The 118441-nt window shown below is 43.1% G+C and overlaps 3 protein-coding genes across 5 annotated transcripts; 2 read left to right on the top strand and 1 right to left on the bottom strand.

Annotated features, from left to right (window-relative positions):
* Positions 1–2337: 2337 nt before the first annotated feature.
* cckar (cholecystokinin A receptor) lies at positions 2338–7539 on the bottom strand. The gene is made up of 5 exons (XM_028429699.1): positions 7236–7539; positions 6672–6923; positions 5083–5344; positions 4876–5003; positions 2338–4784 (listed from the first exon to the last, which is right to left on the bottom strand). The coding sequence occupies exons 1-5, from the start codon at positions 7360–7362 to the stop codon at positions 4198–4200; spliced, it is 1356 nt and encodes a 451-aa protein (XP_028285500.1). The 5' UTR covers positions 7363–7539; the 3' UTR covers positions 2338–4197.
* Positions 7540–8493: 954 nt separating this feature from the next.
* tbc1d19 (TBC1 domain family, member 19) lies at positions 8494–26375 on the top strand. The gene is made up of 21 exons (XM_028428873.1): positions 8494–8691; positions 8819–8891; positions 8997–9042; positions 10565–10640; positions 10783–10857; positions 12363–12426; positions 13175–13221; positions 13301–13411; positions 13486–13558; positions 14055–14093; positions 15796–15908; positions 17000–17074; positions 17171–17233; positions 20569–20653; positions 20824–20868; positions 22106–22138; positions 22226–22335; positions 22457–22548; positions 23807–23922; positions 24012–24082; positions 25008–26375. The coding sequence occupies exons 1-21, from the start codon at positions 8596–8598 to the stop codon at positions 25080–25082; spliced, it is 1578 nt and encodes a 525-aa protein (XP_028284674.1). The 5' UTR covers positions 8494–8595; the 3' UTR covers positions 25083–26375.
* Positions 26376–27742: 1367 nt separating this feature from the next.
* Positions 27743–65614, top strand: stim2b (stromal interaction molecule 2b). 3 transcript variants are annotated; one of them, XM_028428871.1, is made up of 12 exons: positions 27743–28951; positions 46521–46651; positions 55061–55172; positions 56259–56370; positions 57118–57233; positions 57351–57528; positions 59394–59571; positions 60077–60238; positions 61926–62026; positions 62524–62762; positions 62838–63027; positions 63365–65614. In XM_028428871.1, the coding sequence occupies exons 1-12, from the start codon at positions 28819–28821 to the stop codon at positions 63993–63995; spliced, it is 2283 nt and encodes a 760-aa protein (XP_028284672.1). In that variant the 5' UTR covers positions 27743–28818; the 3' UTR covers positions 63996–65614. The 3 variants fall into 3 exon arrangements, with proteins under 3 accessions (XP_028284672.1, XP_028284671.1, XP_028284673.1); XM_028428870.1 differs by having other exon boundaries at positions 62838–63081; XM_028428872.1 differs by lacking the exons at positions 27743–28951; positions 46521–46651; positions 55061–55172; positions 56259–56370 and adding an exon at positions 57018–57051 and having other exon boundaries at positions 57123–57233; positions 62838–63081.
* Positions 65615–118441: the final 52827 nt, after the last annotated feature.

Here is a 118441-nt window from a genome sequence, read left to right as displayed (position 1 = left end):
GTATCCTCTAATATGCCAAATGTCTTTTATAATGTAGTTTTCATGCACTGCTAAACAAAACAGGGCAGAGTGAGAGGCAGCTTTAAACAAATTTTAAAAAAACAAAAACAAAAGGAGTGTGGAGCCCTTCTCTGTCGCACTCAGCCTTACTTCTCCTTAAGACTATGTGGCTGTTTGCACTACAGAGCGCTAACCTTTCTCTTCTTCTTACGTGTATCTTCATCCTCACTCTTTGGTTTTTTGTTTGTTTTCTCACCATTTTTTTTTCTTCACCCTTTGTTTTTGTTTTTAACATGCAGCTTAGCTTCGCTACAGTCCCATCACTTTGTTTTGTTTTCGGTCATTTCGCCCCCTCTCCTCTGTCGACGGCACGTTAGCGCCATACACCCGACAAATAATAGAAAAAATATAATAATTATAAATAATACAAAGCAAGAGGGATTGGAGTATGGCAAGAAAAACTTAGAATTCTTCACTTAGAATCTTAATAACTGGAAAAATTCTCTGACATCATATCATAAATATGAATAAAAAAGAAGAAACTTGGTCACATTTTCTGACATTACAGTCCTAAAAATGCACACTTTTTCATGTTACATTTTTTTACATTGTGAAAACACAAATTTTCATATATTTATGTTGAATTTTTCTGAAAAAAAATCTAAATTTACCAAAAATAAATAAATAAAAGAAAATGTAAGATTTGGAATATTTGGACTTTATCTTGGAAGTTGTTTGAGCTCTCCACTTCCCTCTGGCTTGGTATATTTATGATTTATTTTTTTTGTTTTTATTTACAATGATAGGGCCCTAATGTGCCGTCGTCTTCCTCCTCCTGCTTTTTCTCCTTCCATTTCTCTCACTGTATCTGTGTATTATTCTAGTAAATGGTAAGCAGAGGTGTTATTGTGGTAGTATACTCAGTGCTCAAAGGGTTGCTGATGGTAGAAACCTGTGCCGTTTGTAACATTTAGCAATAACGTCAAAACAAAGGGGACGGTTTTGTTTTCGTTTTTTTTTTTTTTTTATAACATACATTAGTTTGTTTTTGTACATATTGCAGCTCCAGATCATGCTCAAATCTGTATGTCATTAAAAGAAGAAAAAACAAGAAAAAAACTTGCAATATTGGCATAAAAATGAGAAATAAAAAAGTGATATAAAACCTTGCTTAGTGTGTATTTTTATTTTCCTTTACATTTTTACTTGACTTTTTTTTTAATGTAGTCTACCTGTGTAATTCCTTTTTTTTTGTTTATGTGGTCCCAGGAGAAACTGTGGGGTACTGAGCTGGAAATCTGTTAGAAGTGGTGGTTTAAACTTCCAGTATTACATTTTCTTTCTTTGGATTACAAACACATAGTGAGTCAAGGGAGAGAGCTGGATTTTCTTGCTCCTGTTCTTTGTCTCAGACCCAATCAACGAGGACCCTCTCCTGATCAGCTGCACCTGATCATCTGATGAGGGTATCAGAATGCCCTTCCTCCACTTTTTTTCCACTTTTTCAAATTTCAGACGTTTTATTAATCTTTAATGGATATTTGATGATTACAAAGGTTACTACAAAGGGTTACTATTCTTGCAAATAGTAAAAAAATTAGACGCTTTAATTTGGCGTCAAAACCATTGACAGTAAAAACTATGGACAGAGCCTCCGTGACGTCACCCGTTTGTTTCTGAAGAGCCGTTTTGAGGCTCGGTGGGAGGTTCCAGGACGTGATGACCGCCGCCATGTTGGCAGCGTCACGTCAACTAAAACTCCGAATATGGACAAAGAGGGGGGGCACGAGCGGGGTTTAGGGGGGCGGGCGATCGTGGAAGCAGGAAACTCACGCTGTGATACGTCAACTGTCTGTCACTCAAGCGGCAACGCCCATAATTATGCGTAATTTTAAGTCAGAATACAATTGAAACGAGTGAGTTGTAAAAAAATTCACCCCCCCTACAATTGACACTAGAAGAGAACCTATCATCTGAGACCACAGCGATTTTTTGTACCAGGCTGTAAACATGTTCTTTTCTGCTGTGAAATCGGCCATTTTAACATGGGAGTCTATGGGAAATTACTCGCTTTTGGAGCCAGCCCCCAGCTGTTGCAGCGTGAATTACAAGTTTTGACACTTCCGCATGGGCTTCAACTTTGAGCCCCGAAGGTTGCCGCTTGGTCAAAACAGGCAAAAACATAAGGCTAACCCCTTGTGTTTTTGGTAAACAATAGTATTGAACGTTATTGACCTTTAAAGGATATTTGTTGATTACTCAACAAATATTGTATTAGGGTTAGGGTCAAAACTAGGGTTAGGGTTACACAGTTAGGAAGGTCACAGAGTTGTGGTTCAAAGTTGAATGCATTCCATTGTGTTTCATATTCAGGTCGACGGTTGACTATTGGAGGAAATTAATGATGTCACACTGAAATCAAAATAACATAAACTGGCATTTTTACTTAATTCATGACACATTGAATGAATTATTTAACGGTATATTTATTCATTTCACTTTTAGTGTGTGGGATAGAAACAACAAAGATATTTATGTACAGTTACTGTTTTAAAGCTTTGGCACGGTCAAGTGTTAGGGTTAGGGTTAGCAAAAACATTGAACATAAGAATTAAAAACAAAACGTGATATATATATATATATATATATTTTTAATATCTGAAGATTAAGCAAATATTTTTTTCACTTTACTTCAAAATCTTTTCCCTCATCCAGTGTCCTTCATCTTCCAGTGTCAGCAGGCTCAACTGACTGAGCTCAAAGAGAGCTCTAATTCCTGGGAGCATATTTCCTCCTGTCCTTTATGAAAGTTGTTCAAAGTTCAAAGTTCCCACCATAATTGTGCACATAGAAAGTCTCTTACGCAGCTGAAGACAGGACACACTGATGGATAATACGTTCCCAATATCAGGCGCAATTTCATGCAACAGAACAGACTAATAACACTTTCTGATTCCAAAAGTTACAGAACAAAAAAAACAAAACAAAACTGGAAAGAGTTGCTACATCGATGCTGCTATATTTAACAATCAGTGGAACTCGGGGAAACATATTGCTGGGAATTCTCTCTTTGAAGAGGATCTGCAGGTGCTTTAAGTCCCACAAACTGATAAGGCCTCGCCAGTTCCCATAGCACACACACAAAGAGTGGGTCAAGGGCAAGAGCAAAAGCTGTTGGTGCAGCGGGGAGATTTTTGTTTTGAAGAACAGTTACAGTGCAGCATGGCCGCCAGCCAGTGCTGAACATGACAAAGAAAAGCCTGTTCACAAATGTATGATCCATTCTGCAGCTTTTCTGTTTTTGCGATAGCAACCGTAGTATGACAGAAAGTCAAATGTTTCAGTGGATTCAATGGATTATTGTGAAGCTAGCTGTTAGCTTAGCATCAAAAAGTAAAACCTTCTAGCTACACTGCCATGTGTCAATAGCTAAGTTAGTTAGCAAGCAGAAACTTTGCTTCATTAGGTAGCTGGCGAGCTAACGTTGGAGACTCAGAAAATCAGATGAAATGCATTTAAGGAAAAATTGCTATGAAGCATGCTAACTTCAGTGGGACGTTTTAAATGGTTTCGGAGCCTCCGTGCTTCTTAGCCTCAGACATGCTAGCTGCTAAGTTAACTTCCACCGGAGTTGCAATTGTGTTATCATACAACAATAAAGCTAATATGATGGTTTACACTAGGGATGTCTCGATCAGGCTTTTTTGCCCTCGAGTCCGAGTCATTTGATTTTGAGTATCTGCCGATACCGAGTCCCGATCCGATGCCTTTAGGTTTCTCTTCAGGTCTGACTGTTCATCACTGTCGCATCAACTGTGGATTTCCACATGTCCGCAACACATTGCCGCCAGCTTTAAATGCCTTCCCAAGCTGGAAGATCTCACACACACAGTGGATCGGGTGGTAACGTCCGATTCCGATCGAGTCTGAAATCACGTAATCGGGCCCGATTTCCGATCATGTGATCAGATCGGGACATCCCTAGTTTACACAAATTAAGATAATCTGACATATTTTGATGCCCTACTGAGAAGAAAAAGGAAATAGCTGCCTGTATTTTTGCTTGAAGAATTAAAAACGAAACGATGTAGCTATGTTTGACACACGAGTTTTTTAAGGCTGCACTGGCTTCAAAAAGTTAGGTTTTTGCCCAATGCTCACATGTGTGTGTTTCTCTTCCCACCCCATCAATCCAGTTTACGTCAGCTCGCTCCATGCCGATGCTCGGACGCCAGTGTAGGTGAAGCGTGTGCTGGCTCCACTCGGCGGCGTATGACCGTTCTGCTCAGGGACCTTTGGTCCTGTTTTTGATCTTCCCACGTCCTCTTTGGTGGTTCTGCTTCCAGCTAACCTCCCTACACTGCTGCTCCCTCCGCTCTGTTTCCTGAAGCAGCTGCAGCAGGAGAAAGTGGCCAGCATGCCTTGACGGAAGCGTTTGTTCATGAAGCAGTAGATGATGGGGTTGACGCAGGCTGAGGTATAGGACAGAAGGTGGATGAAGGAGATGGGCGCGCCGGTCAGACGGTAGGCCGAGCGCCGGTCGAAAGCCTGCCAAGCGTTGACCACGAAGACGGGAGTCCAGCAGAGGAAGAAGAGAAAGACGATGACCAGCAGCATGCGGATCACACGTTTCTTGGCCATCAGGTTGGACGTGGAGGTGCTGCTGCACACGCGCCCCAACACTGGTTTGCTGCTGGAGCTGGGAATGTTCTTCTTTTTAGATGGCTGCAGGTAGCAGCCATCGCTGTCGCCTGGCTTGATGCTGCCGTTGCTGGATTGTCTGTCTGTTAGGGAGGAAAATATGAGGAGAAAGGAACATTTGTATGAGGTTTCAGGATCAAACCGAGCTCAGTTTCTCTGTTTATACTGTGATACCTCTGCTGGATTTCCTGCTGGAGAGCTCAAACTTAATGCCTTGATAGAGCTCCAAAGAGATGAGACCATAGGCTGTCATCATGACAATACCGGGGATGAGGAAGAGCAGTAGCAACAGAGACACATACCTGCAAGGAATATTAAACAAAGATGAGTTCAGCATGCTTTTATTTTGAAGGGAAGAGTGAATGCACTGTTTTAGCCCACCAGGACTGCTGGATGATGTCGTTGGGCCACACCAGGCGGCACATGTGCCCAGTGCTGTTGTTGAGGCGGGTGAAGGGCTTGAGCGTGCTAGAGATGGGGTAAGGTAGCATCAGAATGAAGGACACCACCCACGTGGCGGTGATGACCTTGGCGGCGTGGGACTTGGTCTGCCACACCCTGGAGGACAGTGGGTTGCAGATGGCACTGTAGCGCTCCAGAGAGATGGCCACCAGGTTGAAGGTGGAAACGCTGACGGAGACGCCTGAGCAGAATTTTTTCATAATTAAAATAGTTTATATATATATATATATACATATATATATATATATATATACATATATATACATATATATATATATATATATATATATAAATAAAAAATATCAAGAGAAATATCTGGTAACACATGAGCTGTGTGACTCCCAGAATGCTTTCTCACAACACGTCACTGCGCCTTCTGTGATGTTTGTGACGCTGTGACACATGAGTGTTTTGTCACATATATATTTAACTGCTGAGCAGCAGCGGAGAACATTGTGCACTGTCTGCTGGCAGATCAGAGTTATAATACAACACTGATCTGAAAGAACCTTCAAATTATAGTTGTGTGCGACCTGAAAGGAGTGACACGTACACAGATAAACACAAAATGTAATGTAATGAACCTCAGTGAGCGGACAAATGGGGGGAAAAAAGGAAGTACGGAGACAAAAACGAAAATCTGATTTCCTAGCGGAGCTGTAATTGGATGAAAATGAGATATTAGTGATTGGTGCAGCATCTGTTAGGACTATTACGACGGAGAACCTGGGGAATTTATTCCAATTAGAGGGAAATTATAGCTGGTTCACAACCCTGAACGCACTGACTCATCTCCTCTGAAGATGTCTGGATGTAATATTTGAAATGAATGAATAAAAATACAATGATTATTTACTTAGGAAACGGTCATGGGGTTAGGTTAAAGCAGCCATGCAACACACCGGCTGCAAGAATTTACATGCATGACCTCAAGAGGGCGCACAACTGTGTAAACCACCACTACTGATGTTTTTAAGTTAGGTGCAGACTTCCATCCATCCATGATCCATGAAGGTGATAATCCATGAACCCGCTTCGTCCTCTGCAGTGCAGGGTCACGGGGAGGCGGGGTGCACCCTGGACAGGTCACCAGGGCAACACACAGACAATAAACCATTCTACACTTCTACACAGTAAAAACTCATCTATCAACTATAGTAAAGTTTTATTTTAAGGTCCCAAACAAACTGTGCGGTCCAAAGTTCCTGCGTCTACACACACATGCATCTTTGCCAAACTGTGCTCAGGGAACAGGGGGCGGGTTTTGTTGACTTAAGCTGTTACTGATCCAAATTTTCATTGTAAATTCACAAATGTGACTTTAACAGATGTGAACACAACCATCGAGATTTCTTTGAAAACACACTTGGTGTTTTTATCCGAGGCTCATTAAACTGCCTTGAACGTGGTCACTAACTGAACACACTGAAAAGCGCCATTAAACATAATCCAGCACAGACATGAAGAGTTTGAATCATCTGACAGGCCTCAAGACATCATCCACTCACCCATGAAGTACATGACCAGCTTGCACATGCCGATGCCGAAGATGAAGTTCCTCATGAGGTTGGGGATGAGGGTGAAGGGGATGCAGACGAGGGACACCATCAGGTCGCTGATGGCCAGAGACAGCAGGAACAGGTTGGTGACTGTCCTCATGCGCCGGTTCCTCACCAGGACGGCGATGATGAGGCTGTTGCCCAGGACACTGAGGAGGAAGATGAGGCTGTAGAGGACAATCCTCACTGTCTGGTTGAGGTCTGAGGGGACACAGATATAAATGTCATCACCAGGATGAGACTACATTGATGTGTCCTTGGTGGGTTTTGTGTTAAAAGTGTATAATGTCAGCCTTGTACACTTGACATGCGCTGAAGTGCTTTAACCTACAGCCACAGCTCACAGTATGTGTCACCACCGACAGACTATATACGCTCTGTGGAGGACCTGAGCCATATGCGTAAAGCGCACTGACGCAGAAAAAATGCCCAAAGCAGTGGCCTCTGTGGCACAAGCTGGAGTCCATGTTTGATGACATTTCAAAGTATCTCAGACAGATAAACCCAGCGTACCTTTAGGTTCGGGTGAAGGCTCCTGCTCACTCTCACACTCTGACAGATTCTTGATGCCCAGATTGCACAAAATCTTATTCAGATCTGTTGAGTTTATGAGCATGTCGTGGATCGTAAACGTCTCCATTTCGCAGACTCTCGTTTGGTTTCTTCAAGTAAAAAATTTGAAGCTACCGTCAAGCTCCAAAAAAGGAAATGGAAAATGTTAAAGCTCCATTTAAAAAAAAAAAAAAGGAGTCGATGAGAAAGAATTCTCCACAAGTTGCCGTGCGCAATGAGCGTGGCGCGCTGCGCTCCTCTCGGCGTCTCCAGACACTGACAGCATGTGGATGCGTCGCATTCTTGAGCGCCCAGCCCGCCTTCAGGACTCCACCCCCTCTGTATTGTTTAATCAAAACGTGATAAATCATCACTGTAAAAGAGAGAGAGAGGGAGTTTAAGTGTGTTCCTTAGATCACTTACAGAACTAAAAGAACAAAACCAGTCCTCCAATACTCCACCGCGGGCTGTTCATGCATCCACGACCACATTTCACCCATGATGATAACGCCTGCTGTGGCATTTCACGCCAACATGTCAGCAACAATATGGAAACCCATCGACTCGAGCTGTAATCGTTCTGAAAGGTGGAGGGATGTTCATGTCATGGCAAGCTGCTCCAATATTTTAGAGTCATGAAACATGTTCAGACATTGTCTGCCAGAACTAAACACTACATTTCATCACAACTGTCTTATAAAATGTCATCCTGATTACTGGTGTCTACATATATTATTTAGGTAAAATAAACATCTGACAAAAAATGCATCGACTACACCATTTTGGCTTGTAGAGGTGGAAATGCAGAAAACTGAGCAGAAATAATTTAGTCAAATAAAATTGAAGGATGCCCGCCTGCAGTGTGTAAAGTATTATTACCAAATATAGTCCTGCACTGGTGTAAAAAGTTCACTATAATCAGAAAAGTTAGTATATAACAGGTACACTTAGTGCATAATAATAATAACAACAATAATAGTAATAACAATAATAATAATAATAATAACAATAACAATAACAATATCAATATCAACAACAACAACAATAATAATGTTATGACAAACTTAATTTAATCAAATATGAACATTATTTTAAATCACACTCGGAACCTTTTTTTCCTAAGTCGGAACCAAAGTATCCGGTTCTTGTTTCCGCTGCTCGCCCTTTAGCTGACCGCGCAGTGTTGCTTAGTAACCTCTGCAGGGGGGGGTTGGTGGGAGGCTGCTGGTGCTGCTGTGTATGTGGATGCTGATGCTAGCGTAGTTATTCTAAATTTAAAGCGTGCCGTGCCGTGCCGTGCCGGGCTAACTGAGTTTAGAAGATGGACGAAGGCAGCGAGTTATCTCTGACCATCGCTCAAATCGTCCAGCGGCTTAAAGGAAGCCATTTACACTCCCAGATAGAGAGACAAGCCAAAGTGAGTACGTTAGCATGAAGCTAATGCGGCTAACGATGCGGAGCAGGCTGCACCCGTCAGCCTCAGTGTGTTTTTAAGTTGTCTGCTGCACACAACTACACAACGTATTATTTCTCCATTTGTTTAGGAGTGTTTACACCAACCTGACATAAAATTGGAGTCTTTAAAAGAGGACGTGCGCAATTTTCTCAAAACGTCAGGTGGGCATAATAAAGTCATATTCCGAGTTTATGTAAATGTGCATAGCAAACGTTAACAATGATAATGTAGTTAATGTCTTTATGCCGGGTTTGAATGTTTTACAGGCTGGGAGAGAAAGCTGCAGAATGCAGTGTACAGAGAGCTGCACATGTGAGTGACACACCTGTTTAATGAGTGGATTCCTATAGGGCTGCATCACACTAGCAAATATTACAGTGGAAATCCAGGTTGTGTAATAAATGCAGACTGCCTGAATTAAGACAAAAGTTGGGTGGTTACACCAGTAATACGTGTGTTAATGTGATCCCACTGGATAAGGCACATTAGTTACTGGACGACACAATGTGTTACCACAGGAAAAAAACACACCCAGAACAAAACAAACATACAAGCTCATCAACATTCTTCCTGTTTGACTCATGCTTAACTACTATAGAAGCAAACTAGAACAACAAAGGAACAAAAAAAACCTGTTATTTAGTGTAAATGTTCATCAATAGGTCTGGTTTGTTCTTTTTCCTTTAATATTGATATTACACAATTACAAGTACATTGGATGAGCCAGATGCTTTGTGTAAGTGTTTTAGCAATCATGCTAATTCTCAACACTGGTCCATAAGAGGCTTTTAAAAAAATGATCATAGAATCAGGATGGGCACTAATGTAATGATGAAATGTTGGTCTTTTCAGTTGGACCCATGTACAGTCAAAGTAAAGACAACATGATCAAATGGTTTCCGCTCCATGAGTTTTATTGTCTGCTTATATAGGGAGAATGAAGAAACCGACTGAAAAGGTGTGCAAGCTTTGTTAAGTTTATATAATCAGATATGTTAGTTGAAGAAAAAATAGAGTGCTGCCACCTGCTGGTAAAATAAAGTAGGAAGTAGGAGCTACAACTGCACGTTTCTGGTCAAGGTTGAGCTAAACCGTGCAACCAGAAAAGGCGCCAGATCCTATCACTGTGGGCACTCAGGCCTGCACAAGCCCCCTCTCCCACTTACCAAGGCTATAATAAAAAAAAAGATGGCATCACATTTTTTCCACACCTCTGTTTAGATTTGCACCACTTCTATCACCATGTTCCCAGAGACATGTACAGTGTGTTCTCGGGGTTGCAGCACAGGCTCATGCTTGTACCACTGCTGCCCTGCAGCAGCTCCTTTAGCTGACTTCGTGTCTTTATTTTTATCACTTATCACTTTCATGTTTTCTTTTGCTGTCTTGCCAAAACGCTGAATCTGTCTGAAACTGTTACCTGTTAATTACTTCAACATAATGCAGATTTATTACCCTTATGGTTTGGTATTATATTTTACAGCTTAAAGAAGTGTGCCCGACTCCCTTATCTTAACCAAGCCACTCACAGACTGACACATATAATGCTTTGCTTTTATAGAATTACGCCCTCTAATTCAGGCAGTCGTTCAACATGTCTCCACTATCTTAGCAGGAAAAGACACAAGACTCTGGTGGAGGTGCATTATGACTCCATTTGGATGGTACTAATGTTGACCTATGGACTGTTTTTATTTGCATCCAGCCGGGCAGCTTCCCTCTCTTGGTGCACTTTTCTTGTCTTCTTCATTTACTGCAGTCCTTTAGTGAAAACACAGAGCCATTTTTTATGTGATTATCTCACTCTTCTTCCCTGTGTATTTGGTTATTCTAGCCAGCTGCCCCCGAGCCATCCCACAGCTCCTCCAGAGCATCTCAAAGAGCCACTGGCCTACATGCGCAAGGCACAGGTCAGTCTGTCTGCTCTTATCTCCGTCACTTCCAACTCCTGCTACCTCTCTGACTCTTTATCTTTCTCGCCTGCCAAATACAGAGACATGGCCTCTTTTTTATCGCTTGGGTGTATATGTGTGTGTGTGTTGTCTGATACAGGCCACCTGGGAGAAGCGTGTCCAAAAAAGCCTGAACAGCATGAGCACAGAGCTTGGGGTTCCTCTTGCTCGCATGGTAGCTATTGTCGATTTCTTCTTATGTATCATAATTACAACAGATCTTAATTCAGACTTAACGGCAGCATCTATTCTCATTTCCCTGCTCTGTATAAACATCCACATGTGCACAAATGTTACTACTGCAGACATTCCTGCTGTGAGACTGCATAATAAAAGCGTACTCTGCCTAAAATAAAAATATCCTGACGCTGTGATGCCGCTCGTCCACCTGAGGACGGCTGCTGTGTAACGAGTGAGTCATCCCCTGCTGACAAACTGTGACTGTGTGACTTGCACAGAGTCATTTGTGGTTAGATTCTAATTTACCTTGTGTCCATGACAGAGATAAATTATGATTATGTGTGAATTAATGGAAACAGAGACACTCATATGGATCCTGTGTATAGGCTGCAGATATTTAATAGTTTAATGATAATGTTTTGGTCATTAATCTGACCTGTAATACCCCGTTCACACTGGGAAAAAAAATCTGGCTAAAGCGGGATTCGGGCCTATCCAGATGTTTTTTTTTTGAGTGTGAACACCTCGAATCCGGCTGTATCCAGTTTGATTTCATCCGGCTAGATCCACCCACGAGAGGTGGATCTAGCCGGATTGGCTCAAATGTGGCTCAGGTGTGAACGCAAATGTGGCTAGCGAATCCGTCTAGCGACATGCTACTACCGGTTAGCGATGTGTTACTCCTGGTTCACGGGGCGCGACACAGGACAAAAATCTGCACGACGCATGCGCACACGCGGTCCTACCGTGGCCTGAATGGACTCTGTATATTACGAGGCGCCACCTAGTGGTTTGGAGGACAGCAAACACGCTGGATGAAGCCGGATTGAGTGCGGACACAAGTGTGTGCTAGCCAGATTTGAAAATAGGTCTGAACGCATCCAGCTTAAAGGCTTATGTTAAGTTAATGAGAGGATGGATGAAGCTTTTGTAGCTCATTGTGGAGGCATCACCATCCTGGTACTGCATGGGTTTAACTAACCTTCAGTCAATCAAAATATGGCCAATGCAGTGGACCGTGACTGGAGTGAAGGCAGCCCGAGTGTGTACTCAAAAGATGACACCCAACTGTCACTCAAAGCAGCCACGTCACCTTAATTATGCAAAGCCTCAAGCTTGTAGATACACAGCTGCACATCTGCTGTGAAGTTGGCTATTTTAACATCAACATCTGAAAGGATTAACTTCTCATGCCACTCTGAAGTGGCCACCCAAAAGAACCGCTGAGTTTGGCATTAAACGTTACGTTTGCTGGATCGTGTCAAGGTGAATGTTAATGTCAGTGTAAACACAGCCTGCATTGGACTCAAACTAGAACCACTCGGTACACACTGCAGCAGAATTCTGTAGCTTTAGGCTGACGATGACCAGGCTGTGTTGTTTGGAATCATGACAGTGTTTATGACCCAACAACTACTGTTCTGAGGTGACATTCTCAAGATTGTCTTTTTCCTGGCTGTATGGCATGTGTTTGTTGAAAGCCTCTCTCTCTCTCCACAGAGACCCGCAGTGGAGCAGAGGGAGCTCACCAACAAATGGAACGAGATGGGCACAGATGAACCAGGTCTTTAGACATTACCCAGGGGGCTAGGCCTCAAGCAACCTTTTATGAAAGATTAGTGTTGATGCGGTTGAGTATTCAGCATCAGCTTAACACGTCTTTAAACCAGATCCGCTGCTTCCATGTTTGCTTTTTTTCTTCCTAGTAACTGGGCTTGACTCTGCAGCACCTGAAGGGTTTATTGTGACGTGTTCATACTTGCATTCCGTTTTTAAAAATCGTTGTACGTCATGGCATTTGGGCAAAAAAAAAACAAAAAAAAAAAACAATGAAAAGAATTTAACTGCTCCTAGTTTGAATGAATCAACTATTCCAACTTAAAAAAGAACACCCTTCTCTTATGTCCTAACAGTGCTATCACAGCTCAGTGGCATATACTAACATTTAGGATGTGCCGTCGTCTGCGGTGTAAACACTAGTGTGAATGTAGAAGCTATCCAGACTCCTCACAAGGAGCTGCGATAACGGCAGCACCCCTCCTTCCTTCCGTCCTAAAACCCTAATGTGCCCTTGATATGGGTACGTCACGGCACTTGAATTTACTGCCATGCCTTGAAGACAGTGGATGGAAGTCGGCTGCTCCGGGCTGTAAGAATTTTGTCAATGGTGCCAAGTGTGGCTGCTCAAACATGTTCAAACTTGAGGAAATGAACTTCATGGCTGGAGTGTTAAACCCTGTCAGATTGCAACGTTAAACACTCACAGCTGAAGTGACACTTTCTATGTGTTGGTTTAATGTGTGTTGCTGCAGATCTAAGTCGCTTCAGGCCCGTCTATGCCCCCAAAGACTTCCTGGAGGTGAGCAGACTCCGTACTCCCAGCTCTTTTTCTAGTCAACACTGAGCTCCATTATTCTACCCTATTGTTATCTAAACAGGTGTTAATCAGTTTGAGGAACCCCAACCACGACAGCAGTGAGGACATCAGCATTAGAAGCCACTGGGGTCTCATCCAGGTCCCCCTCAATGTCCGGGACATTCCACAGCTGGTAGGTATCTGTCTAAAGATGCTTGGTCTGTCAGTAGTAGAGCTGGACCTAAGTGGATTTGAACTCTGTTTCAGAGACGGGCCTTCTCAGAGCTGAGCCTGAACACCGGGCAGCTGGGGATTGATGACAATTCACACATCCATCCAGGTATTAAAGTAGGGTGAGAAGGCTGGTGTAGACACGTTGGTGACTGTTTCTTGGCCAGGTGCAGACACTTCCTGGAGCCAGGAGGGACTGAACTTTATGTGCCAAGTATAAACAACGTTATTGTTACGTGGCATTGTTGTGAATATTTTCATCGCTTTCATTTGCCTTTGGCATCTCACAGACATGTTTTTTAATCCTGTTATAATTCATACAACAGGATTAGATACACTAATGATTTAGCTGCTTTTAATACCAGACATTTCTAGTCATGATTAATCAGAAATACTACATACATTTGGAGCCCTGACAACCACCACAGATGTATTGGTGCCACATGGCTGTCTGGGATTTCTCATTATCTCTGTGAAGTCCAGTTATTGACATTGTTACAGTTTGGTGTTTGGGCTATAGATAGAATCCAACCATGTCTGTGTTTGTACGTCAAACAGATTAGAATAACACAGCCGATGAATCCTTTTCTCCTTTTTCCACACAGATCTGTTTGAAAATGACTATGTTCAAATCGGGAAAAAGGGTGAGTGTTTTATCTTTTGTTTATTAATTAAGTACAAATAAAAATTCCCCTTTTTGATGGTAAATGCAGGCTACTGCCCCCTGCTGGTGTGGAATGTTTTCCTGTCATCCAAACTAGGGATGTCCCGATCCGATCACGTGATCGGAAATCGGGCCCGATTACATGATTTCAGACTCGATCGGAATCGGACATTACCTCCCGATCAGGACCCGAATGTATATTTATTAGGACTCTCAAAGTTAATGCCTTCTGTGCAGGGTGGCTCTGTGTCCTGTAGTGTAGGGGTATGACAGTCGCTTTTGGCGCGAGAGGTCCTGGTTCGAGACCTCGATGAGCTGCTGCGTGTGTGACATCTCCTAGCGTGGCGGTCTGGACACACACATACACACAGGTTTTGCTAGGATCGGATCAGAACTCGGTATCGGCAAATACTCAAAATCAAATGACTCGGACTCGGACTCGAGGGCAAAAAAACCTGATCGGGACATCCCTAATCCAAACACAGAACTGTAGTGTCTGTTGTCTTTAGGATGCACCTTTTACACTGGTAGCTGTACAAAGTAAGAATGTCAAGATCATCACAAGATCACTTTAAACAAATTGCCAAAAAAAGAAATGCAACAAGCCACAGAGGATTTTCGAAAGCTATAAAGTAGCAGGTCAGTCGTTGCCTTTCTAAGGAAAATATGTGCTTAAAACTAGCAGGATTTTTTCATGGGATCCTGATTGGTCCACATCTCCTGCAAGCACATGACTCGAAGCTATGAAGCGAGCTAGGAAGATGTGTGAAGATAGAATCTCTTATAAAACCCCTCAGGTGTCGTAATCTGAAATAGTTGCTTAACTGTTCACTCATTGCTCTGCTATGAACTCTGTGTAAACACCACCCTTATTATGAACACCAATCCATGTCAATCGACAAGATTGGCTGTAGTTTATATACACAGCCACTATTTCACCCCTGTCTGGCTGTCACAGGCCAAGTGTTAAGTGCACTCAAATAGGAAATTTAAGAGGCGAGGATAGTGCTGGTTTATTTTATGACCGGCCAGCATCTTCGGTCGGGGGCGGTGTGTTTTTGGCTACTGTCAGATGTGAGATTTAGGGTAGAACAGAGAGGATGGAGAGTTTGTTTCCAGCATATGTCTGTGTGTATTTCTTAAAAGCTATGTAGAAACCACCGCTATGTGGAGGTCTGTGTGTTTTTATGTTTATACATTTTCAATACAGATCCGGTAAAATCTCGCTTTCTGTGGTTTATCTTATTGCCGCTGGAGAACTGTCATATAGAAGACAAAGAGTTGGAATTTCTCAGCCAATAGAATGGACCTGTTTGTGTTGTTTAACAGGAAAATCATGAGGCTTCTTGTTTTGTTGATGTATCGAATTTCAACATTTGTGGCTCCTCCGGTTCTTTGTTTCAGATATAACATAGAAATTGTTTTCCTTGTAATTTGTTTTGATGTTAGCCATGCATTTTAAAACCGATTCAACTGCGTTAGCTAGGCTGCCGACAGCAAAACGAAGACACATCAGATGAACATCTGAAAATCCTGATGCATTTTTCTTACACAGAACCATCTAAGAGTTTGTTGTAACAGCTGTCAATCACTAACTTTCCACCAAGCACAAGCACGCAATGCCTCTTTAAATTGAAGAAGAAAGAAAGACTCTTGCTTCCTCACTTTGTCTTTGTGTGTAGTGGTTATGGAGCAGGACAGTGCAGCAGCTCAGCAGTACAGCAAGCAGGGCTGCCCCACCGGGCTCCGAGCAGACCTGTGGGCCCTCATCCTCAATGCCACCAACCAGCCACAGGTACAGTAACATCAGTGCGCTCTCACACACACACACACACACTTTCTGCTGGTCTCTGTAGGCTGTCGGTGTTAAAGCACACACAGCTGCCGTGATTCCCAAACTGCATGTTTACTACAAGTTCTCAGCTGCAGTTCTTTTGTGTATTTATTTTAGCCGAGAATTCTGCCAAGCATTTGCACTGCGCACTAACAAACCAACACATGACATACTGCACCATCTGAGCTATAATTTCGACATAATCTACGCCACTGTGCTGTTTAACGTCGCTCGCCGCAGCTTGTGTATAAGTGTTGAGATAATCAGATGCTTCGGGCCAAACAGTGCGTCTGCCTGCCTGCCTGTGCGGTGAAGGCCCGTGTAAACGCTGGAGTCTCATGCTGAGGCCAAGCTGATTAGAGACGATGCCTTTGTGATTGTAGGGACTGATTTGTTGGGGAGTTTTACAGGGAATTCTCTGAAGTCTGGAGAGTGTTCGCTCAGCTAAGGACACCACGAGGGCAAAGACATTAAACAGAGAATTAATCTGGAAACTTTAAACTGTACAAAGATTTATTAGTGTTATAATTATTGATAAGTATAAGAACATGACTGCTCTGACCCAGGTTTCCACTTGACACCTGAAGAGAATAGATAGTCACCTTCAAGTATTTCAGCAGGACTACCTTCCCCTGATGCTGTCCATGTTACCAATGGGGGTCAGTGTCCTCCCTCACCTGTCAAAAAGTGGACCATTTCTGTTTTCACATCCGCAGCGCTGATCACTGCCAAGGTACTTCACAGCCGTCACAGAGGACGTTTTTATCGCCCTGTCCTCGCTGCATTTATAAAAACCTGTCTCAAAACCGGAGGCCCGTTCTGAGGTTAACCATGCAGTCGGAAACACGATACCCCCCCTCCATTAAGCTTGGTTTAATCCTGCTGTCAGTGAGAGGACATAAAGGTGATTTAGCAGCATCAGTAAAGAGGGTGGGGCATTGTTTAAAAAAAAAAGAAGAAGAAGAAGAAATGAGGGAAGACGTTTGTGAAAAGTTTTTGTAAATAAATGTTTTGTCAAAAGCTGTTGGTCACATTAGACATGTGTTTTTCAGGATGTGATGCATTACGAGCAGCTAAAGGCTGGAGTCATACAACATGACCTGCTGGTGGACAACCTCATCTATAAGGTAATCTGCACGTCCAAAGGTGATACAAACAAGTACCGGACAGCTCTTCAGTTTCAGATGTAAGCTCGACTCATTCCAAAATGCTGGATTTTACAGGACGTGAAGCTCACGGCCAGCAATGATGACTTCTACTTTGTGTTTGAAGATTTCCTCTATCAGGTGAGCACTCTCATTATACAACATACCAGAAGCTTTAACTAGCATGATCATTAAGAAATGTTTACAACAGAGTATAAGGCCCTTATGCGCTTAATGCTCTCAGATGCTTCAGGATGTAGACAGGCGTAGTGAGCTGCATCTCTTCTTTTTTTTTCTTATAATTTTATAATCCCAGAAGGGAAGTTGCTTAATTGCTTAAGGCTGCCAGCAAGTAGCACCACACACCAGTGAGTGCACTGGAAGCAATGCGGGTAAAGTGCCTTGCCCAAGGACACACAACAATGACTACGGAGGAGTTGGGATTGAACCACCAACCTTCTGGTTATTGGACAACCCTGCTCTACCACTGAGCCACTGCTGCCCCATGTTCCCCCCATTTTAACATGGCGCGCAGAAAAAAAATCTCACCTGAAACACTTCAGCTGCTTAACAGCTCGTACTTTTTTGATTTATGATGAGATGAGCCAAATATTTTCAAAGAAGACGGCATAAGAAGACGCATAACCCCTACAGTGGAGCCATGCTTGTGTAACATGTGAAGCAAGGTCATTCATAAAGGTTATGCAGCACTGAAGTCTGTATACATCATTTGTCTTTATAGCTGTGTGTTGATGACAAGCCTGATGGTCCCTCTCCTTCTTCCACATTTTTCTTTACATGGGAAGAGTTTTAATACACATGTGTGTGTGTGTGCAGTAAAGAACTGTGTTTCCTGACTGTTCCTGAGTACACTACAGAATTCTCATTCTACTTTACCTCTGTGCTGGATGGCAGCATTCCTCCTTATCTACTGTTGCATGTTGAGCTCAGACGAGGATACAGCCTGTTTTATTAGCTTTTCTGCCTGTCATGCTCTGTTTGCCTTATGTATATATATATCTACAATATATATATACACTCGGCAACAGCTTTATTTAGCAGCTGATAGCCTGTCAAGGTCCTCTGTGTCTAACCACTGAGGTGTACCAGGTGTACAAAAACAAAGCTAAACTGTCACTGTCAATATTGACCAATGGTTTATTCACTAGGCAGTGAAAGAATCCACTTATTGTCAGAGGAGCGTGGATTCATGAATATGTTCTTAGCAGTTGGCAGAAGGTTAATAAGAGCACTTCAGTGTCCTTAGCAGACTTCCTGGTTTTTGGGAAGGCAGAATTGAGCGACAATTTATCCAGACAAAAACACGTCAATTACAAGAATAGAGCCAAACAGCCTGTCATCCCTTTGGTTTTCCCGTGTCATATGAATTGTTGTTGGCCATATGAGTTGTTGTTGGTTACATATTTCCTCCTCGATGGATGATTCTCTCCCCAATGTACACTCAACAAAAATATAAACGCAACACTTTTGTTTTTGCTCCCATGTTCCATGAGATGGACTTGAAGATCTAAACTTCATTCCACATACACAATATTACCATTCCTCTCAAACATTGTTCACAAATCTGTCTAAATGTGTGATAGTGAGCACTTCTGCTTTGCTGAGATAATCCATCCCACCTCACAGGTGTGCCACATCAAGATGCTGATCTGACATCATGATTAGTGCACAGGTGTACCTCAAACTGCCCACAATAAAAGGCCACCCTGAAATGTGCATTTTGTTTCTGCTTTATTGGCGGTCTGGGGACTCAGAACCAGTCAGTATCTGGTGTGACCACCATTTGCCTCATGCAGTGCAACACATCTTCTTCGCATAGAGTTTATCAGATTGTCTATTGTGGCCTGTGGAATGTTGGTCCACTCCTCTTCAATGGCTGTGCGAAGTTGCTGGATATTAGTGGGAACTGGTGCACGCTGTCGTATACGCCGGTCAAGCACATCCCAAACATGTTCAATGGGTGACATGTCCGGTGAGTATGCTGGCCATGCAAGAACTGGGACATTTTCAGCTTCCAAGAATTGTGTACAGATCCTTGCAACATGGGGCCGTGCATTATCTTGCTGAAACATGAGGTGATGTTCATGGATGTATGGCACAACAATGGGCCTCAGGATCTCATCACGGTATCTCTGTGCATTCAAAATGCCATCAATAAAATGCACCTGTGTTCTTCGTCCATAACAGATGCCTGCCCATACCATGACCCCACCACCACCATGGGCCACTCGATCCACAACACTGACATCAGCAAAGCGCTCACCCACACGACGCCACACACGCTGTCTGCCATCTGCCCTGAACAATGTAAACCGAGATTCATCCGTGAAGAGAACACCTCTCCGATGTGCTAGACGCCATCGAATGTGAGCATTTGCCCACTCAAGTCTGTTACGGCGACGATCTGGAGTCAGGTTAAGACCCCGATGAGGACGACGAGCATGCAGTTGAGCTTCCCTGAGACGGTTTCTGACAGTTTGTGCAGAAATTGTTTGGTTATGCAAACCAATTGTTTCAGCAGCTGTCTGAGTGGCTGGTCTCAGACGATCTCGGAGGTGAACCTGCTGGATGTGGAGGTCCTGGGCTGGTGTGGTTACTCGTGGTCTGCGGTTGTGAGGCCGGTTGGATGTACTGCCATATTCTCTGAAACGCCTTTGGAGACGGCTTATGGTGGAGAAATGAACATTCAATGCACGAGCAACAGATCTGGTTGACATTCCTGCTGTCAGCATGCCAATTGCACGCTCCCTCAATGCTTGTGGCATCTGTGGCATTTTGCTGTGAGACAAAACTGCACATTTCAGGGTGGCCTTTTATTGTGGGCAGTTTGAGGTACACCTGTGCACTAATCATGATGTCAGATCAGCATCTTGATGTGGCACACCTGTGAGGTGGGATGGATTATCTCAGCAAAGCAGAAGTGCTCACTATCACACATTTAGACAGATTTGTGAACAATGTTTGAGAGGAATGGTAATATTGTGTATGTGGAATGAAGTTTAGATCTTCAAGTCCATCTCATGAAACATGGGAGCAAAAACAAAAGTGTTGCGTTTATATTTTTGTTGAGTGTATTTCATCTCAAGTGGCTGCTGGAAATTAAGTCTATTCTCAAAAACGGACTCAGAAACTGGGCCATAATGGAAAGACTTCCCACTCATGTGGTCATTTGTTTGAACCACTCGAGGCCGCCGGCTGCAGCACTTCCTCGAACGTTGGCTCCAGGTGTGCTACTTTAATACAATCCTCACCCAGGAGGAAGCAAAGCCACTCAAGGCCATCGCCAGCACCAGAGCAAATAAAAGGCTACCTTATCCTCCGTCGTCAGGCAGGGATACTGTTACCAGAAGTACATGTGTGGGTGTCCGAGAAGTCCCTCATGACGTGTGGGTGTAAACTTTGTGTCTAGTATCAGTTCTAAGTCAATAAAGGTGAATGTATGTGTGTGTTTTTAGGTGTTGCTGTGTTTTTCCCGTGACACCGCAGTCTTGGAGCACTTCAATTACAACAGCGCCACTCCTCCCAAATCCTACATAAAAGGTGAGATGACGCGACCATCACAGAGGGGACACACACACACACACACACACACATCACACCACTTCACTCAGACGACCCTATTCCACTGTGTCTGTGTGATCTCAGATGTCCTAGCATGTATGATGAGTAGGAAATCCGACATCTCACCCCTTTGCGTGTTTGTTTTGCAGGCAAAGTGGGGGATGAGGAGTGTGCTGTTGTTTATCCTCCCAATGGTGAGCCACATCTTCACATTATTCTAACAAAGTCTGACAACAGGCCAAACATGCAGTAGTGAAAATATAAAGATAAACTATTAAAAAAAAATCAGATTCTTGCAGATTCAAATATGTTCAAAGAAGCCTAAAATAAATGTTTCTGAACTACACCTACAACATGATAAATGTAGCATTGATGATGTCTCATGCATACCTCGCATTAGCATTACTGTGTGGGGTCTGACTAGAGCTTGTGAGCACATACTGTATACTCGTGCGTACAAATGCTAGTGGGTGGCTAACTTGGTGGCAGCTCAGTTTAGAGCGATAGTGTCATGTGCAGACAAAATCGAAGTGGAACAAAAGGGAGCTTTATTCCAGCAAAACAACTAAAATACAGTCGAGGAGAGCTGGTGAACAAAAGGTGAGCTCCGAAAAAACCGAAGCTAAGTCCAAAAGGCAAACTAGAGTCCATAAAGTAAATACGAGGGAAAAAGAACACAACCCGCCTAAAGACAAAGGGTAATCCACGGGAGGAAGGTAGGAAGACAAGACACAGGTGGAAACAGTCAGGGAGGAGCGGGTAATCACAGAGGTGGGAAAACAGGAGGAAGTAAAGACACAACAGGAAGAAACGGGGAACACAGGACTACAAATCCAAGACAGAACTACAAGGCGCACCAGAGAACAGGAGGGAGGGAGGACAGCGGAAAGGACAGGAGGGGAAGAGAAGAGAAGATGACAGAAGGGAGAGAGAGGAAAGAAAATGCTAAATAATAATAAAGAGGAAGGAATATAGTAATTAATCTAAAAACACAGGCTCATGACAGAAGAGTGTCTGCAAGTAATCTGAATTTTATGTGCTTGTATGACCAGTAAGACGAACACTGACTTCTGTACATGTTCCTGCATGTTTTGTTTACATGTCAGATTATCAAACTGACAAACAATTCTAACATGTAAAATGTTAGATTTGTCAGTTAGGGTTAGGGTCATCTTGTATTAGCTCCAAATTTAACATGATCAGCTTGTCTTAGAAACTCAGAGTCAGTGCAATTCAAGCTATAACTGATGTCGTATTTTTTGTCATTGAGTCCTCCATCCTTTACTGCTGCCTTAGGCTTTCCTTGCACAGATAAAGGCTTTAGGCAGTAAGAATTTCCCCATGGGGAACTCATCTATCTTTCTATTTGTAGGGTCCAGAACAGGTTCTTTGAATAAAATGTCCTTGACGGAAATGTTTTCTTTTGACCAGGTGTGATCCCTTTTCATGGGTTTTCCATGTACGGTGAGTATGTCATGCATCTGTCCTACTTTTCCAGGAGGAACGCAGAACGTGCATTAACGAAAAGTATTTGGATTTGTCGTCCCACAGTGGCCCCTTTGTGCTTCCTGTACAACAAGCCTTCCAAACTGTACAGTGTATTCAGGGAAATGTACATTCGCTACTTCTTCAGACTGCACTCCATCTCCTCCTCTCCATCTGTAAGACCCTTTTTGTTTTTACACCCAGAGATCACTTCATGCATTTTTGTTGTTGTTGTTGTTGTTGTTGTTGTTGTTGTTGTTGTTGTGTGTAATGGCTCATACACATGTGTTCCTGCAGGGTATAGTGTCTTTGTGCCTGCAGTTTGAGCGGCTGCTTCAGACACACCTGCCTCAGCTGTTCTACCACCTGAGACAGATTGAGGCGCAGCCGTAAGTCCAAATCAAAAGCTTATAGATGTGTAGATTTCACCGTTAGAAATCAAAACAACTATACACAGAGCGACAGCACACGACTTTCCTAAAACTCCTTCAGCGGATAGTTGGGACTTCACTTGTAAAAACTGTTAAAGTATAAGAATAAAAGGAAGTAATTAGGAAGACAGCATAGCCAAATGTTTCAAAAGTGACATAATCCAAGCTGAAACCTTGTAGAACCAGCCCTGCATGTTAGCCCGTACATAACCAGCTAACTGCAGCTCTCAACATGGCCAGACTTTCAGGATTCCACCTAGAAAATAGTTTTTCACGTCAGTCTGGAGTCAAAGGTGAAATGCGTTTAACTTTCTTGACCTGCAAATTTATCTTTTAAACTGACAAGCGTCATAGCTGACATTTTTTGCTCAGTTAAAAACATTTTCTGTCTTCTGGTTTTTACAAAAATAGGAATACACAGAAGCATCCTTACAAATTCTCTAAGGGTCCTTAGACCTCTTGCTTGACTCTGAGAAACACTTCAAAGTTTGAGATATCGATGCGTTTTGAACTACACACAACACCCAACCATGAATTTTTGTTGCCTAAACTTAACCAAGCAACAACTGAAAGCAAGTATGGCCAATGAAAATAAACTTAAACAACAACAAAACACTAAGAAAATGAATCACGGGAATCAACATGACACTGACTGCACCCAGCGGATAAATGCAAAATTACACCTCCTCCTTTTAGTACAGCAGATACTAAGATGGAAAGTCCTCCGAAATTGTCTCCATTAGGTTTTCATTGCCATGGAAACTTGCTATCCTGAATTATTATTATTATTTCTAAGAAATGTTAGTATCATTGAGGATGCACTGTTTTAAGTCTGCTTCAGTATTTATTGTATGAAATCACACGTTTCCCTATATGCAGCATCACAAGTGATCTGTGATTTGTATTTTCTTTGTGTCATTAAGAGTAAGTGAGAGTACGTTTTGGTATGTTTGGCTGTTTACACGCAGAATCACAGATAAGGCTGCAGTCCTGTTGTAGCCCTGAACCTATCATGTACTGCCATCTAGTGTTGAATTACTAGTATCACATGAGTGTTAAGGAGTGTAAGAGAGAGGCTTGATTTGCTACTGAATGAACATTTAGTAGTGAAACTTAGTTATTGGGAGTAAACATGTGTTTTATCTTTCCAAACACATGTGTATATGGTGTTAAAATGCTCAGAGTATGTGGGATGTCTACACTTTTTTGCCTTCAGGTTGCGTATAGCCTTTAAGTGGATGGTGAGGGCGTTCTCTGGTTATCTTTCCACTGATCAACTGCTTCTTCTTTGGGATCGAATCCTTGGATATGATTCATTGGAGGTTGTTGCAGGTAGGTGAATATTACACCCCCCGCTCAGCTGTGTTTAATCTGAGGCTCCCTTGTTTGGTTTTCATATTTTGTTCTCTTCCTCCTTTCAGTTCTAGCAGCTGCTGTGTTCGCCTTCCGCTCCGAGAACCTGATGGAAGTGACATCACTGGCTTCAGCTGAGGTAGGTCTATCTGTCTGTCTTAGTTTAGACTCCTCTATGTGTGTGTTTGAAACGTGTCCTCTCCCTGTCCCCCCCACCTCAACACATACTCCTGGAAGGCTGTAAATAGCCACTAATGACCAGCCAGTACCAGCAACCAAGTCTTCTGAATGCACATGTCTGAAAAAACCCGACACTTTAGAACTCTCTTACCCCGCCCCGTGTTACCAAACCGCCAACACTCTTCTCTGCCTCCATGTTCCAACACCAGACTTGTTATAGGTTCTCGTCTTTGCTGCACAATCGTCTTTATAACTTTGATTCCACTCGTGCAAATCTGTGAAGGAATCAGCTTAAAGGCAAACAAGTGCAGCCTGTGGAGGCTCCTGCACTGTCACTCATGTTGCGTCGGTACACTAACCAGTGATTCAATTCACATACATGCCTCAAGCCAGGAGGTGGTGATGACTCTTTTACCCTCTCTTCCTCTGAGAGTGGGGGGGTTGAACTACAATATGATGCCGACAGGCAGATCTTCTTCTTTAAGATGCTGGCTGGCGCTATTTGCTTGCTCATTTGCCACCCGCCCCAGTAGAGAGAAGATATGATAACACACTGGTCCTTATCTTATATTTAGAACGTTGAAATATTAAACCCCGTCTCTAAACATGATAGGGTCCCTAAATTTAATCTACCGCCAATCCCAAAAGGACAGGGTGGGGAGTGGTGTACGTCTCAAGCATGGATTGTCGCTTCCCAAGGATCCTGCATCATCATTATGCATGTTGTCCTGCATGGTTCTTTTTTTAAATCTGGAAATATGTCCCTGGAGAAGCTCGGGGAGGGGGTGTGTGTGTCTTTATAGCTTCCCAGGGGCTTGCTTTAGTTGGGGAGAGGTGTGAATTTAGATCTGATTTGTGTTTTCTTTTGACAAACACAACTGCAGGCTGTCCTCGCTGACCTGTCAACCCTGAAGGTCATGCCACTCATCCAGATCTTTCTGTTTGCCACTGCCATCTGAGGAAAGCCGAAAACATCCGTGGGGATAAAGGGACATGAGGAAAATGTCATCTCGCTATGCCATGATTACACTAATATGACTACTTGCTCATTATTTACAGTAGGAGAGGTATCGGAGTAGTGTCACAGCAAAAATGTGTGATGTGTATAGTGTCACTCAGAATGGGTGTGATGCCTGCGTGAAAGTTGGGATTTCACTTGTAAAAACTGTTAAAAGTATAAGAATAAAAGGAAGTAATTAGGAAGACAGCGTAGCCAAATGTTTCACAAGTGACATAATCCAAGCTGAAACCTTGTAGAACCAGCCCTGCATGTTAGCCCGTACATAACCAGCTAACTGCAGCTCTCAACATGGCCAGACTTTCAGGATTTCAGCTAAAAAATAGTTTTTCACGTCAGTCTGGAGTCAAAGGTGAAATGCGTTTAACTTTCTTGACCTGCAAATTTATCTTTTAAACTGACAAGCATTATAGCTGACATTTTTTGCTCAGCTAAAAACATTTTGTCTTCTGGTTTTTACAAAAACAGGAATACACAGACCCACAGTCCTTAGACCTCTTGCTTGACTCTGAGAAACACTTCAAAGTTTGAGATATCGATGCGTTTTGAACTACACACAACACCCAACCATGAATTTTTGTTGCCTAAACTTAACCAAGCAACAACTGAAAGCAAGTATGGCCAATGAAAATAAACTTAAACAACAACAAAACACTAAGAAAATGAATCACAGGAATCAACATGACACTGACTGCACCCTCCCAACCTTCAAATGCAGATTTTGCTCTACCGTTGAGCTATCTTGCAAATATGTAGGCATTTCAGAATGGTAGGGACTTTTATTGTGAAAGGGAACCCCATGCAGGCACCACACACACACACACTTCATCTTGCACTGCTTTATAGCAAAAGCCAAACCCATCTTGAGCATGTATGCACCATAAATAGTTAAACACCCTATCTCATGTTATTAGATATTTTATACAGTATATAAGTATAGACTGAAGCCCAGTAAGGCTAAGCTAGCCTCCTTTAAGCCATATGCTCTGCAGGGAAGGCGACAGACGAGACATTCATTAGGAGCAGTGTGAGAGAAGAACAGCAATGTATCTAAGATTGGCTAATGAAGTGTTAATTAGCTCATGCAATTTTTTTCTGCTCTGTGGCTCCTGCTTGCTCTGTGCTGTTAGATAATGTTGCTGCTGATGAACGAGGAGATTGGTTAAATTACTCGTATAGTACATTTAAGAAGAAATTGCGTATTACTGCACTCCTGTGGGACATTTAGCACCTTCAGTGCCAATATTTATTTCATATCATTGTGTACATTTAGTTTCAATTAGTTATTTAATTCCTGAATGTATTCTGCAACATTTTGAAATATTTTATTGTTGCTTACGTTTAACGTGTTTTCACACTTTTTGAATAAAGTTTTTTTTTGTTTTTGGATTGTTCCAGAAACCGTTTTGTGTCAGGAAGTTGCTTCTGGGTGTTTCCTGCTCCTTAACTGACTGTTTGTCTCAGGTTATGTGACGGGGTAAATATTTGGACAAGGTGTTCTGTGCCTGTGGAAGCGTTTCAAGAGAAGGCAGAGTGGGTGAGTGACAGAAGGCAGCACTGAGGGACTTCACTGACGTCCCCGGCCCTCCTCCTCCTCCTCCTCCTCCTACATGTAGCATCTGCTCTATTCCTCCTTGTTGTTGGCTGCTTTCCTCCCCACTGCCCCCTCTGCGGGCTCATATCGAATTCTGCTGTTCTTCTCTTTCTTCTCTCCCTCTCCTGCTACATCTGCCACCTGTTTACTCCCACGGCTCTGACTCTTTTTATCAGTCATGCACCAGCCTTTGGCCCCCACTGAGTCTGTTTCTCCTGAGACAAGTATTACCTGCCGTGAGAGTTTGCTCACACAGCAGTCCTTCCTGGTAGCTGGTGTGTTGTGTCGCAGGGCAGTGCGCCCGCTGCCCATCAACGCTCGGGGGCCGGCCATCGCTGAAAGATTTCTCACCGAAAGCCGTATCAAGTACATCAGGCTTTATAAGTGTTTGGACAGCCATGCCTTGTTTGATGCTGTGGCTTATGCTCTTGTTACTGATAACACAGAATGACTCAACATCTTTGGGAATATGTTTTCAGTCTGTACCTCTGGTAAACAGCTGCACAGTCTCATTAAAACACTGAAGGAAAAAGCCAGAATATACGTAGATGTGCAAAAATAAATAAAATACAGGCAATGATTGTGATTCTTCAAAATCAAAACAAAAAAAAATACATTTAAAACAAAAACTACTAATCATAGTTTTTTTTGACAAAACTAACAAAAATTTGTTGTGAGTTCTGCATTTAAATTACTTTTATACACACATTGGTGCATTTGGTAATAAATAAACAGCCTACAGTTATCCCAATAGGGGCCAATAATAATAAAAAAATATTTTTCATTTTTTGTTATTATTATCACAACGTCTTTTTTCTTTTATATGTTCACAATTTAATACATCCGCTGTATTTACTGGGTTTAATCCAAATATAAAAACAGCGGAATGCTCCTTTAACGTCCCATCACTTTAGCGCGCTGAGCCTCTTTAAATTGAACCACGAAGAAGAAAAAAACTGCTGCGTGCGGCGACCAATCAGGTTCTGCCATGTTGGGACCAGCCAGCCAATCAGCGCTCTCGGATAGGAGGCAAACTTGGAGCAGCGTTTTTGTAAGCGGAGGAGACGAAGGACAATGAAAGCGGCTTGATATCATCTTCATCCTCCGCGTCACCGGGACAGGAAAAACACGCGAACTTTCTCCGGAGACCCCCCCCCCTCCCCCACGTGTTTTTAACGCCACCTATGGATAGACAAAGAAAGCGAAACCCACGCCGCTCCACTGAATTCCCACTAAAACAAAAGCAAAACCTTTCCGGTGGTGTCCTGCACGCGGTAGGGGTAGTAGTCCAAATTAAAGTCCTCTCCTCTTCCTCCTCCTCCTCCTCCTCTTTCTCCTCCTCTTTGCCGCTTTGCATACCGACTTCCGCTTCGCTCGGCTTTCCGTCCCTCCGCTGGTCCGCATCAGCCGGCGAGCAGCTGATATGACAGGAGGAGACGGGGCGTCACGGCGAGCCACGAAGAGCTGACTTGATTCGGAAACCAGGCGGATGTCGTGTGCGGCCGGGTTCGGCTCACGGAAGGAGGAAGAAGAAGAAGAAGAAGAAGACACGACTGTAAAGATATTTTGTTTTTTTTTTTTTGGTCATAATTTTTGTGATGCAATGGGATTTGCTACTTTCGCGTGAAGAGGCGGACCCGCGAGACACGGCGAGTTCAATATGCTGAAGCTGTCCACGGTGTTTGTGCACTGTACGTGGAAGTACAGCAGCTCACAGACCCACGCAGGGATTTAACCCAGCAGATTCTTTTTTTTTTGTGTGTGTTGAATTTCCAGGAGTGGACATGGGGCGCTCGCACAGCAGTCGCGCCTCTGACACGCGCAGCAGATCCATTACAGGCTGCTAGTTTCTGTCTTTCTCAGTACTTTGTCTCGTCGCTGATTCACAATGAACTATTATTTTGTAGGTGTTTTTCACGCTCCTGTGAGGTTTTGTGCTGTCATCATTTGAAAAAAGACATTTTTTTAATTTTAATTTTTTTTTTTTTTGGGGGGCTGCGTACTGCTGCCGTATCCTTTTTATTTTTGTCCCCCTCCTCCTCCTCCTCTTCCTCCTCCTCCGTTATATCTCCTCGTCTCCACCATGAGTTACATCCACATAGTCAATGTATTGCTACGTGGACTCGTCATCTATGCGGTACTGGGCTCGGAGTGCACTTACTCGAATAATCTACCCGGCCACTCGCCTGATGCTGCTGAAAATCTGGCCACCACAGGTAAACGCAATCCTCCAGTTCATATTTACGCATGTACAGTGTTACCCTCCTCCTCATCATCTTCCTCCCCCCCCCCTCCTCCTCCCTGTGGCTTTCTCGGGGAAAGCCGAGGAATGCCCCTGCTGCAGGAGCTCCTAATGGGAAGTGATGCATATATTGTCGACACTCACATCCCCCCATCCTCCTCATCCTCCTCCTCCTCCTCCTCCTCTTCCCTCTCTATACATTGCATGACATGACAGGAATGCAGGATGCATCCTCCTGTAATGCCAAGGGATGACGCGGCGTCAGACATGATAACAGGCCCATGCCAGAGGGCCACAGGTGAACCCTCCACCCCGTCAGTATATTAGCAGCAATTCTCTTATATGTACATAGTGACAAACTACAGCAAACATGGTTATGAAACAAAAGCAGTCACTTCCTGTAGCTGTGTCAGATGGTTGTTTTTAATGATCCACCCCTTTAGCAGACTAGTAGTACATTTTCATCTCATTTCAGCTGTTTGCTGCATAAATGTCTTGATTTTAGCCCAAATATAAATTCAGACATTTGTTTTCCTCTGTTAAATTATACGACAATGTCTTTATTATACTTTGACTATAGCTGACAGCAGACTGATGTGATAAACACGATTGCAGGGATATGTTAAGTTCTACTTATATTATAAAGTGAAAGTGATTGGGTCAACTTTTCCAAACTAATGGTTACCATGATGGCATCATCTGGTTAATTTGCTGCAGACAGTGCTCCAACTCTTTTTTTCTGCACTATGTCCTGTGATCTGTGAGCAGCTATACTGGGCTATAATATCAGCAGACTGACATTGGTCAGGCTCCAGTTTTCACTGTATCCCAGGGTATGTTGTGTGCATGTTAGCTGCCTGTCCTGGAGAACTCCAAACACCTGCGTAACGTTACGATTGTACGCGCAGAGATCTGATAAACCAGGCTATCTGGGTTCAATGTGAACACGGAATGCAACACTAATGAGGATGTTTGTATCTGTTAGTGCTGTTTTATGTCATTTCAGATGTGGCATCCATCCATTAATGACCATTTGCTTCCATCCATTACTCTATCTGCATTGAGTGTGTAATTAAAGGTGACCACACACTGACGGACTGAGGTCAAACAATACTTAAGGCAACTGTAACCACAGTCGACATTAATATAAATATTTTCAACGCAACGTTCATGCTAATGTGTTTTGACATCCCTGCGTAGATGGTGTTTATGCATCGAGCTCTTTCTCTGCTTTTCAAGCACTTCTTGACATTTTGTCAGCCGGCGTCTCTCTTTGTTAACTAAAGCTCTAAACAAAAGTAAGAGGTATGCTTTTTTGTGTGTTTTTGCTTCCTTCTAAGAAGCTGTTTCTTGACTGGGACTGGTTGCTCAGCAACCGAAGAAAAGTCCAGGAAGTCGCTGTTGTGAATAAGTAGTTTGACACAAAACTTCCCGGTTACACTGGCAAAATATAAAGTGTCAGTGTGTGTGTGTTGCTTCAGAGGTACAGGTGGATGGATTGTGGGCAGTCAGGTTCCTTGTTGTCCTCCTATTGGCAGATTGTATGCTAAGCTTTGAGCTAACTGTTAGAGGGCTAATAGATTATTGTACTACTTTTTCATATTTGCACAGTGGATTAGCTACTACAGAATAATATAATCCACACCACAGACTTGTTTCCCTTTCTCAAAGTTATTATGTTTCTGTACACTTGGTTATAGTTGTACAGATGCATCGGTTACACACTGAGCTCCGTGCTGTGCTGCCAGCAATGACAGAACAACACAGAAAGCCTTTCACTCCAAACAGAGACTCATGTATACATTTATGTTCATCCAACACATCCACCTCATGTCTGTTAAAGCTGCTGGAGAAAGTAATAAACCTGGTCCCAGGCAGCTGTTAAGCATTCATGACTGTCTGTGTACGAGCAGCTCCTGAAAATAAACCCTGTATATTGATTAATAAGGCAAAAAAAGCGCACTTGCCCTTTTCCACAACAACAACAACCGTGGAAAACTGGGCCACGGGACAATGTCAGCCCTCTCTGCCTGCAAACAATGAAGTGCAGTAGATGGGAGAGTGGTGACTTAATACAATGTTAGTAAACACGACCGTGGCGTCACCCATTTCCCACCAGGCTCCAAGGAAAGGTCAGCTGCCTTTCAGCGGTCTAAGAAAACACAAGTCTCTGTGTGTGTTGCTGTTGTGTTTTCAAAATGTGAACTGTGGTTTTAAGGGCTGGTTCTGCTACACAGATAGGATGAGCTTCACAGTTTTTAGACAAGGCCCCGCACTGGTCTGATGTTTTGCTATTAGGCGACTGATGTTAGTCTTGTTACTGATACTTTGACGTCTACAGCTGTCTTATACCCCGTTCACACTGGGGAAAAAATGTGGCTTAAGCAGGATTCGGCCGCATCCAGATCAATCCAGATGTGTTTTTTTCTGAGTGTGAACACCTCGAATCCGGCTGTATCCAGTTTGATTTCAATCCGGCTAGATCCACCTCTCGTGGGTGGATCTAGCCGGATTGGCTCAAATGTGGCTCAGGTGTGAACGCAAATGTGGCGAGCGAATCCGGCTAGCGACATGCGACTTCCGGTTAGTGACACGCTACTTCCGGTTATCGATGTGCTACTTCCGACGCATGGCGTGAATGGACTCTGTATATTACGAGGCGCCACCTAGTGGTTTGGAGGACTGCAAACATGCTGGATGAAGCCGGATTGAGTGCGGACACAAGTGTGTGCTAGCCAGATTTGAAAATAGGTCTGAACGCATCCAGCTTAAAGGCTGTCTGGGCTCAATCCTACTCTAGCTGGAATGACTTTCTCCAGTGTGAATGGGGCCTTAGTGTAGGTGGATTTCTTATTTAAACCTACAACGATACTCCTAGAACTAAGGGTTGCAACACAAAAACCAGCCAACAGAAAGCTGCCTAGTGTCAAGGTGCTTACTTTCCCACGCCTTTTTCTTCATTTAGCACTACATGAACAATGGTTCTAGCTCTGTTTGAATGCAGACGGATGGTGATGATGGAGTACAGAGCAGCATATTCCATCTGGTCAGATGTTTACGTTGCATGGCTCCGGGTTCCAATCGGCACCCAGAGCCATTAAATACCTGCAACTAATGCAGAGTCATTTGACCTTATATCTCAAAGCAGGGTAAACCCAGATGTTAGTGGGGTTTCCATTCAGTGTGAATATGGCTTTCCTCTTGTTTGTTTGCACAACCTGTATTTCTACCTGCAGATATATTTGCATCCACGCTTCAGTATTTGCACATTCAGCTGTACTGAAGGAATTCCAAGCTCTAGTAATTGAGGGTAAAGATGAGGCTGTTGTTATTGAAGCAGTTCAAGGTTCAAAGCTGCCATTTAGCATGCTGCGAGCACTTAGGTGGTAAATCTAGGGGGGGAGGTGGGGTTAACATTTGGTGGGTCAGTCAGCTCCCTTGTGATTTAGGACCTTCAAAGGCCAGGGCAAACATTCAGAGAGCCTGGAGATGGATCTGAGAAACAAAAGCGTTGAATAATGGAGCATTTTTTTTGTTATCTCTTTGTAGTTTATGGTGGAATATTAATGGTTTTTCTGACAGGTCTAGTCATTTATAGTTGGCAGTCATGTTTGTGCAACCATAAGCCAGCTGTCATCACATTGAACCTCAGCCAACATCTTTATTGAGGTGTGTAGTTTTAATAGAAAACGACCAATGAACTGGCAGACTTTTGTCCTTCCTTTATCTGAACGGGGAAATGAATCAGCTGCTCAACTGATTTTGGCATCACAGATAACAAACAACAGGAGGTGAATTAAAGGTCAAGGTATGCGGTGTTCCTTTGTGTTGGCCTGTAACACATTTCACAGTTTTCATTTAAATAATGTGGCATCTTTTACGCTCTATTGTGAATCTAACTGCATGCACAGCAACGCACATCGAATCCAAATCTGAACAATAGAAATCGTAAATCATCACTGTGCTCCGTGCACGGTATGGCAGCATTTGTTTTGACAGTCAGCAGAAGATGCAAAACAGCATGAGGAGAAAGATGCGCTGTGCTGAATGTGAACGTGGTCTTCCCCCTGCTTTAATAGTGCTGTGTATTTAGCTTGTTTGGCGTTTCAACAAACAAAGCTCTTCCCTCTGGCTGCAAGGAACATCCAGTTCTGATGTAATGCACCTGCTGGATGATAGCTGACTCAGATACAGGGCCTTCATTTAGCTCAAGCTTTATGCAACTTGCAGATGTGGAAAGTGGCTGCTGTAGGTTCAGTTACAGAGACTCCAATGTAGTAAAAGCAAACATGAGTAGATCCCTCTGCTTCGTGATCTCTCCAAACCGTTGGGAAAAAAGTCGCTTCAACGAAAGGAGGTTTAATATTTGCCAGTGCTTGCCGAAGAACTGCTGGGAGCACAGGAATTTTGTGATACTTCCGTCGCTGCTGTCTGAACCCGACCTTGCTCTGTCACACTTGAAGAAAGACAGACTTTTTTAGCTGGAGGTTCAGACAGAGTTTGGGGTTTTGCTCTGGGGAGCGGCGGTGTCATAACGTCCTGGTTCTGTGCAGTACAGCTCAACAGGCAAAGCCATTTCCTTTTTCTGAGGACAAACTGTTATGAAGGGTTCTCACGGGCTAAACGGCTCTGTAGCCAACGCACCACCCACACGGATGTAAATGAAAACATTTAAATTAGCAGTAAAAAGAAGGCTCAGTGGCAGCGTGTGATAACCACGCATCAAATTGCTCTTTGTAAGGTGTAGCGGTTGCTTGTAGCGACTGAACTCCATGAAGAATTTTGTATCTTTAAGCTTGTTTTGGTGTCGCAATTACCCAACTTGGCAACAGACAAACTAATAAGCTGTGGCACAATAGTGACAAGCTGGTCATCAGGAAGCTTTTAGCAGTGAAATTCCTTAAATAGATTCTTCAGCTCTACAGAGTGACTCAGTAACTTCACGTCACAGAGAGCGACAAAAGCAGCAGCTAGCAGGTCGTGAAAAATAGACTGTGGTGGATCAGTTAAAAACATGATTCCAAAATTTGTAATGCTATCTCTGTTAATGGTAAAATATATTTACCTTCCTACCTTACATATAGGACAATGTTAAAGCGGTCCCATGTAGTGATGAAACTACAGTTCCTCTTAGTTCAACAAATATGTCATGATTTGGTGTAACAGCCTGTGGCTTTACTGTTTTGTCTTTACATTCTTGCGAACAAATTATTATTTAAAATACTTTACTGTACAATTCACCCACCAGAAGAGAGGATGGCATGAGCTGTAGGTCATTAAGGCCCCGTTCACACTGGGGAAAAAAATGTGGCTTAAGCAGGATTTGGCCGCATCCAGATCAATCCAGATGTGTTTTTTTCCGAGTGTGAACACCTCCAATCCGGCTGAATCCAGTTTGATTTCAAGCCGGCTAGATCCACCCTCGAGAGGCGGATCTAGCAGGATTGGCTCAAATGTGGCTCAGGTGTGAACGCAAATGTGGCTAGCGAATCCGGCTAGCCACATTATTAGCCATATTACGAGGCGCCACCTAGTGGTTTGGAGAACAGCAAACACGCTGGATGAAGCCGGATTGAGTGCGGACACAACTGTGTGCTAGCCAGATTTGAAAATAGGTCTGAACGCATCCAGCTTAAAGGCTGTCTGGGCTCAATCCTACTCTAGCTGGAATGACTTTCTCCAGTGGGAACGGGGCCTAAAAGGCATAGCTGCATCACAGTTTCCCCCCCAGAAGTGGACAGCTGCTGCCCATCTCAATCAGGGGGCTTTAGGGTTGTGATCCAACCTAATGAGGCCTGTCACCAAACAGACAGGACCCTGGAGTGTATTTATAAAGTCAGTGGAAAAGTTTTCAGCATGGATTTTCCATCTTGTACCCTGTTGTGGTTGTGGCTGGGTCAGCAATGATACTCAACTGAGTGTTTCTTATTATTACTGAGGTCTGTCACAGGAGGACACAACCAGTCCCGGGATCACTGGTGAGAAAAATGGGGATTTATCTGATGATTAGCTCCCCTGAGCCCACAGTCAACTGGCCATTGCAGGGCCCATAGAGTGGATTTGAAACCATAAAGTAATAAAGCAATCGATGACCTGATTCACCAGATTGTAGCCCTTGTTAAGTTATATGTTGTCCCTAAATCGAACATTCTATTAACAATCTCCGTCAAATAACGTCTTTGTTTTATGTTCTTGGATCTGCACACACACCAGCATGCAGATAATTCATTCATAAACAGACAACGCTGGCTGTCAGTAAGCTGATTCACTGGTGCAGAAGGCCCCTCAGTAGGAGATGTGGGTCACTGTACTCAGCTGTGCGGCGTTTCCTGCTGCGAGTGGCCTGCAGTAGCACAACTGTCTGCCCTCTCCCATCCCAGAGGGGGCTATTGTTGTCCCTCTCCACCGCACTTTAAAGGTGTTGATCCCCTAGCTGGCAACCACGCACTGAGCTGTTGGCTGGGTGACTGATCCAAGTCATATACAACCATACGCCGATATTGTAACACATATAGAAACAAAATAGTTGCGGTTCCCTTTTTGTTTCACACACTGTTTTTGTGTTCAGGTACAAACAGTAGAGCTAACATGGTTAACAGAAAGAAAATTAATCAGCAGCTGGATTTTTTGGATTAGAGTTTAAATTCAAATTCTCTCATTTTCGCGGTTTTCTGATCACCACCTGATACTAAATACTGACAGGGGCGAGAGCCTCGTCCTGTTATAAGACTGGGGTCCTACTGCGATAATACTCATCGCCTTAACACAGGAAGAAGCCAACACCATGTCCTTCACAGAGGCCTAAAACTGTCACTGTGGCTTCCTTGCTTTGCATGTCATTTCCTGGTTATGTATTTAGTGAAGCATTAGTCTTTCCAGCACTGCAAATACAACCTTTTCTTTGACTTGAGCTTGATGAGATGCAGAGTGGGAGTCACTTTCTGATCAAAATGCATGAAAATTTGAAAAAGTGGGGAGTCTAGAGCCAGCTTTGATTCAAAGGCATCACTTAATACATCAATATAGCTGTATGTGAGATTTAAAGTTAGATATTGGACGTGAGGAGCAGTCCCCTCTGATTTCAGGGACTTTCCCTTGGCAGAGGGGCACGTGACATGTTGGCCTGGGCGAGAGGGGCAAAGAGCGGTGTGGATTTCTTCGGTATGCTGTCCTCTCCCAAGACTGTCTCCACTAACATTCTTGCTCTGGCCTGTGCTCATAACAGAATAATTTACACGTACAGACTGAATCACAGATTGAGATGTAAATCTGATCAATGATAAGAAGCTTCTTCTGTGTCAACACAAGTCCATCTTCAAGTGATGAGCTTGCAGCTAAACCTTAGGCCGTGCAGATCAATCAGCGTCCTGTGAGAAAGTACCGGCTGTGGACATGTGTTACGTTTGATGGCTTTTGGTGCACATTTTCTACCAGAAATACTCCACCTATATGCTAACTGATGCTGGCCGGAACACAGAGTAGCTTTAAAGCGAGCACAGAGTAACTTCGACCTATCGGTTTGCTTCTTGGTGTCATCACATCTAAAGAAAACCTTCAGCTAGTTCCTCACAGTGGTTTGATTGGTTCAAACCACTTTTGTTCAGCCATTTTTAATCTAGAGATGATCAGATTGATCCCTTAAGCTTGAAAAGAAACACGTGATCCAAGTCTCATGTCTAAGGTTATGACAGCTAATTTGTCTTAGCACGGCTAACAGTAGCATGTCCGGACCAACAGGTGGCCACTTAAAGCTTTGATCTGGGCTCAGTTTGCATTACACATCCAAGGGCTTAATAACAAATAGGTCACCTTCATGGTCTCTCTGCTTCTGTGGCACACATGTCAAAGGTCACTGAAAGGTTTGATATCAGAGACTGCAGCTTGTGTTTTGTTGTAAGTCAGTTTTATTAGCACAGTGAATTGGGACTTTGTGCTACGCCTGTTTATTCTCAGTGTGTGTATTACATCACATGGGGAAACTCAACGGTTTTCCTTTTTCAGACTGCATAGTTGTCTTTAATTACTTTGCCATTGTCTGGATTTGTGTGTCACTTATTCTTAGCTTCCAAACTGGAATCTATATTTAGTATGGCCGGTTATAAAAAAACGAAGAAAAAACAGAATCCTGTCAAACAGGAAGGTGAAACATACACAGGATGCTGGCAGACGACTAAGCCTGCTGTCCGCTGTCAGCTACAGATCTTCCAGCTTAGACATTCCTGTGCAAAGTGTTGTGACAGAAATGTCCAAAAGCACTTATCTGTTAGTGCCAACAAACTAAATGAAACTAGAAATGTGTGTTCTTTTTTACAGGCTTTGGTTTGTTTTAACAAACCTTGCAGGTTTAAAGGAGGCAGGGAAGGTTTGAACAGGCTGTTCTCAGTGTTCCTTTAGGCCCCGTTCACACTGGAGAAAGTCATTCCAGCTAGAGTAGGATTGAGCACAGACAGCCTTTAAGCTGGATGCGTTCAGACCTATTTTCAAATCTGGCTAGCACACACTTGTGTCCACACTCAATCCAGCTTCATCCAGCGTGTTTGCTGTCCTCCAAACCACTAGTTGGCGCCTCGTAATATACAGAGTCCGTTCAGGCCGCGGTAGGACTGCGTGTGTGCATGCGTCGTGCGGTTTTTTTGTCCTGTGTCGCGCCCCGTGAACAGGAAGTAGCGCATCACTAACCAGAAGTAGCATGTCGCTAACCGGAAGTAACATGTCAGTAGCCGGATTCGCGAGCCACATTTGCGTTCACACCTGAGCCACATTTGAGCCAATCCGGCCAATCCGGCTTGATCCGGATTGAAATCAAACTGGATACTGCCGGATTCGAGGTGTTCACACTCAGAAAAAAAACATCTGGATAGGCCTGAATCCCGCTTTAGCCAGATTTTTTTCCCCAGTGTGATTTAAAATAACATTTATGTGAAGTAATACCCTGTGTATTACTTTACATAAATGTTATTTTAAATCTTTGTCTTCCAAGGCAGCGCAGCAGCCGTCCAGATATTTACAATTTGAACTCATCTGTGTGAATGTGAAGGGATGTTAACATTTAGCAATGATAAAAATCAAACCTGAAATTACAGCTTATGGCCACAGATGCAGCCAAAGAGAACAAAAACAGACCTTTGACTCAACTGAAGTTGTTTGAGCCTAACTTTTATTTCAAAATTTGTAAACGTTGTAGATGTTTTCAGATTTAATGTTCACCTGTACCTCAAACGATGACAGCTATTACTAACTTATCTGGTCATGTGTTTTCTGTTGTTATTGTACACATTTTTTTTAGCATTCTGTGACACAGTTAGAGAACAGATAAGTGCTTGATAAGTCCACTGGGAAAGTCTTAACCCTCAGTTTTCCATCCCTGAGGCCATGTCACAGATGTTGGAACACTTAATCCCAGTTGGGGTTATCCACTCTGCATGTCTGCATGGTTGTGTGCTTGAATAAATTGACATTTCTGCTGTTTAAATGTTCTGCAGCGAGAACCTTAGATACACGTAATGCTTGCTGAAGCTTCATCATGCTATTCATTGTTGGATGTTAACTTTTTTTTTTAGTCTAGCATGTGGTCTCTTCCTCAGTCTAGCCGTCTGCTGTGTCGGCCTGGCTCTCTATGGACATACAATCCATTAACCTTATATCCAGAGGAGCGTGTCTGAGGCCGGGCCAGCTAATTAAATGAGTGTTCGTCCTCTTCTCGTCTCTATCATTCTGTCCTCCTGCTTCTCTTCCTCACATACATCATACATCTCGTGTTCTGGGCTGTTATTGAAACATTCCAGGGACGCCCAGGCGCAAAGAGCGTCTCCTTTTCTGGAAGTTTTTAGATCAGAGCCTTGGTGAGCCTTCACACGTTTTGCTCTAGTTGTCTTACTTCTCCTCCCCCCTTTTCTTGCCCTTATTTTGTGAAGGTTCAGTCCAAGCAAAGGATTACTGATGTCCATTTAGGTGGTTTGCATGTGTACAGTCAGCCTAGTTTTAGCGGAAATGAATGGGGTCAGCGGGTCAAAGATTAAGAGCAACCCATCTCTTACTTTACGGTCTTAGCATCTGTGCTAAACCTTTAAGAACTGCAGATGCTAGATGTAGCTCCTTTCTGAGCTGCTCCACCTCCACCTGTATGAGTTGCATCATATTTTTCTCCTTTTGCTTCTATCATCCAGCAAATGTCAACAAAGGTAATCCAGTTCAGGGTGGATCAGGTTTAGTTCAGACATGTTGCTCAGCGTCCGTGTGTGTGTGTGTGTGTGTGTGTGTGTGTGTGGGCTTTGCAAGACTCTGTTTAGGCTGGAAATGTGACTCAGTCTGTGTGTAGGTGGCTCCTAAGAAACACAGATCATGTTTGTGGATGCAAGCGGTTTAAAAAAGCTCCCATCTGTGAAATGGGGTAACGATGCTCTTGTGTGTCTTTTTGATGTTGTGCCTTACGGCACCTGGAGGAATTTGAAAGCTCACCTGTGAGCACAGCAGACAAATGAAATCAATCAATCAATCAATGACAGCTTTGATTTTAGGAGGAAGTCTGTCATGTTCATTCCCTCCTGCTTTTATAATGTGAAAGAGGTCCATTTTCAAATGAACTCTTGTGACATGTCCATTTTAACAGCTTGTGCAAACTGAGAGTAACATAGAAACCTTTTCTGTATCTTGTTTCTTCCTCTTAAACTCACTACCTCGCTCTCATTGCTGTAGGCGGTGGCATTTGTGGGCAGCTAATGATATTTGTGTCTTATTAATGGCTGCTGATGAGCTGAAATGGTAGACTCTCCAGAAGCTTTATTTACTTGCTTTTAATACTAACCCGTCAGCTTGACTTATGACACTGCCATATGGGCACCGGTTACAGAGGACACGTCTGGTACACACTGACATAACACGGTCACACAATTTGGAGCATGTAATCTGTGTATTCAGTGCATTTTTTGTGATGTATGCATGAGATACGTACTACAGTTCATCAGGCAAGATCAGATATGTGAAGTGTTGCCTGTGCCAAAGGTCGTCCGCAGCACCCCAGAGCATGAATAAAACAAGATGCCATGTCGTTTGTCATCCACATGGTAAATGCATGTGTCATAAATATGTGTAAACTGATAAGACTTTGGCACAGTGACAGTGGATGTAATGAACTGCTGACATGGCTGACATTGTGCTAATATACTGTATGGAGAAAGGTGTACAGAATGACAGGAGAGCCGACTGACACCAAAGCAGACGGTCACCTGAACTCCTCCCGCGGCTGCCGTTGTAACATTAGAGCAGCGGGGTCACGGACGTTATGAAATGCTACAAGCAAGACGAGAAGCGCAACTGCTTTCGCAGCTAGCTCTCACCTGCAGAGGCATGCAGGGTTATTGTTCTCTGCAGCCTGTCTGACATCTATTTGTCGTGATAAGAATACAGGTTTTATAGGGAGAAGCCCTTATTACATGATAAGGGGCAAGACCTGCCTCTGGTTGCCTCAGACATCTACAATTAAGGCGTGGCCAACAGCAGCTTATTTGTATTTAAAGAGACAGTTACCATTTGGAACAAGGCTAAGATCAAGTATATACAGGCATAAACAAACTATGTTGGGTTTTGCTAGCGTTGCAATATTTTGGTTACATTTTTGTACAGGGGCAGAGGAACACTGTCCATCTTTATATACATTTACTCACAACTGTGGCTACCTAATCCTACAAATGTATAATGTAGTTCTTTTATTTAAAGTGCTAAAGTACTGAGCTCATATCAGCAGCAATCTGGTATGTTTTGCAGCAGAACTCAAGGGAAACCTTGACTACATGTAATCTAAGTAGGTTTTAACAACTGAGTCTCTTTGAGCTTCTGTTAGACTTTGTCTAAGAGCGTCCTTAGTGGATGTGTCCTTGGTGTTGCTCTTTAAATTTGCTGGCACATAATGCCGTTCAACACTGTTTAGAATGGGAGTTGTCTTCAAGGTGTGTGTCTGCGGTGCCTGTGCACCAGAGGAGAAAAAAAGGGGGTTGGCAGAGTGCGTGAGCAGGAAATAGCGGAGAAATCTTGAGCAGTTTGTGGGTAAGAAGAAGAGGTCGCTTCAGCCCCCTTTGGCTCCCCACAGTCACATGTCAGACCCATCATATCCTGCTATCTTAATTCCATGTTGCCTCTGCCCACAGCCCTGCCAGCTCCTGATACTCTTACACTGAATCTGGATACTCGTCCAAAGATCAGGTTTGAGTGGGGAGGGCCACATGCTTGCACTGTCTCCTAGGTGGAGATCTCAGTCTGTGGGCTACGAGGTGCTGACGTGAAGCCACTGTTGGTGCTCCAAGCCTGCGTGGGTCCAAACCAAACTGCTGCAGACAGAATGTTTGCTGCATGTTTTGACTGATTTACATATTAATTACATTTTCTAAAGTCAATATTTGCAGAATATTGGCAGGTTTAATAATATCATATCATATCAAGTTACAATCAGAGTCTGCATGCAGTAGCAGCAGTGTTCCTAGCTGTAGTAGCATGTCAGAAGACAATCATGATAGGAACATGAGCACACAAAAGGCAGCATCCATGCTAAACTCTGAAAGAATGGACTGTTGTGGTCGTCGCCGTAGTGTTTCAGCACCTTTACATCATCCTGTAGCAGCACAGGAGGCTGATTGGCTCAAAACAGCTACAGTTTTCCGAAAATAGATGCTAGTCTGAGTTGCATAAGCTGTGTAAATCTGTCAAAAATGGACATTGTGTAGTTTCCTGAGATAACCAGATGCTGGTATTTTTAACAATAGTGGGGGACTATATTCAGCTGCGGATTAATACAAATTTAGAAGTTTCATTCTGTGCCTGTTTGCAGAGGGTAATAAAGACACATGTCACCCAGTGCAATGTTGAGACTCGCGAGGTAGCAGGAGTAACTAAAGTGATTGAATCCGTGGAAATTAGGTCCCAAACTGAAGTTAATAAAAGCAGCAGAGCACAGAATGAAGTGTCACTTCTGTCGTATTAGCACATCAAACCATTTTTCTTTAAAAAAAAAAGCAGCTTATACCCGAGGAGAAAATCTGAGACTTAAATAACATTCAAACACACACATCACCCTGAATTTATGATGGCAGAGTGTCAGAGATCAGAATCCCACGAATCACACACGCAAACAATCCTCCTGTCACCTCTCAGTGAAAACACAGACAGACTTGTCTTAATGACATGCATATAGTGTAAAAAAAATCAGTTCTGCACTGCTGGGATTCACTTTAAAGGAAGCAGCTGACAACTAAATTCTTTTGTTATCAGATTCTTTTGAAGCAAATCTGCCGCCCTCTGTGACAGCTTGCACACATTTATGAGTTATGGCAAAGTGAATTACTGTATAACTGCTTTCCTGCAGTGTGTGTGTGTGTGTGTTTGCACAGGGGAGACCTCTGCCATTGTAGAGCTTTTACATCCTGACAACTGATAAAAATAACCAGTGTTTTCCAATTTTGTCAACTTTTGGGACCGGCTGATTTTGATTTCTTTTTTAGCACGCATCCCCCTTGGAATGCTCGAGGTCACCGGCGGCCACTTCCTGTCACATGGCTCTTCCTTGTAGTGCAAACAACTGTCCCTGAACATAATAAATAAGACACCTGGGAAGGAAAGGCCTGTGAAACACTGCATGAATGGCAGCATGCGTCCCCCCCCCCACTATCTGATCTTCAAAAAATGAGTCGGTTCATGAGGAGTTCTGCACACACACACACGCAGAACAGAATCAGGCCACTACTGCTGTATAGAAACGATAAAAAACATCAGACGGCTGTTTGTAAAAGTGCGCTGTTGTCAGTTTTGACATCGCTGCAAAACAAAGAATTTAACTCCCACAATAGGATGTGCAGCAGAGTGTGTGCATGTAAAAACAAAGTGAGCCTCTTTAAATAACCAAATAGCCAAATAGATATGCATGCTATGCAAACATCAGACCATGTAAACTTCCCTGGCGAGCTAAGCAAATGTATTATGTAACTCGTTCTCAAGCATTTTGAATAAGCAGACAGACTGCTGAAGGAGAAGATAACGCTGAGAGATAGACTTTTTCATCCGGTGGCTTCATCTTGTGGTTGTGTTTTGTTGTGTTGATGCATAGTGTTAAGGGGAGTTACTGTGTGTTTGTGTGTCTACTTGTGTAGCAAAGGTTAGGCCATGGTGGCCTATGGTGAGTGATCCGTCTGTTTCATCCATCTTATAAAAAGGCTATTACGGGAATTTCTTTAGATTTGGCATAAATGTTCACTGACACTGAAGGAGACTGATGAGAACTTAGGGTCAAAGTAACTAATGAACACAATACCCTTAAAATAATTCGAATTTGGCACAAATGTTCACTCGCACTAATACCCCGTTCACACTGGGGAAAAAATCTGGCTAAAGAGGGATTCGGGCCGATCCAGATGTGTTTTTTTCTGAGTGTGAACACCTCGAATCCGGCTGTATCCAGTTGGATTTCAATCCTACTAGATCCACCCACGAGAGGTGGATCTAGCCGGATTGGCTCAAATGTGGCTCAGGTGTGAACGCAAATGTGGCTAGCGAATCCGGCTAGTGGCATGCTACTTTCGGTTAGCGACATATTACTTTCGGTTAGCAGTGTGCTACTTCCGGTTCACGGGGCGCGACACGGGACAAAAAATGCATGACGCATGCGCACACGCGGTCCTACCGCGGCCTGAACAGACTCTGTATATTACGAGGCGCCACCTAGTGGTTTGGAGGACAGCAAACACGTTGGATGAAGCCGGATTGAGTGCGGACACAAGTGTGTGCTAGCCAGATTTGAAAATAGGTCTGAACACATCCAGCTTAAAGGCTGTCTGGGCTCAATCCTACTCTAGCTGGAATGACTTTCTCCAATGTCAACGGGGCCTAAAATGACTAATTTGACATTTGGTGATTAGAGGTCTAAGGTCGCTCCTCATACACTATTATAATTCAAGATGCTTATTATGACAAAGTTTAGAAAACTATGTTATGGGAAAAAACAATTTAGTTGTGATATTTTATATCTAAAAAGTCAAAGGTCAGCATCATTGTGATGTCAAAACACCTGTTGATGGAGGCATACAACCACAGGGCAGTTAATTCTATTGCTGATGGCAGCAGCTCAGTCATAACACAGGTTGAATATTATGTCTAGTGCATCGTGTTAAGAGGTGGAGACTCTTAAATCCACTGTGGTTTCACTCACTGTATCCATTTACACCAGAACAAATGAGCACAGTGTTATCTAACCTCGGCTGCCGTATCATCCAGTAGTCGCGAGGCTAAGTCCAGTCGTAGCTCTTTGGCAAGTGCCGCTTCCTTCATCTGACACGTTTGTCCCTTTTCCCCAGTGTGCCCTCTTACAAACTTAACCCCTGGGCACACATCCAATCAAATGTCTTCCTTTTGCTTCTTCTGTAGATTGCCAAGTGGCAATTCTATAACTAACGTGTCAAGTCTCGCTTCAGTAAACAGATCCTACATCACAGAGAATGTCACATGGGCGCCTACAAGTTATACAGTCTCATAGACAGGCTTTTCTTTGCACATACATCCAGAATAGCACTTTGTTCAAAGAAATTCCAAAAAAAAAAATTCTGAGCATGTAATTTTTAACAAATAAAGAGGTTTCTAATCAGGGGTGCAAGGTGGTACTATAGAACTGGCATAGGCTAGCAGATTAGCATGCTAACTGCTCTGTAACAGCACTTTGGATTTGTGTTTGATTAGAATATGATCAAAAAGGATCATAAGTGTGTCTAAGCTGTTTAAAACCTGTTAATACGGGTTCTAAACGTCTCCTCTTCTTGTACTTTGAGTGTTCTAGTGGCTCTGTACAGTCCCTTTGAAACACTCCATGGTGCCAACAGCAATTAAAAGGCTGATACATGTGTTTGGATGTGTGTTAGTGTCGAGCTGGTGTTGCTGCGTTGGCCTTGGCTGCCGTGCGGCTGTCTGGGCTGTCGCTGTTGCCAACAAGCATGATTGTTTGTTGGGGGGCCTTGGCGTGACATGTAGTGACAGACTTCACATAAAACAAATGCGATGTCCTCATGTATTGAGTGATGGGGCTCACATGTGTTTATCTGTTTGTACACAAGCCAGTGTTTTTGTGGTTCAGATTGTGTGTGTTTTGTGGCTCCACTGAGACAGTTTGGCTTCTGGCCAGCTCAAACTGTCCATCGCTTGGAAGGCTGGAAGTAATGGGCTCATTTCCCCAGTGGGACGGGAGGGAGGCTGAATAAAAACAAGAGGGGATGCCTGGGGACGCTGCAGGAATGACAACAGCACACGACAGAGTCCAGCAGGAGCGCCAATTTGTCTGTGAAGAAGACTGAGCTGCTGGATGTGGCGTCATCAGCTCAGCATTTAGGCTGACTCTGATATTAATGACTTCATGTGAAGTTTACCACAGAAGACAGACACATTTTAGGTCTGTTCTGCACAAGGCGGGTGTGTTTAGACCCATATCATACTGCATGTACATCCTCGTCATATTATTTGTCTTAATGTCTTTTTGCCGTTATGTAACCTGTGACCAACAAGCATGCCTTCCTGCTATTCGGGGACATGCAGGATTTAGCAGGAATTAAAGCCAGCTTCTGTTGAATGGAGGCCAAAAAAGTGTTGTTCAGCGTGTCTGCTCACTCCTAAGTAATAAAACAACTGTTTTTTTACTTGACATTCCTTGAAAGTCAGGACATCTGTTTTACTTATTAGAGCTTTTTTTATATTATATATGCAATATGTACTTTTTGAGCATAGTTACATATCCTCACAGTTCCTACAGACCCACAGAAGAACAACCACTACTTTATTTCCTCTATCAATATAAGCTGGTTTCCTTCAGGTTTACTCCCTTTGTGACATCACAACTCCTGTGTATTTGTTGGTTGTCCTGTCTTGTCTTTGCCAAATAAACACAAGGCTCTCTTTCTCTGGAAGTGGCACAAGCAAGCAATTTAAAGGGACAGGCACCATGTAAAACAGGGCAAAAACCAGGTGTATGCGAGCAGCATAGAATTAATGTCACTCAGATTTTTTTAAATAGGGGTGTAATCATTGACAGTAAAAACTATGGACAGGCTCCGGAAAGCTCTGACCGCCGCTATGTTGACAGCGTCACGTCCACCAAAACTCCAAATATGGACAAAGGGGGGGAGCACGAGTGGAGTTTAGGGGGTCAGGCGATCGTGGAAGTAGGAAACTCGCGCTGTGATACGGCAACCGTCTGTCGCTTAAGCAGCAACACTCATAATTATGCGTAATTTTAAGTCAGAATATAACCTAGAACCTATCATCTGAGACCAGAATGGTTTTTTTGTACCAGGCTGTAAACATGTTCATTTCTGCTGTGAAGTCGGCCATTTTAACATGGGAGTCTATGGTAAATGACTCGCTTCTGGAGCCGTCCCCCCAGTGGTTACAGCGTGAACTACAAGTTTTGACACTTCCGCATGGGCTTCAAGTCTGAGCCCCGAAGGTTGCCGCTTGGGTGTAATGTTGTAAAACTGTCACTGTGTGTGTAACCGTCACCTTTTCTGTTTTGTTCTCTGTAGACCCCTGTCTTATTGTGATGCCGCCATGCATGGGCGAGGCCGACCGCTTCAGTCTGGAGGCACTACGGCACATCCACAAACAACTGGACGACGACAACGATGGAGGCATAGAGGTCAACGAGAGCGTGGAGGTAAGACTTATAGATATACATTTATGTCCTCAGATTGCCTTCAGAATCAAGGAGAAGAATTTACCAATCACAACTCATGTCCAAGTGGTCATTTTAAAGGTTTTGGAGCCAACGACCAAACCTCTGCACATGTAATGGTTTTTTATCTTTAGATATCTTTAAGATAAGACATAAACAGGAGCAAAAGCTGGAACACTTCCACAGGCTTTGCCACCTCAGCAGATGTCTTACGTTAGCTAAATAAAACATTCCAGTGTTGACACTGTCACCTCTAAAAGTGGCCCGCCACATGCAAGTAAATATTTAGCTTACAATGCTAACAGTGAGTCAGAGCTTGTGGCAGTGGGTCAGGCCCGGAAGTCACAGAATTTTAGTAATCATCAGAAAGAAAAGGCCAAGTGAGCATTACTATGATTATGACACATCAATGAAACCACACACACACATCAGTAATGTCCTGGAAATACAAATATTTGAAGATATTTTTAAGTAAAAAGTATTTACAGAAGTATTACTGGGTGAAATGAGTAAACTAGCTACTTATAAGGAAGTTTAGGTAACAGTGGTGCTGTAGTGTGTGGGTGTGTGTGAAGAGAGAAGGGACAGGTTTCTGTGAGTGAGGAGGAGGGTAAGACTGACATCTGAGAGCACTCTGACCTGCCGTGCCCCGAGTGTCTCTTGGTAATCAACGACCTCTTACATTCAAAAGAAACCACTCAGGACCACGGTCACATTTTCTGTGTGTGTGTGTGTTGGCAGGAGTCATTTTTAACTGGCTGAGAGGTGCTGGTGTGAGAGACAGTTATACCCCGCAGTGCTGCGGTGGCGCCTCAGCAACGAGCCGGACCCTGCCTTGAGAACCCCGAAGGCTGCAGTGTTAGAACTGGACCACGCCCACATTAAGGGGGATGTTGCGTACGGATCGCTGATTGTACAGTATAAGAGTGCATTACAGATTTCCCACTTGCCTGTTTTCCTACTTTGTCTTTATAAGGGCTGTCAGTCACGGCTGCTTCTTTCCGGCAGAAAGCCTGAGTTGTTTTTGGCTGACGTTCATAACTGAGGATTTCCAGGCTTCTTCTCTGGGCTCCTGGTTTTATAACAACACGAATGCTCATTTAACCAAAGTAGTGGTTGTCTATCTTAAAAGACAGAAAGGATCATGTGTCTGCTGCAGGTGTTGCAGGATAGACTTCTACTTAGTTCTTCAGATTGGCTTTTTTTTTTTTTGAGACTGCAGGCAAATGTGATTTGCTTCTCAAATCTCCTCTCTGTTATTTGCAAGTGATCAGACTGAATTTGTGTGTCCAGAAATCACAAACCTGCTTGCTGGGGTTGCTATGGTTAAAAAAGGCATTACTTACAACAAAAAGGCAACCTAGGTCTAATGGCCTTTCTACACTGTGCGGTTTTTAGGCCCCGTTCACACTGGAGAAAGTCATTCCAGCTAGAGTAGGATTGAGCCCAGACAGCCTTTAAGCTGGATGCGTTCAGACCTATTTTCAAATCTGGCTAGCACACACTTGTGTCCGCACTCAATCCGGCTTCATCCAGCGTGTTTGCTGTCCTCCAAACCACCAGGTGGCGCCTCATAATATACAGAGTCTGTTCAGGCTGCGGTAGGACAGCGTGTGCGCGTGGTTTTTTTTGTCCTGTGTTGCGCCCCGTGAACCGGACATAGTACATCGCTAACCGGAAGTAGCATGTCTCTAGCCGATTTGCTAGCCACATTTGCGTTCACACCTGAGCCACATTTGAGCCAATCGGCTAGATCCACCTCTCGTGGGTGGATCTAGCCGGATTGAAATCAAACTGGATACTGCCGGATTTGAGGTGTTCACACTCAGAAAAACAACATTTGGATAGGCCCGAATCCCGCTTTAGCCAGACTTTTTCCCCCAGTGTGAATGGGGTATTAGTGATCTTATAAGACCATTACATGACACACTATGTGACGTGAGTCTAATAAACTTTGGTACGATCGCCAAGTTTGATGCGTGCAGATTGTACGATGACCATTCACTGAATCGCAGGCGACCACAGGTTACGTCGTACGTCAAAATGCGAGGAGGAGGAAGACGTGGATGCGAGGTGACAGGTCGTAGCAGCCGTCACACTGTGAGACAGTCATCCTAAATTTCTGACACCGCTAGAATTTTATCTCAGCTTGTCTTTGGTCGCAAGATGCTGACAACGGCCGTTGCGGAACCTGTCTCACAGTGCGACGTAAGACCACCGACTTAGAGCCACGACCAAAGATATCTCCACGATTCTCCTACGATGCTCGTCTTTCGTCCGTGACAGCCCAAAATGGCACAGTGTAATCCGGGCATAAGACATGAACCACCTGCAGGTTCCTGAAGTGGCCACATAAGGGTGACTCCAATAGACCTTCTTTACACAATACAACACAAAATCTGTAATGTTACAACTTCTCAGTTCCTATCAAGTTTGTATTACCACCCCAAAACCACTGATCCTGAGAAAACCTCTCATTTCTCCAGTTGTCTGGCTTTTTCTTGGCAGTGATGATGAGATAATGACACAGTTATGAGGGAGTGTGATGAGTGTGAGGTCAGCGGATATCAGCCCGCATCTGGCCTTTGGTGGCTCATCAGACCCCAGCCCCTTTGCCACCTGGCTTGAAACCTTACACTCCCTAACAAATCCTCCACACAACCCCCCCCCACCCCCTTAGCACTTCCTGCCCGTGCTACCGTTACCCCAAAATCTGAGAGGATGACTAACACGAGAAGACGGTCACATTAGTAACGTCACAGATATTTGTTTTTCATGTCAGGCATTTCAGAGATACCTCTGCTGCCAGTAAAGATGACATGAAGTCTTGTCACCGAGGCAGGTCAAAAATAAATGGCGACAATTGCCGCAAGTGGCTTTAGCTGATTTAATAGTTTTATAGTAGAAAATGTTGAGCTGTGAAGGAAACATTTTAGTGTGCGTGTCTGTTTTAAGCATTTATATTTTTGGCGTTGACCATGTCTGCACACACATGAAGAGGTTAATGTTACTTGGCCCATAATAGCTGACAGAAAAATCATCAAGCCCGTTTTAAAAGCAGCTATAACTAATATTTTATGATCTAATGACAAAAAGGTCACACTTAATCTGCTTTGGAACAAGATTTTAAAATGTTTTATATGGTTTCAGTTCACTGTTTTGCTCTCTGGGCTGTTAATTTACTGCTTTGGTACATCCTCCATAAGTCACGACTGTCCCAGCATTCAAATAAAAATATATTCATTAAGTAGCCATTCAACATGGTGGAGAATTAAGCTGCCGTCAGAACGACGACTCTTAGATGCCCTTGCTCCTACATGTGTCAATAAAAAAAACAGTGTATCACCCTAAAAGGAACTGATGTGGAAGGTGTGTTCGCTGCCTCAGAGGCCAAACATCTGACATTTCAAGTTAAAGAAAAAAATGTAAAGAATGTGACAGTTAGACATTTCCTTGAAAGTGAATCTCAGCTGTCTTTACTGCTGAACTGAAAGTGCAACTTATACACCGAGAAAATGAACAAGAGCTGAGAAAGGTCAGATTAAAGTGAACATGATACGTGTATGACCTCATGATATACGTGTCTCTCAGTTCACGCTTTAGATTGACTCAACACATGTTAAACATAAGCACGGCCTCCATATTTGTAGTAAGACAGTATTTCTTTGTTTGCTTAGTCTTCTTTCAACACTTCTATTAATCTTAAGTTGATTTTTTTCCCCTTATTTTTGGCATTTTGTTGGTAGCTTAGCATGTCAATTTTGATGTAATACTAAACCAGCCCATGGCATGTCGTGCAGTCATGAGTCAGGGTCTTAAAATGTATTTATAATCTGTGCTGAGGAGTTACATATTTTCTCTGTGATAGTTAAAGTTGTTGTTGCTGCTGCGTGTAATTCAGGGCGTTTATCAGTCATTTGTGAGTTGCATGGTAGAGCTAAGGGTTAAATTGGTTTTTAAAGTTCCTCTTTAACGTACACAACACGCACAGTTGCTATACTGAGTAGAGCAGAAATGCAGCTGCTCGATATACAAGGACAAATTCTGAAACGTAAAGCTAAGTTTATTTGCTGTCCACTAAGTAAAACTCTTAAAACACTCTTAAACATATTGACAGTCACTATGGAGCAAAGCAGTGAGAGCAAACAAGGAGGTGAAGCAGGCCAACGGGTACCTCAGCTCTCTCTGCAGCTACAGTAGCACATAGTCTTATCAGTGAGGATGGGATGTTGAACAACAGAGGCGTAGGCTGCTTTTAAGTTCATATTTGGAGCGTCGAGGCCGAACCCAAATAGCTTTCTGGAAGCAGATTTTTGTCCGAATCAGTGGCTTGGTGAGGCTGACAGAGTGACCATTTAAATATAATTTATACTCCCAGAAAAGGACCGATTTTTTTTGGTCTGAATATACACAACAAGAACTTGACAGCACTTGAACACTTACACTTTAAGAGTAGTCACTTTTTTACAGTCTGCTGAGAGCATCTGAAATTCGACCACTGTGGAAGAATTTTATTAGGAATCTACCCCAGTTAAACATAATCCCATCTCTGATTACTGTATGTGTCTGTGCGTTGTCGGGGGGGGGGGGTTTGAGTGACGTCTGTAGCTGAGCGCGGTCGCTGGGGACGGCAGGTGCACGTCCTCACCTTTGGGTGCTGGGCTGCGTGCTGATCGTCTGCCAAGTAAGACGTTCGGCTGGATCGTGTTGCATCACTTTGAAATCACATGAACCCCTGTCACAGCAGGGAGCTGCCGTGTGTGTGTGCGCACGCTTTATTGGTTCTTGACAAGCCATGCATAACATGTCGGTGGAAAATAATAGGCCTGCATGTGAGTTCTACATCTGTTCAAGCATACTGTATATATGCATTACTTGTGTTTGGGCTGGTATGAATAGAGGAAACTGGAGAGCATCAAGGCTGCCATATATCTATAAAAAGAAGGTTCTTGACGGTGTTTGTTGACGTGTCTGGGAATGTTCTACAGAGATATTATTTACATCCTAAAGCACTGAATGGACACAAAGAGCCGTGCATCCAAGGACTGGTGAAAGCTAAGACGATATGTTCTTGTAAATATCTCTCACTTAAAAAAAGGGACCATTCTCTCATCTCTGTATTTTGCACGAGCTAGGAGGCGATTAGCTTAGCATAAGGACAAGCTACAGTGAAGAACTGCTAAAAGAAACATGTCTGAAGCTCACTGATTAACATGGTTCATGGCCTGATGCCACCAGGAGGTTGCCAGATGTGACCGATCCTTACAGCTGTATGTCAACAGCGCCCAGGGTTAAACTCGTACGCCCTAAAACCACACCTTGATGTCAGTTATGTAACAACCGAGATACTTTAATGAAGTCAGGCTAACAGTGTCTAACTGCCTCCAGGCTTTGTGTTAAGTGTAACTAACCATCCCTGCTTCTAGCTACATACTACCTGACACGAGAAAGACAGTAGATGCAAACAGTAAAGGCTGCCATTGGTTGAATACAGCTGATAGGTCTAGGTTTACTGCAAGAGCTACACTATAGTTCTGTCAGGTGAGACATAAGCACTGTCTGACTCCCACATAAGTGCATAAAACTGTCTCTGCTGGTCTTTAAATAACTTGATAAACCCTGCGAGCATATCACACGGTGCCTGAAAATATGTTAAAAATGTTTAACAGTGCACTGTTTTCTTAAGCAAAGGCTCCCGCTTTGAACTCTGGTAGCCTTAATGAAGCGGTTTTTAAGGACGATCGTATCATGTGAGTGATGGTTTCATGATTGGAGCTGCCCAGCTGCCCTGTGTTTGATAAATCACCTGCTCATGTTTTAATAAATTACAGCCATGCGCTGCAGATTTTATCACATATTAATAACAATTAGTGCACTTAATTACCCTGGTTGTGCAAAGGGGCTTGATTAATGTGGAGGTATGCTGTTGAGTGAAACTAGCATCACTTAGGGTTATAATGGATGGATGTAATAAATATAGGTAGATCAGATGTGGACAGATGGACTGATATGGTTGATATGAATACACTGTTAGAGAGAGCAGAGGCAAGCTCGGCCAACTCACCCTAGTCTCATATGAACAAATATGTCTTTGTCTCCACTGTGCGCCCCCAGTCTGTGTTGGGCCTCTGTCTGTAGAGACTCCAGTGTATTGTACGAGTCATTACCCTAACTGTCCTGCAGTCCTGACCGCCAAGACAAAGACTTTTATCCTTTTTATGCTGAACTTTCTTCTCTTATTTGACATTTCGACAGGCTGCACAGCGTGGCTGTAATTATCACAGCTATCGGCTATCTTAATACTTAACCACAGAAGCCACACAAAGGCCTGTCTTTATAGCAGCCTGCTATCTTGTGGCTCTCTGCTTACTTTATATGGCTCCATAAAGCATCACAAAGCTGTCTTTTCACCATATGCAAAGCAGCTCTGCTCATCTTCCCACATGCAGTTCTATGATGCAGCACGTCAACCAATTAGTTACTAGTAAACGGTGATTAGGCTGATTTTTGACTTTGTTTTTCACAGAATGTCGTGATCAGTACTAAGGGCTTCGTGAGACATTTGTTGGGTCTGTGTGTTGCGCACATTGTGGTCCCCCCTCCAGTGACTCAGCAGGCCTTTAGTTCCCTTAGTTGGTGCCTGGTGTTACATCAGTGAGAAACTACATTTGCATTTGTATTGAGAAAGATGTTTAAAGGCCTCTCAGACGATTTTGTCCACTACTGATGTGGTGAAAGAGCTTTACAGACTTTACAGATAGGAATCCAAGAGAAAAAAAAAAAGCTATGTGAATACAGCCTACGCTCAGATTTTGGTTTCAACAACCACTCATTTGTAGGGAAGATATCAGTGTTTAAACCTCCTGTTGTATTATTATTCCATCTATTATTAAATATGCTGCGACCCATTCAGCTTGGGTGCTGACATCACAGCAGACAGTTGTCAAATATGCAGTTGTACAGGGGTCGACTAATGTAATGTAAAAAAATAGTTAGCAAACTTAGCTTATTTCTGTTGGTTAGTTGAATGTTTAAAAAAATTTAACTTGTACAACTTTGGATGTGTCTGGATTGATGTGCGTTCAACAGCCTGCGTTGTCTAGCGATAGCTGATGCATTTCATCCAAAAAGGATGAAGCAGGCTCATCAACATAGAAGCTGACCACATGCCTTTTGGTAACTCTGGGTATCTGTACATATGTTTTGACCTGTTACTGCTTTCATGCTGAGACGGGCGATTTTGTGAAATGTTGCAAATATTTGCAGCAGACTGCCATTATGTATTGAATGTCTGACTCACAGCGCTCTTTTCAGGCTGTCTGAGCACATATCAGAGATGTGTGAAAGTGCAGGTAGATTCTGATGACGGCTGCAATATGTCTGTCACGATGAATACACTCGACCGAGACGCTCTTAGAAACGGTTTCAAAGGAAGTCAGTGCAGTTGAGCACATGATGGTGTGAACACGTGATATTTTCCACGCAGTGTGATAATCTGCGTGTTCTTTTCCTCTTTCATCAAGTCAGATGTGAAACCCATTGATCTGAAACTATGATTCATAGCTGCGTGAAATGTCAAAACACACTCAGCTCCGATATTTAGCTGAGTTTCTGGCAGGCCTGTGATTTCTGCAGCAGAGGAGGAAGGAAGCTTTTATTTGCTGCTGAAATGTACAGACAGTGTGCGGCAGCACTGCAGACCATGGCTCAACCACTGGAAGCAGCTGTGGGTTAAGTGTACAGCCCAAGGACCCTTCAAGCACACAGCTGATTGAACCGGCAGCCTTAGAGTTAGTGGAGCCACGTTTGCTGGGATCAGCTTATGTGCTGTGATTTTGCAGCACACTGCAAAGCTGAACTGCAGTAACAGCAGAGGCTAATTAGTTATTAGGAACAGGTAGGATGTACGATTTAGAAGTTACGTTTTTGTTTATGCCAAGGCCGCACTCATTCACACAGTGCCGTCCAAGATGGATGCTTTGAGGCGTTTGGTCGTCAGCCATGGTCCTTGTTAATGCTGCCGGTGTTCTGGCAATTCTCTGGCAATTCTATCTGTTCTCTGCAGGGGCATTTAGTTCAGAGCTACCAAAGGAGGACATCCGGAAACTGAAAACACACACACACACACACACACACAGGTGGAAGTGGTGCCTCTACCATGGGTCTCTTTCTCTTTTCAAAGTCCCTAAAAGGGAAGAAAGTCAGTAAAAAGAAAGTGTGTGTGTGTGTGCATGTGATCCAAAGCCAGACTTTTAGGCTAAGCCAACTCTCACTGCGGAAACCACACATGGACATACACAGACAAGCACAGCCATCTGTATCTGTAAATACAAAAAACAATTTGAATACATTTCAAATATATTTATGCTGATGTCTCTCTTCTACTTTTAGTTCATAATAGAAGACATGAAGCAGCAGCAAACAAACAAACACAGCAATCTGCACCGTGAAGACCAGCACATCACTGTGGAGGAGCTGTGGAAGGGCTGGAAGACCTCTGAGGGTAAGGAAGCCCTCCGTCTACTGTCCTGTAAAGCAACTCACTAACAGGGAGTAGTCAGGTCTTATATAAACCAAAAAAAAATCCAATCAAATTATGGATGAAGGTGAAGATAAACACCAGTTTTTCAGTCAGTCATTTTATTAGAGTTTTTCTGCAATGCAACTCAAAGATGTAGGTTTATGTAAGACAAAAAAGTACAGGATGAAGAATATATCATGCAAAGAAGAGTGTCTGTCTGCTGCACAGACGTCACGTTACTGTACACACATGATCATATGACACAGGTGTGGTTTCTCATAAGTAATCAGCAGGTCAGACGTCCCTCTTCAGCCTCCCTGTTTGTTTCTGTTCCGGTCTAACAAACCTTAAGTACACACAGGCAGTAGTCGGCAAGTTTGCTGTCACTCTCCCATGGGTTTAAGTAAACAGACACATTTTAGACGTGGTTCCTATCCAGAGCAAAAGAAAAAGTCACATTTTAAAATGTTAAATGTCTGTCAGCGTTCTCGCGTAACCTCCGCGTCCACTGTGATGATGCGCCTAACGTACAATATAACTGAGTAACATAATCAAACACAGATCACTGATGCCTTCATGTCTCCATGCGATACCAGAGTCGGTGTTTGGGGCCTAATGTTTTTGTCTTCTGCCTCTGCTTTCAATTAAGATAAGATACCAGAGTCATTAACTGTTCAACATCATGGCCGTATATACTGTGGCAACAAAGCTGATAACATTTAAAATAATGTTCTTCAGGCTTATTTACTAATTCATAAATAACATCTAATGTTTGTTTGCTTTGACAGTTGATATATCTGATTCAGACATCATGTGATTGCACTAAATTCAGCCTAATAGGAGCGGCTTCTATTCAGCCACAGCCATTTAACCCTAAGCATTGGATAAACTTGTAAATAAATGTAACTTGCAGCGTGCTTCCTATTAAACCAATCGGACAAAACAATTCAGGACAGACTAAATGATGCTACTTCATACAAATACACCTGATAGAAAAGAAAACATGCTGCGTAACAAGTGATTTTATACCGATACTGAAGAAAGGTATTGTTTTTTTTCTTTTATCAGTCCACAACTGGACCATGGATGACACGGTACAGTGGCTGAAGGAGTCGGTGGAGCTCCCGCAGTACGAGAAGAACTTCCGGGATTTCCGGGTCACAGGGAACACTTTACCTCGGTTAGTACAACAACCAGGCTGCTTATGTTATACAAGCAAAATGTGTACAAAATGCTTAAACTCTCTTTGCTTCACAGCACATGTTGTGTTTAACGTCATTTTTATGGACTCTAATTTATTTGCTGACCTGTGACCAGTTTCTCTATTATCTATTACACCCACAGGCAGCTTTTCATTCTCTGTTTATTTATTACGTCCAGTTGCCTTGCTTTAACCTTGTGAATTTCTCTGTTCAATGCTGCCCACTGCTGGCTGGAAAAGGCAGCACAGCTGCAAAGTGACCCCTGTATTAGAAAAGTCTTTTTTTTCAGAGCAGCTTTACTTATCTTTGTCTATATTTACAATCTTTAAATGCTTCAAACTGATGTGTTTGACTTTTTCCTTATCTGCTGTTAGTTCAATCTCCTAAAAGCACTCACACTGGAGATAAATGTGTTCTATCGGACACATGGAATACAGCTCGCTGTATGGCATGAGTGGACTTGGGAGGGCGGGCGGAGGGTTATTGAGGGGTTTCATGTTGCGCCTCAGAGCTGATCGGCGCTGACTCATGAAGTGATGTCACAGCGGAGGGGGGGATACAGTTTCCCCAGGCTGCCATGTTGTCTGAGCCAGTTAAAATGGGGGCAGTATACAGAAGGCCCCACGTTAGAAGGAAAGAAATGGGGTGGTGTCACAAAGGTCAGACAAGACAGAGGACACATGAGCCAGAGCCCTATATCAACTCTTAACTCTCCTCTTTTTCAGAATAGCGGCGAATGAACCGTCATTTATGTCGATGCAGCTAAAGATATTAGACCAGCGGCATAAACAAAAATTAAACCTAAAGGCACTGGATGCTGTGCTTTTTGGTCCTCCTCTTCGTAAGTATGAAACCAAAAACAATTTGTGAATATCAATCAACAATACTGACCTGTATGTATGTATGTATGTATGTAAGATGTCACCAGCCCTCCTTCTGTGCTGCTCCCCCGCTGCAGGTCCACAGCATAACTGGATGAAAGACTTTGTCCTGATGGTTTCCATAGTGATCGGTGTCGGCGGCTGCTGGTTTGCATACGTGCAGAACAAATCCAGCAAGGTGCACATTTCTCAGATGATGAAGGATCTGGAGAGCCTGCAACACGCTGAGCAAAGCCTCTTAGACCTACAGAGTCGGTATGAAGAAAACATGTCAGATTTAGATTAAAATGGCCCCAATTTCATGTACAAATACTTTTACAAAGATGCTAGTGCAGTGGTTTGTTTCAACGTTCTGGGTGGTGCTGGTGGAAACTCCATATAGGGATTTTGTTGACTTGTTTTAAAGTGCTCCACACACTATTCAGTTTCCCATTGCTGGAACATTTGATCAACTGAAGGCCAATTTGGTTCCTACTATGACAGGAACTTCTGACTGGTCCTAAAAAGGTGGGCAGGGCCCAGTGATCGGTTGGTGGCGCTTGACCAAAGTTCCTTAATAACCCTAATGGATCTTACACCAAAATGCAGAATATACCAGAGACCCAGACCTGAGGAAAAGAGCAGATACTCTACCGAAAAAAAACTTGAGCAGAAGTTGAACCATACTGAAGTAGAAGTAGGATTTTTTTGTAGGGATGTCCCGATCAGGTTTTTTTGCCCTCGCCTCCGAGTCATTTGTTTTTGAGTATCTGTCGATACCGAGTCCCAACCCGATCCGATACTTGTAGGGTTCTCTATAAAGGCAAATAGCAAGTCACTCGTTGCAGCAAAATGCGTGTGTGTGTGCGCTTCGCGCTGACTGTTAACCGCTATCGCATCAACTGTGGATTTCCATCGAGGTCTCGAACCCAGGACCTCTTGCACCAAAGGAAACTGTCATATCCCTACACTACAAGACATTAACTTTGACAGCTCTAAAATATATATCCAAGTCCTGATCGGGAGGTAACGTCCGATTCCGATCAAGTCTGAAATCACATAATCGGGCCCGATTTCCCATTACGTGATCGGATCGGGACATCCCTAATGTTTTGTACTTAGGTATTCTGTTTTAACACTAAGTCCAAACTTCTGTCCATATAGTTCAGTGGTTCTGTCATCGCAGCAAACTGAGGCAGCTTGATGACCCAATGATAAACCAGCTCCATAAAACCTGCTTGAAATCAGTTGCAGAACTGTACTGCTCTGGCAGCAATACTGGATTTGTTAATGGAGGTACTGCTCCAATGTGTCACTGGTTGTGAGTTAGTCACTTGTTCATGACAGTGTGTCAGCCAGAACACAACTTAAGGCTAAATATGAAAAAGAGGATACAGGGATGTATCCTCAGTCTCTTTACTTACGTAGATGGGAGGGAGTGGTCTAAAACAACAGAAGAAACCGAAATTCATTAATTAACCTAAACAAATTCCTTGAAGTCATAATAATAATAATAATAATATTTACTACAGTCAAATAGCCACCAGACACTGTGGACTTACACTAGGTATTTCTGCCTTTTGTACAAAGCTTTAATATTTATAAAAGAACAAACATATCAGTAACAAACTGTTCCCAAGCTTTACTGGAAATACAACCTCACATACAGCACACAGAGCGGAACAGTCTTTCTTATTACTAAACTATCCATCTAACTTTAACTGAACTAACACATTATCCAGAGATTATACGAGCGTGCTTACTCACGGGTCAGCGAATCACTCTACTGAGAAACCTCCATCACGTGTTCACCTCAGTACGTGTTCATTAAGCCTCTGTGCTGCACAGAAGTCCGAATAAAAGTATTTAACTCAGCAAAAATGTAATGTAGTGCAGTAAAAGTGGAAGGAAACACTATGGCTGAAAGAACTGATTAGTGGACAGTTCCTGTAAAGCACCCCGACCTGAGTTCCTGCAGTGGAAAATGTTTCCACCCCACCTCTCACTTAACATCAACTAGAGTAGAATAGTTAAAGAAAAGGGGCAATGGCGATTAATAGCACTTAAACTTTAGCATTTTTGTACACCATGTTGCATGCTGGTCCTTATATTCAGCTTATTCATTTTCTGCCCACTCTCAGACTGGAAAAGGCTCAGGAGGAGAACCGGACGGTGGCTGTCGAGAAGCAGAACCTGGAGCAGAAAATGAGGGACGAGATCGACGGAGCAAAAAAGGAGGCTTACAGGCTTCGAGAGCTGCGAGAGGGCGCCGAATGCGAGCTCAGCCGGCTCAAATACGCAGAGGAGGAGCTGGTGCAGGTACAATTTGTTTCCTGGATGTTGATTGGACAAGCACATAATTAATGATACTTAATGTATCTGAATACTTTATGTAAGGCAGTCACCTTTATGATGAATATGCAGCTAAATATCTAATCAAAACTTTCAATAAGGAAGAGAGGTTAGTGTCTGGATGTAAATGTTTCCATTACTGTGCTGTAACACTTTGAAACGATATTTTTCACATTAATTTTTCATTTCTTCTACAAAAAAAACCTCCGCATATCCTGTAGATTGCCTCTTTTGCCCTCATATAAAAATACAGCAGCAGTGTATCAAAAGGTTCCTCTCGGTAATGAGTTCTCTCCTTGCAGTCGTGACTCGTTTTTGCAGAGCAGATTGAGAATTCAAACAGTAAATACAGTTCATTTAAAATTCAGTGAAGATTAACCTTCACTTACTGTGGTGTTTGATCAGTGATCTTGTGGGTAAAGTTTGGCAGCGAGCCTGACCCCCTGATGTGTCACGTTTCCCTCCCGCGTAGGTGCGAAAGGCTCTGAAGCGAGCGGAGAAAGAGATGCAGTCAGAGTGCTCGCTGCCTGAAGCGCTGCAGAAGTGGCTGCAGCTCACACACGAGGTGGAAGTTCAGTACTACAACATCAAGAAGCAGAACGCAGAGTTTCAGCTGTGCGTCGCCAAAGAAGAGGTAACTTCATTGTCTTTGGAGATGATCAATGCTCTTACAGTGAATTAAGCATTGCTGCAAAAAGTGCTGTGAGGGAACAACCTGTGACATTTTGTTGGTAGTTAAGGTAACTTTTCAGTCCAAGGGCCTTATGATGTTAATGTTTTGGACATTTGTATTGGAAGAAATGTGATTTGGCAATATCTACACCACGTCATGAATGATTTAACCTACAGATCATGTCACTACCATGTGTTTACATGGTAAAGCCAGAAATTTCCTTCCAGAAAATTCCAGGTTGTCAGTTCAAATCTTCTAATTTTCTTTTATGCCCTGGGTTTTGACCAAGCGGCAACCTTCAGGGCTCAGACTTGAAGCCCATGCAGAAGTGTCAAAACTTGTAGTTCATGCCGCAACCACTGGGGGCTGGCTCCAGAAGCAAGTCATTTCCCATAGACTCCCATGTTAAAATGGCCGAATTCACAGCAGAAATGAACATGTTTACAGCCTGGTACAAAAAAACACTCTGGTCTCAAATGATTAGTTCTCTTCTAGTGTCAATTGTACGGGGGTGAATTTTTTTACAACTCACTCTTTTTAATTATATTCAGACTTAAAATTACGCATAATTATAGGCGATGCCACTTGAGCATGAGTTTCCTGCTTCCACAATCACCCGTCCCCCTAAACTCCGCTCGTGCTCCCCCTCTGTCCATATTTGGAATTTTATTTTGGAGCGGACATGATGCTGCCAACATGGCGGCGGTCAGAGCGTCCTGGAGCCTCCCACTGAGCCTCAAAACGGCTCTTCAGAAACAAACGGGTGACATCACAGAAGCTCTGTCCATAGTTTTTACTGTCAATGGTTTTCCAATCCAATCCATCCAATCCATCTTTATTTATAGAGCACCTTTTAAAAGACAACAGGGTAAGCCAAAGTGCTGTACACAGCCTACCAAGCATAGAATAATTGAAAAAATGAAATAAAATAAATATAAGTTTGATAAAACATAGGAATATAAAACCATACAATAAAAGCACCAGTCAGGGGTAAGTACAATACAACAAGTAAAAGTCAACAACTCAAAGAGAGTTAAAAGCCAGAGTAAAAAGATATGTTTTAAGTAATGACTTAAAAACCATAAAAGAATCAATCTGTCTAAGGTGCAAAGGCAGTTTGTTCCACAGTTTCGGACCTGCGACAGAGAAGGAACGGTCCCCCCTGTGTTTTCTCTGTGTTTTTGGGACGACCAGGAGAGACTGGTCAGCTGACCTTAGAGAGCGAGCAGGGCAGTGGGGCTGGAGCATGTCAGACATGTACTGAGGGGCGAGACCATGAAGGGATTTAAAAACAAATAAGAGAATTTTAAAATCAATGCGAAAAGGAATCGGGAGCCAGTGCAATGACTTTAAAATCGGAGTAATGTGCTCTCGCTTCTTAGCCCCAGTTAAAAAGTTGACTGACAGGAGGCCTCCAAATCAAAGCACTACCTTACTCCTCGGACGAAAACTCCACGCTATAATCAGGTTTATTTCTGCTGTAACGTTTTGCATTTCAACATGAAGGTCAAAGCAGACTGACTTAATTTATTTCTCAGTGAATTTTCCACTGAAACGCGATTGCGTTGGTGTGATCATCAAAGCATCTTATGGTTTGTCTTACATTTCTCTCAACTTTGACAATGATGTGTGCTCTTTCTAATTTCAGGCAGAGAAAATAAAAAAGAAGAGAGGCTCTGTGTTTGGAACTCTTCATGTAGCCCACAGTTCATCCCTGGATGAGGTGGACCACAAGATACTGGAAGCAAAGTAAGACACCGAGCATGTGAGACGAGCTGCACCAATACAACTTATCACTAATCACTGCATAGTGCGAAATACTATTAAAACATCAATTGAGTTTTTGTTGGAATCATGAGTTTTGGTCACTATTCTTTGTTTTAGAGAATAAAAACTTTGTTAAAACCAGAGTCCTCACTGCACGAGATAAAAACTGAAGCCTTACCTGACTTTATAATATAGATAATAAGATATGTTTAATATATTCAGAGCTCAGTTTGATCCAGTTAGCACCGCAGAGGTAAAGAATTTCTCTGTATTCAAAAGCCAAAAATCAAGATAATCACATAAAAGTCAGAACAAAGAACGATCTTGTTAGGCAGAAGTCCAATTTCAAACCAGGAGGCCTGTGTGTGCCACAACTGTGTAAATCCTCACTGTGTTTAACCAAAGAATTTCAATCAGAAACAGAATCACCTTCATGTTTTCCAAGTACCCCTCTCCTCACCTGACTGTGTCTCTTTTAGGAAAGCGCTGTCAGAGGTAACAGCATGCCTGAGGGAGCGGCTCCACCGCTGGCAGCAGATCGAGAAGCTTTGCGGCTTCCCTGTCGTCAATAACTCGGGTCTGCCGAGCCTGACAGCCAGCCTGTACTCAGACCACAGCTGGGTGGTCATGCCGCGAGTCTCAGTACCTCCCTACCCTATCGCAGGAGGAGTGGATGACCTGGACGAGGACACACCTCCCATCATTCCACAGTTCACAGGTGAGTAAGCCGAACTGTCAGCACAGTATTTGAAGCAGAACGAACCCTGATGCGCTCCGGCTTTCTCCTCACCAGCAACTACGATGATCAGGCCCTCGCTGACGCGCAGCAGCAGCCTGTGCCGCTCCCGCCGCAGCCTGATGAGCTCTCCACAGTCCTCACTGATGTCTCCGGACCCAGACCTGCTGTCCATGGCCAGCTCGTCCCTCTCCTATCGCCCCGAGGCAGATGACGAACATATCATGTTCAGCTCGGATAGGAGGGGGTATGTAGCGGTGGCCGGCACGCCGCGGAATGGTTTTACAGTTTGGACTTACAGGTGTTTTATCCAGACATCCACATCCATGCATTACACTTGGGGGTTAAGTGGTGACATTTGTTTCTAGGTGTGTGTGTGGAGGACGCAACAGTAGCCACTACTGACAGGTGCTTTACCAATGTACTGGTAGAAGCTCTAAAACCTTAGAAAAACAACCAGGGAATTCAGACCACAACAAGCAAACACACACCTCCAAAAATGTTACGGTTAGCTGTTTGGTTAATGCTGTTGGGTAACTGATGACAAAACATACCTCTGACCGGGCGCTTCTTTTCTTCATTAGGGAAGCTCAAGAGGGCAGCTCCGACACGGACTCTCTTAGCTCATCCATGGGCCGCAAGCAGCTACAAAATACCTGCACAGCGGGCTCGGAAACCCCTTACCGCAAGGTCTCCCGCGAGGAGCTGCTGCTGTTCAGCCAGAGTACGGAGCTTCCAGCATCCACCCCCACCACCTACACCACCACCAGCAGCAGCAGCAGCAGCAGCCTCAGGGACTCCACGCCTCCCCCTCTGCCTCCGACTCCGGCGACCACCCCGTCCAGCCCACCCTCCACCTCACCGTCCCCTGACTTGGAGCACCACCCATTTGCACAAAGGGGCTCGCCCGACCTCACCCGCATCATACCCGACTCCCAGAGTCCACCTTTCTCACAGGGGAACGTTACCTCCCCAACAGGCAAGGGCATGTACAACGGCATCCTGGAGAAGTCCTACAGCTTCGGGCAGCTGCCAGCGAGCATGCTGCCCAAAGTGGGACGTTACCCATCTCTTACCTCCCTGGACTCGGAGGGCCGGAGCGTAGGAAGGGAATCTAAGCTCCAGAGCACCTCCTCCCAGGACTCCAGCGAAAATGGAGAGAAAAGCAAGCGCTCCTCCTCTAAAATCAAAAGCTTATTTAAGAAGAAGAAATAAAACTTGCAAAGTGAGATGTGTGTGTGTGTGTGTGTGTGTGTGTGAGAGAGAGAGAAGATACAAAAGCTGTTTTAGCCGAAACCCTAAAAAAAAGGACATCACTGTAAGCTAAAACATTTCACTTAGTTTCTCTCTTAATTTCTTTGCGTCATCACAGATGGAATGTAGCTCAGTCTGGGCCTTCACACGCCCTGCAGACTGGTAGCCTTATTTTTCAATAATGCCTTTTCATTTAGTTCACTCATAGCCTCACAGGAAGAACCTGCATAGGTCAAAGAAATGTCAATGAAAGGTCACTGTTGTTGTCTCTTAATTATTATTTTGAGTTTGAACCAAAAAAAAAAAAAAGCCACTACGTCAAAGGGTCTTAAAGGTGCAGTCCATGCATTTAAGCACGCATTGTTTCACTGTGGTTGTGTAGTTGTGCGCCGTTTCCAACTGAATGTATTTAAATCTCACTTTCAGTTGTGACAGCCTCTACAAACACAGCCCAGACGACAAAATGTTCACACTTTTTCCCATCTCTCCCACAAAAATCATGGATTGCATCTTGCAAGGTTTTTGAGTCCTAAACTCATGTTACTTGTCCTTTGATGAGAAGAAATCCTGCTAAAAGTTTGTTGCACTACTGCTTTCCTGGTATTTTGGGAAAGAGCCGCTGCTTGCGGAGTACATATTGAATACAGAGATGAGGGGGGGATGCATGGGCAGCCGCAGTGAAGACACATCACATAATGCCAGAGCCAAAGTTATCTGAGGTGTCTTCAGTGCCACTGTTTATGGATGCCTCAATATATATATATATATATAAATATAAATATATATACTTTGTTTTCACATGTTCTTATAGATGTTTTTAAATAGATTCATGAATGGTGGGGCATCGTATGAACTGATCTTCACAGGAGAGAGTTTATTATGCAGTCTTAGTCCACACCATCACTGTCCTCGTGTTCGATCTGCCCCTCATTACTTGATGAACTGCATCCTGTAGCCAAATCATTTCCATTTTTTTTTGTCCTGAATGCCCTGAAACCTGGTGCCAATCACTGGATTTTATTCAAATAATTAATATCATTGTGTGACCTCAATAAAACACTAAGGATGACTAGGAATTATTTGATCCAGATCTGATTGGTACACCCACACCCGCCCCCACCACCACCACCACCACATGTACCACATTAAGCTCGAAGCTGACCCATGCAATACGCTCCTGTTCCTCACCTCTGGGCCCGCATCGAGCGCACTGATGTCAAGAGCTCCTGCTTCACACTGTGATCTCTGGCTTCCTCCCTTCATCCTGGACCTGGTTGTCACTGCTGCAAGGACACATACAAGGGACATGTCGATGAGGTGGTGATGATGATGATGATGATGATGATGGTGATGGTGATGGTGATGGTGAGGTGTGTTCCGAGTATCACAACGGCAGGCCTCTGTAAAACAACAAAGGAATATACAAACGTATATTAGGAAGGTTGTGGACAGGAAAATGGCAGACAGACCTGCAAGAAAAAAATGAATGTTTACGAGACATTAGGGGGTTTTATGAGAACATTTTGTGTGTGAATATTTGTATACTGTAGAAGAATTAATAAAAAAATGGAGTCATCTGAGACGTTTCGGAGTCATGTTTGCTGCAGCATTTTTCATGCCTAATTTTTTGAGTAGACAGAAACAGGGATTTAAAGTCTCCATAAAAACCTCAGACACTGAGTTTAACACAGTGAGCCTGAGGTTTAGTCTTCTGGACTCTGCAGAAAGGTGATTAAAAGAGTGGAAAACACTCTCTAAACAGAGGAGACGGGCTGAGGCATCAGCTTCTCACCTGTTTACAACTCTGTCCTTTCATCTCATCTCAGTGGGTTTGTAACCAGTCCTGCACGGGGCCCTGGCACAGTGTCTGGTTGTTAACTGACCATTAAAAAAAGGAAGCCCCTTTAATAGCTGCTTGCAGCCCAAAAACATATCGTAAAATTGCAACTAAACATCGTTATTGATGATTTTTTTTTTCTCCATCAAAAGCTGACATTTTGTCCAACAAACCACGAAACATTTGATAAGCCACACAGCTGGAGAATATTTCTTGATAAATGACTTAATTATCTAAAGAGTTGCTCAACCAAACCTCATTTTTAAAGAAATCAACATCATTCTTTAGTCTCCAGCTGTGCTGAAAGTTTCCAGCCCTGACCCTCCTTTTGGAGCTCACAGCAGAGCACAGCAGAAGTGTGGTGGGGGGGGATATCATCCTGACACCCCCCATTCGTCTTGAGAGCGTGGAACCCATGAAACACAGAAGAAAAGCATGCATGATTGCTTTATCAATATAAAGTGAACGTGATGGAACTTGTGCTGATGGTTCATCAATTCGGCGCACCAGGAGAGGAGCGGGGACGTCTGCTGGTGATGAATGTGTTGTTTGGGTGCTACTGTACACAGCAGCAACTGGTCCACCTTATTGGGAGGGGAGGTGCAGTTACAGTGACGGCCACATGGTGTCAGAAGAGCACCAGAGGTAATGTGTGCCACTCCCTGAGTGAAAATCTGCTGAGTGTCAGAGAGCGATGTTGGTGATACAGTGACAGAACGCAGGCAGACGCTGGAGGAACATGTTCAGTTCCACTGGCTAATCTGACCTGATTTTACTGCTTCGGGATTATTAAGACATCGTGTCGTTTCCCCAGGCCCCCCCCTTTGAAAACGGGCATTTATTACACAGATATATTATGGCTGCACACGCTGCACATCGTGAGGGCGTCACATTCCAAAACTTTCCTGGTGTTTCTAGTGAATTAAAAAATGCAACATCATCAGCCTGACCCCAGTCACACAGGACTGCCGATTCAAACTCATCAAAGAGTCCTTCTGTTTAGCTCCATCTACCACCTCCACCCCAACATGGCTGCCATTTTGATAGTTCCAGTGGTCATGGCAGGTGTGGCCACTTTGACATGGAATAGATCAATGCACTTAATGTGTAAATTATGCAGCAGGGGAGTATGATTACAATAAACATGCTAGCTTTTTAAACAATGAACTCCTTTGGTCTGACATATAAGACCATTTTGTAGTCCAAATCTGGAGTGACACCATATGCAATGGTGTCACAACAGCAGCCGTGCAACCAAAGGTATATGAAGGTTGTAATAAAGATGTGATTAACTCACTCTAAAACCACAATATCAATCAATATTATTTAGGGCTGCACGAAGTACTCGAGTAATATTCGAGGGAAAAATGCCTCGACAACTAATTTAGTACTTGATGACTCGTTTAGTGACGTCATCGGGGATGATTCTCTTGTGGAGTAGCGGGATGATCAGTGTTTTGGGTGCAAGAGGCCCCCGGGTTCGAGACACAGGTGAGCTGTTTACACACACACACACACACACACTCTCTCTCTCTTGGCGCCGGGCATGGAGGTGGTCGCGGGCTGAAGCAATGACACTGCAGCGGCCTAAAGCAGGTATCCGCCTGCTGCCAGATGCAGCTGTATCTATGGAAAAACTATGACATTTACGTGTGATCCGAGTACTCGAATAATCGCAAAAATAATCGGGCGAGTATCAAAAATACTTGTTTGTTGCAGCCCTGATATTATTGAATAAATAAAGTCATGAAACCTGATCATCTTGAGTGCTGTCAGAACCTGCGCGTGGAGCCATAAAGAGGTAAAATTACATCATCAAAGCATTGCCTCAGTTTTAACTAGTGCTGCACAACTATTACTGAATTATGAATCAAACTATTCCCCCAGCAACAAATATGTTCACAGTGATCTGATTCTGTGGTTTTCAAACTGCATTCAGCTGCTACTTTGTCCCACAGGCTCCTCCTGCTCCTCCATCCTCACAGGAGTGAAGCAGAGAGGGGACATGTTGTGGATATTTATGGTTCCCTAAATGTCTCTGCAGTGTTGTAATTGGCTCCACAAAGACACTAATGCTCACAAAGAGGAGCTACGTACGGGAGCAGATCCTTCGCCTTAATGAATGCTGCTGCTGGTGGTGGTGGTGGTGGGGGGGGTCCCGACTGAATGGATGGAGGGCTTAAAGGCACGCATACATAAAGTGAATGTGTATCAGTGAGGCTTTCTTTAACCCAACCTGGCACTGTGCTCCTCTCTGCCAAAATCTCCCCCACCTTCATCCCCATCACTCAAATCTCTCCCCCTCTCTCTCGTTTGGATCCCATTCCATTGCAGTGTAATGGGTTTATTAGTGTGGTTAATGCACTGTGACCTACTGGGGCTTGCCGTCTACCTTTTTCATCCACAAAAAAAAGGGAAAGATGAAATGTTTTTAAAAGGAAAGCAGAACAGGAGTGAAGTATAAAGAAAGAGAGGAGGACCAAATTACAGCAAAAAGAATGAAGTAATGACGACAATCACACAACATGTTTTTTCATCACTGCAGCTGGAAATGCCAATGCAGACGCACACATTTACCAGCATTGTCATAAACAGCTCGGCAGACAGTCACTGCTGCCATGTTTACCCAAACTGGGACAGACCAAGTCAGCTTTGGAACCAGACGTGCCTGCTGCAAATGAATGTTTCTGCTCCACAACTCTGCCAGTGAGACCTGCAGCCAGTCTGCGGTGTAATGAAGCCGTCTCAGTCGGGACCGCCGTGTTCCTCTGCGCGCCAGAGCTCAGCCAAAACAGAGATTTACAGAAGTGAGGTTCCACAGCTCGGCTCGAACAGCGGCCGTCTTCACAGCATGTATATTTAGGGTTTGATTAAAGGGGAGGTTTCGCCGGAGCGACCAAACAACAGTGTCATGCTAAAGACTTGCAGCTCCACCACAGAGTAATGTCAGTGCTTTCTTAGCACCACACACGGCGCAATCATGTTCTCATCAACAGAGCAACATCACTTCAGCAACCACAAGCTGCCATGTCTGCCTTCTGTAATGTATGATGTAGTGTATATTTGCTCCTCTTTCTCTTTCACCCTCTGTCTGTCTGCCTCTTCTTCTCTTTCTTTACCCAGCCAGCAATCAGCAGGAGCCCCCCCCCCCCCTTTCTAAGCCAGATCCTGCTGACAACACCGCTTAAAAGCCCCGTTCACACTGGAGAAAGTCATTCCAGCTAGAGTAGGATTGAGCCCAGACAGCCTTTAAGCTGGATGCGTTCAGACCTATTTTCAAATCTGGCTAGCACACACTTGTGTCCGCACTCAATCCAGCTTCATCCAGCATGTTTGCAGTCCTCCAAACCACTAGGTGGCGCCTCGTAATATACAGAGTCCGTTCAGAGTCCGCGCATGCGTCATGCGTTTTTTTTGTCCCGTGTCGCGCCCCGTGAACCGGAAGTAGCATGTCGCTAACTGGAAGTAGCACATCGCTAACTGGATTCGCTCGCCACATTTGCGTTCACACCTGAGCCACATTTGAGCCAATGCGGATTGAAAGGCTGGATTGAAATCAAACTGGATACAGCCGGATTTGAGGTGTTCACACTCAGAAAAAAACATATCTGGATTGATCAGGATACGGCGGAATCCTGCTTAAGCCACATTTTTCCCCCCAGTGTGAACGGGGTATTATACATCATCAAATAAATCAAAACACTAATACCCCGTTCACACTGGGGGAAAAAATGTGGCTTAAGCAGGATTCGGCCGCATCTAGCCGGATTTGAGCCAATCCGGCTAGATCCACCTCTCATGGGTGGAAATCAAATGTGGCTCAGGTGTGAACGCAAATGTGGCGAGCGAATCCAGTTAGCGATGTGCTACTTCCGGTTTACGGGGCGCGACACGGGACAAAAAAAAACGCATGACGCATGCGCACATGCGGTCCTACCGCGGCGTGAATGGACTCTGTATATTACGAGGCGCCACCTAGTGGTTTGGAGGACAGCAAACATGCTGGATGAAGCCGGATTGAGTGCGGACACAAGTGTGTGCTAGCCAGATTTGAAAATAGGTCTGAACGCATCCAGCTTAAAGGCTTTCTGGGCTCAATCCTACTCTAGCTGGAATGACTTTCTCCAGTGTGAACAGGCCCAAAGTCAGGTATTATTTCTTTTTAGGCTACATCTCGCAAAACAATTTTAAAAAATGACTCATCCTGAACTACGAGGTACGTCCCAATGGAACTGACCAATCAGACAACGCCGATGCTTTAATAATAATAATAATAACTTATCCCAGGCTGAATCAGTGGAATCATACTAAGTGGGGTAAGACGGTGACTGACTCCTGCTCGGAGAATAAAACAGATGAGTGTTTTAGACCGACACGGCTGTGACAAAAGGTCCGAGGCACACTGTAACACATCACATTCAGTTCTGCCACACAGGAGTGAGCAGTTTCTAGCAGAGGTAGTCCGGATTAAAAGTGTCTCGAAAAACAATATCACAACACTTGAGTGCTGTTATTTTTTTTATATATATAAAGCAGTTGTGAGTTTAATTTGTCGGCTCTAAAGGAGCTGAAATAGATCAAAGAGCTCATTAATATGAATGAACAAATGGTAGAAATGTTTGTCGGGACCGGAGACGCCGCTGTAATGTTCTTTGACATGAATGGCATCGCTCTGATTGATTTGCTGTGATTAAACAGGGCTTAATCAGATTTGCATAGGTGATCAGAGCAATCACATCAGCCCCTCCACACCTATCTGCAAACACACAGAAAGCAGCGTCACCCCGCTCCGCTCGCCACGCTCTTACTTCTAATTTACCACATGTACATGACTTAGTATGAGCTCTAAAGCAGGCTGATTAATGCAGAGTCAGCCTGAAGCACAAAGGTGGGCCCGGTTTATACAAAACAGCTTTCGGGATCAAGAGTGTGACCGTATTTAATGTGAATTTAATTCCTGTCTGTGTGTCCAGCGACACACAACCGCAGAATATATATATATATATATATATATATATATATATCTCAGTTTGGATGCTGAGGAGTTCCACGTTTAATTAATTAAGTGAGTACCCAAGTGTGTCTACAGCAGGATGAAATACTGCGGGACAGGGGCGAGAGAGAGAGAGAGAGAGAGGCTGACTCCATATCACCTCGCAGCTCTTTACACATACTGCTGACCTGCACTGGAGAATATAAAGTGCTTCACATGGAGGGCATTAAAAGTAGATATAAGAGCACAAAGTTATTTAACAGAGCGAAATAGAACCGAACTTTAGAGCAAGATCAAACTTTCTGATCTACTGGCCAAACACACATTTTACCAGCATTTCAGAGACAGACAGACAGACAGAGACAGAGACAGAGACAGACAGACAGACAGACAGACAGACAGACAGACAGACAGACAGACAGACAGACAGACAGACAGACAGAGACAGACAGACACAGACACAGACACAGACAGAGAGACAGACAGACAGACAGACAGACAGACAGACAGACAGAGAGACAGACAGACAGACAGAGAGACAGACAGAGAGAGAGACAGAGAGACAGACAGAGAGAGAGAGACAGAGAGAGACTGACAGAGAGACAGACAGAGAGAGAGACAGAGAGACAGACAGAGAGAGAGACAGAGAGACAGACAGACAGCGAGACAGACAGAGAGAGACAGTGCGTCAAGACTGAAGACACAAACTGAGTCAAGCTGGATCCATACTCCGCGAGACAAAGACATTTTCCCCCCTGCAGACGTTACGCCCACAAAATGACGTCATTTTTTGTCTCTGACCGCCCGCTGATCCGCACTCCTGTGCACAGGGTCCCGGCCGAACTTTGTCTTTCAAGGCTGTGCGGCAACCATGCTGTGATTGGTCGGAATTTATTGTGGGCGTGATGAAAGTGGAGAAGCGCAAGAGCCTCTCCAGGTATATAGGTAGGTGTATAAACAGCACTGATTCAACAGATTTAGATAAGACCATACTGGTTTTGCATGATGAGCAATAAAAGAAAGAAAGAAAGGCAAGTCAGGGTGATTTGTCACCCATAACTCCAGACAGCCGTTCACACATACCAGATGGTGACTGGTCAGCTGCAGTTAATGTACGATGGGAGTAGGAGCCAGAACCTCAAACGCATGATCACCTTTAGTGTTGGAATGGCCGAGAGGTGGAATATAGAACTAGAAGCTCTAGAATCATACAAAGGTCAAGCTACAGTTAAAAATAACATTTTGAGTGATAGCAGGGGTGAAAGGGTCTGGTTGGACTGGATGAGGTTCACATTCTTTTGCCACTCACATAAACATAACATATGATTATTTTATCATTAAATAAATGACATTTAAAGGACAAAATCAGCTAATATTTAATGTAATATTTAGCATAAATATAAAAAATCAAAACTATAATACTACAAATGTACAAAATGTATCAGATTTAAAGTCTTTCTTGATTCAATATGACATGGTTACCAGTGTTCATTTTGGCAGCAATTTCTGATTTAGTTTTTATTTTAGTCTTGTGACTAAAATGTCATTTGATTTTAGTCATCAGCATTTTTTAACTTTTAGTCTAGTTTTAGTCGACTAAATATCGTAGAATTTTAGTCGAAAATTTTTTGTCGCTCCACACGGTTTGCGAACCGTCTTGTTTGTCTTGACATAAAACGTGTTCGTGTGTCTGTTCTTCTCCTGTTTTATGTGCATGAGCACGCCTTCTTCCAGCATCGCGGGGTAACGTCCTTACGCAGAGAGATCACTTCTGATTGGCTCTCTGCCGCCGTCTCCTGATTCGTCCCGCCCTTCCACAAACAAAATTTGCTCTGATTGGATCTCATCTCCAACAATAATTTCGTCTCGTTTTTATTCATTGACGAAAGTGTCGATACATTTCGTCTTCGTTTTTGGCACCGTACGTTAGTTTTTATTAAGTTATCGTCTCATTTTTATCAGCAAAAAAAGGTCGTTAACGAAAACTATGACGAAAATGATTCAGTCAACAAAATTAACACTGATGGTTACAAATGGCCGTATGAGTGTGTATGAGTGTGGGTGCCAGGATTTTGTCCCCATCTCTCAGTGGAAAACACTCAGTGCTGTGCAGCTTTGATGGGAGTTTGCTTCAGCACTTGTCAGCTTCTGTGACACAGGATCGCACTATGAGCCCCGGATGACACACAAAGTCTCTGCTGATAGCTGAGGCTAAAGGTTTAGTTCATGTACGTTGATGAAACACAGTGAAACGATGCAAAAGATGAAAGAAGACAGAACACAAAAAAGTGTGCTTAATAAAAAAACAAAAAAAATCACTCTTAATCACTTTAAACTCCTGCAGGGCTCCGCTCAGGTTTATTGTGCACTTATCCCGAAGTGATGAGCCGTTACATCACTGGCAAAAAAATCTGAAAGCACAACAAATTCGAACAAAAATTTTTTCTTTCTTTCTTTTTTTTTTTGCAAATCTCATCTGACCTTTTGTGTGCGCTACTCAGAAAAAGTATTTGAATTTCTTTGACAGCAGGAGATCAGAGTGGGAGAGAGGAGGGATAGAAAAATGGAATCTGAAAGGGGGAGCGGCGTGAGACAGAAACACACACAGGATGAAAGAATCGCAACAAAACAAGTGAATCAGCGGGGAGCCAAGGTCACCTGGATTTCAGAGGCGATGACTTATCGAGTGATGGATTGTGTGGAAAAAGTGGAAAAGAATAAAATATTTTTTTTGTGTGTAGTAAACGTTTTCTAATCAAAGAATCTATTTTTATTAAACTTCCACAAACATCATCCTGCACTCATAACTTTCTCTTTTCCTCCTTTTATTTCATTATTATTTTTTTTTTTATAACTTTAAGAAATCCAATCATTTCTATATGTGTCAAACCTCAAGCTTGATCTCTCAAACAAAGGCGGGCGAATTTGATTTGAGTGAATTCAGGAGCTTTTCGCCGATGAATAAAACATTTTTTTTTCTCCTTGATGTTACCCGGACTTATCAAGTCACAGATTCCCCCTTTGAGCTCGGCGGTGACACAGTATAGAAACCCCTGTGCAGGATGAAACAGAAAAGATGAAGTTTCTACTGTATATCTTCAGCTCTGGCTCTGAGGAGAGATAACTGCACACAAATGTGGAGATATACAGGCAGGTGGCAACACATGGACACCATGGAGGAGATTGACTTTAGATCAGCTTTTTTGATGAATGATGCATTGCACACAAGAGAAAGAAACACAGAAAGAAAATCTTCCATCCCATCTGCCGTGTACAACTTGTGCAAATCCCTTCAATTGTGTATAAATTGGATATATGGGGGATTAGGACTGGTTGCGTGGGAGCTGTATATTCATGGTAATCTACGGTTTCATGTAACTGTTGGGGTCAAATGGAAACAAGGTTTTACTGTATTATAATCAATGAGAAGTGAAATTTAAAGGACGCCCACACGCTATTCTCACCAGGACTGTAGGTGGTCAATGGATACAGGGATTAAACGAAATTAGCTTGCTTCCTTGTTAGCGGAGCACACATGCTAACTAGCACCGTTACACTTTGAGTGACAGTGTGCAGGGGTCGGCAACCTTCAGCATTAAAAGAGCCATTTGGGCCGGTTTCCCACTGAATAAAGCACACTTGGAGCCACAAACCCCTCACTACTAATCTACACATATCTGACCACTAAATTAAAGGTAATATTAATCTATATCTATGCCTAATATAAATAGATATAATATTTATCTGAACAAAAAATGCCAGTTTATATGTTATTTTGATTTCAGTGTGCGTCATTCACGTCCTCCATGCTGTAGGCTACAGTAGTCAACCTGAATTATGAAACACGTCGTTCAGGGTCCGATATAAAAAGATGTATTTTCAGAATAACAGCTTGTGTAATTATTTCTTTCACCTTGTTAATGTGAGTTCTGCTCTGGAACTTCACTGCACAGCGTATCGTGTCCATTTCAGGGCTGTAAGAGGTCGCTTTCATTTTCACGAAGGACTGCGAGCGCTCATCTGTGAGGCTGGAGCGGTGTTTACTTTTAATGTAGTTCATGATGGAAAACACCAGCTCGCGCAATTATGAGGATCCAAAGATCGACAGGACTCCAAACGCATACTTTTCCATGTTCATATAAGTGTCAGGAATGTCATTCCATGTAGGCTGTCGAACACGAGTTTGTACGGTGTCACAGGTGCTGCGTACAGCACGCGACCGTGACGCATATTTTGACAAAATAATAAAAGTTTTATTTTAATGTCACCAGAGCATCTCAATCTCCAAAGAAACAACTATTACGATGAAAAAACTAAATGAATTAAATAAAGTACATTTAAATTAAACGGCCATTATTTATTCACATTATTATTATTTTTTCCAAAAATGAGCTCGCTGCCTGGGAGCCACAACAGAGGGATGAAAGAGCCTCATGCGGCTCCGGAGCCGCAGGTTGCCGACCCCTGGTCTAGTGTCAGTTATCAAAACACTTTTTAAAGAAATGCTGTAAGTGTAAAAACAAACTCAGGGTAGTTAATGTTAAGACTAAATTTTAGCCATGCTAGCAGAAAATATAGCAAAATATAGCAATAGAAATGTCTGTCACAAAGTTTGGAACACACATTTCTCCTTCCTTGGAATTAAAGCTTTTTGCAAATTGAGTCTGTTACATGTTGTCAGGCCTCAACCAGGTTCACCCGTCTCCCTTTTAAAGACAATCCAACGAAGGCAAAAGGCTAAAAACCCTTAGATTAAAAACAGAAACATAAATTGTGACATCTTTTGGAAGGTTTTAAAAAACATCAATCATCTGTGCGTCTGTCAAAAAGCTGTTGTATGATCCTACTGAGCCACCGTACATGCAAAATCAAATCTGCTATCTAAATGGAAAAGAATGTGTTTGTTGCTAATTAGCAAATGCTCCAGTAACATGCAAAAAAGCATGGTGAATATGAACATGCTAACATGCTAAAAACAAGGACGTTAGCCTTCTCATTATGCTTCAGCAGCTAGCTGAAACCATGTTATTGTTATGACAACGCTCATCATAGCATAGCAACAAAATATGTACAACAAAATGTCTATAAATAAGTGTGACGTATGGTATGTATGCGTCGTAACTGGTGATAATATGATCATTTATAACAGAGAGTTGGCTTCTAACACTTGTTTTGATGCTGAGTCGACATGTTCAAACTACAAAACACAGCTCTGCTCCACAGTAAGCATAACTAACCGATTCTGGCTTTAAATCACAACAAACGAGACAAAGATGAATTATCTGCATTAACATCCAGCCTCTGCATGCACAGCTGAGCTGTAAAACAGCTCCTCTGTGTCTCTCAGTAGATGGCAGACTTGCCCCGTGCAGGCATTCAGGCTCAGCTCCACCCTTATTAACACGGCTGCCACGTCCGAGCTACCACCTCTATGTGTGTGTGTGTGTCAGTCAGACAGAATATAAGTGAGTGGAAAGAGCCAGAAAGAGCCGTGAGCTTAGTTTTATTATCCGTTGCGTTTGAGGTCAGAAGCTGAAAGTGTTAGTGATCTGAGTGAATGTTCACTGTTAGAAAGTTTTCCTTTTATTTTTCAATCTGCACTACACACTGCAAGTGCTTAACAACATTTACCTGAGTGACTTTGCTGCTGCCTGATTAACACAACATCGTCTAATCAAGTGAAGATTGACGTTTGGCACAAATCAAATCATCCCAGTGATTAGCTGACCGTACTAAAGTGCCAGAGGGAGTAACCGACGACGCTTCAACTGATTCTCTGAGTCACATTTTCACTGAAACCGTCTCTAAAAGTTAAGGTAGAAGGAGAAGAGTCTCCTGGAACATGTTAAAAGCTAATTTTCTAGCTAAGTAGCAACCAACACCAGCAACTGATATGAACAATGTTGTATTTATTTCATGTAGATTTCTATATAAAAGTATAGCAATGGACACAACTGTACCACCTCAAAACTATGACATCATCATCATCATCATCATCTTCATCCCCAAGCTCATCGTATACATCTGTTTTTACAGAATGCACTCCCTGTGACAACTGACTTCATGTGTACAACCAAAACTGCTTGAATAATCGTAATTCGAGCTTTTACACACACCATGTTTTGGTATTTTCCTTGTGTGTGTGTGTGTGTGTGTGTGTCTACACACCTGCATTCTTCACGGTGCACACCTGAAAATTATCACCGCTCGCACAATTTAGAACTTCTTACTGTGGTCTGTGAAGTGAAAAATGCTGTGCTGGAAACGCTCCGCTCCTGACCAATCATGGTGTTTAACATTTCCATTGACTGGGCTGTGATTGGGTGCTGGCTGCACCAAAAAAAAAAAAAAGATGGCACATGTAGAGAAAATGGAGGAAAAAAAAGTGTTCTACTTTTCATGAACTAGTAAAGGCAGTCGAGGAATTCCTGTTAGCACTGCTTCCTGTGCTGCGGAATATTTTTGAATAATCCCACGCGTGTAGAAAAACCCCTCTGTATGGCTCAGCTGGTAAGGCGTGACAGTAACACTAGCAGGGTTAGCGGTTTGATTCCCTCTGTGGCCGAGCGTGATAAAACTACGCACTGCGTGGCAGCGAGAGGCGATGAAAGCAGCAACCAAACGGTATGTAGTGTAGTGCGTGCTAATCCTCACTGAAACAGCAGTTATACATGTCAGTCTTTCACAGTTTGGTGTCCATGTCACACACACACACGGCAGCTGTGGAGAAATGTAGGTATAATGCAGCCTGGACGGCGTTCAAGGTAAAAATATCAGCCTTATTAGTCCTGTCAAAAATACAGCTGCTACACGGTCCATTCATGCACCCTTCAGTGATGACAGAATGAGAGGAGGACAAAAGGGAGAGCGGTTCTGAAGAAAAGGAAAAGTGCAAAGAGGAGAAGAAATTAAAGCTGCGATCAGCTTGAGCGGCTGTGTTTCTAAAAAAAGTAATGCGTTAAAGAAGAGAAGAAGAAAAAACTCGACTCCGTTTTGATGTATAAGACGGGCTGAAGGTGTGAATGAGGGACGAGAAACAAGATGGAGAATGGGCTTTTGTAAAAGTAAGACATTAATGAAAACCATTGTAAAATGTCAAATTACCTTTCTGGAGTTAAGAGCCTATTTCAAAATTTAAGCTGAAAGAGTATGAACTATAAAAGGTGAATGGCAGAGAAGAATAGGTCTAAGATCAGACTGACTGCTGGGTAATGACAGGAAAACGTAACAGGAACAAAGAGGTCAAGAGGCAGCGCTGCCTTTCAGAGCCTTTCCTCGGCGTATATTTAAAGATATTATGTCTGAGCAGCCATGTTGGTACCAGACTCACAAGAACCTCAAAGTCACCGCCCTAACCTTGCTCGTCTATTCAAACTTCATTTGATCGTTATCAGTTTAATATGCACATGACAGCACAGGATGCACAAGTCACAGTGGTCTCTCACACACACACACACACCGAGTAAGCATTTATTAAAAAACAGCCACGATAATGAGCCTTTTGTTCCTTTAAACAGGCAAAACAGACAATTTAGATTATTTTCTTTCTACTTATTACAATTATATAGGTGCTAATAATACACCAAACATACAGTGAGGAAAATAAGTATTTGAACAGCCAATCATCAAAAAGTCCACCTCCACTCCATTTGCACCTGTTTGAGTTCGTTAGCTGCATAAAGACACCTGTCCACCCCATACAATCAGTAAGACTGCAACTACTAACATGGCCAAGACCAAAGAGCTGTCCAAAGACACCAGAAGCAAAATTGTAGACCTCCACAAGGCTGGAAAGAGCTACAGGGAAGTTGCCAAGCAGCTCGATGAAGAAAGGTCCACTGTTGGGACAAATCATCAGAAAATGGAAGAAGCTAAACATGACTGTCAATCTTCCTTGGACCGGGGCTCCATGCAAGATCTCACCTCGTGGGGTCTCATTGATCCTAAGAAAGGTGAGGAAACAGCCCAGAACTACACAGGAGGAGCTGGTCAATGACCTGAAAAGAGCTGGGACCACCGTTTCCAAGGTTACTGTTGGTAATGCACTAAGACGTCATGGTTTGAAATCATGCATGGCACGGAAGGTTCCCCTGCTTAAACCAGCACATGTCAAGGCCCGTTTTAAGTTTGCCAATGACAGTTTGGATGATCCAGAGAAGTCATGGGAGAAAGTCCTGTGGTCAGATGAGACCAAAATAGAACTTTTTGGTCATAATTCCACTAACTGTGTTTGGAGGAAGAAGAATGATGAGTACCATCCCAAGAACACCATCCCTACTGTGAAGCATGGGGGTGGTAGCATCATGCTCTAGGGGTGTTTTTCTGCACATGGGACTGGGCGAAGGAGAGGATGAACGGGGCCATGTATTGTGAGATTTTGGGGAACAACCTCCTTCCCTTCCCTCAGTCAGAGCGTTAAAGGTGGGTCGAGGCTGGGTCTTCCAACATGACAATGACCCAAAGCACACAGCCAGGAAAACCAAGGAGTGGCTCTGTAATAACCATATTGAGGTTCTGGCGTGGGCTAGCAAGTCTCCAGACCTAAACCCAATAGAAAATCTATTCTCAAAGCTCAAATTCTCCGTTTGATCTCTGTAATTGCAAACAAAGGCTACTGTACCAAATATTAACATTTGTTGTAAAGGTGTTCAAATACTTATTTGCAGCTGTATCATACAAATAAATTGTTAAAAAATCATACATTGTGATTTCTGGATTTTTCTTTTTAGATTATGTCTCTCACAGTGGACATGCACCTATGATGTAAATTTCAAATTTCCAAGTGGGAGAACTTACAAAATAGCAGGGTGTTCAAATACTTATTTTCCTCACTGTATGTTAATTAATATAAAAACATGAAAAACATGTAGTTTAAGCGCGGCGAGTGTTTAGGGGGGAAGTGAATACCCTCCGTATGTGCGTTATTAGGCATTTTAAAGGCTGATGAGGAAAAAGTAACCTTGATTGGTTCAGATGACCTCTTGTGGTCATTTGAGTAAGTGCATGCTACTGTTTCCACTCCAGTGGGGCTTCTCTCTATGTTAAAAACAGAAGGCTGTTACATACTCCGTGAGAACAGAGAACAGAGAACAGAGAACTTGCTCCACGGGTGGTAAGAGATAAAAAAAAATTTCTTTTCGGCACGGAGGTACCATACTCCGCGAGACGTGTGTGTGCAGAGCTCCTCATACGGCCCTCCTGCGCAGCGCACGTCACACACAAAAGGTTGACAATGCATTTGTATTGTAAATTGTGTGCACAGTCATGGTTACCTGGCCTAACGAGCTGATAATGTTCAGGGAAGAGGGCGCACAGCATGACAATAGATAGAAGATCAGTGTAGCTGACTGTAGCAGACCTCTGGTCTGTGTGAGTTTAACTCTGTGAACGTGTGGATGACTGTCTGCAATAATACATCCCGTCTCCCGGTGTTTAAGGTGCGCGAGCCGCTGTAACGCCGTGATCAATACTGGGATTCGTTTTTATCGCCACCTTTTGGACAGACGCTCTCCTCTGTGCGGCGTGTTTCTCCTTCCAGGAGATGTTTGCCAGCTGCTCATCTAAACTGTCCATCGTCGCTGTACTTCCTCCTTCTGTCTGTGTGTTCTGCATCTGAAGAAGCTCTTGGCTTCTCCACATTCATCACGCCCACAATAAATTCCGACCAATCACCGCATGGTTGACGCACAGCCTTGAGAGAAAAAGTTCTGCCCGGGCCATGGCCATGTGTACGAGAGTGCTGCACAACGGGCGGTCCGAGATAAAAAAATGACGTCATTTTGTGGGCGTAACGTCTGCAGGGGGGAGGGAGTTCTCTGTTCTCGCTGAGTATGGATCCAGCTAGAGGAGCAGTTTGCCTCAAAGATTTTGTTCAATGGTACAAACTATAATTTACAACAAGTATTAACAAGTATGTTTGGTGCCTAAACCAATTACACAGTTACTGAACCGTCTCAGATCAGAGCCAAACATGATAAACAACATGATGCTCAAGAAGTCCGTCAAAATGGACGACATATAAAAGCACATTTTAAGGTCAAAGTATTGTTTTGTAATCTAGAAAAATGGCAGCATCCATCATGTTTGCACACCAAAAAAACCAAAAAAAAAACAATTTTAGAGTAATTTATAAAACAGCTATATGCATATTATTGTTGTTAAAGCCATTCTCTACAGTTACGAACCCCAGCACTGTTCTACAAATGTGTTGCCATACTTGCTGCTGCTCTCTTCACAGAGTAACAGCAGGCTGTATGCATTACCCCTGCTCTGTGGTTTAAAGGCTGACAGTACGCTGAACCTGATCACGTGGTACCTATATAGGCTTTAAATGAATGCAGATACAAATGCACAACACTGTTTATATGTGCATGAGTGCCCATCCATAAGATTTAGCACATGTGCTTTACTGCGTGCATATAAAATGCTCTGAGCATTGTGTGTATCCGCGTGGCTCATGAGTGGGTATCCATTTATAAGTTCTGCTGCCATTATGTTTTCCTGCGTCTCTGTTTGTTGTTTGGAGCTTGTTACCCACAGTGTGCACTGTGTTACCGCTCTTGCTCTCCATTATTCCCATAAAGCCAGCCCTTAAATCATTCAGGAAGCCTATTCAATTTCAAAAGTGAGCACCATTGAGGTAATTTAGGGGCTCGCGTATCGACCCTCTGAGGGTTTCTACATCCCGCCTCTTCCTGTGCTTCACATCTCCGATCTGATCAGCAGCAGATCAGACACTGAGCTGACGATTCCAAACACACAGAAGAGCATTAACATCTACTGAAAGCAGTGTGTTAAGATAAAACCCCCACATGGAAGCACGTCGTCTTTCCACACTATATGTGTGTTTTATTAACCTTTAAACCTACAAAACCTGACTAATGTTGATCCATTCTGCCATGGACCTTGCTATTTTGGACATTACATTTATATGAAAGCATAAAAAGGGTAATTTAAGATGTTTTTCAGATGGTTTGACTTGATAGTGTTACAACAGCCAGAAGGGTAGAACATTTGCTAGGATGATCTCTGAACTGATGAAGGGGCCAAAGTTTTCCTACAGTCCTGCATGTATAAAAAAATACACATATGCAATGTACTACTGACATCTGTGCATATATACTTTAGGCATCACACTGATATGATGTTATGTCTCTGCTACAAGAGGATGACATCCTCAGAACTTGGGCCGCTGGGCTGTCTCGGAGCATTTCATACCTAAACGCTATTAAGAAGTCACACGACAAAACAGGTTACAGCCGTGACTGGAGGCAGTGTGAGTTGTCCGGTCGCAATGTCTTCAAAATAACCGGTACTTTGTGTGTTGCCATTTCTGCAATGCAATAATCAGCATTTAATGTTTAGTCCTTGGCCTCTGTGGCCATTCTGTTCAACACAACAGTCTCCCTAGCAGCCATGTGCTCAAGTCACAACTCACATCATGTTTGCAAAATTATTTTTTCAGCAGCATATTGTGGGCTCCACAACAACGGTTTAACTGTAGACTGTGATAACATGTGGAGGGAAATGTTGTTGTTGTCCATGAAATATTCAACACTGGCATTCAACTCCTCAGCTAGTTTGACAGAGTTGACTGAGTGAGGCGCCTAGACACCAACCTCTCTAAAGCCCAGCTCTGACTGAGAGGCGATGCCACTGCTGGGCCAGCAAATAACTGTCATTTTGATCCTGGACTCGTGATGTTTGGCACCCCAAAATGCAACCTCAAAAAGTGAGGTTTCTGGTGCTCTTTGCTACAAGATGTTCAAGCGAGCCACAAGCAATAATCACTCACTTCTCCACTGATAATTCATTACATCTGCTCTGTTTGAAAAGTCCTATCCAGCATATTTCCATCAGAATTCATTAATAAACAAAGGCTTAACAGTTCTGCAACATATGAAATGCTTCAGTCATAAAGGGGGACTAATAAAATGCAGAGCAGCTACATTTATGGTTCCTGAGTCATAGGTCCTAATAAGAAAGGAGATTATTAAACAGTGCTTCACTGAAGGTTGGAAACAGGACAGCAGTAACAGGTCTCTGGTCCAGCTTAGCCGATCAGTATGTGTGAATTTGTTGTTGTGTCTGATTTGTATTATATATAATGTCCCTTTATTTACTCTTTTTGATCTAGAAGGCCTCTCTGAAAACCATGTCATCCATTTAATGTATTACACACGATACCAAATGAGTGAATCGTGTAATGCTAGTGATCACAAAATAATTGTACAAGAGCACTTTCAAGAAGACAAGGCAGAGAAAATGACAAAACACAGGTCGCAGCAGGGTACAGTAACCATCTAATGGTACAAGACAGGTCAAGACAAATTACACAGAACAGGACACAAAATGATCTATTGCAACCTCGTACTTTTTTGAAAAGTGCCTTTCAAGAGCTATGGCCTTGAAAAACTTGCGCCATCTATACTAAAACACGGAGATTAGTTACTGAGCCCTGTGCAGAGAGGGGAGGTGTGTAAAAAGGCTTCTGCTTCAGAGTCTGCCTCATCAATGTCACGAACTTTCACAGTGGCAAAGACTGATGATGGAAGCTAAACTGGGCCACCTATAAACCAACCAGGTGGTGTTTATGGTGGCAGGCGTCTTTTATCAAGAAACATTTTAAATTCATACGTCTACATGTCCGGATAAAAAAGCAGATTTAACCATGAATACAGGATCAGAATAATACTCAAACATTCACAGTGACAAGAGTTGGTTCACAGATAACACTTGGTAGTTGCTGTGAGAAGAGGAACATAGTTCACACTCCACTGGTTGAAGAGCACACAGATCTATTCTGGTGGAAACCACCATCTTTGGACCTCCAGAAAGCAGTCCATGGCAGTAATGAGACCATCATGATTGCCAAATGGGCAACCACTGAGCTCCTGCTTTATCTTTGGGCAGAGATGCCAAACAGGGTAATATGTTGGATCAAACCAGCATTACTGGATGTCAGCCATCAGAAAGCAGAGGCCCTCTCCTTGCAGACCTGTCTGGTTTGGAGAGTTTCTGTTATTTGGATCTCTGGTTAGAACCGGTGGACCCAAATCTCATCCACAGTTTAAAAAAAACTGCTGCAGGAATCCCTCAGGATCTGCATCAACAAGGGCAGATTGTGTCTTAACATGTGCTGAATCTGCTTCTCATCAATCCCAAAGAGTTCCAAGGAAACAGCAAGCAGACACATGGTCTCCTATGTGGCCTGGCTTCCTGGACAAGGAAGGATATCTCTTCCAGGTTTTCTCTGCCACACCTGAATTCAGCAGCCCACTTCTTTATCACACTGTAAGAAGGGACAACCCCCCCCCCAGTGCTGCTTCAAAGAGTTCAACTGTTCATTCATGCAACCTGCTATTGCACAAACCTGCACAAATTTCAATATGTTTTAGTGAATAGCCTTAAATGAATTGAAGTGTGTGACACGTTGTGTTTTGTTAGGAATGTGAGATGAGCAGTTTTCTGTAAGTGAAGTGACTTGTGAAGTGGCTAATATCTAATAGCTCTCGATATTCTGTAAGAAAATGCAGACTAAAGCAACAAAAAGAAAGAAATTAATGGGTAAAAAAGTGAATACAACTTAAGCGGAGGAACCAAAGAAGCATGAGAAAAAGATAGACTATCCAGCAGATGGAGAGCAATGAAAAGATAAAGAACAATAAGAAGAAACAAGGATAAAGAGTGTGAGTGTGGTGGCGGGGTGGGGGTGTTGGGGTGACAAAGAAGGATTGCGGCAGCAGTGGAATAACAAAGTTTGTCTGAGACAGAGAGAGAGAGAGAGAGAGAGAGAGGAAAGGGAGGCCATGACAATGCAAGTGTGCAAGAAGAAGAAATACATATGTCATTCTGGTGGAGCAGAGAAAGATGGACGGAGAACTATTTAACTGAGTACAATGCTGATTTCCGCTGAAGAGAGGTTGGCATTTATCAAGCACAAAGCAGGATGGAAACCTGAGAACATTAGCGACTGATCAGACACTGAACAAGAGCCTGTTCACCACATTCTTGTTCTGTGGTTTTATTTTGTACTGGCAGCTTCACTGACGGAAGGACAAAGAAAAAACAAGGACACAGCAAGGTGACACAGCTGAAGACAGAGTAAAAAAGAAAATCAGTTGTAGTTAATGTTGTATTACTAAAACTGGGCCCTCTACATGGGGCAGCAGTGGCGCAGTGGCACAGTGGTAGAGCAGGGTTGTCCAATAACCGGAAGGTTGGTGCTTCGATCCCAACTCCTCCCTAGTCACTGTTGTGTATCCTTGGGCAAGGCACTTTACTGGTGTATTGCGCTCTTTGCTGGGCTGCCTTACGCAATTTCCCCATTGTGGGACTAATAAAGGTTTCTTAATTAATTTTAGTGAAAGGAAGGTATTAGTGTTCTATGTGCAAAAAGTAATGCTTTACCTGTTCCTTCAAAGGACAAAACTATGAAATATGTTTGACCATGGGTGAAAAAAGTGCTGTGTCGTCATAGAATTGCATTAGGGCTCATAATTAGTCGAGTACTCGAGTAATATTTGAGGGCAAAGTGCATCGACAACTAATTTAGTAGTTGATGACTGGTTAGTGACGTCATTTCATGGCATGCAAGTGTAACACATTTGCAGCGGAGAATGATTCTCTTGCTCGTGGTCTAGATCGGTGTTTTGGGTGCAAGAGGCCCTGTGTTCGAAACCCAGGATGAGCTGTTTGTAGGTAATGCGTTTTGGGTAGATGTGGGAATGGGTGAGTGGACACACACAGACAGAGAGAGAGTTTTAAAGGTAGGGTAGGAGATTTTGAAAACTCAGTGAGTCAGCAAGATTTTGAAAGTAAACACACGTCCCGTTCTCTCGGAGCTCATCCCGAAGCCACGCCTCCCAACCAGTCTGTGACTTCGGCCATCATGCACGTACCTCTCTGGTGCGTGCACAGCAGGAAGAGAGTGACAACCTGCCAACTATACGCGCAGGGTCCACCCGGAGGATTGGCTGATGTTTTTAGTGTTTTATAGCTTCCACAGATGATTCATATTCTTCGTTTTAAAGCGAAACTGCCAAACTAATCGGTTGCTATCGGATTGTAAAGAGAAGTTACACTAATTTAACAAAGTGCATCAGAATGAAATCTCCTACCCGACCTTTAAAGCATGAGGGTTTCGGCTCTGGGCATGGAGGTGGTTGCAGATGAAGCAATGACTGAATGAACAGCGGTCCAAAGCACTCGTCCACTATTGAAATAGTCATAAGTCGCAGCCGTATTTTTGCGAAATTATGACATTTACGTGTGATCCAATTACGCGAATAATTGGTGACTATTCGATTATCAAAATAGTTTGTGGCAGCCCTAAATTGCATGATATCAGCATGCTACTTTGGGCACAACACACAAAAAAACATTGAAAAATCGACATCGTCAACTTTAGCATCATCTGAGTTTGCACTTGATTACAATCCAAAACACTCAAAAATATGGATGGGTAGCTCAACAGCTACCAATAGGTAGCTAACAATTACATACATATGGATAATAACTGCATTATGCTTACTTGTATGGAATTTCTCCCAAAGGACTTCATTGTCTGTGAACAAATTACCTATTTTATAGCAATTCACACACACAGACACACACACACACACAAGGTGTTATTTCAGACAATGCATATTTATTGTGTACAGATTATTTAAAAACTAAGACCTTGATTATAATAGCAGTTTTTCTTATGTAATTCATGTAATCATCCTTTAACCTCTACTTTATTCTGTTTGGGCAAAAATATTTTAGATAGATATTTAATTATAATTCATCAAATGTTGACCTTACAGTTACATTAGAGTTGAAAAGGCTTTAAAAAATGATTTATATCAACTATTTTTCTGTGTCTGGAATCTGAATCTTTCACAGGCTGTTCTTTAAAGCCTGTGATTTCTATAATGCCCAGACAGCTGTGAGAATGTTTCCTGTCATACAGTCCATCACTACGCATGATTCAAAAGATGTCATCAAAGGCTAATGCACATTTCATATACTGAATTGCGTATAGAAAAAATCCATTCAGTGACCTTTGTCGGTTCCTCCCTGGTGCTTTCTCCTGCTCTTTGTCCACCACGAGGGAGCTTTAAAGCTGCAATAATCTTACAAAAAAAAGGCAAGAAGAACAGTTAAGTCCAACTACACCGATGACACTATCCCCTTCTCAGAGGTCTTCTCGATGTGAAGATGTCACAGAGGTTTCTTTGACAGCAACCAAAGAAATAAAAGGGCTGAGATGTGTTCTGATTATATTTGACAACATCTTAGTGGTAGCCAACACTTCAAACACATAGAAATGAACAAATGTGTTGTGTTTATTAGCCTGCTTCCAAGCAGCAAAAGTATAACTCTGACAGACTCTTCCATTAAGGCTTTGATTATATCCTTACAAATTACGTTGTCAGCAGTTCAAAAAAAAATAATTACTGGATTTGACTTCTATAGGCTTTTTTATCCAAGAACACGCTCAACATAATTTCAGTCAACCCTGTAATACTCAAAATCCGCAGCTGTGGTGTAGGCTACGAGTTATTTTACTGATTGTAGCAGGATTTTCAGTTTCTTCATCACTAATTAACATCAAATTAGTATTCTCTGTGTTCATTAAAATGCAAGCATTCCAGAAGTCTTTTGAAAGTTGCCAATTAGCCTATATATTTCTGCTTTAATAAAAGTCTTCAGATTACTTTCATTTGGCTCCTTCAGCGCTTCTGACCTATTTTTAAAGAGCAGGTGGAAACTCTGTAAATTGGTTTCAAATCTTACTTTGTGATCTTTCAACCTTGGGAAATTGAAAATCATTTGGCGAGCGGAAACATAACACACGGTAGACACAACATAAGATCGCCATTCTAATATTGACTTACAGAATTAGCTCAAGGCTTCAACATCGCTCCGTTTTAGATCTGCTTCTCAAACGTCCTTTAAACTTCCTTCTTTCATCTGCATCTCTTATTAAAGATAAATTGATTTGATAGATAAAGCAAATGAAAAAACTGCCACGTTACTGGAGATGCACTTTGTATTTTAAAACTAAATCCAAACCTTGTTTTTCATTCCTGCTGCACTAAACGACATCGCAGTCTAATAGAAGCTTTACACAGTTCACAAAGAATGCACCTAATACACCACAGGAAAACAGTTAAGAGTGTAAGCACTGAAAGAGAGTTCATTTTGCCGAGTGACATTTCCCAACTCTCCTTTAGAGAGCCCCAATTTTCACAGCGATAAGTAGACAACTATAACCCAACATGCGGGCTAGCTTTCCCAAGCTGTAATGAGTTTAAGTCTCTTTTCTGGCCGACTGTGCTGTCTCATTGTTTGATAGCAGTGTTATCCACACTCACTTACCCTTTCTCTTAGGCACTGCAGGGCCTGGGGGACTCTTGCTTGTTCTGTGTGTTTACCAATTCCCACAACCAAGCTAGGACTCTGGGGGCATCTCTTGGAAATTACATTCTATAAGGTCCCCAAGACTATTTAGCTGGCTGGGTGGTAATAATTGCAGTGCAGAAAAAAACCTGAAGTACAACTTTCTACACACGATGCATACAATGTAGGTGGACCGATTCGATGTGTGCAATGAAACAGGTTTAAAAGTCAGATGAACCAAAGGTTATTGTGTTCCTGAGTTCATTAACCATCGGGCGTCATTGGGGACTTTTTTGTCCATTTAGGTAATTTTTGCCTCTTTACCTGGTCCACTTACAAAAAACTGCTATAAAAACTTTACTAGCAGTTTTTGTCCACGAATGATACAAAAGGGTAGTAAATTTTAAAACTGCTGCTACACAAAAACTAATAATGAATCAAACTCAATATTTTGGCTAATCTTTGACATATCCATGACAGATTTAAAAATAATGCCTCAGCCACCTAACTTTTGTTTTGTGGAAAATAGCTCATTTTTTGTGTTTTCTTCATAAAAAAATTACTGTGACATCAAGTAATCAAACTGGCATTTAAAGGGTTAAATTCCTCAAAATGATTTAATGTTTGGTAGTTTTGAGCAGGGCTGAAGTTGTTTAACATATTTATGCAGAAAAAAGTAAGAAAAAATATTATTAATTGTTAAGTTTTTATAGCAGTTTTTTGGAAGTGGACGTTTTTGTCCACGAATGACACAAAAGGGTAGTAACGCCTGAGGGTTAAGCAGGTAAAGTTAACTTTACTGACAAGCAAACAACATCACTAGCATACAATTATTCGTTCATTCTGAAAAAAGTCCCGATGTTCACTATAATTTTAGCTTTGTTTTGCCAGCTGAAAGATCTCTAACCTTAGATCTTTGCACCTCTTATCAAACGTTTGCCCCATTTTGGCAGCTGAGCCGTTTTATTCCCAGACAAAAATTGCTTCACTAACAGTCCTTGCTAGCATTGTTTCTTACAAATTGTTTCCAAATAAGCACTTTTGTTTGATACAAAAATGTACACCATTGGTCAACTCTTTGTTACGCTTACATTAAGTAAAAACTGTGGCTATGTTAGCGAAAAAGAAGCTGGATTGTGGCAATGGAAGTTTTGTATCTATTTTGGGTCCCATTGGGCTTAAAAATACAGTCACAAGTGCTATAACATGCAGTTCCACTTGCAGCCACTAGAGGCTGGCACTAGAAGCAAGCCACCTCTCATCAACCAACGCTAACTAACGAGTGAAATATGAGGCTGGCTTCTGTTCCCAAGCCAGATTACAGTAGCGCTCAAATGTGTCATCTGTCATCTGAACAATAGCTTAATTAGCTACTGGATGCCTGCTTACCAATTAAGATGTGACACACACACTTTCCAAGTTCCAAGCAGACATTTTAAATTGAGAAAACAAAACTCTAATCACCAAAATTGAGAATCAAAACACCTAAACACCTAAACAAACATACACCTGAACAGTCAAATATTCTGTGTCAGTTCTAGAAGCCATCTCTTTCCCAATACAAGCAGTCATATGTTCCACTAGTAATATAAGAGCAGCTTTAACTTGCAGCTATATAACACATTATACATTACTGTTTACACTCAGAAGCAGCCTGGCCTGATGCCTTTCATTTGTACGGCAGAATAAGTTTTTCCAACTGACTGTAGACAGTTGAATGGTTAACTTACTCCATATGAAATGCCAAACGTCTGTCTGTTTGACCTATCTCCTTCGCTGTGAAGAATACAATGACTGACTGACTGCGAGAGCCAAAGGTAAAGAAAGAGTGTCAGGGGAGGGAGGAGAGAGCCTGATAGAGCGAAAGGCCATTATTAGACTCATTCTGCATTTTTTGGTCGGGAGCAGCTCTGGAAATTGGAATTGTGCGACCTGCCAGCGACCGATAGGAGCCCTTTCAGAGAAATAAATAAACCAAAAATAAATAGATAACTCGGGTTATTTTTAAATTAAAACAATCAATCAAAGGGAGAGCGAGGGAGGGGGGGGGGGGGAGGAAAGCAGGCAGAGTGTGCTGAGGCTGCCCATTAAGACAGTAGCGGGGGTAGTTATATTTCTGCACCTGTGGAAGGGCATAGCTCAGGCGAGTGAGCAAAGCTGAATATGAATGCAGTCACACTGGACACTAGCCATTATCTGCTAACAGCACAAGTTGTTGGTGAATGTCTCCATTCGCTGTGACATGTCACGCTCACACATGCATCATGAATTATGCGCAATACCTGAATGCGGGCAGTTTTATTTTTACCCATCTGAATTTGAGATTCCTTGTCATATTTAATCACATGAATGCAGCCATTTTTCAATAAGCAACACAACACTGATGCGGGAATCAATGGCGGATTCTGAATACAGTTTCTGGAATACCTTTAAGCTTCCCTCTGTGGACAACGTGTAATACAGACAGGCTGAAGGGCGGTGGGATCAATTTTACCAGATAAAGCTGCATCTACTTCACTATAATGGAGTCCCATGTGTGACCTTATCACCCTGTCACACATTCGCCATAACAAGGCGGTTGATGTTATTGTAAACAACTGATATTGTTAGTCCCCTCAGCCTCCTGTCCTCTCCATTCAGCGCAGGCCTAATTAAGGCTGGATTTAGATGGTGGCATTTGGGTTTGTGTGGGCTGAACGAGGCTTTCTGGTAAATGACCACATCAACGTGATGATTCCACTCTCTGTCTTACACCCCAATCACCCTCCTCCTCCTCCTCCTCCTCCTCCTCCTCCTCCTCTTCCTCGCTCTACACACACACACTTCCATTTCCCACCATGGCTGTGATTCAGCCAGTGATCCATGCAGATGTAAGGGGGCCCCTCGTGCTGCAGCCTGTCTAATTGTTATAATATTTTGTCATCTGCAGCCTGTTATTTTAGCCAGCTGTTAGGGACGCATATAAATACCCGCTGACGTTTATTGAATGTCAAAGGCCACTGGGCGGCTGATTGATTTTGACCCCTTTTCGGTGATGTCAGAATGTGATTTGTTGCCACATCATGGCAATCTTAAAAAGCTATTTTCTCCGCCAGTGGAAATACTAACTATCACTCTGAGGGGAAAGCGAGACGCGGATAACTCTGAAATTAAGATTAATGGGCATTTTAGGAAGCCTGCCAGAAACTATGAAGATATTTCTTGGATACATTTGAAAGAGAAACGGGAATGTCACAGACAGCAATAATTAATAGATTTAGGGTAAAACTTTGGAGAAAGGGCAAGGCCCTTTTGAATTTCTAAAGTGTGTGTCCAAGCATGTAATAATGGAGAGCTGCGGCTAGCAGCATAGAAAAATGATAGTTGTACTTACACAAAAAAAAAATATGGACACAACGCTTCCATGACATCGCCCGCAGGTGCTGTTTTAAGAAACCCTGTGGGACACTGCCTGTAGCCATACTGGCACCATCACACTCCGCCTGAACTCCAAATACAGACAAAGAGGTGGAGTGCAGTCGCAGAAGCAGGAAGCTAACACTGTGATTCGGCACCTGCCTGTCACAGGATAAAAAAAAGAACTTATCAGTAGACACCAGAACTGTTTTTTGAACCAGCCTTTTTAACATGGAAGTCCATGGGTTACTATTGGGGCTAGCCCCTAGAGGCTGCTTAGTGAATTGCAATATTTAAAACCTCTGCTAATTCATTTGTCTTCTTTTCTTTTCTTGTTTTGTGAAGTAGCACTTAATAGTTTCTCTTCTTTTTTGACAACATTTTGACTGTATAGCCATCGTATTTGAGTAACAATGGAAGTGAATTGTCCTGAACCACCCACTGTAAAGAAAAGCAGACTGACTGATGACAGAAGAGGCCTCTAACTGTACCAAAACTCTCCCCACACAACTCTTTTAGGGACATTTTTTGGGGAATAGAAAAATTATCCACAGCCTGACTGTGCGACTGGTTAAAAATCAACACAGCAGGTCCAAAATTAATTTTACTGGAAGGTGAACAAAAGGCTTAAAAAACAAAAACCATGCAAAAGCATGCAAAGATCAGCAGAACAATAAAGTAGAATTTAAAGAACAGGTGAAAACATCTCGATGATGATATAAGGGTAGTCCACAGAAACGTATTATTTATGTGACCTTGTGGATAACCCAACACAAGGCTGAAGGAAAAGTTCCTGTAAATGAAGCCAACACCTCACAAGAGCCCCAACGCTCCAGAACCCCAGGCCAGTAAAAACTGACTGCTCTGAAGCAAGAAGAAAAAGAGATGTGTCTGAATGATATAATCCTGCACAGGTTCAGACTCACTTGGGTCTGGAAGATATTATTAAGCCATAAAAAAAAATCTAAACAGAAATCACAGTTTTTCCCCATAACAACATGAATATAACACCATTTAACAAACTGACACATGTTTATAATGGACTTCTTATCTTCCACATCGTGCTTGCACACAGCTCATTTTAGTCGTTAAAGGATTGTGCACCTGTGAGTAGGGCATTTTCTTTTTGACAGATACTCGGGAACAACTGACAGATACTCTACACACAGAGGAAAGTTCTATCGCAGCTTTGGACAGCTTTGTTCTCTTTCAGATTCTTTCCTTTGAAAATGTCATTAAGGCCAAACAATTGTGCAACTCGCTGGACACCATGAACTCAGTGGAGCCATTACCCGTTCATCCACCCACGTTGCCTGTCCTATCACTTCCTCCTGCCGACAGCAATGAAAGGGAAAGACCAAATGACATTTTAGAACACAGATTAATGAGCACAGGAGTATCCAAAGGAGTGTAGACATGCAATGCAGGTCAAGCATGTAATGAATGACCTTATATTCAAATGTATCCAGAAGGCGTGTGTGTGTGTGTGTGTGTCTTCTGACTAGCCTCTTACTTCAAGAAACCCTCTGAGTGTATTTTCCAGCTACCATATGTGAGTTTATGTCCAATGAAAATTTGCACTGACAGATACTTTTTTTGTACAAAGGTTTTATTTTACTGCAACTTAACAGGGAGCGCTCTGTATATCTGTGTACCCTGCACTGCTGGCACAAGTTTGACCCATGGCGAGGTCCATCGGCGAGCAAACAATGGACATTCGTGAGTGAGACTGGTATGGACATGGAAAGAAAAACCTGCCAAGCTTACAGGTTGTATATCAACTGTGCTTGCGCTGCACTGTCACTTGCAGGTATGGAGGGTTATGACTAGGGATGTCCCGATCATTTCATCAACTGCCGATACCGAGTCCCGATCCGATCCTAGCAAAACATACGTACATGTGTGTGTGTGTCCAGACCTCCACGCTAGATTTCACACACACGGCTCATCGAGGTCTCGAACCAGGACCTCTCGCACCTAAAGCGACTGTCATACCCCTACACTACAGGACACAGAGCCACCCTGCACAGAAGCCGTTAACTTTGAGAGTCCTAATAAATATATTCGAGTCCTGATCAGGAGGTAATGTCCGATTCCGATCGAGTCTGAAATCACGTAATCGGGCCCGATTTCCGATCATGTGATCGGATCGGGACATCCCTAGTTATGACGCAGAATGTGCATGGCAGTTGGCCATTGCTCCATTGCAGGGTGTTTAAGTGCAGCGTTTTGCCTCAAGAAATAATATTTACTTTGCTTTTACCACCGTTAATTCTTTAATGTAAATACAGACAGACAGCAAATGTATTCTGAATTGGCTTTTCTAGATTAGATGGTTATTTGTGCATGTCTGCAGCACATTAAAAAAAAAGCAGCAAGTAATATTCAGAGTTCCACAAACTTGTGTGTGAGTCATTTTTTTTTGTCTGGGAGTCAGCTCTGGAGGAGAGCGATGCCTTTAAAAACTCCAGAAAAATGGGCTCAGCTTCCACCTGTACCCGGTGCAGGTATGTTTCTCTGGGGCACACAAGAAAGACAAGAGGCAGCCCAGTTGTGCTTGGAAGTCTTCTAACTGTAATAAGACAGAAGCTCTTATACTCTGTAGAGCAGGATGAAAATAGACACATGTTAGACAGGAACACTTTAATCTTTCCCGCTCCCTCTCCCCCCCCCCATTCCTTCTGCCACTGTCACATAGCTGAACAATGTCTTGGGATACAGGAGTATGGGATTTGAAAACCTATATCTGCTCTGCAAGACATAACTGGATCCTGCACTTCTTTTGTGTTTTGCTGCAGTCATAAATTTTGCATGTGGGAGCACGGGGGAGTGCTGCTTACTGAGCGAGCCTCTGCAGGCTGCGTGCTGCGCCAGGAGAGGACGGCCGGGGCTGCTATTAAATAGCACCACAGTGGTTCTCAGGCTGCTCGGGGTGGGGGGGAGAAGGAATTTCTGTGGGAGGCAATTGGTGTGCAGCGAGGAGAGTGACCACGTGCAATCTGTTCAGCACAGCGGCACTGGAGGTGCAAGCCAAAGCCTTGTTTGGTATTCAAAGCAGCGGGCCTTAACGCATTGATCCGTGAAGGGACGGGCTACACAGACAGAAGAGCTCATGACTATGAATCCACAGCCAACAAGCCATTAGGTGGTAATAACACTGACCGAGGAGCCGCATATGTCTAAATACAAAGAACCTCTGCACCGGATGTGTGTGTGTGTGTGTATCCTGAGCCTCAAACATGGGCCAAAACATGTAATCTACAGACATGTACCACACACACAGTACAGCCAAGGGATAAGAGTGTCTCTTGTTGTGATGGTGTGTGTGTGTGTCTGTGTGTGTGTGTTAACAGATTCACACACAAAAAAACGCTGCACTGCTTTCTGTGCTGGTTGTAACTGACAACCCTCCCACACAATCTCTTCCTTTGCTACCATCTCACACACACTCCCCATGACCAAAGCACACACACTCTCTCTCTCTCACACACACACAAACATGTTTGCTCCCGTCCCACCTTTCAAAAGCAGAAGAAAGACGAGAGAGGGAGAGGTGAGAGAAGAAGGTCATAATATTCTGTGTGATCCTGCCTTCACATCTTTGCCCCGGCTTCCTCCAGCCTCCCACGGGATCATGGGAAATAAATGACGGCCCTTCCCTCGGCAATAGTTTACACATGATCGAAGGTGATGTCAACCCGTCGGCCAGTGAGGGGAGAGTTTGGTGGTCCATGGATTAGTGTGCCAGACCTGGCAGTCTTAGTTTATGAGCAGCTTGGAAAAATGCTCCATTTTTTTTGTCCACAAATTACCTCCAGGCTTTCCTCTCCTCCCACCCCTGCCGGCCCTGTCTGGATTTATTACATCCAGCCAGCACCTGACACTAAGAATTTACTTAGCAGGGATCAGTTTCTCTCTTCGGCTGAGTTTGTGTAGAAAGTGTAGAAAAAACATACAGTAGCCATGTAAGAATGCAAGTGTAATGCTGCAGGTTTCACATTCACATGGTTGAAGATGCTGTTATGTAAACCGATATGCTGTCCGGGTAATAAACAGTCCTATCATGCTCTTTGTATTTACATCCAGGCCTGGTGGTGCTCTTGTATTCTGCTTCCTGCCTGTGCTGAGGTCATTTTTCAAATGCACTCTGCTGCAAAGCAAAGAGTAGGATCGGAGGTGGAGACAACAAAAAATAAATATGGGTGGGCTGACGTTGTCATAAAGACATTCCTTTGAAAACGTATTCCTTCCATACAGTTTAGTATGTAATACAGTTCCCACTGTATTTTTTTTGTGGGGCATGATGCTTGTTGCTATGGACACCACTCCCTGCATTAAATAAAAAAAAAAAGCTGACTTAAGTCACCTCCAAAGATAGATGCAGGCTATTTGCATTGTCTGTGGAAACGGAGAGCAGGGAGCTGCAGAGAAAATGAACAATGTCCTCTACATTAACCACGAACCAGAAAGCCAACATGGCTGGACTGGACTGGGCTCTCCCTACATGCTGCTGAAACTAGCAGCTGACTGCAGCCCCTTCAATACTGGGCAAAGAGGATTCCAGATGTGACTGGGGGTTTATTTAGACAGACAGTCCGGAGTCCATTGCCCTTTTCTGTCCACCGCAGAAGCTTTTTTGTCATCTAAGCAAAAGACACACGTGAAAAAACAGGCAGAATTCACCCTATGTTTAAATTTGACTGGTGCACGGCAGATGCTCTGGCTTTTGTCGCGGTATCCACTGCAAAATAGTGAGTAATGAGAGCTAAGAGTAATATTAATTGAAACACTTATGCTGGGGTGCTGAAATAAAAACAATGAGCTACAAGACAAGTTAACGGTGTGAATCTCCAGGGTGCTGTTTCTCATAAATTCGATGTCTTTGTAGGCACCTGCTGCAGCTGAGCCATATATAGTATTAACAAGTCATTTTTTTTTTAACACGATTGCACTTCTTTTGGTGCAAATTACATTTTTAATTTATGTAGATGTATTCCATCAGACATCTTTTCCTTCTAAATCAGCCTTTATAGTTGAAGTTCTACCTGATAAATAGCAAAAGTTCATGCGTGACTTTCAAACTTTCGTATTAATTCCTTGAGCTGTTACAGCTGTTATTTTGCAGGACAACAGGGACGTGTGTGTGTGTGTGTGTGTGTGTGTGTGATAAATTTGCAATGACCTTGCTGGCATTTTGTGCAGAGCAGCTACCACAGCTGTGGTGATCCCACAGGTGTCTGGGTGCTATCTTCTCAGGCTCTGCTCCATTGCTTATTGTCACGCACACTGACCCTCTTTGTCTACCTCTAAGCCTCACACTCAGCCTCTGTAGACACTACAGTGTATCTTTCTTATCCACTTTCCACACACACTCTTAGAAACTTCCCACTGGAAAAAAAAAAGAAAAGCACCTCTTTGATCAACAGGTAAAACCCAGGCGTGCAGCTTCAATCTAAGTTACAAGTGAATTTTATTTCGGGGCTTATGGCACGGGTTTAATATCTAGACGAGAATTTATTCACTCTTCAAGCATATTTAATGGTAAAGGAAACTCATGCATGCTGAATGTTAGGGGAGGTGATGATAAATAGATGAAAGTACTAATGGAAAAAGGGTAAAAAAAATAGGAGTCACACCTTCTTCTTTGCTCCCAGTATATTTATTAAAACTCTTCTTTCACTTTACGAAGGCGCTGGGAGCAGAGAAGTCTGTGTGACACAGCTGCAGCTGTCTCTTTATTTCAGCTCCCGAAACTATGCTACCTTCAATCAAACGGCACAAAAGCAGACAGTAAAAAGGATAAAGTCAGAGATGGAAATCCATTCTCCATTCACTATGCACTGCCTGTAGACAGGGGAGGTGCTTGACTTCAGTTCAAGGATTCTCGGCAGACTGCTCGTGAGTATAGTTGCTCCATTTTTCCATCAGTAATCCTCATCTTTCTATTAGGAGTCGAACAATTTATTAAGATCAGATGTAACTTTAATGATCCCTGTCGGGAAAATGGGTCATTGGGCTGCCAAAAAAAACAGTGTGACTACAAAATACACTGGATATTATTAGAAATAAGAAACAATGAGATAATGTTTTATTGCCATGTATGGCTTTAAACTGAATTTGAGAAACATGCACGGAGTTCAAAATACAAAACATTGCAATGATTGCACAAATTAAACTACTACTGCACAGTAATGTCATCGCATGATATAAATGGCATATATTTAAAGCTACAATGCAGCACTCCCTCTGCTGGCAGTTACAGTAATTACACAAACACTGCTGACAACAGGTGCTCTCACATAATATGGTGTGACCATTGACAGTAAAAACTATGGACAGAGCTTCCGTGACGTCACCCGTTTGTTTCTGAAGAGCCGTTCTGAGGCTCGGTGGGAGGTTCCAGGATGTTGATGACGGCCGCCATGTTGGCAGCGTCACGTCCGCCAAAACTCCAAATATGGACAAAAAGGGGGAGCACGAGCGGGGTTTAGGGGGGCGGGCGATCGTGGAAGCAGGAAACTCACGTTGTGATACGTCAACTGTCTGTCACTCAAGCGGCAACGCCCATAATTATGCGTAATTTTAAGTCAGAATACCATTGAAATGAGTGGGTTGTAAAAAAATTCACCCCCCCTACAATTGACACTAGAAGAGAACCTATCATCTGAGACCAGAGTGGTTTTTTGTACCAGGCCGTAAACATGTTAATTTCTGCTGTGAAGTCGGCCATTTTAACATGGGAGTCTATGGGAAATTACTCGCTTTTGGAGCCAGCCCCCAGCGGTAGCGGCGTGAATTACAAGTTTTAACACTTCCGCATGGGCTTCAACTTTGAGCCCCGAAGGTTGCCGCTTGGGTGTGACTGAACGTCTGTCCAGGCCTCAGCCACTGGAGTTGAGAGCTAAGCTAACCCTGCTTAGAAGGTTTGAGCAGGCTCTCGCCAAAAAAAAACAAAAAAAAAAGGATTGTTTCAGAATTTTCTGTTCAAAAACTCAAGATCACAGCAGTCATGCAGAATCAAGTGAAACAAAACTTAGCAACTGATCACCAACTGAACTCACAAAGTGTGTGCAACGTCTTTTCTAAGCATTGACGCTCCTCTTTTCTTCACCAAGTTACACAAACGTTTTCACGAATAGTTACCATAGTAATCCATCCATCCATCTTCCATTAACCCGCTTCGTCCTGCAGTGCAGGGTCACGGGGGGGCTGGAGCCTATCCCAGCTAACTAAGGGTGAGAGGTGGGGAACACCCTGGACAGGTCAGTTACCATAGAAATAATGCTGTTCAAAATGTCATCTTGTGGAAAGTCTGACAACTTTGTATTCAAGTTTATTCTAAAATGTTTCTTTCTCTGGTAGTGATTATACAACCACACGATTACTTTTCTGCTTTTTTCAACTTCAACAGATGCATATGAAGGTTAAACAAATCCACTGTATAAATGTCGAGCACTTCAATCATAAATTCCTTCCACGCAGATTTTTCATGTCTGATATCACAGCATAGAGTGTCTGCCAGCACAGATTCCAATCTAATACTGTATACTTTTCCTGTTTTAAACAAGTAAGTTGGTTATAATAAAGGTATCAATGCACTTTGATTAACTTGGCCTCACTAAGAAGGAAAACAAATGTAGCCATATACCTAGGGCTGCAACAGTTACTCGAGTACTCGAGTAATATTCAAGGGCAAAATGCATCGACAACTAATTTAGTACTCGATGACTCGTTTAGTGACGTCATCGGGGATGATTCTCTTGTGGCGTAGCGGGATTATCAGCGTTTTGGGTGCAAGAGGTCCCTGGGTTCGAGACGCGGGTGAGCCGTTTACACACACAGACACGCGGTTTTGACGCCAGGCATGGAGGCGGTCGCGGACTGAGGCAATGACAATGCAGCGGTCCAAAGCAGGTATCCACCTGCTGCTAGATGCAGCCGTATCTATGGAAACACTATGACATTTACGTGTAATCGGAGTACTTGAGTAATCGCAAAAATAATCGGCGAGTATCAAAATACTTATTTGTTGCAGCCCTACATATACCTAGTTGGTGTAGCCCATTCTTTAAGCACCGATGCCCTTTTCTAATGGCGACTTTGACTGTGTGTTCAAATTCATATAAAGTCCAAGCCTTGAGGTCTGTCAATTAAAAGCAAACACTCCAAAGAAAAGACATAAAAATACAGAATAAATTGTCATCTATCATCTTTATCTGTCAGTCTGTACCCATCTGTCCCTCCGGCGCCTGTGGCACCCTCCTCCTGCAAACCTCTTCAGTGCCAGCTCATCCCTATCATAGCTCCATCACACGTCTACCGCTGCTCCAGCGAGGAGCCACATAGCTATCCAAGTGAACATAATCAATTCCTCCTTCAATGGAGCACAATGCGACCGTTACGGCCCTTCACACCGCCATCCATCCTGCCGCTGTTCACAGCAGCAGCCGGCTGCGCCACACAGATGGGCCTCTGCTCTGCCATGAAATGAGCTCAGAGTGTGTATATGTGCGCTCTGCGTACAGTGCAGGTATGTGTGGTGACAGTAATGGCAGTGTGTGTGATACTACACGACTACACAAACTGGTGCGGTTTTGCATTCTGGTCATTCAAACCGCTGAAGGCGGCACTGACGTCTGCTCGTGTCAGTCACTCATATTAAAAGGATAAATATTGATGCTTTTGTATGTTGTCAGGGTTACATGCAGTGAGACTAGGCGGACAAATCAGGGCCCTGAATGTGGAGAATACAGAATTCACAGACAAACAATAAAAGTTTGTGTTGTTTTTTTCTGAATTTGTATCCAAATCGCAGAGATTGGAGGAGTACAATCAGGTCAGATGATGTAAGAGTGTTCCAAAATGTCTAAGAAATGCAAAAAAATAAAATAAAAAATTAAAGCAAGCACACAAGCACAACTACATCTGAGGCCTGTCACTTAAACAGCAGGTCTCCCCTCCGTACAGAACTCCCAGCAGCTCGCTGTACGTTAACTTCCACCGCCTCAGTAGACTATCCACTCCGCTGTCACAGCTTTCTGAGGAGTGCTGTGTAGTTATTTCTCTGCCCAGAAACTGATACATATAATTACAGTAGAGAGAGAGACGCAGGGCGAAATAGTCGGGTAGCTGACATGTCGATGTTTACTGTGAACAGCTGCTGTCACAAGAGAGCGGGAAAACAAGGCGTGGTGTAAATAAGCACGGTGAAAATTAGTTGCTGGGACGGGGCAGCGTCTGAGCACCCAAAAAAAACAATTCTCACAAAAACAGGAAGAATGGGGGAGGGGGGAATTGGATAAATGTGAAGGGGAGATGCATCCAAAAATAAACAGATGCTTGAAAAATATTGCTTTGGAAAATGTAGAAATGTAGTTTTTTGTCTATTTCCCCTACACTACACTACACACATTAGCATATGGTGCAGGTGTGTACGCCTGCAACATTACTACATCATATTCAGCCTCTTAAAAGCATGGGATTGCAGCCACTTTAGTCCTTCTGTGTTCTCATGAGCTTGCTGCATTCAAAACTAGGGATGCACGATCATGGACAGATAAAGACTTTTAAAACTAAATATGGGTAAACACTGAAAAGGCACCCGGACATCAGACTGTGCTGAAGAACATATCATCTCCACAGACTCTGATTTCACATGTTTAGCCTAGATGACACAGACACACACACCTGTGGATATGAAATCTCACACACAACTACCTCCACAGATGAGCTACACACAAAGTTTGTGCCCTGAGATACTGAAATTAGACACAAAGACACATGAATGACCATTAAACGTGGAGCTAAAAGACCAACACTTACTGTGAGACGTCTTCATAGGAAAAACAGTGCGTCTGTTGTTGTTGTTGTTGTCGTGGCTAAAGTTTATCCTGGTCTTTGTTGTCTTTGTTTACATCGCCATCAGAGCAGGTTACACATCAAACAGTCCATCTGTCGTTCTTTAAACGGATCCGATGATTAAAACCTGCCGTCGGTGACTTCTTTAAACTTCCTTCCATGATCACGTCCAGCGATGCTAGCATCCTCCGCAGCAATGGCGGACAGGTGCTTCTTCCTCACCTGCATCTTCCGTTTGTTTGTTTGTTTGTTTGTTTTAACTAGTGTCTACACTTTAATGACATCAAACAACATCACTGTAAAGTTCACGATCATTTCACTGTTTCAATCGATTTCAATCGACGTTTATGGGCGCATACAGCAAATTAGCTAATGTTAGCAATGCTAACGTTAGCAAAATAGACAGCGCTCTGGGAAAACAGGAAGTAGAAGTGAGGTGGAAAGGTCAGCGCATTCACCGGTCAGTGTTATTTTTTTTTTCTAATATATAATTATTAAGTCTTTGAAATTCTAATTTAATTTAAAATTAAATTAGATATGAAATAATAATCATCATCGGAATTTTATTTATTTAAAAAATTATTTAAATTAAATTAAAAAGTGAACTGAATTTATTCAGAAATTCAGAAAATTCAGAAAAAATTAGGCCTATGTGTTTTCGAACTATAATAAAATAAAATATTATACAGAAATATAATACAAAATAAAAAGCCACTCTTAAATCAAAAGAATAAAAAAAAACAAAACACACTAAATCCTAATAATTCTCTCTATTTTTTCCAGATACTTGTATTCAGATATGATTATGCTATTTTTGCACAGTGGTGATTTAAAACACCAAAATCATTCAGAGCAAGCGGATTGTAGCTGGTAGCTGCTGAAACAGAACTAATGCTAACAAAAGGCGGTGATTACCAACACTACATCCAAATGACTTCAGCCTTGAACCACAGTGAGAAACAGACTCACACAAAGAGTATAAATGTGAGGAAAGTACACGATAGGAATGTTTTTGACATTCAGAGCAGACTGGGCAGGGCTTTTCTGACACTTGTATAGATCCTTTTGTTCTATGATGATAACAGGTATTTAATAAACTCTGAGTAAAGACAAAAAGCTGCAAGTAACAACTAGTACTCTTGCTGAGCCTTGTTACTGTAACCTGTTACACACTGTCCTGAAAGCCGAATGATTTGTTTTTTTTGTCTTTTGTGGTTTCGGAGCTGTGTGGTCTCATTACTTTTTATTTCCAGCTCTGAAATGAGCTCTGCATGGTGGAGGAAAGTACAAAGTTAGCTTGTATCAAAGATATTTAAATAAGATTCTATGTGAAAGTCACTGTTAAACCTCAATACACTTAAAGCTCTCATTTCAGCATCACATTAAAAATGCAAGAACTCTTTACACTGTTGCACAAAAATCCCAGCTTAGTTGAATGTGGCGGAGGCACAGCTCCCAGCGCAGGCTGCACACCGTGTGACTTCTTGTGTTAACACAGAAGTCATTACAGCGGCTTACACCATCATATTGTCTGACCTCGGCGTTTCTTTTTTTTCTACCCTCAGATTGGTGGCTGCTGGTTACCCGACTGGCTGAAGAGAAAGTCAGCAGGCAGCAGAGTGTTTTCCAGCCGAGCTCCCCTTCTCTGGATTTGACTTCTCCCTCGTGTGATTAGGAAAGTAAATTCTGTGGAAGCCTTGAAAAAAATCCAAACTCACAATTTATCTGTTTTCACTTCCTGGCAGGGGAGTTTTACAGTTTCCCTCTCCTGCCTCAGCTCAGACAGCATTAATGTAGAAGCCTACAGCTAGGAGTCCAGTGAGGGGCTTCTGCATTTCCACACGGTCTCTGTCAGCTGCTGTCTGTGTCGACATGCGGCTCAACTCGGTTGCTCGGAGCAGGTTTTCATGCGTGGTTCATCTTTTCTCTGCCCTGTGTAATTGTACCAGCGGTGGATGCATTTTGTTTTTTTAATATTATGGTCCACGGTTTTAATATTTCACCTAATCCCAGTTCTGGTGTGGGACTCTCTCTCTTGTGAATCACAGCTCATTTCCACACAGCTCTACTTTATGTACATATCTGAGTCAACCTGGAAGTCCAGTCATACCTATGGGAACTTCAATGATCTCCACTGTATCTCTGTGAAACTCTTTCTTCCAATTTCTCCACCAAGAAGTCACATAAAAGAATCTGGAGCTAGAAAGCTGGAATGAAATTATTACCGTATTTTTCGGACTATAAGTCGCAGTTTTTTTCATCCTTTGGCTGGGTATGCGACTTATACTCAGGTGCGACTTACCAAGCAGCAAACTTCGGGGCTCAGACTTGAAGCCCATGCGGAAGTGTCAAAACTTGTAGTTCACGCCGCAACCACTGGGGGCTGGCTCCAAAAGCGAGTCATTTCCCATAGACTCCTATGTTAAATTGGCCGACTTCATGTTTACAGCCTGGTACAAAAAAACATTCTGGTCTTAAATGATAGGTTCCCTTCTAGTGTCAATTGTATGGGGGGTGAATTTTTTTTTTATAATTCACACGTTTTTAATTGTATTCGGACTTTGGACTATTTGAAGTGTTGGCGGACGTGACGCTGCCAACATGGCGGCAGTCAGAGCGTCCCGGAGCCTCCCACCAAGACTCAAAACGGCAAGCTCTGTCCATAGTTTTTACTGTCAATGCGACTTACATATAAAAATATATAATTTCACATGTTCATTATTTTCACACTGACAGCCGCTAGAGTTAAATCCGTCAATAGCTGAATAGCCATCAATGTGTTATGTTAGCATAGTGCTAATGCTGTACCATACGGTATGTTATTAGCATACCTTACCCCTTATGTGTGTATACTCCAGAGCGACCTATAGTCCGAAAAATAAGGTACTTTTTTCATTGTGTAGTTTTGGAGATGGTTGCATTCAAATGTTCCGATGATGATAATAAACTTCTAAACCAGATGCATTTGTTTTGCTGTCACTGTGTGAAGGAGATACCATTGAAGCTGGAGTATTGTTGCTATGGTTACTTGCAGTTTCATATAGCTTGCTCAGTGATTAAACAGAGTGATGACTCTTGTTTTGTGACCCAAATCGTCACCTCGTAGCCAGTCATAAACAAATCAATGCAGCCGTTTTACTAATAGTTTGATACACAAACATTCAACTTGCTCTGCTGTGCAAAGGTCTCCTTCTTCACATTGTGCTTCAGGACTGCTGATTTTGTTTTCTCCTACTCCATTCTTTCAAAACACCTCCTTGAAAATAAGACTATAAACAGGGAGATATGTGACATTTTCAATGGTATTACTGCATAATTACTTTCAGTTCAGCGCTCAAAGCTGCCGCATCTTTGAGTCGCTGCCATTTTATCGGCGGTTGCTTACATTTTGAAGTCCTGATGTGGTATCCATATCACAGCCAGCATGTTTTAGCTGTGCATAGGCAGATAAAATGCCTCGCCAAGCTCAACTGTGATTTGTCAAAGCAATTTGTGTTTCGGTGGGAGCCTCTTTTTTCTTTGTATAAACCAGCCAAAGTACACACAACAGCGAGGCTCCACTTTAAATAGATTCTGTCAAGAAGCAGACGCGACGTTAAGTACAATAGGTGAAAGAATACAGCGCTGCCCAGGATCCTGAACCTTCTCTCTCTGTCTCCTGTCTAATTGCATTTTTTTTTTTTGCAGAGAGAAATGTCTGCTAAGCAAAATGCAAAAAAGGCCCCAAAAAAAGAAAAAAAAACATAATGTGGGCTGTATTTGATTAGCAGTAATCCTTGTGTGTTGTGGCCAAAATTCGAAGGCAGCGTTCTGTCGAAGGCGTGATAAGGTTTAAGGAAGAATTGATTTGAATTTGAGGCCGGTGACTGCCATTAATTTCTTCCAGCCCTTGTGTGCTAAAGGTAAGTATTAAAGATAAGTGGCTTAGCCTGATTACCGTTTAATAACTAAGAGGTGTCATAATTAAATTTCCATCAATCACGGTACTCCGCCTCTAACAAATGTCTGAATCATTATGCAAATTAATAAGTAATATTCTCAGAATAAATTGGGCTATTAACCAGTGGTACATGCTCTATCTGGTTCAGCTCAGTGGCGCTGGCTGGCTTGTGTGTGTGTGTGTTTAACCGACGTCCATGTGTTTCAAAGAGCACACCTTAAGTTTTTTCCTTTTTTTTTTTCGAAGGCCTACGCTGCCGTCGCGCTTCAGGCTTGTTGCGCCACTGAGCTGTGAATGTCAAACACGAGGAAAAAGAAAAGCAAGCAAAGTAAATAACAGCGAGGAACATGCTCCCTGTGCAACCTTTTTTCATTAGGAAAATAAAAAAAAAACAGAGAAAAACACCTACAGTCATTACAGCTGGAAAGTTAGCACACGGTTATTAGAGCAGAGAAAGTTTTGACGGCGCTGACTGAGGCGTCAGGAGCATGAAGGAAGGAACAGCAGAGAGAGAGAGAGAGAGAAAATAGGGCAAGAAAATATCAATATGAGATATGAACGATGGTGGGTGCTCCCTCCCTTTAAAATGGTGGTTGCGGGAGCCACTCAATATTCATCGATTAGAGACGCTGCGTCGGCGGGAGACAGAGCTGACGTGCAGGGAGAGCGCTCCTCGTCGAGTTCCTCTTGTTTTTCTAACCCCGTGAATTAGTTCTTTTGTCTACAAGGCAATTTATTCTGGAGATAAAACAGCCTGTGGTTAATCCAGAACCCGGCAGAGCCTTTTGCCTTTGTTTTTGTTTTGATTTTGTCTCTTACTTATGCACGGGGTGTAAATTAAGGTAAACTTGCAGTCAGCCTGACCCTGATCAGTTCCGCTCTTGAGCTGAGGACAAATGAGAGAGAGGTGAATGTTTGAGCTGTTTTTTCTTTGCATCTTCAATAACATGCCCTCTTGCTCCTGCTGTGGCAGGCGACGGTACAGCTGAGCCTCGTGTGAGCAGCTCTGTGTTTACCGCTCACTTACTGTCATTAATTATATCTATGTTTCTTTATTTTCCACTAAAGGCTGTATAATCTGCAAGCGGTACTTTTTGTTTGTTCCTTAGCCCGTTTTGACAGTACGTGGACATCTGAGTGTTAGTTTCTGCCACATCACCGAAATCCTCCAACAACCAAACAACGTCTATGGGACCAGGGCTTGTTGTGTTGTTGTTTTTGGCAATAGACAGCAGAAGAAGTGCAACAAGACGTCCAAGCTACGCTTAAAAATGCTCTTTATTTTATAAAAGATTTATGGCTAACTGACCCACACAATTAGACAATCTTAGGCAGCTAGATGTGACACTTTTTGTTAAATTAGTGTAACTTCTCTTTACAATCCGATAGCAACCAATTAGTTCGGCAGTTTCGCATTAAAGCGAAGAATATGAATCATCTGTGGAAGCTATGAAATGCTAAAAACATCAGCCAATCCTCTGGGTGGACCCTGCGCGGAGTATTGGCCGGTTGTCACTCTCTTCCTGCTCTGCACACACCAGAGAGGTACGTGCATGATGGCTGAAGTCACAGACCTGCAGCTCGTCTTCAGGTGATGCGCGTCCATGTGATTGGGAGGCGTGGCTTCGGGGTGAGCTCCGAGAGAAAGGGGCATGTGTTTACTTTCGAAATCTGGCTGACTCTCACTGAGTTTTCAAAATCTCCTACCCTACCTTTAACTATATTGCATGGATCTGCCAACTCGTACTATTATTGGCAAGCTACCCAATACACCAGCTATGTTAGCGCTGTAACTTCATGATGCCTCTAAGGCCCCGTTCACACTGGAGAAAGTCATTCCAGCTAGAGTAGGATTGAGCCCAGACAGCCTTTAAGCTGGATGCGTTCAGACCTATTTTCAAATCTGGCTAGCACACACTTGTGTCTGCACTCAATCCGGCTTCATCCAGCGTGTTTGCTGTCCTCCAAACCACTAGGTGGCACCTCGTAATATACAGAGTCCGTTCAGGTTGAGGTAGGACCGCGTGTGCGCATGCGTCATGCGGTTTTTTGTCCCGTGTTGCGCCCCGTGAGCCGGAAGTAGCATGTCGCTAACCGGAAGTAGCATGTCGCTAGCCGGATTCGCTAGCCACATTTGCGTTCACACCTGAGCCACATTTGAGCCAATTGAAATCAAACTGGATACAGCCGGATTCGAGGTGTTCACACTCAGAAACACATCTGGATAGGCCCGAATCCTGCTTTAGCCAGATTTTTTCCCCCAGTGTGAACGGGGTACAAGTGTAGCCATCTAGTTGTCTCTTAGCTGCTAACAGACAATTAGCAATTACACACTAAGATTTTGCTTCATTAGCCAGCTGGCAGGCTAACTGTGCTACCAAGGTTAGGCCTCAAGTTCCATTACAATCAATTCACTATTCAAATGCCTCCATATGGAAGATTTAACTTTTGGAACTTTTTTTTTTTAAACTAACAAATTGTACCGTTAGGGGCCTCTTTAGCCCACACAAGTGATAATACAAAGTAGTATATTCAAAATACTTCCACATCTAACGTCTACACAGCACATAGCGGCTCAGAGCAGAGACAGCGAGAGTGCAGGGAGGGAGGCAGGGAGGGAGAGCAGGCTCTGCCCAGCAGGTAGCTTCTGCAAGAGAGACAGACTTTAGCTTCATCTTCCTTTGATTATCACTGGATGTTAGCTCGCTATCTGTGGCCGCCAGCTAAGCTGCTCAGCTGCCTTTTCTTCAGCAATCTGCTGCTCTGCGTCACAGCTGACACACACACACACACAGACAGAATACAAGCACTTTATGGGGTGTACAGGAACATGCGTGCACACACACTGTCTGTCTTTCACGTGACAACTTTTTTCTCTCCGTCTTATCAGTTGCTGTGTTTCAAAGTAAAGAATCTTAGCTTTCACATGAAAGGAGGAACTTTCACACCTTCCACCTGCTTCTTTCCTCTCTCCTGCTCACTCATTCAGCATTATCTCTCTTGACTGCGCTCGTGCCATCTGCTAGATTAATTGATCAAAAAGGCTCAGAATGTTCCTCGACGTTTGCTTGATTGAATTTGGGACAGCCGCAGCCTTCATATTTTTCAACTCAGCCTCCCGTGCCCCTCTGCCACTTTCACACACTCCTCGTCTACCTCTTCTTCACTCTGCCTCTCTCTCTTTTTTTTTATTGTCGCCCCTTTTTTTTTATATTCCTCTCCATTTTAACACCTACACGCTCGGTAATAACCCAGATAGTATATCACACGGGAGGAAAAACGACATTTATGTGCAAAAAAAAAAAAAAAAGGCTACCCAGGCACCATAAAGATGAGCTGAATGAAGTGTAGGAAAAGTTCTTCAGCTTTTGTTTTCTTTTCTTTCTTTTTTTTTAAAGTGAGGGTCTATAAAGTGTCTTTCCTGCGGTGCGTGCTGTCGACACAGGGAGCCCCTCTGGCCAATCAAAATGCCAACATAAGGCTCCGAATCAAACGAGAGCTGGGACGCCCTTGTGTTTGTGTATCGGCATGTGCATTTGAGCATACACCATGACATTACAAATGAGTCTGTACGAGAGTCAGACTTTGTTCAGTGATTGTTTTCCAGCCTGATATCCCTGCTGTGAGCATCCAACTAGTGCTGGATCTGAGTGTGAGCACCACACGCTGGGCCGGCTGAGCGAGCACAAATCAAATATATATACACACACACACACACATACACACATATATATTCTTTACATCACATCTAAGAGTATTAGTTGATCTTCTTCAAGTACTGGAGGAGGATCTGAGCCTTGTTCATGCTGTCCATGCTCTCTTGGGGATTAAATTCGAGGCCTCCCTTTCATGAATATCACCTTCAACATGCATAGCATTAGCATTCTGCTAGCACCTGATGGTTCTGAATGGACCATTTCAATGTTACCTGAATCAGAAAGAATCATTTATACACACACTCACATTATTATGGACACAGTCTCCAGTTTAAACTTGTAATTTGCCAAACGTATGAAAACACCCTCGAGTGCTGCTAATCACAAACATCGGCTGCTCATAGCTGGAAAAGCATTTGTGGCTTAAGTGCTTCAACTTGACGACATTTGATGTTATATGCAAGAGTTTCAATCAAGGCCACCGGGCCCCTGGCATATAGTCTTCAGTCCTGATGAAGCCACTTTGGGGTTAGCAGCGAAAACGCCTTCAGAAAAGTGTGCTAAGAGTCCAGTTTCCTTGATTGAAACTCTTGGATATGAGAGTCTTCAAGACAAACATTTGATTGGTTGTGAAAAGGTGCTTCACAAAGTATTTTTACACATTTTATTACCACATACTGTATTAAAGAAAGTGGTTGTGGCCACTGTAAGCCTTTGGTGCGTGGACGGTGTGGACAAGTGGAGGGAGAGCACCAGTAACTGACAATGTCTCATTTGTTTTCATGTAAAACATTCCAAAAACTTGCTTGTAATTAGCGTGTATTTGGGACACGGTGCCTAAAATGAATATGTTAGCATGCGCAGCCTGACAGAGCCTCTCCAATTAAACTGACTCGGTGACCAAGTCAATCCCACCTATTCATTATCGGTGGAGCAGAACCAGACTCACGTCAACGACACCTTGTTTCTTTAGTTTAGGAACTTTTCTGTAAAAGTTGCTCCTACACTCGCAGGAGGCTGTCTAACATCATGGGAATAACGTATGCAAATTCTGATTTAGTTTGTTGTTTCCTTTCAAGTCGTGCCAATAAAAGTGCCATGTTCCTGACAGAACAAAAGCAAAATATGGGGTGTATCAAAGACGGCAAAAATGTATGTAGTCAGGGCGTCAATTTGCGAGTGACGTTCAATGTGCGGTATTCAAAACTCATTTGTAGACACGGCTGTGAAGATATTCTCCATCAAGTCTCTTTGACGTGGTGGTGGCTGAAGACGGGGGATGATGGTGGTGGTGGTGGTGGGGATCCGGCCTTATGTTTATGAACGTGCCAACACAGCTCAACTGTGATCAGGAGAAACAAAGAAGATTGGAGGAACAAATAGTCCAGAAATAAGCCTTCAGGTTTGCTACTGACATTGATACAGCAACTGTGGAGAGAGCAAACACACACACACACACAGCTAAGACACAGAGTGAGGATTTTACACACGAAAAGAAGGAAGAGGCTAACTCTCAGAGATCAATAAGGAGTTTGTATTTGTGTATGTCTGTGTGCATGAAAAGAAGAAGAGACAGACAGAAGAAAAAAAAAATGCAATCAGTGTGCGTTTCTCCAGACTGAGGATTTGGGTCATTTGAAAGAATACGGCTGAATCAGCAACACCGCCGCCACCGCCGCTGAACTTAATCTACTGAATAGTCCTGCAGGCAGAGACTGAGGAAGTGAGCAAAGGAGCAAAAGAAGGGAAGATGAAACAAAAGGAGGGAGGGAGATGAAGCAATAGACACAGGCGAAACCAAGGAGAGGAAGAGGAGAGAGAGAGTGTGTGTGAGAATTATCTAGAGGAGCACAAGAGGAGATGGGAAGAAGGAGGGAGAAGTGGAGGGAAGGAGATACGGGAGGCGAACATGAGGGAGATAGGGAGAGCTCACCCACTGTCTGCTCACTCACGGACTGTTCTTCCCGTCAGAGACCTCCCTCCTCTTCCTCCTCCTCCTCCTCTGAGGAGTGCTCCTCTCTGTATCTCCTCACATTAACACCCATTTTCTCTGCCTCACTCACTCACATCCAGCTTTGGATTTAACATTAATTGTTGTGAATTGATTCCAGCAGCGGGGGATTGAAGATTGGAGAGGGATAGCTCGCTGATGCTCCTGCTTTGTTCTCTTTGCATATTTATGAACAGATAAGAATAAAACTGTAAGTGTGTCGTTTGTTTTGTGTATTTGCAGCGTTTCATTGTTGCTGCTTAGCCCTGATTGGTTCCTTAGCAGGAAGCCAAATGTTTCAGTCATGGGTAGGTTTAAATGTGAGAAAGGAGAATGACGTTCAACCAACAGCAGCATGTCGGATGCCAGAAGTACGAGGATGTTTGTACATCTGGTCACATTTTTGTAGCATGCGAGCCGGCAAGCCTGCTTTTCTCAATCCTCTGCTCAGTGTGAAGATTGGTCACATGACTGAGCTGCATCGCGAAATGAAACCAAACACTTTGCACATCTCACATCATGATGTTTATATCTCCAATATGAGAAACGTTTTATATCAGAACTGTAAGAGCATCAACGTTCACAGTCTCCTGTGCCATCTTGGAAGGAAAAGTAGGGTATTACTTCTAAACTATTCATTCTTGTGAGCCACAGCAGTGTGACAGGTCTCTGAGACAACAGCTTCACATGTGCTGAGGTCTACATGCTGACGCCACTGAGCCGTGGAGCAACATCTCATTCCAATCAGACCTAAAGCAGTGAGAGTCACACCTTCCATCAGCAGGATGTATTTACAGGTGTGAAAAATATAACAGCTACATAACACCACGCTCAATTTGGAGCTGTCACTTTACACAATCTTAATTTTCTTAGTTTCTAAGGAATAAAAAAGCTAATTCTGTCCTTCATCATAACTCTGTGTCACATGACCACACTGCACTGTAATTCTAACACTGTTGTGATACATATACATATAATATATACAAATGCAATGACTAGCACTAGTAGCTGGGTTCAAATTCCTGTACAGCAGCCATCACCACTGTGGACTCTCATGCAGCGTTAAGGCCACAAACTTATCAATCACTCCATGTGAAGCCTTGTGTATGATTACCTGTAGAGCTGCCTGTGTGTTTTTCATCTGAAAAATAGTGCTGACCAGCTTATTGAATTTGTATCCTATTAAAAAACATCTCTAAATAATTGCTAATAAGCAAAAAGCATGTTGCTCCGCCATATTTTAGAATGGAGTCTGACATGACAACAGCACGAACTGAGCCTGAAACCAATCACACCTGTTCAGCTGGAAAAAAACAACTTCACAAACAAGTATTCTATTCTGCTTTCAACAAATTGGATGGAGATTTGCCATCTAGCACCCAGCTCATGAACACTAATCTCAGCCTATGTGTGCATTCAGTGCTGTCTCCTCACCACTAGATGGCAGGCATGCCATGCCTCGGCTCCACTGCTGCCGCCGCTGCCACCACCACCACCACCACTACTGCTGCTGCTGCTGCTGCTGCTGCACGCCCTTCTCCTCCCGGCTGAGCCTAATGGCATGTGGCGGCTGGTGCCGGTGAGTAATGCTGCAGGAAAATGCGTTCCATAACCTATTGTTCTTATTGGAGAAAAAAAAGGAGGAAGGAGAGGAGAGGGACACAAACAAAACAAACAAGAGAAGAAGAGGAAGAAGAGACAGATAGATAGAGAGAGAGAGAGAGAGGAAGCAGGGAGAAAAAAGCAAGTGAGAGCAGGAGGCGAGCGCTGTGGGTGAAGCTTGTGCGGTCCAATCTTCTGACAGGAGGGTGGGGAGGGTTACTCAGAGATACAGAGGCAGAAAATGGTCTGCTGATGTAGTTGGGTGTATTTAACACTTGTGGACTCTGAACACAAACAAACTCTGCACAGAACGACTTTACAGACGACTTAGTTATAGGAAAGTATGACCGACTGAAGGCGCTAATGACACCTGGCTCGATACACAAATCAATGCCCAGGTTATAAGACTATCCTCTGAGCTTCAATGACTTCTACAGCAAGAAAAAAAAGTTCACTATGTTTTCTAATTAATGTTGTGTTACTTTTGAATTTCAGGAGAAGTTAAGATGCTGAGTAACACATTTTTTCCCTCTTTTTTCTTTGCAAAAACTGCCTGCCTAGTTTTCCAAAATAAAAGCAAAGTCTCCTGTGAAGCTAATGGGCTGCAATTAGCTCGAGTTAATGACAGAGAGAGCCGCAAATATATTCCACAAATGTTACAGTAGAAGAAACTCAAAAAGTACAAATGAGCACAAGGAGGGGATTAGCTGGAGAAAAAAAAAAAGTAAATACAACAGTAAGCTGCAATAATTAGACTCCTGCTGATTCTTCCCATCGTGCCACACTGGACTGAGGCCTACAGAAAGCCTGTGGATCGATCAATGTGAAGGCTGCTTCGGAAATGTCTGAATAGAATCACACACACACACAGCAGGGCTACATGCGCTGCATGAGTGTGAGGGTGGGATCCAGAAACCAGAAAGAAGTGTACAGAGCATCAGCGTTGGTTAATGTACCTATAGTCGGGACTGTATTTATCATCATGGTAGACAATGAGCTTGTTGCTGATGAGAGCGTCTGTTTAAATTCATATTTAGATGCATTATTAATCCCCTACAGAGATGCCCTTCAGGAGGTTCAGGAGGGATCAATGGTCTTCACGTGTCCATTAGCTTAGACCCTGACCTTGTCTCATACTGGACTCACACTGGAGGAGCAGCAGTAGCATAATAAAATAGTAAAAAGTTCAAAAGCACAGCGATGCAGATCAACTTAAAAGTCATGATCTTATGAATTGAATTAATGGAAACAGAACCACAATTCACCAGTTTGGGGACATGAACCACACTAAAAACTGACAGTAGTGGTGATGCAAAAGTTGTGTATGTTTTTGTCTCTTTTTTTGTTGGTGGCCAATTGGAAAGTCGTGCAAGGAAATTCTCAAGAAAATGGCAGAAAGGCTTGTTGCAGATGGAAGAAGTTTGCTCTGTATTATGAGGAATATAAAGCACTGTAAACAACAAGCATTAGTGTGATGGGAAACTGTGAAATGAGCCTGATCTCACCAGGAAACTTTTATGCCAACCAAAACAACCTTGAGTAAAAAAAAATAGCATTATGGGACTGGCCAGGAAACAATTTGAGAGGAAACACAGAGTCCAACCTCCTCCAAGGAAGCTTTAATAGATCCACCTTTGTTCTATTTGCTGATTTGCTGGTCTCTACATGCGACTATGAGCCCGGCTTCTCATTTGATATGGATGAACAGGCTGTGTGTAGTTTTTGGATTCTCTGACAGTCGACCTCTTCCGACGCTCATGTGCGAGGACGTGGTGGTTGTAACCACTATCCTCCCGTCGGACTCCGGCTATCACTGTGTTCTGTTGTTTGTGTGTGAGGACGTGTTGCTTAAATTTGCTTTGATCTCAGACACATCACAACACAAATCCACAGAGCCGTCACCTTGACACACACGCCCACACGTTCTGTATAGTGTGTCCGCTTTATGCAGGAGAAGAAAGACTGGTGCTGCTTTTCTACTCTTGATCTATCCAAAATCTACCTCATGCCCCCCACAAACACACACACACACTCTCTGTCTTTATTCTCTAATGCCAGATGAGATGAAAAGCAAAACACTTCTGTTTGCTCAAAAAAGAATAAAACAGGGTGGTGGTGCTGGGCTTGGCTGGCGGTATGACTCATGTGTGAGGCTTGATTTCGTTACGTTATATCCTCCCGAGAAGCGTCTGAATACAGCTCGCGCTGCAGAGGGAAAGGCAGGAATCTGACTCGCTGGAATTTACTTTCCCTCATATCCCCACAGCTGGCTGAATAGGGGTTCCCCACTGAAGTGCTGCTGACCTTTGAAGGAGCGGGGCAGGGGTTTGATAGGGCTTTTTTTGTCAAATTGGGCACAGAACGAGCAGAAGAACAGTGAGGGCCCTTTTAGTGGCTGCATGGGAAGCCCTGAGCTGCAGTGTTCACACACACATGCTGCGTTTTGCTGAGGAAGAGCTGAGGAAAAGTTGAAATTTTAATATTAACAGAAAGAGTGCATGTAGAGAAAGCAGTGGAATTAGAGTAGATAGAAGTAATAAAACACAGGGGTGGCTGTAGCTCAGGTGGTAGAGCCGATGTCCAGGAACCAGGTTTGCTGGTGTGATTCCTCGCCCTGGTTGCATGCTGATGTGTCCCTGAGCAAGGCACTTAGTAGACACTCTGACCGCCGCCATGTTGGCAGCGTCACAGTCCGCCAAAACAAATATGGACAAAGAGGGGGAGCACGAGCGGAGTTTAGGAGGTCGGGCAATCACAGAATCAGGAAACTCTTGCTTTGACCGCCTGTCATTCAAAGTGGTAACACCCATAATTATGCGTAATTTTAAGTCCGAATTTTATTAAAACGAGTCAGTTATAAAAACATTCCCCCCTGTACAATTGACACTACAAGAGGACTTATCATTTTAGAGATGGGAAATGACTCGCTTCTGGAGCTAGCCCCCAGTGGTTGCGGCGTGAACTACAGGTTTTGACACTTCCGAAGGTTGCCGCTTGAATAAAACATAAAGAATTTCAGCTTGAAGCTGCAAAAATCAATCTGAATCTGGCACTTGTTGGCCGCCATATTCAGCCATGATTCAAAATGAAAGAGTACAAACAAAACAGCTTGTGGCGTCAGGGGACTTGAACCACAGACTCCACTGACTAAAAGTCAAAGGCAATACAATCACATGTTCTGTTAATCTAACATAATACGTTATATGTTCATATGAAACATAACCATGTGATGTATCTGGCGGTCGTGTTATCGGTGGTTTTTGTAGGGATTGCAGCACTGATTACATGCAGGGTTATGATAAAGAACAGTGAGGCTCTTATTTTCAAAGATTTCCATCCCGGGGCAACAACGTCATCTTTTTCTAAATTATATTATTATGTCCTCACATTTTTCTGAAAAATGAATATGACTAAAGGAGGTTTCTAAATCACTAACTGACCATTTCTGTTGGAAACAGCTTACCTTGCAAAACTGCTGGAGTCTTTAGGTCACCTCAGGTTGATTCAACTTGAAATCCTGTCGATGAAAATCACCAACATTTAATCCACTGTTGGTCTAATAATACAAAGTAAAGCAAGTTATTATTACCATGTTTAAATAGCATTTTAAATTGCATGGCAGCCTGTTGGTTTGCATTTAAAACTGCAGAAAAATCACATGGAAAAACCAACCAGATGTGATTAATCAGGAAACCTGCCAATAAAAGTAAAGCTACTTATTTATCTCCTGCAGACAGTGGAAGTGAAAAAAGAAGCTACAGACGGCACCTTTAATGCACTGCTGAATTTATTCTCTTAGTCTTATTCTCTCTGAGTGTTTTTTTGTGTGTTTTAAAATGGCTTTCTTCATTTATATGTGCATAATCTTTAGTCAAAGTCTCACTCTTTTCTCATTTTATCCTTCACTCACAAGACCTGTCATCCTGAAATCCACTTAAAGCTCGTCAAAGAGAACCAGACGTATAGAAAAGCATCCACCTGTCCTCTCCTTTTATACCATAGATTGTTTTCATCTCCCTCTTTGTCTCGTTCCTTTGCAGTCGTAGGAGGGTGTCCAGATGTGGAATCCTACTGTTTCCTGTCCCCACATCTGTCGCTTACATGAAACACACGCTCACCTCACACTTTGTTTTTTTTTTTTTTTTTACACGGCTGCCTAGAAACACGCAGCTAAATTTGTATTTTCATGTATGTGTCAAAGATGCAGCCGTGTTTATCGCCGCCCTGCGTGTCACTCCACCAGAGTGATGATATGCGGAGGGAAGCGACACATCCTTACAAGTAAATATAATGGATCCATATATCAGGGATGGCCTGAGGTATAAAGAGTATAAGGGCATGAAAAGGAGATATAAATGTGTCTGACAAAGAAAAGGGGAATGGGAGAGAGAGAGAGGAACCTGCAGATCTGCTGTGGTAAGGAAGACTGCTAATAGTCTTGGCTGCAGCATTTGTTTCTACCTTAACCACCTCTGTGTTTGGGCCGACGTGTCCGGCGTACAAACTCTTCCTGGGTGTCAAACTCAGAGGGAGTCCTGCTCCGTCTGCACTCCCTGCATCTCTATCCTTCTGTTCAATTCTAATCTAATTCTGCAAAATTAAAAAAAAAAAAAGGGATGACGACTGTGAATGAGAGCAAATATGACGCATGTTACATTCTGCGTGGACTCATTTTATCTCAATTAAGAGGCAGTTCTGTTGTTTCTGTGGGGCTTTCAATCAACACACACACACACACACACAGAGGTGCATGTGTTAATCTGAAGCGACATTGACTTTAACAGCCACTTTAAATGCCTTTATTATTTTAAAGCACTTTATGGGCTGCCCTTAGCGTGGAGGAGTACACTGAGACATTCTGTTGGAATCACAGCAACAAAACATGGTGCAGAGTAGTTTACATCTCTTTACCTCAGGTCCTTCCCCCATTACTGGGCTGCAGCGTTGGCACAGGTCGAGAATTAAAGGATAAATTTGGTTTATTAGAAGCTTAAGTGGGTTCTCAGGATGTTTACTACAGCACTTCTATGAAGATGCGGGACTTAAATAGCAAAGGCCTTATACACACTGCTGGCCCAGTAGTCTAATACCCCGTTCACACTGGGGAAAAAATGTGGCTAAAGCGGGATTTTGGGCCTATCCAGATGTTTTTTTTTCTGAGTGTGAACACCTCGAATCTGGCAGTATCCAGTTTGATTTCAATCCGGCTAGATCCACCCACGAGAGGTGGATCTAGCCGGATTGGCTCAAATGTGGCTCAAGTGTGAACGCAAATGTGGCGAGCGAATCTGGCTAGCGACATGCTACTTCCGGTTCATGGGGCGCGACACGGGACAAAAAAAACGCACGATGCATGCGCACACGTGGTCCTCCCACGGCCTGAACAGACTCTGTATATTACGAGGCGCCACCTGGTGGTTTGGAGGACAGCAAACACGCTGGATGAAGCCGGATTGAGTGCAGACACAAGTGTGTGCTAGCCAGATTTGAAAATAGGTCTGAACGCATCCAGCTTAAAGGCTGTCTGGGCTCAATCCTACTCTAGCTGGAATGGCTTTCTCCAGTGTGAACGGGGCCTGAAAATAAATAGATAGAAAAAGCTTCATTTACAGATCAGTGTCTGAAGGCTCAACCTGGATTGTTTGCATTGCTCGGAAAATGCTAAAATGCTAACAGTCCAGGGACAGCCTTCCACACATGCAAAACTGAACCAGGCAGAATCAGGCACTTTATCTCTTTATCTCTAC

The sequence above is a fragment of the Parambassis ranga genome, chromosome 18, assembly GCF_900634625.1.
Source record: "Parambassis ranga chromosome 18, fParRan2.1, whole genome shotgun sequence".
In the NCBI taxonomy this organism is placed as follows: domain Eukaryota; kingdom Metazoa; phylum Chordata; class Actinopteri; family Ambassidae; genus Parambassis; species Parambassis ranga.
This window is presented reverse-complemented; position numbering and strand designations above follow the sequence as displayed.

Coding starts and splice junctions, on each gene's coding strand:
- cckar (XM_028429699.1), bottom strand. CDS start 7,362: ATGGAGACGTTTACGATCCACGACATGCTCATAAACTCAACAGATCTG. Junction 6,924..7,235: donor GCCTTCACCCGAACCTAAAG/GTACGCTGGGTT, acceptor GTGTCCCCTCAG/ACCTCAACCAGACAGTGAGG. Junction 4,785..4,875: donor CAGCAGGAAATCCAGCAGAG/GTATCACAGTAT, acceptor CCTCCCTAACAG/ACAGACAATCCAGCAACGGC.
- tbc1d19 (XM_028428873.1), top strand. CDS start 8,596: ATGGACGAAGGCAGCGAGTTATCTCTGACCATCGCTCAAATCGTCCAG. Junction 14,094..15,795: donor TGTTCAAATCGGGAAAAAGG/GTGAGTGTTTTA, acceptor CTTTGTGTGTAG/TGGTTATGGAGCAGGACAGT. Junction 22,139..22,225: donor TCATGGGTTTTCCATGTACG/GTGAGTATGTCA, acceptor GTCGTCCCACAG/TGGCCCCTTTGTGCTTCCTG.
- stim2b (XM_028428870.1), top strand. CDS start 28,819: ATGAGTTACATCCACATAGTCAATGTATTGCTACGTGGACTCGTCATC. Junction 56,371..57,117: donor ACAGGGAACACTTTACCTCG/GTTAGTACAACA, acceptor CCTCTTTTTCAG/AATAGCGGCGAATGAACCGT. Junction 63,082..63,364: donor TTTACAGTTTGGACTTACAG/GTGTTTTATCCA, acceptor TTTCTTCATTAG/GGAAGCTCAAGAGGGCAGCT.